Below are 139666 nucleotides of genomic sequence, written 5' to 3' on the forward strand. Positions count from 1 at the left end.
ATCTAAAAAACATGGTACTCATTTTGTTCAGAGCACAGCTTTTTGTCTAATTGTGAAAGCCAGCTGCAACTGCCCCATTGACCTCTCCAAGCAATTCAAAGATTTCAGCAGCTTGCTTACATTAAGCTTTTATGAAACGATTTCTCTGTCTTCTTTTTCTCATGTAATCAGCAAAGAATTGTCTTGTTTTCCCTGAGTATTAGGTAGAAACTTTCTTGCAGTTTAATCACTCAAAATACAGGCAAGTATAAAGGAAATCAAGCAAAATTGGCAACTGATAATTGATATGTACAGCCACTATTATATATAGAAGTCAACAATGCCATGTAATCATATTGGAGGAGCATTATGTTGGCATGGTCCAGTAGAACTAAGTCCTCTGGTGGGCTGTACATAGAGAACCATCACTGGATGCTTATTGCCATTTTCATCAATTAGTGATTTTGTCCATGTCTTCGTTGAACTAGTGCAACTTTTACTTTTTGCACGTAATATTTCGATTATCTGCCTAAGTGTTGAATGTAATAAATCAGCTTAGCATCTTCTTGTCCATTGAAATTCTCTAGATAGGAGAGCTGAAGAAACTGGTTGAAGAGGGTAAAATAAAGTATATAGGTCTGTCTGAGGCCTCAGCTTCAACAATTCGAAGGGCACATGCTGTTCATCCAATAACAGCTGTACAGTTGGAGTGGTCATTGTGGACCAGAGATGTCGAGGAAGAGATTATTCCCACTTGCAGGTAGTGCATTTATTCTGCTGAATTTTCTACATGGTCTAGAAGAAATATGAAGTTCTCAATTCAGTTTTTGGTATAATCTTTCAGAGAGCTTGGCATAGGGATTGTTGCATACAGTCCACTTGGACGAGGTTTCTTCTCATCAGGTCCAAAGCTGAGCGAGAATTTGGCTGAAGGTGACTTCCGAAAGGTTTGTGCATATCCAAAACGATGGAGTTTTTGAGTATAGATTGTTTATAGTTCGAATAAGTTTCTCACTCATCTATTTTTACCACATTCAGTGGCAATCTTGCTTGATATCCCTACTCTTGTTTATCTGTTATATGTTGCTGCACTTTTTGATGTCCAATAATTTGATTAAGGCTAGTAATATGATCAAATTTAATCAAATTTCTATTAAGCATAGTAATTCAACGGGCTTTTTTTTTGTCTCTCGAACAAGTCTTGAAGTCTTTAGTTGATTCAATGAATGCAGATTTTGGTGTCCTCTGTATTTAGTTCAAATTAAAAGATATAGCACTAGCTTTGTCAAATTTTAGATCTTATATTAATTGAAGGTTGTTATTGCCTGCTGGAAATTTATATAGTGGACAACAATCACAAGCAATGGATAGTATCGAATTTTAAAGTGCAAAGATGTCAAAACAGGAAAAAACTATGTCGCTTTTTAAGTGAACGTTTCTTTACAGTTTTGAGGGGAAATGGACCTTAGACTTCAACTTCATCATTTAGTCTCAGGCACAGAACTTATGTTGTCCTGTGAAACTATGATTTTTCCTTTACCATCAATCCTAAAACTGAGGTTCATTGGTCAGAAGTATACTTCATAGTAGTACCTCCTCCATCGTTCATGGTAGTACCTCCATCGTTCAAACAAACAAAAATTAGTTGATTTGTATTTCAAGTTTCCTCTCTGATGGGAAATGTGTCTCAGAACTTAACTCCAACAGTTGATGTTTCCTACTTGGAGTGTTCAGTCCACCTTGATGCATTGTTCTTTCCCCTGAACTTGCGCCCTTCAAACAGTATTTCTGATCATCTTGAAGTAATTAGTACTGTCTGTTCATTGCTCCCTCCCGATTTCTTGCATTATAGTTTCCCCTTTAATGGGAAATGTATCTCAGGATCTACCTTCTACAATTGATGTTTCTTAGAGTACTCAGTCCACCTTACTGGATTGTTCCTTCCCATGAACTTTGTACACCTCAAATAATACTATCGATCATCTTGAAGTTATTCATATTGTCTTCATTTGTAGACGACACATGCTTCACTCCCTTTTGCATTTCTGGCGTTACAGTTGCTTAAATTTTGAAATTCATACAATGCAGCATATGCCAAGGTTTCAAGCAGAGAATTTGGAGCACAACAAGTACTTGTATGAGCGGGCCAATGCCATTGCTTCAAGGAAGGGTTGTACTCCATCACAGCTAGCATTGGCCTGGGTCCATCACCAAGGCAATGATGTTTGTCCCATACCTGGCACTACCAAGATTGAGAACCTCAATCAGAATATAGGAGCTTTGTCTGTAAAACTGTCGGCAGAAGATATGGCGGAACTTGAATCTATTGCTTCTGCAGGAGTCAAGGGTGATAGGTATGGGCCTGGCATTAGTACTTGGCAAACTTCTGAAACTCCACCTTTGTCAACCTGGAAGAGGACATGAAGACATAGCTTTGTTGTGGCAATAATTCCTTCTAGCTATGTGCCTGATGGTGGATTTCACTATATTAAGAGTTGAGTGATATGTATTTGTTCCAATAAATTTCATCATACTATTGTCTCTAGAGTTAAGGCAAGTAAAGTTATAAGAAGAATGCTTCAGAGAGGTTGTAATGAATGAAGATATGGTCATGTAAAAAAAGCAGAACATAATTTTCCTTGCAATTGAATGCGTTAAGGGTCTGTTTGATTGGAAGTAAAATATTTTCTTTAGGAAAATATTTTCCGTGGAAGTAATTTTCCATGAAAATCATTTCCCTTTCATCATTTTCAGGTGTTTGGTTAGTTTATTGAAAATATTTTCTTACTTCATTTTTCTGGTGTTTGTTTAACTTTTGAAATATTTTTATTTTTATCTCTATCTTTACTTTCTACACATTATAACTACATATTTCTTCCCATGCAAAATAAGAAAATTTATCACATTGTTTAACTTTAAAAAATCTTGAAGAAATATATTTATGAATAAAAAATATCTCCTTAAGCAATAAACAAATTGCTGGTCATTTAGTGTCAAATATCAATCACATGCAATGCTTATTGTGACATATATCTTGCACTTTCACTGCTGAAAGTTTCTCTAGAAAAGAATGTCCCTATTATACATAATTAATTACTAGCATAGGAAGAGCAGGATGAGGTTTTTTTTTTATTTTGAATATACTAGGGGGAGGGTTGGTTTGGGTTGGGTGGTACAGGGGAGGGAGTGTAAGGAAGAGGTCTTGGGTTCGAGTCCTTCTGTTTACACTAAAAAAAAAAAGAACATACTACAAGATGTTTTCAGTAAGTTTGGAACATACTACAGGCGGGATGCATGCATTTCGGAAAACAACTTCAATAAGTTTGGAAGGGAAGTTGTTTTCCATAAGATGAGTGAAAATATTTTCAGTAACTTTTGTGCAACCAAACACGGGAAATTAGGAAAATATTTTCCTGGAAAACATTTTCACCCGAAACAAACGGACCCTAAATGTTATCTATTATACTTCTGAATGTCACTAGTAATAATTCACGTGATTTGCACGCAATTGTAACATCTTGAAATGTGTTATTCTGTAGGTACTAAAAGTTTTTTATGAAATTTTGATCATCAACATCATAATATAGTATTTATATGTTATTTTTTTTTAGCTTGTTACTTTTAAAAATTTTGTTAAATGAAAAGAGACAGAAAACATTCTAATGTAGTTTTAATGCCCCTTAGGATTCAATTTGGAATCATGGTGCAAACACTTTTTGTTTTTTAGCTTGAACTCTAACATATCAAATATTGATAATATCATGTTTTATCAAAATGATTGTATATTCATGATTCTATTGCAAATTATGAGTTATATTCTTATGAGATGAAATGATGTTATGGACAAGTTACATGATTTACCAAGTTTCTCTGTGAATATGTTCATATTATGTTATATGTTTTATGCCACTCAATTTTCAATGACATATGTATATGTATTTATGAAGCAATGTCAATATTTTCAAACTGAGATATCCATGCAATTTTGTGTGATCAAGTATATAACTACATGAACCTGCAGGGGAGGTGTGCTGCTTTTTTGACGGAGTGGGTATCCGGGTCAATCCTTACGGGGCCCCGACTAATCCCACTCCGGCCCGGAGAGGAGGCCCCACTCCACTCGAGCACGGTGACAAGGGGGCTCGAACCCTGGTTGCCCAAGAAGGTCTGCCATACCCTAAAGAGGGGGAGCAGACCATCCGAGCTGACCCTTGGGGGCGGAGGTGTGCTGCTTACTCAGCATACATTGCTCGCTCCATGTGTCCTTCAAGAAAGGAAAATATTACAGTATTTTTTTTTAACAAAATTATCTCAAATAATCTACAATGTAAACACGCTAATGGTTTCACAGATACAACGCATGACGTTACAGACCCGGCCTATGGTGGACTTTGGATCTATGGTTTCCGGATTTGAGGCGTGGCAGGATTTGCCCATATGCTTATAGATCTAAAAGATTAGCTCAATCACTATACATGCAAATGGGCCTGCATTAATGGTCAACCCAATTCCAACTCAATACATAAAATGTCCATTTAGAGCTCAAATGCACAAATTTTTGTTTTCCTTTCAGGTAACAAATATACAATTCTATATAATTGTCAACTGAATTTGATACAAACTTACCGTTTAATCATTAATGTATATGCCAACGGAATCTACAAGCCTACAATTTAAAATTAGTGTACCTCAAAATCACAGCTAGCGAATGTCACATCGATATCGTTGAAAACAATTACGGTGGAAAAATCGCCCTTCTCGAGGAATTTGATAATAATTATTGTACTTCTTTCGCCCCAATTTGATAAATTTGATTTTTTTTTTCACTCAGTTTAAAAAAATTAATTAATCTTATTGAAAGAGTAAATCTAACTTAATATGTTTCTAAAATATCTTTACATTAAATGGAGCATGACTAATTAGTTTTTTTTTTTTAATCGGTTTGACAGACCAATATGAGAGTTTTTCAATTTGAGGAACCAATAAAATTGTTAAAAAACTTGTAACAACAAGCTTGATAAAAAACTTGCTTACCAAACAAGGCCTAAGATTGTTTGCTACTTAGGAGAACCGCATCGAAATTTCCGAGTTGCTTAGTAGAAGTTTTTTTTTTTCCTTAACAATGAATTTTGACATATTTAATCATGGCCATTAATTAATCCTCCCCTAATGCCACCAGAGCAGCTGGCCATACTTCATCCATAAAAAGCCATATTCCTAAAGCACCATTCACTTGCTAAAACAGTCAACTCTTCTCCGTTCTACTGTTTAAACTTCCACTGTGTCTGTGTCTTTTGTCTGAAAATGGCAGCGGCGGCAGCAGCAGCAGCAGCAGAAGTGAAGGTGCCAAGAATCAAGCTGGGCTCACAAGGTTGTGAAGTTTCAGCTCAAGGGCTGGGCTGCATGGGCATGTCAGCCTTCTACGGCCCGCCCAAGCCCGAGCCCGACATGATCAAGCTCATCCACCATGCTGTAAGCAGAGGTATCACCCATCTGGACACCTCCGATGTCTATGGACCTCACACTAACGAAATACTCATTGGTAAGGTACCATATTTGCCTTTTTAAATTACTCTTGCTTGAGAGAAGTAGATTTGTGATTTTCTATTTAAGGTAAATCACACTTAAGCCCATGAATATATATGCTTCTCTCACTTAGCCCCCTCAAGTTTATTTGTATGTCTTTGATAATTAATGGCATGAAAGTGTGGTTTTAGGCTTTGAAGGAAGGAATGAGAGCGAAAGTGGAGCTAGCAACGAAATTTGCAGTCTCCTACGAGGATGGAAAGTTTGACATATGCGGTGATCCAGCCTATGTGAGAGCTGCGTGTGAAGCCAGCTTGAAGCGGCTTGATGTGGACTGCATTGATCTCTATTATCAACATCGCATCGATACACGCGTGCCCATTGAAGTCACGGTTTGCTCCATTTTGACAATTTGATGTTCTTTGACAACTTTGACAAAGTACACATCCAACTGAAATCAGCACATATATTGATAATAGAGAAAGTTCATTTTGATGTTCTTAACAATTTCTTCACCATTATGGACTACTGTACATACTAATCTTCATTTCAGTAAAGCTGATTTAGCACCAGGCATCTCAAAAAGTAAAAAGAACCAACATATTTGTCTTGTATATGTGCACAGGTATTTTAGCTTGCCAGCCCTGTTGAGGGAGGTACAGGTGGATATGATGCTATACATTGTACATATTTCCTTTAGAACTAGAAGACCTGTGCACTCCTTTCATTTCAGTTGAGTAGTATTATTTAGAAACAGTCAACAATGTCATTATTGATGCTACACAAGCATTGTGTTTGCATGGTCCAATAGAGCCAAGTCAACCAGTGTTAATAACAATATCATCTTGAGAAGTACTATTGGCTGCGTATTGCACTATTACCAAGTGGTGATTTCAGTTGGATGTATACTTTGTCAAAGTTGTTCGCTGCACTGACTTAGTGTTACTTTTACTTCAATTTATGCATGAATAATTTCAATTGTCTGCCTTAGTATGGAAAAAGATAAACCAGCATAGCATTTTCTTGTTTGTTGTATTCTCAATTTTGCCCAGGTAGGAGAACTCAAAAAACTGGTTGAAGAGGGTAAAATAAAGTACATAGGTCTATCCGAGGCCTCTGCTTCAACAATTAGAAGAGCACATGCTGTTCATCCAATAACAGCTATACAGTTGGAGTGGTCATTGTGGACCAGAGATGTCGAGGAAGAGATCATTCCCACTTGCAGGTAGTGCATTTATTCTGCTTCATTTTCTACACGGTCTGGAAGAAATATGAAGTTCTAAGTTCATTTTGGTGTAACCTTTTAGAGAGCTTGGCAAAGGGATTGTTGCATACAGTCCACTTGGACAAGGATTCTTCTCTTCAGGTCCAAAGCTGATCGAGAATTTGACCGAAGGTGACTTCCGAAAGGTTTGTGCATATCCAAAGAGAATAGTAGTTTTTGGTGTAGTATGTGTACAATTGGTAGATACGAGTTTCTTAGTCATCAACTTTTTCCACATTGAGTTGCAGTCTTGATCAATATCCCTATTCTTTTCTATCTGTTACATGTTGCTGCACTTTTTGATACCCAAGCCTGAGCTTTTTCTAAAATGATCAAATTTAATGAATTTTTATTCAACTGCGACGCAACAAGGTTTTCTATCTGACAAGTCTTGTAGTCTTGGATTCCAATAAATGCAATTTTGGGTATTGGTATAAACTGAACCATTTGTACATACAGGATAGGAATTGTGTGCTTTTTATATAGTTAGAATTAAAAAAAAGATGGCTCAAGCATTGTCGAACTTTTAGATATTTTCTTAAAAGAAAGTTTTCCTTGCATGCTGGAAAATTATAAAAGGACAGAGCAATGGGTAGTGTTCTATTTTGCCGTGCGAGAACGTCCTGGACATGAAAACAGGAAGAAACTATGGCACCTTTAAGGAAAAGTTTATTTACAATATTGAGGGAAAATGGACCTTAGGTTTCAAGCTCATTGTTTGGTCCCGAGCACAAACTTCTAAGTCGTCCTATCAAGCTGTTGTTTTTCCTTTTTGGTTAATCCTTTAACCTAGCTTCATTAGGCATTAGTTTACTTCCTAGTAGTAGTGCCACCTCCATGGTTCAAAATATAGTTGATTTCTAGATTGACCTTCGTCTTTGATGGGAATTGCATGTCAGAATCTACCTTCTACAATTGATGTTTCCCACCTGGAGTACTCTGTCCACCTTACTGCATTGTTCATTCCTCTGCACTTGTACACTTCAAACAATATTTCCAATTATTCTGATATAATTTTAAGGATTAATCTTTGCTATACTAACAGTGTATGCACCGTTAGCATTGGATGAACAACAACCATGCAAAATTTAAAATTGAAATTTAACTTTAGCATATATGTCATGAATTCAACGGTGATAGTGCATACACTATTAGTGTATATAAAATTTACTCTAATTTTAATTGTCTGTGTGGGCTTTGACCCCTCCAGATTCTGGCTTTACAGTTGCTTAACATTGAAATTCACACAATGCAGTATTTGCCAAGGTTTCAAGCAGAGAATTTGGAGCACAACAAGAAGTTGTATGAGCGGGTCAATGCCATTGCTTCAAGGAAGGGTTGTACTCCATCACAGCTAGCATTGGCCTGGGTCCATCACCAAGGAAACGATGTTTGCCCCATACCCGGGACTACCAAGATTCAGAACCTCAATCAGAATATAGGAGCTTTATCCGTAAAACTGTCCGCAGAGGATAAGGCGGAACTCGAATCTATTGCTTCGGCTGGAGTCAAGGGTGAGAGATGCGGGCCTGAAATTAGCACTTGGCAAAATTCTGAAACTCCACCTTTGTCAACCTGGAAGTGCACATGAAGATGTAACCATATTATGGTAAAAATAATTCCTTTCAGCTATCTGCCTGATGGTGGATTTTGCTGTGTTGAGGGTTAAGTTGCATTTATTCCAACAGCCTGCAATCTTCGTCGTACTATTTTCTTGACTGTTGAGGTTGTAATGAAAAAAGATTTGTATCATATAAGATGACTGCTTGGTCTTTTACGTAGAAGAAAAGGCAAAACACAAATTTTCCATGTAGTTGAATCCATTTTTTTGAGCAACTTTTAACTTCCTATTGATCAAGCATGAAAGAGTATAGTATCTCACAAAACTAAATTAAAAAAAGTCATCAGCTAAACCATATCCATCAGCTAAAACAACTATGTGGCAGCCAAAGTTCCATAGCTAGCTCCCAATTATCGTCTTTGGACAGTGGAACTTTACTCCAACCTGCTACTACATCTCAGTCAGCAGAGAGAGTTGAATGCACAATAGCTACAGTAGTCATAGGGGTTTGACAAAATGAAGCTTGGTTCCTAGCGCTTCATAGGTGATAAATTGCAGCACTAAAATCCAGCCTCTTCACCTGATCACAGAATGAATTAGTTGGCCAATGAGTGCAGATCCAATCGAGTTCACTATGCCATTGTAGCATCCCTCTTGATGTCAAACATAGCCTCTGTACTTTTTGCCACACTGCTTTGGACACTGAGCATTCAAAAAACATATGTTCGATGGTTTCAGTATCACCTCTACATAATTCACAAAGATCAGATTCAATCTTAACACCTTATGCTTTTAACCTGTCTTTAGTAGACAGACTTCGTCTACGGAGCAACCAAACAATAAACGAAAACCGTGGCACTGTCCCTTTTCCCCCCAAACAATCTGGACACTCTGAACACCTTCACAGCAGATTTTACTGAAAATTTTGGATAAATTACACTTTACCCCTCTGTAATTTTGTATTTTTCTACACAACCCCCCTATAGTTTCAAAAGCTATACATAATCCCCTCATGATTTGGATTAAAGTGTCAAAGTAGCGAAAATAATCATTCGTAACGGAGTGACCTAAAATGTCCAAAATACCTTTATGCAAAGTTGAAAATTATTTATTAACCAAGGGGGGTTATGTGTACATTTTGAAAATCATAAGGGGATTATATGGTAAAACATTAAACTATAACAGGGTTATATGCTAAAACATAAATCATACGGAGTTAATGTGTCATGTATTTATAAGAGTAAATTCAACATTTTTTAAAGATTATGTTATGAATGATCATTTCCGTCACTTTGACACTTTAATTCAAACCGTGAGAGAGTTATGTATAGCTTTTGAAACCATAGGGAGAGTTATGTAAAAAAATACTAAACCCCAGAAGGGTAAAGTGTAATTTGCCCGAAAATTTTCTAGTAGCATTTCCAGTCCAATATGCCTCATCTTTACACTGGACTTGAAGCCATAAGTGCAGGCATTGTATCTCTTAATCTCGACTTCTTTTGTCAGCCTCCTACCCTAAGGCCATTCCCAACAATCCCCTTATATGCATTGTGCTACAAAGTCAGTTTTGATAAGGCCAAAATTGTGTAAGAGATTTATGTTACACGGTGCTCTCCTGCAGTTTGGTGCTTTACCATATAATTTCTATCCGCTATGAACTATGTACTAAGCTGATTCTATGATTCCTCATTTGGACTCTATAAAACAGGCCAATAGCCTCTAAGAGTTGGTAAAAGGTCTTCAACAGATGAAGTTGAGTAGCTAAAAAATTTCTAGTAATTGCATGCCCAAGCTAATTAATACTTCAATCTGCATCTCCACGATAATAACAAGTCACCACTCCTCAATTATTTCGATTTTTTTCTTCAGCACTTGTAAAAAGATTAAAAGAAAATGATAGCGAGATATATAGTTGAATTAATAATTGGTATAACTAATTATATCAGAAAAAAATATGTTTTTGCGAAGCATCATAAATGGCTGGTGCGTATCCGATATGAATTCAAGTAAAATATATTTTTGGATCCTGGTTGAGTTGGGTGTACTTCAGTGCTACATCGCACGTGTGGATGCATCCACAGGCTGATATGGAAAATATTCGTGTTCTCTAAAAGTCAATGCTGCTTATATACAATATCCTGGACAAATTTCTTCAGAATATGGGAAATTTGTGAAGGTGACAGGATTAGGTGCCTAATTAATAAAGAGGGCATGATTTTAAATTGTTTATTATAAAGGGCTTTTTCACTGCTTTTGGCACGCAAAAAAGAAACTGAGATTAAAAAAAAAATCAATTCAAGAATACTACTAGTAATCAAGAAAACTATTAGTACTAATCAAGAGTACAACTGATAATTATTTCAATTCTAAATCCGTAAGGAGAGTTGGAGGTGTCGATCACAACCCAATTATATTGACCCGCCCAAACCCGTCAACTAATAAACCACCCAAACCTGTCCATTAAATTTTAAATGGGTCTAAATGAATACCGAATTATATCCATTTAATTGCTGGATAGTGGGTTGACTCGACTCACCCATTTATACCCATTCAGAAATAATTATACATTTAAATTCAATTTTTAGTAAGTGTTAAGGAGATAAATTTGAAATTCCTACCAATCTAATAACAATAAAATACCATTATTTAATGTTAAATAACATGTGAAAAAATTTTAAAAAAATAAGTAAAATTTCAAATGAGTCATAAATGAGTAATTGAACTTAGCCAACTCATTTATTTAAATAGATATAATGGGTTGATCCAATTATGACCCGCCCAAATCACCCATTTTGACACCTTTAAGGAGAGTATCCGCCACGGAGTAATATATTCTTTGCAACGCTAGCTTCAACAATCTATCTAAACCCTTGGCTTTTAGAAAATTGCTTAAGATATTCGGAATAGAATTATACAATACTCTATATACACACACACACTTTCGGTTAACATGTTAGGTTGGAATAAACTTGTGTAAATACTTGAAGCCTGAAAATTAAGTTATCAAGTAATCTTGTTCGAGTAAAGCTTGATTTCTTTTGACCTCAAAAGGATGGATAACTGCCACGCCAAAGATATTGCAAATCATTCCACCTTAGATAGTGATCGTTTAAAAGAGCTCAAGGCTTTTGATGATGGCAAAGCTGGGGTGAAAGGCCTTGTTGATGCAGGGATTACTAATCTTCCCAGAATCTTCATTCGGCCTCCTGAAGAGCTCATCGAGGAGAAGAATATTGGCCATCTCCAGGTACAAGTTCCAGTCATAGATCTCAGTGGCATACAAGGTGGAGATAAAAGCAATAGTGTAATTGATGAAATAAGACAAGTGAAGAGGTGATTTTTGGTGGGTAGTTGAACCGACCAGAATCAGGCTCCTCTGAGATGAAGTGAGGTGTATCCTCGTGTCCGAAGTGAATGGCGGGGCTTCTCCCCTGGGATCACTCCGACGATCAAGTTAGTACGAGAACGAGAGAAAAGCAGTAGTATTGTCAAATGAACAGTATGCTTACTTGTTGGGAGTGTGTGGGGTATTTATAGAGTGGGAGTGGAGGTCAGGACGGAGGGTTCATGCTGGTGGGACCCATGTCCTGACATTACGGCTCTGTTCCCTGCCAGGAGGCCTGACTCTGACACTGTAGCCGCCTGGGCTGGATGACGGGGGTCCTGCGCAGTAGTCATTAAGATCACCCAGTGCTTTTCAGATAAAGCACTGGTCCTGGGTGTTGTCAGGGGTGTTGACATCATCAGCGTCTAGTCGAGGTGGTAGCCAGGGGTGCAGAGGTCATCCAAGTAGGAGACCATGGACCGAGCCGGGCTTAGGGTCCGGATCAGGGAATGGATGTATTCGTGTAGGAGACGAAACGAGGTCACCTCGGCCACAAGGTACTGCCGAGGTGAGCACCCTCAATAAGCCCCCCAAGCCTCGGAAGCTACGGGCTGTGGAGGTGCCAAGGCTTCGTGGTGCCGAGGTCGTTCAGGATAGGGGTCTTGAAACTGCTCAGGAAGATGCGGGGACGAGACACGTGGGCGAGTCAGTTGACAGGACGTGGTCACTGGTAACCGTCGCGTCGTGAAGTAGTGGGAAGTTTCGTGCAGAGGGTGTCAGTCAAAAGGACGGGGCATTAATGAGGAGAGAGGGAGGCACGGCGTTTTGAATTCGAACGTGGCCGTCTTTTCGCATTCTTGCCGCCTCTTCGGATTCCCCCCGACTCCCTATAAATAGGGGGTCCTTTTCACCGCATGGCCCATCACTTTCTTTCTCAGCCTCAGACTTGTAAAATTCTTGAGCGTTGCCGAGGTCAGTCCTGCCAGCCGAGATATCAACCGAAGTCATCCACTTCGTCAGATTCCGTAGTCAACAGTAAGTATCTTTCTTTTCATCTCATCATTCACTCATGGCCAAAACGGCTAAAACCCACAAGGAAACTGTGAAACCGAGCTACCAGGCCGAGGAGGTGCCAGACACTTCGGAAGAGGCGACTTCATCCAACTCCACGGGGTCGGCACCTACCGATGTGGGGGGATCGGCCGAGGAAGAAGTGGCTGGGACAGCATCGGGGTCAGAGTCATCAGAGACGAGCGAGGGCGGTTCCGATGTCGAATACGACACCGACCTCGGAACTGCAATACCCCACGACGAGGGGGTGCTGGAGCCCGTTGCTCCAAGAAATGCTGCCAACCTGGATTTCGGCAAGATGCCGCAGTTTAGGAGCCGCATGGGAAGAGACAGGGCCAGGAAGGTGATAAGGAAGTATCCCTTCAGGCCGGGGTATCTCATCACATCGCCCGGGCCGAACGATTCGGCCGAGAAACCCCCCATGGGCTCTGTGGCAATCTACCTTCAGCAGTTGGAAGCCGGGCTGAGGATGCCGACGTCAAGGTTCTTCCGGGACGTGCTCCGTCACTTCGGCATAAGAATCACCCAACTCGTCCCAAACGCGGTCCGCATTCTCGTCGGTTTCGAGATGCTGTGCCGACATCAAGAAGTGACCCCGACCGTGGATCTCTTCCGCCGATGTTACACCTTCAAGGCACATGGGACAGATAAGGGATGGTTCTATGTCTGCAACCGGAACAAAACCATCCCGAAGCTAGTCATCGGCGCCCCCTCTTCAATAAAGAATTGGAAGCGTGACTTCATATTCGTCTCGGCCGTGGACTTCCCACTGGGTTTTTGGTGGAGGCCCATCAAATCGAAGGCCGACCCTTCCGCGGGGGATCATGAGAAGGAGTCCTTCCAGAAATTGATGGGGTCCGGACTTCGGATCTTCAGCTGGGACCACCCCGAGGCCGTGCTGGTCGATGGGGGAATTAGCCGAGCTTTGATCCCTCCTGACAGGACTCCCTTCACTTCCACTAAACTTAAGATACCTTGTAATTTTCTTTCATAGCTTTGCTTTCACTTCGGCTAAGGCATATGATAATATTTGTTTCTTGTGCAGTGACTAAACTGTCCGACATTATCACATCGAGCTCGGCCGAGGTGGCCAAGAGGTCGAAGAGAAAGAACTCGGGGGAGACTTCGGCGCCTCCGCCCAAAAAGAAGTCCCAAGGGCAGTCTTCCAAGACCTAGGTAGAGAAGATCACCCCAACCACGGCAGCCCAGAGCAGCTCGGCTGCTGCGGCCACAGGGTCCACCTCTTCGGTGCCAGAAGGGGTGCCATTAGTGGTGACCACGGCACGTCCACCTCCACATGGCCGAGGCAAACAGTTGAAGTCTCCGGTCAACGCGGTGACGGCGTCCTCACTATGGAACCGTTACCAAAGCCCCCCGGTGTTTTCTGGGAAAGATAAATCTCACCCCGGCGAGCATTGGTGTCCGGACTGGTCGCTCAAGGTCAACGACCGATGCAGCCAGCCTCAGGTTGCACAAGACCTGGTGATGCAGTCCACCTTGCCGAGAGACTTGGAGTTCACAAGGAAGCTGACTCCGGCCGAGATGCTCCAAAGCGTCATGGTGACCACGGCCTCCAACACAGCCTTTGTGGCCGAGATGGCACATCGGTACTGTGAGTTGCTTGAGGAGCAGGACACCGGCAAACTGCAAGATCAGATTGCCAAGCTGAAGAAAAAGCAGGTAGTGCTTGAGTCCGAGAAGTCCGAGCTTCAGAGACGGCTTCAAGAGGCCGAGGCTAAAGGGGAGGAGGCCGAGGCCACTACCAATAGTCTGAGGTCAGCTCTGGAGGAAGAGCAGAAGAGGTCAGAGGAGGTGAAGAAATCCCACGAACAGGCCCTCGAGAGCGCGAGGACCTCGGCTGTTGAGGATTTCCGGAGGTCCGAGACCTTCCTTGGGGATCTCGGCCAACTGACGAGGCCGAACTTCATGCTTGGCTTCACATCGGCTATTGATGAGGCCGCGGCTCACCTCTCCTCCGAAGCCTTGCAGTCTTTGAAGAATAGTGCCAATTATAACGAAGACTCCAAGGAACTGTGCGATCGGATGGCCGATGGCATTCAGGCTGGAAGAAACTTGGCCGAGATCCAGGACGAGTTCAACAAGTGGCTGTCCGAGCTCGACGAAGTGTTCGAGGAGGAAGGAGGAGAGGACACTGGGGGTGACGTCGGCGAGGAAGCTGCCGAAGAGCAAGGAGGATATGGAGAAGATACTCACCCCGGCGGGGGAGAAGCCGCGGAGGCAACTGGCCAAGGGGGAGCCGAAGTGGAGGCCTAGATCATAGGGATCTAAATGTAAAAACCGAGGTGGGAGATGCTTAGCAGTACTCCTGACCTCGGTCCTTTTCTTCTTTTTGTAATGCCTCTTCTTTGTTAAATGAAATATTTTCTTCTCAGTTCGGCTCTTTTAATTTCATGCTTGCTTCGTCCCCTGTTTGTCCCCCTTATTTTTTAATAACAGATGTGTGGTACAATCATATTGAAAAATAACAAAGCAGCTGAAGTGATAACTTAGTAAAATTCTCAAGCATAATACAGCCTGAGATTCTCGGCGTGCCAAGTCCTCGGCACTAGAGAGCCATCTCGGTAGCTCAATTTGCAATACCCACTTAGAATAGACGCCACAACTCGGTAAGGGCCTTCCCATTTCGGGCCCAATTTCCCTTGCGGTTCAGCTCGACTGACCGAGTTTTTTCTAAGCACCAAGTCTCCTGGCAGGAATCGCCGATGCTTGACGCGGGCATTGTAGTAGTGCGCCAGGGTGTTCTTGTAGGACGCTATCCGAGCTGAGGCGAGGTCTCTTTTCTCGTCGATGAGGTCGAGATCTAACTGCCTCTCTTCTCTGTTCATCTCGGCTACATAGGCTGTTAGCCGAGGACTGGGTGTGAGGAGCTCAGCAGGGATGACAGCCTCGGCTCCATAGGTCAAGGAGAAGGGGGTCTCTTGCGTGGATGACCTCGGCGTGGTCCGATATGACCACAGAACATTGGGGAGTTCCTCCACCCAAGATGATCCAACTCGGTGTAGTCGGGTCTTGAGGCCATGCAAGAGAGTTCGGTTGAAATTTTCTGCCTGACCATTGGCCTGAGGGTGGCCTACTGATGTGAAATGTTGTTTGATGCCGAGGTTCTGGCACCAAGCCTTAAATGGATTCTCGGCAAACTGCCTTCTATTGTCCGAGATAATGATCTGAGGTATGCCGAAGCGGTAGATAATGCATTTCCAAAAGAATTTTTGAACGGCAAGCTCTGAGATGGTCCGCAGAGGCTCGGCCTGACCCACTTAGTGAAGTAGTCCACAACGGTCACCAGAAAGGTATAGCCCCGACCGCTTTAGGGAAAGGACCGATGATGTCTGTCCCCCATTGCTCAAACGGCCAGGGTGAGGTGATTGGAACCATGAAGTTCGAGGGTTGGTGAAGCTCAGGGGCGTGGACTTGGCAGGATGGGCAGCTGAGAACAAAATTTTGAGCATCTTGTCGAACGGAAGGCCAGAAGTACCCAAGAAGTAAGGTCTTCCTGGCTAACATCCTATGGCCGATATGAGCCCCACATAGGCTTTCGTGTATCTCATGCAGGACCTGGCGTCCTGCCTCGGGTGTAACGCACCTCAGCCAGGGGCCAAGGTATGAGCGTTTATACAGTTCTCCATCGCGGAGCGCGTACCGAGCAGATTTGCGTTGTATCTTTCTCGCCTCGGCTCGGTCCTCGGGGAGGACTCCCTGCCCTAAGAAAAGGATGAGTGGGCTCATCCATGTTTCTCCCATGTTCGCAGGGCAGGCCACCTCTTCCATGTATCCCGGCTCGTTCAACACTTTCACTAAAACAGTCTTGTTGAGGTCAGAAAATGAGGTGGAAGCCAGCCGGGACAAGGCGTCGGCTCGCCTATTCTGGGAGCGGGGGATTCTTTGGATCTCGAAAGACTCGAAGTACACGATGAGTTGGTGGACTTTGGCTAGATACCGTTGCATGGTTTCATCCTTGGCCTCATACTCACCAAGGACTTGGCATACTACGAGTTGGGAGTCGCTGCGGACGTGGATCCGCTGTGCACCGAGCCTGCGGGCTAGCTGGAGTCCCGCGATCAAGGCCTCATATTCGGCTTCATTGTTGGTGGCCGGGAAGTCAAAGCGGAGGGCGTATGTGTACACTTCTCCCTGGGGGCCCTCTAGGAGCAGTCCTGCTCCACTTCCATCCCCATTAGAGGATCCGTCCACATACAACATCCACAGGTGTGGGGTGGACACTTCGGCTATGGCGGAAATGGAGTCTCGACCTTCCGTGAAGGTGAGCTCGGCCAAGAAGTCGGCCAAGGCTTGAGCTTTTATGGCGGTGCGCGGCTCATACGACAGGTCGTACTCTCCCAACTCAACGGCCCACTTGGTGAGGCGCCCGGAGGCCTCGGGCTGCACCAGTATCTGTCGGAGAGGCTGGTCGGTCCTGACGGAGATGGGATGAGCTAAGAAATAGGGTTTCAGCCGCCGGGCGGCGTGGACTAGTCCTAGCACAAGTTTCTCCACTTGAGTGTATCGAGTCTCCGGCCCACGGAGAGCTCGGCTGACATAGTAGACTGGCACTTGAGTGCCCTCATCCCGGATGAGTACAGCGCTGACAGCCTCGTCCGCTGCGGAGAGGTAGAGGTACAGCTTCTCCTCGGGCCGAGGTGAAGCGAGGGTGGGTAGGTGGTGCAGGTACTGCTTCAGCTTGTCGAAGGCAGCCTGGCACTCCTCAGTCCAGGCAAATTGATCGGCCTTCTTAAACACCTTGAAAAAGGGCAAAGCTTTTTCTACGGACTGGGATAGGAAGCGGTTCAGTGCAGCCAGGCGTCCGTTCAGTCGCTGGACTTCTCGGGGGTTCCGAGGTGGGGACATGTCCTGGATGGCCTTGACTTTGTCGGGGTTAGCTTCGATTCCCCGGTGGGAAACCAAATACCCCAAGAATTTTCCTGAGGTGACACCAAAGACGCACTTCTTGGGATTTAACTTCATCCTCGAGTCCCGCAGAACGCTGAAGACCTCCCTTACATCTGATAAGAAGGCCGAAGTGGTTAAGCTTTTGACGAGAATGTCGTCCACATAGGCCTCCACATTTCGGCCGATCTGATCCTTGAAGAGGCGGTTAATCAACCTTTGATAGGTCGCCCCGGCGTTCTTTAACCCGAACGGCATGGTAGTATAGCAGTAGACACCTTGGTCGGTGTAGAACGCGGTCTTCTCTTGGTCCTCCTCACTCATTCCTATTTGATGGTAGCCTTTGAAGGCATCTAGGAAGCAGAGGATCTCATGCCCCATTGCCGAGTCGACGAGGGCGTCTATTCTCGGCAGAGGATAACAATCTTTGGGGCAGGCCTTGTTAAGGTCGGTGAAATCGACGCACATCCTCCATCCACCGGTATCTTTTTTGACCATAACAGGGTTGGACAGCCAAGTGGGGTACTGGACCTCATGGATCATCTTGGCAGGCAAGAACTTGTCCACCTCGTCAGATACGGCCTTGCTGCGTTCGGGGCCGAAGTGCCTACGCTTCTGTTTCACAGGACGGGCTTGTGGGTTAACGTTGAGATGGTGAATCATGAGTTCAGATGGCACCCCGACTACTTCATCAGCGGACCACGCGAAGATGTCTCGGTGGTCCTTTATTAAGTGAATCATCTCTTCCTTCAAAGACGAAGGGAGTCCGGCTCCCACTTGGACCACTTGGTCAGGTCTCATCTCATCCAAGACCACCTGCTCCACCTCATCTCCGGGTTCCAGCCTGCCGGGCTTTCTCGCCTTCTGAGGATCGATGCAGTCTATGGAGAGGACGGCTGGCCTCTTCTCTTCGGCCTTCGACGCAGTCCGGGGAGTGACTGCGGCTTGGATGGTGGCGAGGTAGCATTCGCGGGCCGTACTCACGTCGCTGCTCACCTCGGCCACCCCCGCTGGTGTCGGGAATTTGAAACTCAGGTGATAGGTAGAGTACACAGCCCTCAAGGCATTGAGCGTGGGTCGACCTATCAACATATTGTAGGGAGAATCTACCTTGACCACCGCGAAGTTGACGGGTATAGTCCGGCAGCGAGGATGACGCCCGATGGTCACCATCAGGGACACCATACCCTCGGGGTGGACCACGTGTCCCTCGAATCCCACGAGGGGAGTTCTGACAGGAGTGAGCTGTTCCCGAGTCAGTTTCAAACTTTCGAAAATTCGATAGTACAAGACGTCTACCGAGCTTCCTGGGTCAACATAGACCTTTTTGACTATGTAGTTGTTGGTGAGGACCTCGATCACGAGAGCTTCGTGTTTGCTGGAGGCGGCGGGGACCGGGTCAGTGGGACCATAGGTGATGACTTCGGACAGCCGAGAGCTCGGCTCGGCCACCTCCATCCCGGCCTGGCGGTAGATCCGCTTCCGGGAGTTCTGGCTGTCTCCTCCCGTTGGTCCTCCCGCGATCGTGTTTATCACCCCGGCGATGTTGCGGCCGTAGCCCGGTGATCCGTCGCGTGGAGGCTGCTTGTCCTCCTTTCGATCCTCGGGACCCCGGCAATGCATGTTCGTATCCCGCCTGTCATCTCGGCGGGGGCCCCGGTTCTCCCGGTGGGAGACGTTTCGGTTGAAGCCTCCATCCTTGCGGACGAATTGCTTCAGGTATCCTTGCCGGATCAAATTCTCGATCTCTCGCTTCAGATCATTGCAGTCTTCAGTCTCGTGCCCAACATCCCGGTGGTAGGCACAATAGAGGTTCGAGTTCCTCTTATCTCTCCTCCCTGGAATTTCAGAGGGGTTTCAGCCGAGGTGATTCTGCCTCATCACAGCCAGGACATGGGTCCGGCTGGAATTGAGAGGTGTCAGCTTGGCGTCCGAGGTGGACGACCTGCCTTTCACAATCCGGTCGAATACACTTCGGCGGTCTCGAAACTGAGTCGACGAGCCACTGGGGCCTTGTTCGACTCGGCCGGCGTCTTTTTTCCTCCGGGAATCTTGCCCGGTACGAGCGGCTTGAGCCTCTCGCTTCATACGGTTTAGATCTTCACTTCAGATTCCCTGATCTACTCGATCCCAGAGTTCCCGAAGTGTGCGGGGATAATCCCGGTGTATCTCAGTATTGAAGATTCCCGCGATCAGCCCATTGGTGAAGGCAGCTATGGTTACCTGCTCATGCTGATCAGGTATCTGCACGTTCTCCTCATCGAACCTCTGCTCGTAGGAGCGCAGTGACTTGCCGGGGGCTTGCTGCAGGTTCAAGAGGTAGGCTGAAGTCTTCGTAATCGGACGAGATGATACAAAGCGGTGAATGAACCGATCTATCAACTCATCCAGTGAGGAAATGCTCCTCGGTTCTAAACCCTAGAACCACTTTCGGGCCGTGCCCTGTAGGAAAATAGGGAAAGCTCGGCAAATTACCGCGTCGGGGACGCAATAGAGCCGAAAAGCGGAGAGGAAGGCGCGGAGGTGATCATTGGGGTCACCTCGGCCATCGTAGGAACGCAGGGCGGGAAGTTTAAAGTTTGGGGGGACCATCTCCCCATTGATGTCATCCGTGAAGGGCGGTGCCCTCAGATACTCGGCTGCTAAGCCTCCGGGACGCCGAGGTGGGTCCTCAGCTCGTTTTCCCAGAAGGCCCCGGGAAAACGCCCGGAAAATGGAAGCGATTTTAGATGTCGCCTTGGCAGAGGCGCGTCTGGAAGTGCTCCGAGAGAGGTGCCCCTCATCGGAGTCTTCGCCGGAAGGCACTTCAGGGGATTCGTCGGTCTCCTCTTGGAGGATTCAGCTTTTTCCTTCCCCTGCCTCTTGAAGTACCTCCCCAGTTCTTCGAAGATGTTCGGATTATCAGCCACGAATTCGGCCATCTTGGCGATGGCGTCTTCGTTGTTGGGCTGGGTCCTTGGGGACCCTTGTTCTTCAGAAATACGATCTTGCTGGGCTCCTGATGTTTGCCCAGCCCCGGTCGAGGGGACTCTTCCACTTCTGGAGCGCGTGGATCTCATTTTAGCAGTAATCTCGTTCCCACAGACGGCGCCAATTGAAGAGGTGATTTTTGGTGGGTAGTTGAACCGACCAGAATCAGGCTCCTCTGAGATGAAGTGAGGTGTATCCTCGTGTCCGAAGTGAATGGCGGGGCTTCTCCCCTGGGATCACTCCGACGATCAAGTTAGTACGAGAACGAGAGAAAAGCAGTAGTATTGTCAAATGAACAGTATGCTTACTTGTTGGGAGTGTGTGGGGTATTTATAGAGTGGGAGTGGAGGTCAGGACGGAGGGTTCATGCTGGTGGGACCCATGTCCTGACATTACGGCTCTGTTCCCTGCCAGGAGGCCTGACTCTGACACTGTAGTCGCCTGGGCTGGATGACGGGGGTCCTGCGCAGTAGTCATTAAGATCACCCAGTGCTTTTCAGATAAAGCACTGGTCCTGGGTGTTGTCAGGGGTGTTGACATCATCAGCGTCTAGCCGAGGTGGTAGCCAGGGGTGCAGAGGTCATCCAAGTAGGAGACCATGGACCGAGCCGGGCTCAGGGTCCGGATCGGGGAATGGCTGTGTTCGTGTAGGAGACGAAACGAGGTCACCTCGGCCACAAGGTACTGCCGAGGTGAGCACCCTCAACAAGCATCAGAGGAATGGGGATTTTTCCAAGTAATCAATCATGGGATTCCACAAAGCCTGTTGGATGAAATGATTGATGGAACGCACAAGTTTCACGAGCAAGATGCTGAGGTGAAGAAGCAATACTATTCTCGTGATCTGTTGAGAATGGTGAGATATTTTAGCAATGGGGATCTGTTTGAATCAAGCACTGCTAATTGGAATGACTGTTTGGCGATCAAATTGACGGCTTCTAACCAAGTTGAAGCTGATGAATTGCCTGAAGTGTGCAGGTAACTTTTGTCATTAAAATCCTAATTTGTCTAGGAATTCCAAGACTTTGACTTTCATTTTCAAGGAAATTATCCTCTTGCTATGTAGTATTTTATTCTTGCATTCGACCCTTATAAAAATTCTCATTGGTACTCATAAACCACATGGCAGAAGTCCAGTAATTGATTACGCAAGTCATGTAAACAAGCTGGGAGAAACTCTATTTGAGTTACTATCAGAAGCTCTTGGCTTGGAACTGGACAATCTAAATGCTTTGGGGTGTGCAGAATCGTGCTATTTTCTATTGCACTACTACCCACCATGTCCAGAGCCAGACAAAACTCAGGGAGTTAAAAGGCACACAGATTTTTCTTTCCTTACCATTCTTCTACAAGACCAAATTGGTGGCCTCCAAGTCTTGTATGACAACCAGTGGGCAGATGTGCCGCTCATCCCAGGAAGTTTGACAGTTAATATTGGAGATCTTCTTCAGGTTTGTGTTGATAGAGATTTGAGATAACTTACTTATCAATTTTCCCGCTACCCCTCATGGCAGGGAGTTGATCTTCCTGTTCCGTATGGTCACTAATGTTGTAATATGCAAATTTTGGTCAGATTATCTCGAATGACAGGTTTAAGAGTGCAGAGCACAGGGTGCTTGCAAACCGTATCGGACCAAGAGTTTCAGTGCCGTGCTTTTTCGGTGGTGTTTCCACACCTGCAAGGAAGTATGGTCCACTCAAAGAATTGATATCAGAAGAAAGTCCTGCGCTCTACAAAGAATTTACAGTTCCGGAATATGCCCAAAACTTCTTCTCCATGCCATATGATGGGTCACATCGAGACATTTGGAAGATCTGATCAAAACTCATTATTAGTCCACATGAACCATGTTGGAACTTGGAACATGTGTGCTGTTGTTCTGATTTTTACTCCTCCAGTAACAATTGTTTTTCAAGATAGCAGCAGTTTTCTCTTGCATGTATGTGAATCAGATGTTGGATTTCGTGAATGAGAATAGTAATTTTCCATTAACTGCTTACCAAAACAAAATTCCATCAACCAGCATAGTCTTAGCACAGAATCGTAACAAGAACGTATGAGTCATGACATTAGCGACACATTCTCGGTCAAAACAATGAATATATATACTAACGAAACCATACATAACTGGCAGAAAGATGGCCTGAAGAATAACACTTTGGTGGAGCCAGAAAACTCGATCTCGAGTTTTCTCAAAATTGAAAAAGGAGAAGTCCTTTAGCAAGTGTTTAATTGAAACCAACTGCAAGTGAAATTTTGCTGGCGCACAGCATCAAAAATGGAGGAACACTATTATAGACGGGGATTATACCAAGTTGAGATACCGCCACAGTGTAGAAACAGTAACAACCTACTCAACAATCTCAGCACATATCGGAAGAATTTATTATTTATGAAATGAAGAATTTAGAATGTGTTGACAATGTTCATGATCAAGATTTCCATTGGTTAAACTTATATAAAATCCCTCGAAGAGAACCAGATGGATCTCCTGGTACAATGCACTAGTTCGTGTCTAAGTTTATTAGCCTTGACTCACAGAACAAAAATTAGTGGTTGGCAAAATAAATCAATTAGTTAACTAATAAGTACTTTGCAGATGCATTTTCTTTTTCAAGTTCTGGTACTTAATTAGAAGACATTTCTTTAATACGTTTTTTTAGCCTTGAGATGTACTTTCTACATGAGTGGGACTTTTCACTGCCTTTATTTGCAAAAGAATCCTGAATGAAAGAAACAACAACCATATATAAAAATTTTTATGAATTTATGAACTGCTTGCATTAATTAATTTCTGTTTGTTGTCGTGCATTGGCAAGTAGTTAATCATGTCGTAAGCTGCTTCCTCAATTGGCCACTACAAAATAGACCAATAGGCTCTGCTAGGGTGGTCACGGTTCAAGTTTGAACCAGAGTTGGATCGGAACTAGTCTAGCGATGTGTTGAATTGAAATTAAAATTGAATTTTGATTTCCGGAACCATAACCATAACTATGACTAAAAGTTCGGGTTATGGTACACCAAAATTTTGAACTAGAATTGGAACTGACGGTTTAAAACCCGTTCAAACCGTCTAAAAAATATATTTACTATCTAAACCTATTTAACTAGTTTAATGTCAAAAGTTTAATTCTAACCCAACAATCCATTATCCTATTCTATTAGTAAATCTATACCCCATGACTAATCTAAATCCAAGATCAATCTAAATTAATTAACAATGAGATTTTTTTTTAATAAAATTTGCATCATTTTTTCTTTTTCCTTACACATGATAATACAATAAAACATTCATTGTCATATTTTCTTAGAATCAATGTTATAACAAGTGTTTAAACATAACTAAAAGAATTGAAACCGTAACCGGAATAAAATCAAAATTGTAATTGTAATCGGAGATTCAAAAATCATAACTTTAACCGTCCCTATAAAGGCTGGTTCGGGCTCCATCTTTTAAAAGAGTCAAAACCAACCATTTTTAAAGTGGAACTGGTGGTTGTGGAACTATGGCCATGTCTATGGTTAGCTTGTAAGAGAGTTGGAAAAAGTCAATCGAAGAAGATTTCCAATTAACTTGTAAGAGAGTTGGGGAAAAGTCAACTGAAGAAGATTTCTAATTATTGTATGGCAGGAATAACATATTGTTAGGGAGAAACACTATGTTGATTCAAAAGGTTAAACTATTAGGTTTCGATCAGGGTCTCGAGCCTTTATATATTAAGAGTCCTTTCTCCATTTTTTGGACCAATATGAGACACAATTTCTTACTTATGAACCTTAACAATCTTCCCCTTCACATTGAGCTTAAGTTTACAAGTATTTCTTCAAATCTATTTTAATACTCGATATAAGCCCATCTTAACATCCAAAACCATTTCTTCCGCCAATTATGGGCCATTTTTTCTTCAACATTCAAATTAGATTTCAGACTCCTGCCAACCCTTGACTTTTTAGTCTAATACCAACTGAACCCCTTGCCAACATTTGGCACACTTGGTCCAATAGCAACCAAACTCCTTGACACTTCAATCCATTACTAAGAAGAGAATTTCATCAGCCCAACTCCAAGAAGAGTCTACTTGTTAATGAATAGCCTTAATCTCATAACCATAAGCTCTAATATCTGATACCACTTGTTAGAGAAATACTCGAAAGAGTTCATCAAAGAACTCAATATGTGAGTTAGAAACCAAACATTGACCCAAAAACTTATTCTGTTATATTTTGAACTCTTATTTACATATTAACTGCTCTTTCTCTATCTCTCGAACTAATACGGGACACAATTTCCTACTCATAGACCCTAACATATAACAGATCAAGATGTATCTCCACGACAGTAACTAGGTAACTAATGCTGAATTATTTATCTTATTTTTCTTCATAAACAATAAGTTATATCTTTTACTTGAATGCCTATCAATTTAAGCTAATTTTTCTTCGGAAATGTTTATCTAACCATTTAAGCGATATCTTTTACTTGAATGCCTACCAATTTTAATATTTTATTTCAAGAATAAACTCTTATTCAGAGTAAAACTCTTTAAGGAAAACAATGTTTGGATAGAAGATTATTTGGATTAAATTATTTAGAATAACAATGTAACACTTTTCGTATTGTAATGTATTTAGAATAATAGTGTAGCGCTTTTTTTTTTTGCAAATCATGCTAACAAAAGGACCCACAATATTAAAAGCCAATTATTGTACTAAAATAAACAAGAATGGACAAAGATCTTATGGAAACACTTCTAGAAATTAAATTAATCCTTTCTCTCCATAATCATACTTCTAAAATTTTAAAAAAAACAAACACAAATACAAAATGAAACTATAGCAAAGATATTTTGTCGAAGTTAAAAGTAGCTTACCCAAACGCATCACAAAACAGCATATCCTTTAATTAGGCTATGGAAAATTTGGGAACACGGCAGGGTCAAATGTTTAATAAATAAACAAGACATGATGTCAATTTACTTAAGGGGCATCTTTACTGCGTTTTTTACACAAAAGGATAAAAGCATTCGGTACTAATAGATACGATCTTTTTCTACCATTCAAAAATACTAAGAATAGTCGAGTGTTGGAAAAATAAACCAAATACAAAAGTTTCTATTTAATTGCTTCTTAATTTTATGGGAGGCAAGTTTTAGTAGTTTCTATATTTAGGAATTGGTATTTTATTTGACAATTTCTTGTGTTAGCTATTTCTTGTTCATCAAGTTTGGTAGGTTACTAGTAGGATATGTATGTATTACTTAGAGTATTTTGTTAACTGAGTCTTTTTTTGGGTGTTTATTGTGTTGAGACTTTCTTCCTCATTTGAAATCAATATTATTGCGAGTTAATTCTTCTCTTCTCTCCCACCACATGTTTGCAATGATTTTTATTCCTTAAATTCTATAATCCTGCATTAGTGTTTTTAGTACTCATAAAATTGGAGTTTCACAATTGATGTCAAGAGGCAGACAATGAGATTAGTTTTCGGGTTATCCGCAATCAGAGTTACAACACAAGATTTGTTGAAGAAATCAATTACTATGTAATAGCCCAAGTCCCTTGAATTGAGGCTTTTGAGGAAGATAGTTGATAGTTGAAAGCTAGATAAATTTTGGAGGTTTAGTGTGCAAATGGGAATGATGTTGATTTGAATTGGGCAGCAAAGGGAGTCAAATAATATAGCTCATGTTTTGCACATTATGCTAAAACTGGTACTTGTGTTGATTCTCCTTGGAATGCACCACGTAATTTTGTCAAACAAATCGTACTGGATGATTTCTAATAATTATGTAACAAAATTGCCTTTTTCTATCAAAACAAAAAGGAATGGTAAGATTGAAACCCATTCCTAGGTCTCATACCTCTTTGCAAAACAGTTCCTCAGCGTATCATCTGACAGTGCTCTCATGCCTCTTTGCAAAACAGTTCAGGGATCCCAGTGTTAAAATTATTTTCTAATATGAGTGACCATGATTAATTATATCTTTGTCAGTTAAATAAAAACTTGTAAAACCCAATATGTGATTCATTCAGCTAGGGCTTAGGTCTCTCTCTCCTTTCTAATTTTCTCTTCTTTCTCTAACTGGCTCCAATTTCTTTTTACTATTCAAATTTACAGTCTCCATGGCTTCTTCGTAGGACTATAACTTTTATCTCTTTTCTCCGGTTTGCAATCTCCATGGCTCCATAGAAACCAAAGGCGATTCTCAATCTCCTTTTTCTTTCTTGCGGTTGTTAATTTTATATTTCTTGTGTGCTAATTAATTTTCTGGGATTATTCTTTTTCTTGTTTTTCACGGCTGAGGTTAACGTTTTTCTATCAACTCTGCGATATTGCTCTTTTTTTTTTTCCATTTCAAACACTGACCTTTTATTTTATGTTTCTTATACCGCGACATCATTTTCTACTTACATCATTGATTGGAAGCAATTCCCGCATAAAAAATGTTAAAAAGCAAGATGGCCGGCCGCCGGCCCAATCAATCTATCAATCTATTTGTCTATTTATCTATCCGTCATCATCAACATCATCATACCATGAGTTTTGGTGTCTTTGACCATTAGTAATTTTCTGTCTCGATTTTTCTTTTTCTATTTATGCATTTATTGATTTAATAATTGAAGCTTCATATTGTGCCCTTATAAATTCATGATCATTAGAGTTCATTATACCACGTCATATTAATTTAGAAGAAAATAACGGTTAATGAGAAGATAAAAAGTTAATTGATGATTGAGTTGAATATATTGGGTCATAATGATTGAGAAAAATAATCTCCTCAAAGTTAAGTAAGCAACGATGATTAAGTTTTAAGGTATCATATGACTTCCAATTGATTCCACTGGGAGCCGGAAGAATGGCCATAAATGAGCATCTAAGAAAATCTTTTGCTTAAATTTGAGTGGGATATTGTTTCCACCGGTCCATTGGTCTAGCAAAACAGTCCAATGAAATGAGAAAATGAAATAATCCAAGAACAGTGAAAGCCCATTCCTTCTACATGAATCAAAGGCTTCAGTGTTCCCTGTGATCTCTTAAATATTGACTTCATTCCATTAGACTCAATCAAAAATATATTTGGATATCCATTTTTTTTGCACTTGAAGTATCCCGTCCCTCAAGAGCACCCAGGCGTTAAGAGAGGTTCGAACCCTGGACCTTGGGACCTGAATAGCTACCCCAAGACCAGGTGATCTAACCCCGAGGGGCATATAATTGGAGATCCATAGTGGTTGCAAATGTATGCCAATCCACTAGTTGTTTATTCGCAAAAATCGTCTGACTTGTTTATTCCATAGCTATGTACTAATTCAATGCCATTAACACCTTGATTGCTGCACATAGAGAGATTAGGAGTATAGATGGGCACCCTCCATGTTTGATCCATATTTAGACTTGTAAATCCTTCTTTCTTCTTTCTTGACATCATTAATTGTTTGGCCAAATTTCAAGTGGTTGAATCTTTGTGGCATGTCCAAATACAAGTTTAAAGTGAAAAATACGATACGACACAAATTTAAGGATGTAAAAGTCGAATTGGTTCCAAGAAACACGAAACAAAACCAAGAACATAAAGACATAGGAACATGTAAAACCTTAATGAAGTCCAAATTAAGTCCATCTACTTAGCTAGATAGATAGACCAATGGCAGATTCACATACATGGATATAAGTTACCAAAGAAAGGAGAAAAGTGACCAGTACTTACAATGACTGTTTGACCAATTTCTTAGGTTTTTTGTCACCTTTTTATAGTGTTCTATGCTTATTCATGGAAAACTATTATTCTCATTGAAGATATACAACATCCAGTTCACATATTTGAAACAGAGGAAACTGCTGCTGCTATCTTGAAAAACGTTTGTAAAAGTTACAAGAGGAAACTAAAATCACCAATGACATCATATATACTTAGTGTAACGTAGTCCATGTAAATAAATGTAAATTAGAACTGCTAATTATCAACTGACTTGAATAAGAAGCTTTTGATATACTATAATATCAAGAGCTAAGAAGCAGTTGATCGATACAAGTCAACGTTACTATAATATCTCACGATTCTAACGACAAGGTGCCCGAACAGTCATTAAGAAAGCTGTTCGGAGCAGTTTTATGCATAATGCACAAGATGTAACTTTGTATGCACACGGTGTAACTCACTTTCAACAACGTATAATTATAAAAGAAATTTTTGTGGATCCCATATGTAAAAACGACGTACAAGATGAAATCTAAACCTTACATTTTTTTTTGTGCCAAATCTTGGCCATGAATCTCGTCCCACGATTCTCGTCCAATCACGAGAACAATATTTGATGCTTAAGCTGAGCATCATGCTCATGGAACTTGCGGGTTCCTTCTATCATTCCATCCAAAACACTTCGAGGAATTCCATGATTAAGTACATGGAAAAATCCCCATTCCTCCGATGCTCGCCTTGTTTCATCATCTATGCTTTTTCTTTTATCTTCAGTTTTTATTTCACTGAGATCTATGACTGGAAGTTGTACATGGAGATGGCCAATGTTTATCCCCATAACGAGCTGATCCTCAGGTGGGAGAATGAAGATTTTGGGAACACTAGCAATACCTCCATCAACAAGACCTTTCACACCGGATTTTGTATCATCAAAAGCCTTCAGTTCTTTCAAACAATCACCATCTACAGCCAATTGATGGTTATCCATATCTTTTACAGGTCTAAATCAAGCTTAACTTATACAACGACATTTGAAGCCTCAACTGTAGGCTTCAGTCATTTATACAAGCATTTGGCTTAGTATTTTGTCATCCTAGCATTCTTGTATTCACTGTCAACAGAATCTACAAGTTTTAACTCAGACTCTAAATGAGATATGCCTAACAAATACGTGGACCCAAATGACAATTTGTCATGGGTTTAAAGAGAAACAAAACAATATGTAAGACAAGTTGTGACACCAGCAACCATATTGCCATAAATGGAATTGTTTTTTGTATGGAATCAGTGGTGAAAACAAAAGTTGTTCATTTGTCATTTGTCAAAGAAAAATTATGTCAACCCACCATGCATGGTGAAAGACTTAAAGCTAGCGTGTGAGCTGATGTCAAAAGTGAAGAGGAAGTTTTTTAAATCTTTAGATAATTGCACATGATTTTTGATGTAATCCTGTTTTTCCTTCTCTCTTTTTCTATAATCACAAGGACCTCTTACCAAACAAAAAGTTCGTTGGATTTACTCGCATAATTGATCAACCTTGTTGCTTCATGCCTTTTATATTTAGACGCCATTTTCTGTTTATGTCAATGATGGGGAAAAATGCCCACCTAAAAAATTAAAACATAATAAAGCAGCCGAAAGGCTCAGCCAAATGTTTTGTGAGGAGTATAAACAGAGAGGATATGTGCTTGGATTTTTTATACATGCCTTCCATTTTACCTAAAAATAAAGAGGGTAAACTGTAGAATATTCAATCAAATGCCAGTTCCAAGAATTCTAGCCAGGGAATCTACATTGACCATCTTCTCTATAGTGCCTAATCATTACTATATAAAAAGTACCATGAGTCTACTTTGGAGTGCTAGTGTAAGCAGCATTTTGATCTTAGTTTCTGTTATTCCAATTATGCCCTTTTAAATTTGTTATTAAGGCTTCATTTAATCTTAATTGTGGATTAAAGTTTAATTATTGCATCCAAGGCAAGACAAAGAGTCACAAGTGACTAGAACTTCTGTTATTTCAATTATGCCATTTTAAATTTGTTGCTAAGGCTTCATATAATCTTAATTATGGGTTAAAGTTTAATTATTATGCCCAAGGTAAGACAAAGGGTTACAAGTGACTAGAACTCCAAAACTAAAAATATCATATTTAATAGAGAAGATGCCATCCATTGCATATTCTCGGGACATGAAACCACTGCCCAAAAAATTCTCCAAAAAAGTACCATGAGTCTACTTTGGAGTGCGAGTGTAAGCAGTATTTTGATCTTAGTTTCTATTATTCCAATTATGCCCTTTTAAATTTGCTATTAAGGCTTCATTTAATCTTAGTTGTGGATTAAAGTTTAATTATTGCACCCAAGGTAAGACAAAGGGTCACAAGTGACTAGAACTTATGTTATTTCAATTATGCCCTTTTAAATTTGTTGTTAAGGCTTCATATAATCTTAATTATGGGTTAAAGTTTAATTATTGTGCCCAAGGTAAGAAAAAGGGTCACAAGTGACTAGAACTCCAAAACTAAAAACGTCATATTTAATAGAGAAAATGTCATCCATTGCATATTCTCGGGACATGAAACCACTGCCAAAAAAAAAAAGCATCCAGGATATAGTTGTAAGTGACAGTGTATAAAAAGTACCACGAGTCTACTTTGGAGTGTGAGTGTAAGCAGTATTTTGATATTAATTTCCGTTATTCCAATTATGCCCTTTTAAATTTGTTGTTAAGGCTTCATTTAATCTTAATTGTGGGTTAAAGTTTAATTATTGTACCCAGGTAAGGGTCACAAGTGACTAGAAATTTTGTTATTCCAATTATGCCTTTTTAAATTTGTTGTTAAGGTTTCATATAATCTTAATTGTGGGTTAAAGTTTAATTATTACACCCAAGGTAAGACAAAGGGTCACAAGTGACTAGAACGCCAAAACTAAAAATATCATATTTAATACTGAAAATGTCATCCATTGCATATTCTCGGGACATGAAACCACTTTCCACAAAAAAAATAGCATCCAGGATATAGATGTAAGTGATAGTGCATTAATAGCAACCCTTAAAACAAGAAAAACCGAAAAAAAAGGGGAAAACGATTCATAAAATGACATAAAATGAATAGCAAATGAACCAAGAAGATAAGAATAACATTCCAATAAAATTAACCATTGGAAAAGATTTTTTTTATTTTGATTCTTTCAATAAGTCGCGCATTATTTCCAGGGAGATGCACTTGCAAATTGATGACGGCTGGGGATATCTCATTAAGATTGAATTCAAAAATTCTCTAGATAGCTTCCTGAGCTGAAACCTATCTTGCATCTTTAAAGAGTTGAATTTCATCTAACATAGTCTCACCATCAGGGTGTGCTATGTACTACTCCTGACCTAATGCGGGTTGCACCTTTTCAGTTTTCAAAATTATGGCTTGCAATCATGCAACCCCTACAATCATTATAAAAATTAAAAACTGAACAGTCAGGTTACAGAAAATCTAAAACTGAAATAATGCTATGAATCATTAACATCAACTGAAATACCACTACGAATCATTTACACCAATCATTAATAGCTAAAAAACAAAAACTGAAAACCCCTACCAAAACTTAAATACAATCTTAAAATCATATGAAGCTAAACAACGAATTAATCACAGAAACTGAAAAAATTAATTCATATAACATAGAAAACAACATTACATTTATATAAATATCGCATCTTTTCTAAGTTCTACACCCAATTTCCAACACCCTTAGACACAAAAAAAAAGAGAAAAGAAACAGAAGAAGAGCAAAAGAAGTATTATAGGTATGTGCAATACACATACCTTTCTCAAACTTGGTGAAACCTCTTTACATTCCCTTCAATACAACCATGCAATACAAATTCATCGATCAACACACACAAATAGAATAGTTTGATTTTGCCAAAAAAAAATATAGAGAGAGAGAGTTGGGCAGGAGAGGGAGGAGGTGGAAAGGAAAGCAGAAATTGTCTGGTTTTACATGTAGATGTTAGGAAAACATTGCCACATCTGCGATCTGCTATCCTTGTTTTCTTTCCTTTTTTATTACCATTAATTTACTTTCTCAAATACCCTTTTACGTATTATATTTATACTTAAAACCCTTACTATACTTGTATTTTCACATTTCATTTTACTAATCTACCAGTTTCGAGTTTTTTTCGCTCATATTTTTAGGTATCATGGCAATACAAGAGAACCGTTTCATTGGTTCACTGAAGCCAAACGAAAAGATTTGGACAATTCGAGTTTTACTATTATGAAAATTTAATATCGAGCATTATGTTGAAAAACAGAAATCTGGAACTTTGCAGAAATTGATTTTTGTTGATGATGAGGTGAGAAGATATATATATTTTTATGTTCATCTCTTAATTTATATTTATATTTTGTAATTTATTCCCATTTCCAGGACCAAGTTACTATTATTTCTTTTTTTGCTTTTGTATTAGGTTTTTTCAAATTTTAAAATTAACTGATTGGCTAGAAAATGATTTTTTAAAAAAGTGAACATGTCAAGCTTACTCCTAATTTTTTTAAAAAAAATTACAAAAAAACTCTAATATTCTGTCTATTTACTATGGTGACCAATAATCAAATCACCACTATATTTATTCCTTTTTCTGCTTCTTCTTCAACTTTGCAAAATTTAATTTTGGTCCATGATGAAGTGAGAAAATATATACTTTCATGTTCATCTATTAATTTTTATTTATATTTTGCAATTTATTACCATTTCTTATTTACATTTTAATAAATTTACAGGGAACAAAAATTCAAGCTATCATGTTTGATGAAATCATCACAAGATTTCGAAATAATTTTCAATACAATAAGTTGTACTTACTTTCAAATGGAAGTGTGAATAAAACAAACACTTCGTATGCAAATGTCAACAATGAGATTGAATTGGTCCTACGAAATTACACTCACATCAAAGAAGACCATTCTCATGTACCAACAAGGAACATTATCTATGCACCTATCGAGTTTGAAGAGGCAAAAAAACCAGACTTTATCAACAAACGAATAGGTAACATTTTCTTCCAAAATCAATCAAATTTCTTGTGCAAAACTTCTAACAATTTTCTACACTGTTAGGCTGAATTGTTGTACTTATTTACATTCAAAATAAACTTATTTTCTACAGATGTCATTGGAGTGAGTTGTTACAAATGTGGCTCAAATATTGGTACTTCCAAAAAGACAAGGTAGATACACTCAAAAGAGAGAAATCACCATAATAAACAAAAAGTAAGATTACTTTTTAGCTTGCTTTCTTACTATATAAATGTTTGAAGCTCCAAGTATGAAAAAAAACATACATCTAGCATCACTTTTTCCTTTATATGTAGAGTGTTCATAATTGAGCCACCTAATACTTTTCCTATTTCACAAGTTAGCAATCATTACTTTATGCCTAACATTTTTATATTAAAATATAAAAATTATCCTGACACTATAGGTTTGCCACTATGAAAATCATCTTATAGGGAGATATGGTAATTAATGAAGGTCAATTTCTGCAACAAGTTGCATCTCAAAAACCAGCAATTGCAGCAATACAAATCCAAATGTCTGAATACCAAGGTAAAAATATCAATAGTAAAAATAAAATAATATTATAATTACAACTTGACATTTTAAAATATTCTAGGAGAGTTTCAACTGTCAACAACATTCATGTCAACTCTAAAAGTCAATCCAAATTGCAAAGAAGTTTTGAAACTTCAAAAGTGGTATGAATACAAATTTTTTTAGACTTTTTTTTATACAAATTGAATGCCTTGAATTACAATACTGAAAATTGATATAGGATTACTACAAAGAAAAGTGAAAATATTGAAGCCGCAACCTTGAAGAACAAGATGGACTTGGCCGAGCATATTCAACTCAAAAATATTATTCATCAACAACATTCATTGAAAGAGGTAAATTTATCGTCTCATAAATCTTCAATTTAGAAAATTCCTTGAAAAAAAAAGCCAAACATCATAAAAACAATAACAAATAAATGCTTTTTGCAGCATGCTTTCTACACTTCCAACGCAATTGTTAATAATATAGAGAACAAAGTCGAACTATACTATAATGCTTGTAAAGGATGTAGCACCAAAATTATCAACTTCGAAGAAGATGCAGAATGCCCCAAATGCAATCATCCAACAAAAGATTTTACATCAAGGTAAGTCACTCAATTAAATACGTGACATGAAAGCTAGACTTTAAAAAGGCAAACTTGAAAAGCACAGTTAACAACTTAATATCATTTCCAAAATAGGTACAATATAAGGATGGAAGTCGTCGATGGACAAGATGTAACAACAATAATATTATTTGAGGACTTGGCAAGTAATTTTATTGGATGCCCAATACAAGAATACATAGATAGCACTACATCTTTCAAGGTAAGTTCCTAAAAATTATTAAAATAATAAACACATCAACTCTTATTAGTTAAGCATTCAATTTAAACCTATCTGATTTACAAATACTGAAAACCCAACAGGACAAGGAGAAATCAAAGTTGTATAAGAAAATGATTGCCGCAAAGCATAAGGAGTTCAAATTCCTCATCAAGCTTAATAAGATCGGGCACTCCTCTCATGGACATCTATCAATGGTGGCAATAGCATTCGAGCAACTACCAAATACACCAAACAAGAAAATGCCACTCCATCTATTACATCTAAACAACATGCTCGGCAAAGCATAATAAAAGACAAAAATTCAAAGGTGATTAAAATTGACGATGATGTTCCACTACAGTCCTTCAAAACCAAAAAAAGGGGAGCAAGAAGTAATGCATCCAAGCTCAAAACTCAATTGAAAAAGGAGATAAAAGTCGAGAAAGATTAAAACACTAATGATTACTATTTCACGTTTAATATCTTCTCTTTTTCTTCATCTTACATTCAATAAGATTACTTTGAATTGCTTACTTTACAAAATTTTGTAACATGCAATTCCCACCTTTGCTTCTATTCCCAACTCTACATTACAAAGGTAAACTCATTATAAAAACAAAACAAAATGATATAACTACATATCATCCAACCACGTTCAATGCACGTACGGTATCCCTAGTATTCTAAAAATCAAGCTTACTTGCCAAATTCTAAGATTGCCTAATTAATGAGATTCAGAAGATTTTCATTGTAATCAGATTCAGATTGAAAAAGACCTTTTTCAGGATCTTCAACTAGTTCTGAAACCAAACTACTGTAAAATAAGCGCTGAATTTTCAGCTAGCACCACATAAATTTTTTCTTCTTTCCTCACAACTCACAAGGATAACAAAAGCACTCATCGCGGTCATTTTTCCCCTGTGAGAATAAGAGGATCTCTGTGACAATCATGCTTAATCTTATCAGACAATAATGCACATTTTAAGTCAAGCACAAGATTTCACATCTCCTGAGGAATGTGTTACCATTTCATATTCGTCATTAGCTAAAGGACTTCCTTCACAAGCTATCCGACAAAAGGAGATACAAGATTTGAAGAAGTTACTGAGACATGCCAATTTTAGTTAAGGGTAACAGTTCGTGTTTAGGATTCAGGTACATCTTTTCCTTCTGCTTTTCTCTTCCTCAATCTGCATAGGTTTGCCTTACTCCAAAGAGACACAATGTTACCATTGTCAATTGGACATCAAAAACATCACAACCTTGATTTTAGAACAATAAGAAGAAATATACACTGAAAGAAACATCTTTCTTGAACTTATACTGAAGTCAGCTACACATTATTGTCAGACGTGTAATACAGGACTATCTTAGATTACTACATCAGATAAAATTACCTCATCTGGGATATTGACTGCTCTGGCCATTGAGCTCGCGATTGTTTCCAATAAAAGTTTCATCCCTCCTTAATTATTTCTTAAGTACTTATAGTTTGGCCTCTTCCTCATGTCGTTCTTCTTGTTCTCGTTTCCCAGAAAAAACGTGCAATTCTAGCATGATCTTCAACTTACTGAATATAGCAAAAGTTCCAAGGAAATGCAATAACTCAAGACAATTGAATCATTTACCGGGTCAAAAGCATTAGTAATTCGATTCTGTTCTCCTAAAGATTGATTTTACTATATTTAGTATCTCATCTGAGAGAGCTATACTCGATGAATAATCTCTTTTTAGGCCCTATTAGTTGTAAATTTATGTCAATTGACTAGTCGTTTATTCAAACAAATCTGTTATAACAGATGCAGCGGAAACAGAAGAACAAACAAGAACAGACAAGAACAACTTGGGGGAAATCAGATTTTATTAGGGTTGTAATCAGAATAGTTTACAGACTAAAAATAATGTGTATATATATACAACCAAACGGACTGGACCCAGAAATAGGCCCCCGTACAGCTCAGCGGGGGTTGAAGATCTAATTCAAGGCATCTCAACAATCTCCACCTTGACTTGAATCTTCCCCGAAAGAATGTAACAGATGCACTAATGAAGTGCCAGAAGTACTCAGAGAATTATCTCTAAGTACCATCAGAATGCCCATAAGGGCCATCAGAAACTTAGGACATTTAGCAAATCCAAACAATGTTTGAACTTGCTATGAGGAATCGGTTTGGTGAACATATCAGCAGGATTGTCAGCAGTGCCAATTTTCTTCACCTTGATCCTTGTCTCAGATCTCAAGAAGTGATATCGGACATCAATGTGTTTAGTCCTCTCATGATGAACTTGATCCTTGGCTAGACATATTGCACTGAGACTATCACAGTATATATTAGCCTGATCCTGATGTAGGCCAAGATCTCCAACTAGCCCCTTTAACCAAATTCCCTCCTTAGCAGCCTCCGTCAATGCCATATACTCTGCCTCAGTAGTGGACAGAGTCACTGTAGGTTGTAGAGTTGCTTTCCAACTAACTACAGAATGCCCAAGAGTAAAAACATAACCAGTCATTGACCTCCTACTATCAACATCTCCAGCATAATCAGAATCTGAATAGCTTGTAACCAAACACTCTATATCACCTCCATAGATGAGACCAACATCAGATGTACCCCTCAAGTACCGAAAAATTCGCTTCACGGCCAGCCAGTGCTCCTTCCCAGGATTAGCCATAAATCTGCTAACAACACTGACTGCATGTGCCAGATCAGGTCTAGTGCAGACCATGGCATACATCAAACTACCCACTGCACTAGAATAGGGAACCTTAGCCATATACTCTATCTCGGCTTCTGACTGTGGTGCGAGTGTAACTGATAGTTGAGCATTCGCTGCACTAGGAGTATTCAAGGGCTTTGCTGTAGACATGCCAAATCTGGATAGTACCTTCTCAATATAGCTCTTCTGTGATAAGAAAAGCTTCTTCTGACTTCTATCCCTGAAAATCTCCATTCCCAAAATTTTCTGTGCTGCACCCAAGTCTTTCATCTCAAACTCTGCACTGAGAAGACTTTTCAACTTCTGTATATCAGCTTTGTTCCTCGCAGCTATGAGCATATCATCTACATACAGAATCAAATAGATCATCGAACCATCTTCAAGTTTGTTGTGATATACACAACAATCATACTGACTTCTGTTGTAGCCTAACTCAATCATGTAGCCATCAAATCTTTTGTACCACTGCCTTGGGGACTGCTTTAATCCATACAAGGATTTCTTCAACTTGCATACATAGTCTTCTTTTCCCGGAACATGGAATCCATCTGGCTGAGTCATATAAATCTCTTCATCTAACTCTCCATGTAAGAAAGCTGTCTTCACGTCTAGTTGCTCAAGTTTTAAGTCCTGATGTGCAACCATTGCTAGAAGCACCTTGATAGAAGTGTGTCTGACCACTGGTGAGAAAATCTCATTGTAGTCTACTCCTTCTCTTTGAGTGAACCCTCTTGCCACAACACGTGCTTTATACTTGATGCCCTCAGCTGGAGAAATTCCTTCCTTCCTTTTAAAGACCCATTTGCAAGTCACAACCTTTCTCTCTGCTGGCCGTTTGACCAATTCCCAAGTGCCGTTCTTATGTAACAACTCCATTTCATCACCCATTGCAGCAAGCCATTGAGCTGACTCACTGCCTGAAATGGCTTCTCTATAGGTAGAGGGCTCAGGAGAATCCACCTCCTCAGCAACCTGAAATGCATAACACACAAAATCCCGATACCTGCTGGGAGCTTGTACTCCCACTCTCCTCGCACGATCATAAGCAATACCGTGCTGCTGAGTTTCTGACGCAGTATGGGATATAGGTGCCAACCTTTCTGCTGATGTAGGTTCTGGAGACTCTACTTCTGCAGGAGGTTCAGTTTCAAAGGATAGCTGTTGATGATCATCAAATTGATGTTGTGATTCAAAACCATTTTGAATGATTTCTAGCTCCACCTGTTTATCAACACCTGCACTTTCTTCAACAATAGTCTTCACAAGGGGGTTAAGTATAGAGTTTTCATCAAAAATTACACTTCTGCTAAGTATAACTTTCTTTTCTGAGGGTGACCAGATTCTATACCCTTTAACCCCGTCTCCATATCCCAGAAACACTCCCTTTTTAGCCCTTGGTTCTAGTTTGCCCTCACTGACATGATAATACGCAGTACAACCAAAAGCCTTCAAATTTGAGTAAGAAGGAGACATACCAGACCACACTTCATAAGGTATCTTGCAGTCTATACCTGTATGAGGTGCACGATTGATCAAGAAATAGGCTGTGCTCACTGCTTCTGCCCAGAACCTCCTTGGCAACCCAGCATTGAAGAGCATACACCGTGCTCTCTCTAGAAGTGTCTGATTCATGCGTTCTGCTACACCATTTTGTTGTGGTGTGTGTCGAACTGTGTGATGCCGAGCAATTCCTTCATCTTTGCAGAACTCATCGAACTCCTTTGAACAGAATTCCAGACCATTATCAGTTCGCAGCCTTTTGATCTTCTTTCCAGTTTGATTCTCCACTAAGGCCTTCCACTGCTTGAAATTCTTGAAAACTTCACCTTTTTCCTTCATAACGATTACCCAAGTCATCCTTGAATAATCATCAATCATGGATAGAAAATACCGACAGCCTCCCAAAGACTCAACTCGTGAAGGACCCCAACAGTCAGAATGGATGTAATCAAGTGTGCCTTTTGTCCTGGGAATTGCCTTCCCAAACTTTCTGCGATGTAGTTTACCGAAAGTACAATGTTCACAGAATCCAAGATCAGTGACCTTGTGGCCTTCTAGAAGATCACGTTTAGACAGAATCTGCATCCCCTTTTCGCTCATATGACCAAGCCTAATATGCCACAGCTTGGTCATATCAGACCTGCGATCTTCAGAAGATGCAACAGCAGCAGCGGCAGAACCTGTTAGCGTAGAACCCTGTAAGATGTACAGGGTGCCATGCTTAATTCCTTTGAGGACCACTAATGAACCTTTACTGATGCACAACTCTCCACTTCCTTCGCTGAACCTGAAACCCTTACTGTCAAGAGTACTAAGTGATATCAGATTCTTCGTCATTTTGGGGACGTGCCTGACTTCGTTCAGTGTGGCAATTTTCCCAGCATGTGTCCTGATCTTAATGGAACCAATCCCAACAGCCTTGCAGACAGCGCTATTAGCCATCACGACATTTCCGCCATCTATCTGCTCATATGTTGTAAACCATTCCCTGTTTGGACATATGTGATAGGACGCCCCAGAATCAAGAACCCACACATCAGAGTGATGTGTTGGTTCGTTTGCAATTAGGGCCAAGTCTTCTTCTGAATTTTCTGCTTCCTTTTCGGCAACTGAAGCTGAAGCGTGTTGTTTTTCCTGCTGCTTCTTCTTCTTAGGACAATCAGATTTCCAATGACCCTTTTCCTTGCAGTAGTTACAGACATCATCCGGCTTGGGACCTTTAGAAAACTGCTTCTTGTTTCCGGACTTTTTTTTTCCCAATTTTCCTTTACCACTGCTGACAACTAGCCCAGCAGCCTGATTATCTGTAACATTACCAGCCGCCTTATGGCGCAACTCTCTACTATGCAGTGCTGATCTTACTTCTTCTAAAGTCACTGTATCTTTACCGCCAATAAAAGACTGAACAAAATTCTCATACGATAACGGTAGAGACACTAACAGAATCAACGCGGCATCCTCATCCTCGATTTTAACATCAATATTACGCAACTCAAGAAGAATTGTATTTAATTGATCTAAATGTTCTCGAAGAGGAGTACCTTCCTGCATACGCAGACCGAACATACGTTGCTTTAGGAGCAACTTGTTGGTTAAAGACTTCGTCATATAGAGACTTTCAAGTTTAACCCACAAACCCGCAGCAGTTTCTTCACCGGCGACCTCAGTGATGACATCATCTGCCAGGCATAGCATGATTGTCGAGTGAGCCTTTTCCTCCAGACTCATCGACTCTTCATCAACGGAATCCGATTTCTTCTTCGTCAGCGGACTCCACAGACCCTGTTGCTTTAACAGAGCCCGCATCTTGATCTGCCATAAACTGAAACTATTTCTCCCGGTGAACTTGTCGATCTTGATGTTCAAAGCAGACATGTTGTTGCGTGAACCGAGCCCTAGGACAAACCTAGAGCTCTGATACCAGTTTGTTATAACAGATGCAGCGGAAACAGAAGAACAAACAAGAACAGACAAGAACAACTTGGGGGAAATCAGATTTTATTAGGGTTATAATCAGAATAGTTTACAGACTAAAAATAATGTGTATATATATACAACCAAACGGACTGGACCCAGAAATAGGCCCAAAACAAGACCCGAAATAAAATCAAGGCATCTCAACAAAATCCTCTAAGCTGTTTATGTCATAGCTATGTAGTAAATCAGACCAGATAATCATCTCTACTCCAGTATTTCATTGCCACTGAAATCTTAACTCTCTCTTTTTTCATAGTTCTATTGTAATGCTTAAGCCATCAAACTAATAAAGGGGAATATATAGTGTCTTTCTTATTTTTAGTTTTCATGTTTTCTACTTTTTTATCTGCTAGAAGTTGTTGTTTGTTGGTTCTTTTTGTTGTATCAGTAACTATTTGTAGATTCCTTTGCAGGTGTTGGTGGAAGGAACTCTGACAAGTACCTAATCAAGTAATCATATGCAGAAAAGACACAAACACAAATTGCCTCCTGGTGCATTTCACTTCCATGAAAAATTGACAGCAAAATTTCGTTGCAGTACACTCTTTTGATAAAGTGCCTCATGTTTTCTGAACGTTAAAATGCCTCGTATGGTCTGCTTCTTACCTGGTTCTTTAGATGCTGTATTCTGGGACTTGAGTAGAGCTATTACTACAACACCCAAGCATATTTCCCACTAGCACGGTACAGCTACAGGTGTATTTCTGGCACTTTCCGAACTCAATAAAATCATAGTTTGAGCACCAAATATATTGTTTTTGACCTTATGATTGTTGAGGCGAAAGGACTTTACCACTCAAAATGATTGCAGCATTAACTAATTGGCCAAAGTTCAATATGTTTGAACCATGTCCAAATTATGAATTTTAAGTGCAAGTGGATATGACATAAACTTTAAGGATGCGAAGTGGAATGATTCCTGACAAACATGAATCAAACAAAACCAAGAAGAACATGTAAAAAACTTAATAAACTCCCAACAACTAATCTACGATGTTTATTAGGCCGATCGCAGATTCACAAGCACCACCTACTTCAAAACAAAGGTACAGAAGTTTTTACTCGAAAAGCTAGCAATCACATGACCAAAAGCATTAGTTTATTGATACAAAACATTCCCAAACAAGGCTTCTCTACCCAGGCTACGATCTCTAACTCCAGTTTCCCTGCGGGAAAATGGTCCATTGTGCATATATCAGCCCCAGCTTCCAGAAATGAACATTAAGCACCAAATGATTAGCACCATCTGCAGACTAAATGACTTGATTCGAGTCCTCAGAAGCCATCCAATCAAACACAAGAAGCCTTATGCTAGTAATGGGAATTAAACACCTAAAGCACTAGAAAAAGCAGTAATACTAGCTCTAATTCCATTACCATCCAGCTCCCAATTTCCAAACCGCAAAACAGAAAAATGATTGTCAAGATCTTGTTGAGTATCATGCTGTGGTTTTTATAGTAGACAGACTCAAGATGTATATTAGTGCTAAGGGCACATGAAATTGGTAATGGTGATATTCAGGGACACTAGCACAGCTCTACCATAGAGGAACCGAGTACATGATTGAAATTTGTTCAGGTCCCATAAGCAACCCAAGTTAAAAAGGTTGCGTTTCTTTCTTCTTTATTCTGAAAAGAATGAAGAGCAAGGACACTGAAATTTAAGGGATTAGAACACTAGACCTGAATACACTGTATAACTAGCAGTAAATCTCCCTAGGCAGTGAAAGAATATACAGGAACACATATACTCACTTGACTCCTGATCTATAGTTTACAAATATATTGACATTTGGCTTCAATCATGAACAAACATTTCAGATCATTAGGACTGAAAGCTGATACAATTGAATAAGAAAGGAAAGAAATCAGCACTTACAAGTAACACAATAATCGATAATATTCAATTCTTCTTACAGTTCTTGGCTTAGGCAATTTCAACTCCGTCATGGTCATTAAGCAACACTAAGCTTTCAGCATAAACATCCACTTCCAAGAGAGCTTTCACATTAGCAATACGAGGATATGTGCATGACTTGCGCTTTGGATAGTAAAGCACTAAGCCATCTCCAAATTGAAACAATATCTCACCGTCCTTAAGTAGAAAAACTGGCTTCTGGAACATTTGAAAGCTAGAGTAAGGATAATTAATCATCAGAACCACTTTAGTCCAAGACTCTTTCACACCATACTCCTGCATAATCCAAAGATCCACATGGCCATTTTGATGATAATAAAATACTGCAAGGCATCCTCCTAACACTTCCAAATTCCAACCAACATGATGCTCTCCATATTTTGGCTGTTCCACCTCTCCATGCATCCCATCCGTCAAATCAAGAGTAACAATTTTCCCCCCTGTACTACCTACACTCCAATGGAGCTTTCCACTCACAAAATAAACCCCTTGATTAATCAACACACCCTTAAATTCATCAATTCTTCCCCAAGAGTTCATGTTTTGGCTATACACATCCACCCATGTCTGATTACTTCCCAAAATTCTATATACTTTGTAATCATCATTAGACTCATCATATCCAAAACCGTATAACATAGCAGCAGCAGTCCCTGATTTAGGACTGAAGCCAGGTAATTTCTTGGATTTCCTAATAGATGGATTCCACAGAAAAATGTCTCCAAATACATAAACACAAAGCAGTCCATTGCAGGAACCAAGTAAAAATACTTTGTGGTCGTAACCATCATCAAAATCTGCCATAACTATTTCACGGTTAAAATCATGGTTATTTCCCAGGGAATTAACAAGAAAGTCATCATCCATGATGGTTACATGAGTGGCAGGTGCATCATCATCATGCTGATATATTGCAGCATGGAGAGGACACAGCTTCAAGTTAAACTTAAGCCTGTCATTTGACACTTTTCGAAAGTATGAAAAATGAGCCTATGGTGAGTATAATCATGGTTCTTTGAACATTTTGTCCGATGGGTTTTGATCAATGATGGGCTTGAGATTAAAGAATTCCAAGATTTTGAAACACACCTGAATCTCAGCAGGGGTTTGACTGGAAGCCTTGACAGGATTTCAATAATCAGTTCTTCAGGGATGTTTGGGATTTCCACTGCTGGGTCTGAAACAGAAGAAGAAGATGGACAATCCATTTGGGGGGTGCAATTTTTTCTCTTGTGTGGCTGATGATAATCAGTTTCTGCATCTGGTTGGGCTTCCATATTCTGTTACTTTTGAAGCTTGATGTCTTGGAGAAAGAGATATTACAACTTTATGCTAGTATTGAACTTTGGAATTCTGGGCCAGATCTTGACAAACTTATCATCTTGTTCTCATTGACGATAGACTTCAAAAAGTTTCAAACAACATAAGCAATTCAACTAGGTTTGACTGTGATTTCTGCAATATTTGTTTAGTTTTAATCATCACTAACTGTCATTTGGACACCGTCCAAATAGATTGTTGGTTTGGTTTAGATACAGATAGCATCAAAGGTATGCCAGAATATTCCTTTATAGTTGTTTGAATTAGCACTAAATGATAGTCATATTTAACATATTCATTCCTTTAACATATTGAATATTCCTTTAACTTATCGTCATATTTAACATATTCATTCCTGAATTAGCACTAAATGATACTGTCCTTCACAACTCCTCCATCAATAAAAAAGTTTATGTATCGAGAGGTAATAAATGCTACTTAATTGCACAAATCAACACATGATGTTTGAGAAAATCATATTTAACATATTCATTCCTGAATTAGCACTGAATGATACTGTCCTTCACAATTCCTCCATCAATAAAAAGATTTATGTATTGCAAGGTAATAAAAGCCACTTAATTTCACAAATCAATAGCTGATCTAAATATGACCATCAAACCAGTAAATTTGACAACATCTTAGGCACATAAAAAGAAGTCATAGAATTTTGTAACTTGTCAGGATCCTTGTTAATCATCACAACTTTGATTCTTCTCAATATAGCAGACTGATAAAACTTGATGAAGATTTTGACAGATCTGATATGACTAATGCAAGAATCAGGGGGAACTGCAAAGCCTCGAACATGGTACAATTGTGCTACCTGGTCTTTATATCTGAGGAACTAAACAAATCGGCAGTCCTCCAAACTCTGACAATCTCAAGGTCTCAACTTGTCCTATTCAAAAGACATAGCTCGTATCAATTTCATTCTACATCAGTTTACCATTTTCAAAACCAAAAACTTGTGCCAATTGTTACATGGCAAACATCATGCAGAATCAAGTAAAGCGACAAAGATCTCCATTGTGCAGGCAGAAAGATAAAATATTGCTCATTGATCTAATACCAGACATGAAGAAGCATCTAAAATTACTACTGAGATAACTTGGTAAGAGATAAAAAGAACTGGTAAACATTGTAATGGAGAACTGATTTATGGTAAACAACATCCAACTTGAAGGGACAACTGGAAACTAAACCAATTTTCTTGACCTGATATCAAGTGTATGTAAGAATTTGCAAGGACAGCTTTTTCCATCAATCTATTCTGCTAGGCAGACAAGTGAACTCACCTGCAGAACGGATTTTATTTCTTAAAGAATTACAGGAATTTGACAACAATTATATAGAAAATGAGGATAAGAAAATCTCCAGCATAAGTCCTCTGGCTTGCTGCAGACGCTTGGAAGAGAGGAAAACAAAAAATTCTTAGGAGAAGAAAGACTAAAGGCACATGCAATTTTTCTTTTTCACTTCTGTCTAATAGTTGATTTCACTCCAAATTATATCACTATGTAACCTCTTTGAAGATTTTCCAGTATCAGCATATGCTTTTTTGCATAGCTCAATGGAAAAATTTTGTATCAGTATGGTGTTTCAGTTGACCTAAACTTTAGCATGAAAAACTGAATGGACTACTTAGCCAATAGAAACTCCCCTTCAGCAGTAAAAGTTCAATTTATACTACCAATATGTTCCATTTGGTCTTTATAAATCAACCAATAACTTAGAACCGTTAAGAATGAAGAGTCAATGTACTTAAGCAGAGAGGCGGAAAATCACCTCTTACAAGTTATGTAGCAGAAAATAACAAGACCGGTAGGAGATTCATGACTTACAAGTTAATAGTGATGCTGCAGAATATGAAATTGAGCTCTCTTACATTTCATGCCCTGGACCTTTCTACTCTATCAGGATTAGGAAAAACCAAGCTTTCAATAGAGTTTTCACTTGCAAAATACTATCCAAGTTTTGTAATCTGAATATTTATGACTGAGTTATGTTTTGGATTGTAAAATGCCAATCCTGTGCCATTCCCATAGAGACACAACATTTCACCATCATTCAATACGAACATTGGTATGCCCAAAGTATAGTTAGGGTCATCCATTTTAGGAACTGAAGCCACTTTAGTCCAAGAATCTTTGTAATCGTCATTGGACTCGTCGTACCAAAACCCATGAAGTGAATCCCAGTTTTCTTTGGAATTAGGATTGAAACTTGGCAACGTTCTTGATTTTCTTAAGGATGGGTTCCGCAAAAAAGTTCCTCCATGTGCATTTACACAAACCAAACCATTACAAGAACCAACAATGTCAACATTCTAGGATTAGGTTCCACAAAGAAATCTTTATTGCGTCCGAAGGAATTATCCATGTCCGTTGCTTCAGTCATTTGTGCATGTAATGCATGGTGCAGTAAAACCTGCTTGAACCTAAAGTAACCCTTGGACAGGGACGAGTCCATGGTACGAAAAGTGAGTCTATGATGAGTGTGCTCGTCATTGTTGGAAGATTTTGCCAGATAGGTATTAATGAAATCCCGGCTATAAATTAAAGAAAGCCAAGATTTTGAAATGCACTTGAATCTCAACAGAGATTTGATTGGAAGACATTAGAGTATTTCAATAATGAATTCATTAGGAATATCTGGGATTTCAGCTGCTGATTCTGAACTAGTAAAAGAAGAGGGTAATGGTATCTGGTGAATGATTTTCTTGCTATTCAGATGCTGATGAGGGTTTTTTTCTGATTGATTCATCATCATCAGTCCGTAGTCCTTGAGGGTTTGATGGCATGCAGAAAGAATTGAAAGGTGAGTAAACGACTCCTTCAGGGGTAACCCAATACTATAGCAACTATCCAACTCTTTTTTAGGGGTTTACTGCAACTGATTAAAGTATTCAAAGAAACAAGTTTTGCACCTTTATAGTGACCTCCTCCTTTTTTCACCTGTGAAGTTACACTTCGGTTGTTCTTCTCACTTTTGATCTTTTTTTTTTTTTGGGTGGTTAGTTGTATGAACTTGAATTTTTTGGTGGTTGAAATTTAACGCGCCGCTAAAAGAAATAGAATTTAAGACCATAAAAGACAATTGTGTTTAAAACAGGGCATTTCATTTTTATTCTTGCCTATTTTTCTTTCCTCAATGTGATGACTAAGAAAGGAGTACAGATTTGTAAACGATAAAAGTGCACGTTGTGAGTGAGGGCTATCATATCAAGGTAACCTTCTGCAAATTTGTAGTTCCAAAAGATCCTTCTACACCTGCTTGATTTTATGTTGTTCCATGTTCCCCCAATTAATTACGAATCTTAATTCTGTGAAAAATGAAACAGAAGCCTTCACCTTTCGCAAGCATTTCTCAAAAGAGAAAAATGCAATTTTGGTATTCAAATTTTGACAGATGAACAGTTTTAATCCCCAAAGTTTGGATGAAAACAAATTTGGTATCTAAACTTTCAACTTTAGGGCACATTTAGTACTCTTGACGATTTTTTCTCAAATTGCTACTTGAAAAAGTCATGTGATAGTCACATGTCCAGTAATTATTAATAAAAAATTGCCAAAAAATGTAAATATCATTTTGATAATTTATTAGTTCTTAAACTTAATACTTAGTGTCAGAAAGATATTTTACTTGATAAAATTATTAGTCCTTAAACTTAATACTTAATATCAAAAGGATATTTTGTGTGACACTTAGTGCCAAAAGAATATTTTACATTTTTTTATACTATAGTTGCCTGACATATGACTATCACGTAATTTTTTTCAGTAGTAATTTGAGAAATATCCTGCAAGGATACTAAATGTGCTCAATAATTGAAAAATCGGGTACTATATTTGTTTTTGTCCAAAATTTGAGGATTAAAACCGCTCATGTGTCAAAGTTTAAGTACTAAAATTGCATTTTTCTCTTTCTCAAAAAGTAAAATTGAAAAAAACAGGTATGAATGATGAGACACAACTATAAGAGGGATCACCTACTTCTGGCAAACGAATGTGACACCTTAGTGCCTGGATTGAAAACCTCGAGCAATATACTTTTTCCAAAAAAAAAAAATGAAGGCAATCGAGTTTTGATTACTTGTTATGTTCTTATGAAGTAGTTAATCATGTCTAACAATAAAATCTGAGTTTTCATTTCTACAATAGGATTGATAAAGAGAAGGCCAATCTTCTAATCTAAGTCCTCATAAAAGTCTAAAAACAGTAGAATTTTTCTTTTACTTTTGAGAAGTTTGGGAGTTGAGGGTGCTCACCTCGGCAGTACCTTGTTGCCGAGGTGACCTCGTTTCGTCTCCTACACGAACACAGTCATCCCCCGATCCGGACCCTGAGCTCGGCTCGGTCCATGGTCTCCTACTTGGATGACCTCTGCACCCCTGGCTACCACCTCGGCTGGACGCTGATGATGTCAACACCCCTGACAACACCCAGGACCAGTACTTTATCTGAAAAGCACTGGGTGATCTTAATGACTACTGCGCAGGACCCCCGTCATCCAGCCCAGGCGGCTACAGTGTCAGAGTCAGGCCTCCTGGCAGGGAACAGAGCCGTAATGTCAGGACATGGGTCCCACCAGCATGAACCCTCCGTCCTGACCTCCACTCCCACTCTATAAATACCCCACACACTCCCAACAAGTAAGCATACTGTTCATTTGACAATACTACTGCTTTTCTCTCGTTCTCATACTAACTTGATCGTCGGAGTGATCCCAGGGGTGAAGCCCCGCCATTCACTTCGGACACGAGGATACACCTCACTTCATCTCAGAGGAGCCTGATTCTGGTCGGTTCAACTACCCACCAAAAATCACCTCTTCAATTGGCGCCGTCTGTGGGAACGAGATTACTGCTAAAATGAGATCCACGCGCTCCAGAAATGGAAGAGTCACCTCAACCGGGGCTGGGCAAACATCAGGAGCCCAGCAAGACCGTATTTCTGAAGAACAAGGGTCCCCAAAGACCCAGCCCAACAACGAAGACGCCATCGCCAAGATGGCCGAATTCGTGGCTGATAACCCAAACATCTTCGAAGAACTGGGGAGGTACTTCAAGAGGCAGGGGAAGGAAAAAGCTGAATCCTCCAAGAGGAGACCGACGAAGTCCCCTGAAGTGCCTTCCGGCGAAGACTCCGATGAGGGGCACCTCTCTCGGAGCACTTCCAGACGCGCCCCTTCTAAGGCGACGTCTAAGATCGCTTCCATTTCCCGGGCGTTTTCCCGGGGCCTCCTGGGAAAACGAGCTGAGGACCCACCTCGGCGTCCCGGAGGCTTAGCAGCCGAATATCTGAGGGCACCGCCCTTCACGGATGACATCAATGGGGAGATGGTCCCCCCAAACTTTAAACTTCCCGCCCTGCGTTCCTACGATGGCCGAGGTGACCCCGAGGATCACCTCCGCGCCTTCCTCTCCGCTTTTCGGCTCTATTGCGTCCCCGACGCAGTAATTTGCCGAGCTTTCCCCATCTTCCTGCAGGGCACGGCCCGAAAGTGGTTCTGGGGTTTAGAACCGAGGAGCATTTCCTCACTGGATGAGTTGATAGATCGGTTCATTCACCGCTTTGTATCGTCTCGCCCAATTACGAAGACTTCAGCCTACCTCTTGAACCTGCAGCAAGCCCCCGGCGAGTCACTGCGCTCCTACGTGCAGAGGTTCAATGAGGAGAACGTGCAGATACCTGATCAGCATGAGCAGGTAACCATAGCTGCCTTCACCAATGGGCTGATCGCAGGAATCATCAATACTGAGATACACCGGGATTACCCCCGCACACTTCGGGAACTCTGGGATCGAGTAGATCAGGGAATCCGAAATGAAGATCTAAATCGCATGAAGCGAGAGGCTCAAGCCGCTCGTACCGGGCAAGATTCCCGGAGGAAAAAAGACGCCGGCCGAGTCGAACAAGGCCCCAGTGGCTCGTCGACTCAGTTCCGAGACCGCCGAAGTGTCTTCGACCGGATCGTAAAAGGAAGGTCGTCCACCTCGGACGCCGAGCTGACATCTCTCAATTCCAGCCGGACCCATGTCCTGGTTGTGATGAGGCAAAATCACCTCGGCCGAAACCCTCCTGAAATTCCAGGGAGGAGAGATAAGAGGAACTCGAACCTGTATTGTGCATACCACCGGGATGTTGGGCACGAGACTGAAGACTGTAATGATCTGAAGCGAGAGATCGAGAATTTGATCCGGCAAGGATACCTGAAGCAATTCGTCCGCAAGGATGGGGGTTTCAACCGAAGCGTCTCCCACCGGAAGAACCGGGGCCCCCGCCGAGAGGACAGGCGGGACACGAACATGCATTGTCGAGGTCCCGAGGATCGTAGGGAGGACAAGCAGCCTCCACGCGACGGATCACCGGGCTACGGCCCCAACATCGCCGGGGTGATCAACACGATCGCGGGAGGACCAACGGGAGGAGACAGCCAGAACTCCCGAAAGCGGACCTACCGCCAGGCCGGGATGGAGGTGGCCGAGCCGAGCTCTCGGTTGTCCGAGGTCATCACCTATGGTCCCACTGACCCCGTCCCCGCCGCTTCCAGCAACCACGAAGCGCTCGTGATCGAGGTCCTCACCAACAACTACATAGTCAAAAAGGTCTATGTTGACCCCGGAAGCTCGGTAGACGTCTTGTACTACCGAACCTTCGAGAGTTTGAAACTGACCAGGGAGCAGCTCACTCCGGTCAGGACTCCCCTCGTTGGATTCGGGGGACACGTGGTCCACCCCGAGGGTATGGTGTCCCTGATGGTGACCATCGGGCGTCATCCCCGCTGCCGAACTGTGCCTGTCAGCTTTGCAGTGGTCAAAGTAGACTCTCCGTACAACATGCTAATAGGCCGGCCCACGCTCAACGCCTTGAGAGCTGTATATTCCACCTACCACCTGAGCTTTAAATTCCCAACACCTGAGGGGGTGGCCGAGGTGAGCAGCGACGTGGGCACCGCCCGGGAATACTACCTCGCCACCATTCAAGCAGCAGTCACACCCCGGCCCTCTTCGAGGTCAGAAGAAAAGAGGCCAGCGGTCCTCTCCATAGACTGCATCGACCCTCAGAAGGCAGGAGAGGCCAACAGGGTTGAGCCCGGGGATGAGGTGGAACAAGTGGTCTTAGATGAAGCGAAACCTGACCAAGTGGTCCAAGTAGGGGCCGGACTCCCCTCACCCCTGAAAGAAGAAATGGTCTCCCTGATCAAGGACCACCGAGACGTCTTCGCGTGGTCCGCAGATGAAGTGCTCGGAGTGCCACCCGAGCTCATGATTCATCAACTCAACATTAACCCACAGGCCCGACCTGTGCGACAGAAACGAAGGCACTTCGGCCCCGAACGTAGCAAGGCCATATCGGATGAGGTCGACAAGCTCTTGCCCGCCAAGATGATCCATGAGGTCCAGTACCCCACCTGGCTCTCCAACCCTGTCATGGTCAAAAAGGATGCCGGTGGATGGAGGATGTGTGTCGATTTCACCGACCTTAACAAGACATGCCCCAAAGATTGCTACCCTCTACCGAGGATCGACGCCCTCGTCGACTCGGCAATGGGACATGAGATCCTCTGCTTCCTAGATGCCTTCAAAGGCTATCACCAAATAGGAATGAGTGAGGAAGACCAAGAAAAAACGGCATTTTACACCGACCAAGGTGTCTACTGCTATACCACCATGCCATTCGGGTTAAAAAACGCCGGGGCGACCTATCAAAGGCTGATCAACCGCCTTTTCAAAAATCAGATCGGCCGAAATGTGGAGGCCTACGTGGACGATATCCTCGTCAAAAGCTTAACCACTTCGGCCTTCTTATCAGATGTCAAGGAGGTCTTCGGCGTTCTGCGGGACTCAAGGATGAAGTTAAATCCCAAGAAGTGTGTCTTTGGTGTCACCTCAGGAAAATTTTGGGGGTATCTGGTTTCCCACCGGGGAATCGAAACTAACCCCGACAAAGTCAAGGCCATCCAGGACATGTCCCCACCTCGGAACCTCCGAGAAGTCCAGAGGCTGAATGGACGTCTGGCTGCACTGAACCGCTTCCTATCCCAGTCCGCAGAAAAAGCTTTGCCCTTTTTCAAGGTGCTTAAGAAGGCCGATCAGTTCGCCTGGACTGAGGAGTGTCAGGCTGCTTTCGACAAGCTGAAGCAGTACCTGCACCGCCTACCCACCCTCGCTTCATCTCGGCCCGAGAAGAAGCTGTACCTCTACCTCTCCGCAGCGGACGAGGCTGTCAGCGCTGTGCTCATCCGGGATGAGGGCACTCAAGTGCCAGTCTACTATGTCAGCCGAGCTCTCCGTGGGCCGGAGACTCGATACACCCAAGTGAAAAAACTTGTGCTAGGACTAGTCCACGCCGCCCGACGGCTGAAACCCTATTTCTTAGCTCATCCCATCTCTGTCAGGACCGACCAACCACTCCGACAGATACTGGTGCGGCCCGAGGCCTCCGGGCGCCTCACTAAGTGGGCCGTTGAGTTGGGGGAATACGACATGTCGTATGAGCCGCGCACCGCCATAAAGGCTCAAGCCTTAGCCGACTTCTTGGCCGAGCTCACCTTCACGGAAGGTCGGGAGTCCACCTCCGCCCTAGCCGAAGCGTCCACCCCACACCTGTGGATGTTGTATGTGGACGGGTCCTCTAATGGGGATGGGAGTGGAGCAGGACTGCTCCTGGAGGGCCCCCAGGGAGAAGTGTGCTCGTACGCCCTCCGCTTTGACTTCCCGGCCACCAACAATGAGGCCGAGTATGAGGCCTTGATCGCGGGGCTCCAACTAGCCCGCAGGCTTGGTGCACAGCGGAACCACGTCCGCAGCGACTCCCAACTCGTAGTCTGCCAAGTCCTTGGTGAGTATGAGGCCAAGGACGAAACCATGCAACGGTATCTATCCAAAGTCCACCAACTCATCGCGTACTTCGAGTCTTTCGAGATCCAAAGAATCCCCCGCTCCCAGAATAGGCGGGCTGACGCCTTATCCCGGCTGGCTTCCACCTCATTCTCTGATCTCAACAAGACCGTCTTAGTGGAAGTGCTGAGCGAGCGGGGATACATGGAAGAGGTGGCCTGCCCCGTGCACTCGGAAGATACTTGGATGAACCCGTTCATCCTTTTCTTAAGGCAGGGGATCCTCCCCGAGGACCGAGCCGAGGCACGGAAATTACAACGCAAATCTGCTCGGTACGCGCTCCGCGATGGAGAGCTATATAAACGCTCATATCTTGGTCCATGGCTGAGATGCATTACACCCGAGGCGGGACGCCAAGTCCTCCACGAGATACACGAAGGCCTATGTGGAGCTCACGTCGGCCACAGGATGTTAGCCAGGAAGACCTTACTTCTTGGATATTTCTGGCCTTCCCTTCGACAAGATGCCCAAAATCTTGTTCTCAGCTGCCCATCCTGCCAAGTCCACGCTCCTGAGCTTCACCAACCCTCGAATTTCATGGTTCCAATCACCTCACCCTGACCGTTTGAGCAATGGGGGACAGATATCATAGGTCATTTCCCTAAAGCGGTCGGGGGCTATACCTTCCTGGTAACGCTGTGGATTATTTCACTAAGTGGGTTGAAGCCGAGCCTCTACGGACCATCAAAGGGCTGGCCATTCAAAAATTCTTTTGGAAATGTATTATCTGCCGCTTCGGCATACCCCAAATCATCATTTCGGACAATGGAAGGCAGTTTGCCGAGAACCCATTTAAGGCTTGGTGCCAGAACTTCGGCATCAAACAACATTTTACATCGGTAGGCCACCCTCAGGCCAATGGTCAGGCGGAAAATTTCAACCGAACTCTCTTGCATGGCCTCAAGACCCGACTACACCGAGCTGGATCGTCTTGGGTGGAGGAACTCCCCAGTGTTCTGTGGTCATATCGGACAACGCCGAGGTCCTCCACGCAAGAGACCCCCTTCTCCTTGACCTACGGAGCTGAGGCTGTCATCCCTGCTGAGATCCTTATACCCAGTCCTCGGCTGACAGCCCATGTAGTCGAGGTGAACGAAGAAGAGAGACAGTTGGATCTCGACCTCGTTGACGAGAAAAGGGACATTGCCTCAGCTCGGATTGCTTCCTACAAGAACACCCTGGCCCACTACTACAATGCCCGCGTCAAGCATCGGCGATTCCTGCCAGGAGACTTGGTGCTTAGAAAAAACTCGGTCAGCCGAGCTGAACCGCAAGGGAAATTGAGCCCGAAATGGGAAGGCCCTTACCGAGTTGTGGAATCTAGTCTAAGTGGGTATTGCAAATTGAGCTACCGAGATGGCTCTCTAGTGCCGAGGACTTGGCACGCCGAGAACCTCAGGCCGTATTATGCTTGAAAATTTTACTAAGTTATCACTTCAGCTGCTTTGTTATTTTTCAATATGATTGTGCCACACATTTGTTATTCAAAAATAAGGGGGACAAAATAGGGGACGAAGCAAGAAATCAAAGGAGCCGAAGTGAGAAGAAATAAATCTTTCATTCAAATAAGAAAAGACATTACAAGAAGAAGTACAAAAAACCGAGGTCAGGAGTAATGCTAGTCACCTCCCACCTCGGATTTACAAATAAAGCCCTATGAGCTAAGACTCCGTCTCGGTTCCCCCTTGGCCAGTTGCCTCCCCGGCTTCTTCCCCGTCGGGGTGAGCCCCTTCTCCTTCTCCTTCTTGCTCTTCGGCACCCTCCTCGCCGACGTCGCCCCCAACTTCTTCTCCTCCTTCCTCCTCAAAGACCTCGTCGAGCTCAGCTAGCCATTTGTTGAACTCATCTTGGACTTCGGCCAAGTTCCTTCCGGCTTGAATGCCCTCGGCCATCCGATCACACAGCTCCTTGGAATCCTCGTTATAGTTGGCGCTGTTCCTCAAGGACTCCAAAGCCTCAGAGGGTATATGAGTCGCGGCATCATCAATAGCCGACGTGAAGCCTAGCATGAAGGTCGGCCTCGTCAGCTGGCCGAGATCCCCGATGAAGGTCTCGGACCTCCGGAAATCCTCTACAGCCAAGGTCCTCGCGCTCTCGAGAGCCTGCTCATGGGTCTTGTTCGCCTCCTCCGACCTTTTCTGCTCCTCTCTAGAGCCGAACTCAGGCTATTGATAGTGGCATCGGCCTCCTCCTCCTTAGTCTCGGCCTCTTGAAGCCGTCTCTGAAGCTCGGACTTCTCGGACTCAGACACTACCTGCTTTTTCTTCAGCTTGGCAATCTGATCTTGCAGTTTGCCGGTGTCTTGCTCCTCAAGCAACTCACAGTACCGGTGTGCCATCTCGGCCACAAAGGCTGTGTTAGAGGCCGTGGTCACCATGACGCTTTAGAGCATCTCGGCCGGAGTCAGCTTCCTGGTGAAATCCAAGTCTCTCGGCAAGGTGGACTGCATCACCAGGTCTTGTGCAACCCGATGGTGGCTGCATCGGTCGTTGACCTTGAGCGACCAATCCGGACACCAATGCTCGCCGGGGTGAGATTTCTCTTTCCCAGAAAACACCGGGGGGCTTTGGTAACGGTTCCATAGTGAGGACGCCGTCACCGCGTTGACCGGAGACTTCAACTGTTTGCCTCGGCCATGTAGAGGTGGACGTGCCGTGGTCACCCATATTGGCACCCCTTCTGGCACCGAAGAGGCGGACCCTGTGGCCGCAGCAGCCGAGCTGCTCTTGGCTGCCGTGGTGGGAGTGCCCTTCTCCGCCGAAGTCTTGGAAGACTGCCCTTGCGACTTCTTTTTTGGCGGAGGTGCCGATGTCTCATCCGAGCTCTTCCTCTTCGATCTCTTGGCCACCTCGGCTCCCGTGGTGATGATGTCGGATAATTTGGTCACTGCACAAGAAACAGACATTATCATTTGCTATAGCCGAGGTAAAAGAAAAGGCCATGAAAGAAAAATTACAGGGTTTCTTAAGTTTAATGGAAAAGAAAGGAGTCTTGTTGGGAGGCAGTAAAGCTCGGCTAATTCCCCCATCGACCAGCACGGCCTCGGGGTGGTCCCAGCTAAAGATCCGAAGTCCGGACCCCAGCAATTTCTGGAGGGACTCCTCTTCGAGATCCCCCGAGGAGGCGTCGGCCTTCGATTTGATGGGCCTCCACCAAAAACCCCGTGGGAAGTCCACGGCCGAGACGAAGATGAAGTCACGCTTCCAATTTTTTATTGAACTGGGGGCGCCGACGACTAACTTCGGGATGGTTTTGTTCCGGTTGCAGACATAGAACCATCCCTTATCTGTCCCATGTGCCTTGAAGGTGTAACATCGGCGGAAGAGATCCACGGTCGGGGTCACCTCTTGATGTCGGCACAGCATCTCGAAACCTACGAGAATGCGGACCGCGTTTGGGACGAGCTGAGTAATCCTCATGCCGAAGTGGCGAAGTGTCCCTGAAGAACCTCGACGTCGGCATCCTCAGCCCGGCTTCCAGCTGCTGGATGTAGACTGCCACAGTCCCCATGGGGGGCTTCTCGGCTGAGTCATCTGGTCCGGGCGAGGTGATGATGTACCCCAGCCTGAAAGGGTATTTTCTTATCACCTTCTGAGCCCTGTCTTCCCCCACTCGACTTCTGAACTTCGGCATCTTGCCGAAGTCAATATTGGCCGCGTTTTTCGGAGCTACTGGCTCCAGTACTCCCTCATCATGGGGTATCTGAGCTCCGAGCTCGTTATTGAAGACAACCTCGGAACCCGCTTCACTCATCTCGGATGACTCTGACACCGAGGCTGCCTAGACGATCTCCACCTCGGCTGAACCCTCCGCAGCATCGGACGTCGATCCCCCAGAGCTGGACGAAGCCGTTTCCTCCGAAGTGTCCGGCACCTCCTCGGCCTGGTAGCTCGGTTTCACAGTTTTCTTGTGGATTTTAGCCATTTTGGCCATGAGTGAATGATGAGATGAAGAGAAAGATACTTACTGTTGACTACGGAGTCTGACGAAGTGGATGACTTCGGTTGATATCTCGGCTGGCAGGACTGACCTCGGCGACGCTCAAGATTTTTACAAGTCTGAGATTGAAAAAGAAAGTGATGGGCCATATGGTGAAAAGGACCCCCTATTTATAGGGAGTCGGGGGGAATCCGAAGAGGCGGCAAGAATGCGAAAAGGCAACCACGTTCGAATTCAAAAGGACGTGCCCCTCTCTCTCCTCATTAATGACTCGTCCTTTCAACTGACACTCCCTCTGCACGAAACATCCCACTACTTCACGACGCGACGGTTACCAGTGACCACGTCCTGTCAACTGACTCGCCCACGTGTCCCGTCCCCTCATCTTCCGGAGCAGTTTCGGGACCCCGACTCTTCATGACTTCGGCACAAGGAAGCCTCGGTACCTCCCTAGCCCGGAGCTCCATAGGCTTGGGGGGCTTATTGAGGGTGCTCACCTTGGCAGTACCTTGTTGCCGAGGTGACCTCGTTTCGTCTCCTACACGAACACAGTCATCCCCCGATCCGGACCCTGAGCTCGGCTCGGTCCATGGTCTCCTACTTGGATGACCTCTGCACCCCTGGCTACCACCTCGGCTGGACGCTGATGATGTCAACACCCCTGACAACACCCAGAACCAGTGCTTTATCTGAAAAGCACTGGGTGATCTTAATGACTACTGCGCAGGACCCCCGTCATCCAGCCCAGGCGACTACAGTGTCAGAGTCAGGCCTCCTGGCAGGGAACAGAGCCGTAATGTCAGGACATGGGTCCCACCAGCATGAACCCTCCGTCCTGACCTCCACTCCCACTCTATAAATACCCCACACACTCCCAACAAGTAAGCATACTGTTCATTTGACAATACTACTGCTTTTCCCTCGTTCTCATACTAACTTGATCGTCGGAGTGATCCCAGGGGAGAAGCCCCGCCATTCACTTCGGACACGAGGATACATCTCATTCATCTCAGAGGAGCCTGATTCTGGTCGGTTCAACTACCCACCAAAAATCACCTCTTCAGGAGTCAATAATTAAATGATGAGAGCAAATAGAATAAAACCAAGAATATTAGATGCAACAGAGTAGAAACTACAGAGTTCAAATATTACAGGCTGTGTCAATTCCATATAGGCCATGATGTTACTTTCTTTTTTTTCAAAAATAAAAGGTACATAAACTTCTACTCAAAAAGACAGTGCCTGCATAATTGGAGGCTATATTCCATTCAGATTAATAAAGCCAAGGAAGGCTGCTCTTACTACCTATAATCTCCCATTCCTATTTCTCCTGGGAACATGCACTACTCTGGATGCACCAGCACATTTCCTCTATAGTCCTGCTTCCAAACGACAATAAGGAAACAAGAAGATTGTCAGGCTTGTGTTGATCATCACTGGCTTGAGCTTTATAGCACACACATTAAACACCTGGTGAGGCTTGCGATACACATGGGAAGAATAATCAAAAAACACAGGTGCAGCAGCAAATCTATCTTCATAATTCATAATACAAGCATACTTCCCCATCCTCCGACACTTGATGAATCAACGAACTTGATATGGAAGCAACGATTAGAGTGGTCTCCCAACTTTAATGTTATCATTAATTTAAACTTATTCTAGTAAAGGGATAGCTCACATGACTTCCATTGATAGGTTGCAATTTTATTATTTATTTTATTGTTAATTTCCCCTATTACCTGACTCGATGTGAATTAAATGCTGGATTCTACTCACTTTCCGTAATTTGCACTTATTTCAGGGAGTAGATAAAAAATATCACAAACACTGCTATTTTGACAATCATCGGGTAAGGAATAAAATAGAAGGCTTGCGAGGGTATTTTTTGGAAGAAGGGACACAAGCCCTCTTTGGTCATTTTGGTCGAAGTGCTCTTTTCCCTGGAGCCGCCACAAGGAGCACTACGATATAGAGAAGAATTGCGCAGAAGGAAAAGGAAGGCTTTTTTCCAGCTCGGGATCATACCTTTTTCCCTTGTAGACTTCGGATGAAGCAGCTGGCTTTATTCTTAGTTTTCGTCTTTAGCTTGACAGAAAGGCTTGACTTTTTCCTTGGACTTACTCTTAGCTTTGGAAACTCACGGATGTCAGGAGAAAGCATTTGTTAGCTTTGAGCTTTGACTTTTCTTTCTTTATTTTTGAATCCTGCGCATGGCAGGAGCAATGGAGAATTGCTTTCTTTGACTTTTCCTTCTAGTTTCCTTTGAGTGGCCCTGCGCTACAGATGCTAGAAACAATTAAGAAATTCAATTGTTACCTGTGACTTCCATTTGCTCTCTACTTGTTCGACGAATTGCGGGTTCCTGAAATGCAGACTAAGGCCGTGACTTTTGCTGAAATTTCCCGTGGGTTTAGTTCATCAAATATGAACTAATTTCCTCGTTCTAGTCAAGAAACGAGGGATGCTTTGGGTTACCTAAAAATTATGAGATCGATTTAATTTAATATTTTCCTTTTATTTATTGGTATTCGCATATTCCTTGATTGCTATGCTTATGGCTATTCAATTAATTGATTGTCTTGGATCCGGATAATTAATTGATCTGGTAACCTATTGTCAATTAGGACATTAAATCCGTAATTGTTTAATTGTCCTGAAATAGTGACAACTGGCACGATTAGCTTCGTGTCAGGAGGATACGCGGGCTAATCTGAAATAACCCTGGTAGTGTGTTATTTGGTTAGAATAGAGCTCCTCTAATACGTAAGGCAATTGGGGAATTGAATTCTACGGGCGTACCTAGGATTATTTTTCAATTAGAGCAGTGATTAACGGACGTACCTTGATCACCGACACAGTACGGAGGGGTTAACTGTCATCGCTTGTTTGGCAGTTATAACCTATTTATCAGTAAATAATTGGAATTACCTTTGCATCAATGATCAATTAGGTGAACCATTGCTGAAGTTATTTCTTGGCCAGATTTTTTAATTAATATTACCTCGATTTTAATGAATTGCCATTTGACTTTTTAGTTGCCTACTTTATTTTATTTTTAATTGTTTCCTTGTTTTAATTGATTTAGGCCTTGAATTATTGTTGCTCTGAGTCCAGTGAATTGTGGTTTAATCTCTAGTTCGTTATTCATTTTCATTTTCTTATTTAAATTATCTAATTGTTGTCGCTCCTATAAAACCACCCCCCGTGTTACTTTGAATTTCTTAAGAAGTGAATATACCCAATCCCTGAGGATACGACCCTGCTCACCACTATTTACAGAAATTACTTTTAGTTTGAGCAAGTTTTTATTATTGCACAGGCTGACAACCTGTCATCCATTCTACATCACTTTCTATTTTTGAAACTTTATGTTTATGCCAATATCATGCAGAATCAGATATAAGACCAAATGTCTCCATTAAGTCTGAAAATGATCACCAAAACAAAAACCGCTCGTCTAAAATCGCCCATGAAGTATCTTCTTAAGTTTTCTGTGATAATAGCAGAATTTAAAAGTAAAATTGTTACAAATTGACTCCTAGGAAAAGCTCTCCTGATGACAAACTCTTCCACAATTATACTATAGATGAGCTAGATACTACATACAGGGCACGAGGGCATCAAAGTAGTGTCTTTTCATAGATTAATGTCCTTTTCTGACAACTCATTAAACAGGAGTGGAGAAATTATATAGGAAACCTAAAGGATGCCTTGTGGATCACATCCACTGTCTGTGGCCTATAGAAAAATAGGAGCTGCAACGAATGATCAGGATCATAAGATTTCAATCTCTAGGTTGATTAATCTACCAACATGAAGCAACAACTAGAGTTTGATTAGTCAAAGAGTCTATCTAGAAATGCAGAGAAGAAGCACCAAGAACTGAACCTATGGCCTTGATGTGAACACTTATGAAGAGGGGAAAGAAATTCTTAGGAGGACAGAGTCAGCACAAAATGATTTATTTCTCATTCTCAGCATTTCTATAGTTTATTCAAAATTCTATAGTTAAGTCATCTGCCCTAAGTGCTTTGACATTTCAGGACAATCCAATCTGAAAAATGAGGAGTATAATTGCATTTATCAAGTATGACCAACACAAAGATCAAAGTGACCAAAAAACCCATGTTTTCTAATTTTCCTATATCTACAATTATGTTTGACAAAATCATATTTCAAATATCATTCCTGAATTAGCACTAAATGACTATGTCCTCTGCAACTCCTCCACCAATATAACACTTTCATATTGAGAAGCGACAAAAGCTAATAGCTTTCACTTATTAATGAAGCTAATCTAAACATGACCATCTAACAAGTACAATTCGATTAACAATTTGTCATATAAAACAAGTCCTAGAATTTCGTTATTTATAAGAAGCTATGAGACATCACTCATATGGAAATTACATGAGACACTCTTTAAAAGTCCAATGCAATGCATTTTCATATGTAATGCAGAATCTTTAAGGACATCACATTGTTTTCTTTTGTTTTATTCAAGAAAAGAGGGAGATGAGTACTTTCAAAACAATGCAAGTTGGAGTCACAGAACACCTACAAAATGCTTCAAAAAAAAATTTTTGTGCCCGACTCTTTGGTTAACAGTGCTTATGGATATCGTTCCTAGATTGCTATTGAATCCGCCACTTATTTTGACAAGTAAAACAAGTCATGAAAAATCCAAATTTGTATCGGCTGATTAACAAGAGATACTCATGTTTAAGTTCTGTTGTTTTGCTCAACAACAAAGTTTCTTCAACTTCAGTCTAAATGATCTAAACCAAAAGATGAACTGAAAAACCAAACTTTCTCAATTTGAATCAATTTTTTTATATGCACTAATTATGAATACTTACCAATTTATTTTCCTTCAATGCAGAAAATTAGGAAATTAAGCCTGTACCGCATCATGTTCAGACAACATGCGGTAACCAGATACATGTTAAGCACCACCAATATTACATCCACAAAAAATTTCCATAAAAAGAAAAAAAAACTCATTGATGGTTAGACTAGCCATATCAGGTCTAACAAGGGCCAGAAGTTAAAACAGTTGCATTGTCTCTCATTTAGTTTCAAAAAAGAATTGCAGAGCAAGGCATAATACAAAGTTTTTAAACTGCAGAGTTGAATACACTGTATCTCTTGTAATTTCCTTCTCAGTATTTAAAATTTGATTTGAAACTTAGACTGACTTAACACCAGGTAAATATGTTACAAGTATCTTCAGAATTGGTCTTCATTCATGAACAAATAGCATAGACCATTAGGAAGGAATATTATCTAACCGAAGAACAAAAGGTCAATCAACACTTACAAGTAATGCAGCAGACTAAGACATCCAGCTCTTCTATCAATTCACAGTCTGCGCCTTTCTCCTCCATCATGGTCATCAAGCAAAACTAAGCTTTCAACATACATGTTCACTCCGACAAGAACTTCCAGTTTAGTAATATGAGGATGCATCAATGAATTACTTTTTGGATTGTAAAGCATCAAACCTGGCAGGTTTGATAAGTAGTAAAACAGAATTTCACCATCGTTTGATTGGAACACTGGTTTGCAGCTACACAAATAGCCAGGATCACTAAAATTAGAAATCAAAACCACTTTAGTCCAAGATTCCTTGACACCATAATCCTTCAAAATCCAAACTTCCACACGACTACTTCGATAATAACGGACAATGGAAAGGCATCCACCTAATACTTCTAGAGTCCAATCAAAAGTTCCCTCCCCGTATTTTGGCTGTTCAACCTCTCCATATGTCTCATTCGCCAAATCAAGACTAAGTATTTTCCCCCATCGACCAAATCTAGGAGATGTGCTCCAATGAAGCTTCCCATTCACCAAACAGAACCCATGATAGAAAATATCACTATTAAAATCCTCAATCCTTCTCCAAACATCGGCATTGCGACTATACACATCTAAACCATGGTTCGAAGTCTTGGCCGAGACCGAGACGACTCGGCAGAGTCGTCACCGTCTCGACCCCTACCGATACGATACCGTGACGAAACGATACCGAAATACTTGACTCGCCGAGAAATCGGCCGAGTCGTCACCGCGACGGATTGACTCGGCCGAGTCACTCCGAGTTATCCCGAATCAGGACGAGAAATCAGTCGAGTCACACCGTGACGGATTGACTTGGCCTTTTCTTTTGCTATTTTTTAATTATTTTTATTTAGCATACTTTTTTATATTATTAACAATTTTTAGAATATTAAATATTTTAAAATTTGCGTTTCACCGAGACCGCGACCGATATGCCGAGACCGATGTGAAACTTTCCGGGCCGCGACCACGACCGCGACCGTGACTTTGAACCATGATCTAAACACGTCTGCCCAATGAGACCCCTAGCACCATCTTCATCAGTTAGTATGCCAAATACTTTGTAATCATCATCGTACTCATCATACCCAAACACATAAAAATAACCATCATCATCATCATCTGGTTTAGGACCAAAATCGGGTAATTTCTTGAATTTTCTAATGGATGGGTTCCACAAAAGAACATCTCCAGATACAGTCACACAAATCAACCCATTAGAAGAACCAACAATTTGCACATCATGGAAATTATCCGTCCTAAAATCAGTCTCGACACGCTCTACATCTCCACCACGGCCCAGAGAATCAGACAGGTTAGTCGCCTCTACAATGGGTGCATTACACAAGACAGGTGAAAGATCACAGTTCTTGAGGTTGAACCTAACGAAATCCTCTGCCAACTCCTCTCTAGTACGTAAAAGGAGCCTATGTTGATCATAGTCACTCTTGTTAACAGATTTTAACAAGTGGGTCCTGATGAACAGTGGACTAGAGATAAAGGAAAGCCAACACTTTGACACGCACTTGAACCTCAATATTGACTTGACTGGAAGCCATGTGAGGATCTCAATGATGACTTCATCAGGAAAAATGGCTGAGATTTGTTGAGCTGCTGGTTCTGAGGTAGAAGATGAAGAGGGTTTCTCCATAGTCTGCAGATTGGACTGAATGAACTATGTGAAATGAACGGCAAAAGTGAAAAGCGTGAATTCTTGGGTTTTTATGGTTGTGGAAGAATTACCTCAAGTCCTGGCCAATAAGATGCTGAAACGTGAAGATTTTTCTCCTCCTATTACCCACTGGGTAATGTCCCGCATTGTCCAACCTCTTGAATCTGGTGCAAGAACATCTGACAACAATGTTAACGTGTCCACAATTCTTGGAGGACAACAACTTTTGTGACTTGGATTTGGTAATCGGAAAAATGGTCATTTTCGTCCCTAAACCTTTTTCTAGAGTCGATTTAGTCCCTAACTTTTATTTTTGGCCAATTTAATACATAAACTTAATTTTCGAATCCAATTAAGAACTTATGTAGCGAGCCACCACCTAAAAGCAATTTATCTCCTAATTTAACATTAAACAAAGGCATTTTTGAAACTTCAGGTATGAAGCGTAATCAAACTGAGTAAATTAAAAAAATGGGATAATTTCAAAAACCTCTCCTGAGGTTTCTGACAGTCTCACTCTCCTCTCTTATGGTTTCAAAAATATCACAAACCTCCCCTGAGATTTAGGATTTTATAACAAAATTAGTCTATGATGTCAAAAGTGAACATAAAAAAGTGTTTTCAGGAAAGAGAGGGAATTTTTTTTCCAGAAATGCCCCTGATTAGTGAAATAATGAAAACTAATAAAAATAAAAAATAAATTAGAAAAAAGGGATAATTTCAGATACAATATGTTATTCATCAATAATATTATATCAAAAACTTTTACTAGATGGTTATTTGTTTCAATTGCATATTAAATCAACCATTAGTGCTTATGAGAGTGCATTAAATATTTAATAGAGAGGTAGTTTATTTCAATAAGTAGCATGTATATAAATACTTAGTGAATGTACAATCTGGTTGAAATAATGTACACCGTGTTATCGACCAAGTACGATGCATAGAAATTGTTGAACATGCAGTTATTTGTTTACATACATATTGCAATTAGTCATCGCAGTAATATGCATAGTGCAATGGTATGTATACATTTGGAATGGTTATTGGTGCTTTAACCCACTTGTGCATCTCCTTACAAGCTACAATGGGTATGTAATTTTATCTATATGACTAATATTAATTTGCCTATAAACACCTTACACGGGGTGATCTAAAAGATACAATCAGTTTACAAATATATACATTATGTTAAATGTTAGTTACTTGACTGTGTATATCTATAAAAGGTAGTGTAATGGTACGCATAAATTTGGAATTGTTAGGTGTTAAAAAAAATGTACATCATGTTAGGTATTAGTTATTTGACTATGTATACATGTAAAAGGGAGATTAGATATAGCGTAAAAAAAAGTAATTACGTGAGTTGGAATGTATTTGTCCTGATAATCACGAAATATTAGCTGACTTGTGAGGGTATTTAAGTCTTTTTGGCCAAGATGATGTAAGAAATGGGACCTAAATTTTGACAGAGGAGGTTTGTGATATTTTTGAAACCACAAGGGAGGAGAGTGAGACTGTCAGAAACTTCAGGGGAGGTATATGAAATTATCCTTAAAAAAATTATTAGTATTTGGGGTATTTTTAAATTTAAAACTTTTTGAAGGGATTTTTAATATTTTTAATTAACTTCTTAATTCTTCCTCTGCCTCCTTCCTCCTTCCCGCCACCGCCACCGCCACCGCCTCCCCTTCCTTCCTTTCCTTTCTTGTCGACTAATTTTCTCAGCCACCCCTCTTTCCCGTTAACCCTCCAAAGATGTGATGTCTAAGGAGATCAAGTACTTTCATCTAACATCAAATGGATGCACAGTTCAAGAGAGCAGCGATCACCCTGCATAGTAGTTAGTGTTGGGCCCAACCTGACCTCTTGACTGGAAGCTGCTGCTGCTTTTGTTAGCTGCCTTTCCCAGCCGATTGGCCTGTGGTTGTGGGGTTATTCCTTCTTAGTCTTTCATTGCTTGCATGCTACAGAGGCTTCAGCAGAAGCAAGACAAGAAGAAGGTGCCGAATCACAATTTTTCGAATGCCGAATCAAGACAAGAATGTGCCGAAGCCGAAGCAAGACAAGTCTTTCCGTATCAAGTCTTTCCGAATGCCGAATGCCGAAGCAAGACAAGAACAGCGCTGGCTGCTCTTGATGGGTTTGTTCAAAAATGTATTGGGAGTGAGATTCTCCAAGGTTTTGTGGTTGATGGGCTTGTTCAAAAATGTACTGGGAGTGAGACTCTCCAAGGTTTTGGGATTGATGGGTTCATTCAAAACCGTAATGGGCGTCTGAATCTGGGGTGGTTTTGAAATGGTTTGCAATTGAACATGGGATCTGTAGTGGTAGAAATTTATGGACCTCAAACGTGGGAGAACAGAAGGTGATCTAGCAAGCTTGGGTTGTTGAGGATGAAGATCATTTTGGGAGTTTTGCTGGTGCTGATGGTTGTGGTGCAGTTTCTGGCTAGCTAAAGTCGAAGTAATTGCAATGATACCGATCATGAGATTGAGGAGAACAAAGAGAACAGCAGGAGTAAACCAACTGTTCATGGATGCCCAGATCGAAGGTATACTGATTGACACAGATTCCTCAAACATCGTGCAACTTTTGTTCTTCAGAAATGGAGGGCTGGAATATTGGAGAACCCACTCGCTTGCATTTACAGATTTCCTCTTGTACTTTCTCAATTACAATAATGTAAACTCAAAGGTGGATGAAAAGAGGAGGAAGAGGAGGTGGGTGGCTGGTGACGGAGGTTGACAATGAAGAGGAGATAATTTAAAGTTTCCAAAAATGCCCTTGTTTAATATTAAATTAGGAGATAAATTGCTTTTAGGTGGTGGCGCCGTCACAGAATTCCTTAATTGGATTCGAAAATTAAGTTTATGTATTAAATTGGCCAGAAATAAAAGTTAGGGACTAAATCGACTCTAGAAAAAAGTTTAGAGACGAAACTGGCCATTTTCCCTTTGGTAATTTATCACAGTTCACAGACAATTCATTCTATGGTAGGCATGCTTTGACGGTGCCCAACGTAGGAGCACAATGTGAGCGAGACACGTGTTAAGAACATTAATTGTGCTCACATGCGGGAGAATAGTGGTAGTGGAGAGAGAAACGGTCTGGACCAAAGCAAAAAAAAAAATTTAAAAATGAAAGTCGTGTGAAGATTTTAATGGGACAAATACGAGGAAATCTATTATACTAGTAATTTACTAGGATATGTTATTATTTGGAATAATTACTGAACCACTTTTTGTGATGTGAGATAAAAAAGTGATTGGAAATATAAAAAAGTGGTTAGAAAATGTGTTTATGATGAAAGTAAAATATAATTTGAGATAATTTCACTATCCAACTTGAATTATTTTACTATCAATAAGCTTATCAATAAACCAACTTATCAATAAGCTTTTTTCTAAGTAAAATTTACTATATTTACTACTTTTAACGTTTCCCTTAGTTGCAAATGACAAATAGCATATATATACTTTAATGTGTGTTGTTTCTCAAGGATTTTGAATTATTTTTATTTTTAAATTAATTTCAATTAATGTCATCTAATGATTATAGTTTGTTTAATTTACATGTTAAATCCCTATATTTTAGGTGGGAAATTTTTTTTCTTAAAATACCTTATCAAAAAAGCTATCTTTATTTTAACATTTCTTTTAGGTAGAAAAGGCTTAGTTTAATCAACTTATCAATAATTCTTTCCAACTTAGTTTAATGTTTTCCTTAGATCAAATGACAAATAGCATGAATTGTCATTTGTAAAATTTTTTGTATATAAGATTTTATAAATTTAAACAAATGGTTTGACAAGCTGATAAACATCAATGCATGACTATCGTAAAAATGCAAAATAACAAATTTTTTCCTTCAATTCTGTTATACAAATAGAGAATTTTACTTATTGTCTTATCTTTATATATATATATATATATATATGTATGTATTAGAGGGAGGGTTTTTTATTAGAAACCTTCACACATCTCCAAAATCCGAATCCCTTTTCCTAGAATTTTACATTTATTTTAATTCACACATATTGGCTCCACAATTTGGTACAATCAAACCATTTCAAATTCTTTTGTTTGTTACCGGTACGCAAACTAACTTCCCACTATTTCCAAATCCTCCCTATGTTTAGTTGACCTTTACTCACAGTTTCAAATTTATGCAAGACTTATCTAAATCATATCTACAAAATTTCAGATTGATAACATAAAATTTAATTACAATTCCCACGATTCTGTAATAACAAACTATTACGTTTGTTGGAAAAAATATAATAACAAACTAATAACACAAATCATTTATAATTTTAGTGTAGACCCCTTTAAAGAGCTCCCAACTTCCCATCATTTTTTCTTATATTTTGATTTATTTTTAATTAGATAAATAACTTTCAATCTTTGAATTATATACTTACCATGTATGCAATTATGAGTTAGTTACATTTTCAAAATATTAACAACATCCAAAATACTAGCACAATTTGAAATTACATACTTATCATGTAGGCATATATGAATGAGTAACATTTCCAAAAATATTAACAAAACTTAACATACTAACACAATACCACACTTAGAAATGATTATTGTTAATAAAGAAATAATATTTGAAATCCTTCAAATCAGTATCAACAAAATGAAAACAATTTATCAAATATAACAAATAAAACTTACTATCAAATTCAGAAAAGAACTAACATTTACTCCAGTCATTCTTTTAGGTAATTCCAACATAAATATGTATTATTACTTTTAGTAATTCTAACTTAAATATGTAACTGTTGTTTAAACATTAAAATAGAATGCCCAATTTATGAACTTACAGTAATATTTATATTGTCTAAAGTTAAAAAATCAATAGTCATTTAAAATTTTGTATAGACCATATAAGTTGTCTTTCCAAATTATAAAGAATTCTACAAAAATTCACAAAAATTTCGATTCTCAAAGAATTCTAGCACATTAATTATTCCCGAAACCAATTCGTCTCTACGCTTAATTCATGCGTGTGGCTTCCAATGTTCATTTCCCTCACAAGTCCACTGCATTAATCATCAGTATACATGTCCATCTCTGAGGACGTTCCTACGGTAAGCACAGATCCACTTCATTAATCCTGGTTTAAGGATGGAAGAATAACTTTGGAGTGGTTAAATGAACTGTCAATGGTCACCACCAAGATTTTAAGTCCTGGTCGTGGGTAAGAGATCAATAATTCAAATATTGCCTCTCATCGGTCACTATTTGTGACATGTTATTTTTAATAGTTTCCTTCGATGATGTTTCTTATCGATTAGGTTTCCTTTCCTTTTAAAATCGGATAGAGTATATTATGGAAATATTATCGTTGCGGCAAGAAAAAAAAAGAATGAACTGTCAAGATTAGTGACACTGTCAGGAGAGATGATTAGCATCTGATGGACGAATCTCTATTGGTTTCTTTGCTCTAGGTTAAAAGATGTATTAGAAGATTAAAAGTTTTTTTGCTTAGAAGAGGAAACTGGAGAGGAATTCAGCAACAGGGGCCAATATTGGGTTTAAAAGGAAAGAGGCTAACAGGCCAAGAGTTCACAGGAGGCCTTAGTTGGTTAAATTTGGACTTAAAGTTTTTCTTCCAGGAAATAACACACAAGTCTTAGCCAACGCAAGTTAGGTCAATTAATAAGGGCCAATTATTTCTTCACAAAAGTCACTGTTCAAATTTGGCTACTGTCATTGTTTGTGGCTTGTCACTGTCAAATTTGGCTACCATTATTTTCTTGCCTCTCACCAGCCACTGTTTGTGGCTTGTCATTTTCAGTGGTTCCCTTCAATAGTGTTCGAATCGCATTACCGATGTGAGAATTGTGTTGATAGATGATCCATAAAATTCCCGGTAAACTACTATATTAAGTCTCGAAGGCATGTCTAGTCTAGGAGCAAGTAAAAGTACATGTTAATTCGAAAACTCGTCATATCTAATCTTGTCCAATTCGAAAAATAGGGTACCCAATTTATATTAATTGATCGGATTAAAAGAGAGTCGGATACTCATTTATATGTAGGCCATCCAAAAAATAGAGTATCCAATCTGCATTAATTGACCGAATCAAAAGAGAGTCGGATACCCATTTACTTGTGAGTGGGTTAGAATCATAAGATTGAGTACCGGCAGGTACCCGCCCAGATCCGTTCCATATATATATATTATTAATTTATTTTTATATACATATTACAAAATAATATTTTTAGTTCTAACTAAGTAATTTCATTGAACAAATTATACTACAAGTATGAGAGACTATAGTCTATAGTTTGTTTACAAGATTTATTTATAGAAATAACGATCTTATGTCTTTTAGGAAAGATTTTAATTGATATGGAAAATATATATATTTTTAAAAAGGTGCTACCTATTTTAAATGTCATTGATTTTGAAATCTTTTAATTTTTTTCCCTTTTCCTTGTATTCTTTTTCATGTTTGTTTCTTGGCATGAGACTTTTTTTTTGGAGAAAAAATCTTTATTAAATTTTAGATAAATATGTAAAATATAAAATTAAATCAATATAAATCGTTTTTAAAAAAGATAAATAATGAGTAGGTCCTATTGACCCGACCTTTTTTCAGTAGGTATCCGATAATCGGGTATCATCTGATATGCAGGACGGATAAAGATAAAAAAATGATTGACTCGCAAGATGTAAGTTAGGTCAGTCAAATAGTGTATTTGATGGGGTATGTGACCCATGCCAACCCCTATCCTCGTCTATAATGGTGACCAAAGTTAAGGACCTCTGTAAATGATAGTTCTGAGTCTTGGAAGTATGTTCTGGTCAATGGTGGTCACCAATGTCAAGCCTAGAGGTGGCAAAATGGGTGATTTGGGCGGGTTTGGATTGGGTAAAATGGGTAATGGATATAAGTGAGTCAACCCATTTATATCCATTTAATTAGATGGGTATAAATGGGTAAGTCAAAAAATGAGTTGGGTAACTCAATTATCCATTTATAATCCATTTATTCTAATTTTTTACAAACTCATATAAATTCATTTTGCAAACTAAATTATCAATTTATACCATTTTACACCCATCATTAATTTTAAATATTTACTTATTATGCCAAATAAGTTTAATTATCAATTTTTTTTTCATCCGCGTGCTATGTCGCAAAATTACATATTATTTAATAATTGAACAATGAGAATCTAAAAATTTGGACTAAATAATATGAAAGTTAACATAAAAATTTAATCCAAAACTTTGAACCCCTAGTATTTTTTCGTGTGTAAATTTAAAATTTCATTTTGAAAAGGTAAGAAAGGAGACTAAAATTTGTCATAAATTAGTGATGCTAAAAAATGATCAAATTAATAAATTACGAGGAAATAAAGCGATAAGACAAAATCAACAAATAAATATAATAAATAAAACAAAATTAGTTAACATAAAAAATAGTTAAAAATCCTGATAAGGATTAGCAATCACTTCATTTAGCATACAAACAAAGATAAATTTTCAATAAAAAGAAATAACTGATAGAACAGTGAAAGGTTACATGGCCAAAACTTTTTGCCAACCTTCACTACCAGAATAAACAATAGCTACTTGAATTCCCACAACTAGCTACTCTATCAAGATACTTAACAAGCACAAGCTTCGTACAACTGCATAGCATAGCATAAAACTCCTCCAGCTCATTGTTGGAATCCGCCAACATGAAGGTTAGTAAGTTTACCAACTAAAGGTGCAAAGTCAATACTCAGTCTTTCTCTATCTTCTTCATCTTCAGAAGCTGAAATCAAAAGTAAAGTTCAATAAGTGACTAAAAAAGTAAAATACAAGATCATGTGCACAAAAAGGTTAAGTATAACATACCTGTTACTCCATATAACCAGTCCCTAGTACATAACAAGACCTCCACATTTTCTGGTAGGAGCGAAGTACGAAATTTACCCACAATTCTACCACCAATACTGAAAGCTGATTCCGAGGCCACTGTAGTGATAGGAATACTTAAAATATCCCGTGCCATCAAAGAAAGAATAGGGTACCGATTTTTGTTTTCTTTCCAAAAATTAAGAACATCCAATTCTTGAGTTGAAAGGAGTCGAGTATCATCCAAATAAGAGTCTACTTGTGACTTATTCCTCTTGTTTGCATGTTGTTGACTCTCAAATTCAGCAAAATCATCATTGTCATTGCCCAAATCACCACCAGAGCAGCCTGCTATTGATCCATCTAGCAAATCACCATCAAAAGTATTCTCATACTCCTCGAATAGTAAATAAAATTTATCCCGAACTTCCTTAGCACGTTCTTCATAATCAAAAGCATACACCACATAATCCATTTTGAAGCGCGGATCCAAAATGATAGCAAAACTCAAAACCAAGCTATAACATTCCCAGTACTTCTCAAATTTCAGTTTCATTTTCTTGGCCATTTCACTCACTTCAATGTCTAAATTATTGACCTCTTCCGTGATAACTTTTTGAATTTTCCAGACACCATGAAAATACAAATTTGCAGTTGGATAGTTAGTCCCCGAAAAAAGGGTGGTCAGGTCATAAAAAGGCCTTAGTAGTGTTGTAAATTTCTGCACCCTAAGCCATTCTTCTTCAGTTGGGTAAAATCTGCTGAAGCTGCGATCAACCACGTGCAACTGATGAAAGGCAAGCTTATATTCAAGTGCACTATCCAGCATCACAAATGTAGAGTTCCATCTGGTTGGGACATCTTGATGCACCCTCTTATTGCATGGCAAAGAAACTTGAACAATACACTCTGCAAATTTCAACTTTCTTGATTCACTAGCTCTGATATATTTCACATAGTCTCGGATCTTTGAGACTGGTTTGGAAATAACTTTGACACCATCTTGGACAATCAAATTTAGCACATGTGCACTGCATCTTACATGAAAAAATTCACCCTCACAAAATAGTGTATTTCTTAGCCTCAAATGCTGCTTCAACAGATTCACCATACCATCATATAAGACTCTCAGCCTTACATATAACTTGTCCTGCCCTGCCCTCTCAGACTTAATTGTGCTGACTGCACTTGCCAGTTTCAATGACTTGATAGCCAAGCCCAAGTTTCAACAATCTTGTCCTCGTCATTGCAGATTTTGTAGCCTTCAAGAAATTGTTACCAGTAGTGCTGAACAAATTTGTTACGAATAGACTAAAAAGAAATTACTAGGCACTGGAAGTTTTTCAAATTTGCAATTACTGGGAACAATAATAACAAACAGCTTCACAGATTGCAAGGAGACGAATGCAAACAAGTAAAACTTTCCCAGTAGAGTTGTCATAGAACCAGCAAAATTAAGATCCCATTCAAATACTACTACAGCCAATAAGTATGCATCCCACCACAAATTTAAGCAGGAAAGCCTTACCTGTAGACTCCACAATGCTACAGATACCACCAACTGCATCCGGGGTGCAGGATCTGCAGCATATGCTCTGTCTCTCTCCTCCCATGTCCAAATACTATGCCAACAATTCCATCCAAACAAAATTGAAGATTGATTCTAATTTTCTTGTATCTCAAGCTCCCAAAGCTTTTCAACTTTTCTCACAATATTTAGATTCCTGTGAACATTAAGCAAAGAAATGCAATGGTATCAAATGAAGGGAAAAAAACTAGAGCTAAAAAATATAAGTGGCGTTTCCAGGATCTAATGGCATTAGAAAAGTTATCCATCAATCAGCTCAGGAATCGGACATGGAAAGGGCAAAAACCTTCTATTAAGCAGAGACGGGGAGAAAGGAGAGGGTAATCAAACACTGGAGGAAGAGGGGGGGGAAGCAGTGGGCTTGCTGGTGGGGAGGAGAAGAAGATTGACGGTGAAAACTGAAAATACAAAGAAGTTTGGGAATGTAAGTTAAATGGGTTAATTGGGTTTGATGGTTACCCAATTAAATGGGTATAATTGGGTAACCTATTTATACCCATATATAAAAATTTAATGTACCCATATTCAGTTATTAATGGGCGGGTATGGGTAAAATTAATTAAATGATTTTATTTGACACCTCTAGTCAAGCCCACCTAGAGTGTGGGTTTCTAGGTTTTTTTTTTTTTTTTTTAACCCTAGTTGTATGTGAACATCATCTTAGGCCCAAAGTTGGGCTTAACTGATGGGTAAGAAAGGCGTCAAGTGTCAATAACTATCAATGGTAATTTTGGTCTACATCGATACAACATTTTAAATTAGACACGACTACAGATTCAAAATCGTGCAGTTTCAATTTAAAAATCGATGGCTCCAATTTTTTTTTTTTTAAAAGTAGAGCCTTGTTATAGGGACGATTACAATTACAGTTCTTGAACCTCCGGTTTCAGTCTCAATTCTATTTCGGTTACGATTTCGATTTCTTCTGATTACGGTTCCAATTCTTTTAGTTTTGCTTAAACCCTTGTTATTATAAAATTAATTCTTAGAAAATATGACAATGAATGTTAAAAGAAAAAATTCTATTGTATTATCATGTGCAAGCAAAAAGAGAAAATGATACAATGATACAAATTTTATGGAAAAAATCTCATTATTGATTAGATTAGATTGATTTTGGATTTAAATTAGTTATGAGATATTGACTTACTAATAAAATAGGACAACAAGTTGCTGGATTAGAATTGGAGTTGCTAGTATTAGATACTAACTATTAATATTAAACTCTAAATCGGCCAAATAGATTTAAGTAGTAAATATTTTTTTAGGTTGTTTGAGCGGGTTATAAATCGCCGATTCCTGTTCCAATTCAAGATTTTGGTAAACCTAAACCTAAATCTTTAGTCACGGTTATGATTCCGACTCCGATTTCCAAAATCTTATTCCAATTCCGATTCAAGCAATTGCTGGGCTAGTTTCAGTCCGATTCCGGTTCAAACATGAACAAATTAGCCTTTTCTTAAAATATTGGCCATTGCATATTAAATATTAGAATCCGTTCTATGTTTGTTATGGATTTTGTTTTTGCCATTACAGTGTGTTAATAATTATGTAAAAGGTTTCCAAAAAATAAAAAAGAAAACCAACTAAATGATCACCCCTTTTTTCTGAGGTGGAAAAGAAACTTTTTTATTTTGTTTTGTGGGTATAGACGGGACCGTTCCCTATTCAATATTTTATAACACAAATACCTTCATCAAGAAATCTCAGAAAAGAAAAAAAAAGGCTGTAAAAAGTAATAAATTCTTTTGGTTCTCCAATAATCCCAATATTTCGAATTATTTATGAAAATAATGCATTTGCCTTTCTTTTTGGCATAAAATTAATAACTATTAACATCTTTCCCCAAAAAAACAAAATGTTAGTAAACTATACTCTTCTTGAAAATGAGAATATGAAGTTCTAAACTGTTTTCATGCCTCTTCTAGTTGTATTAACTCTCTCAAGGACTTTCTTGATTGCTATGTCAAATGCATCTTCAGAAGTATTCAATCCAGAACTTGGATCCACATATATGACCTTGGGGATCAGTTTTATTACCTCCTCCTGCATCTTTACAACTTCTTGTTCTGATTTTTTTCGCAATACCTTTTCTATGCTTGTCTTGCCATCTCTGATATCACTCTCTGGAATGAAGACCGAATAATCTGAGTGATTCTTCGGCAAATATGATACATATTGGCCATATGCACCTCCCGGATTGAAGAAAACAGGAATGCAGCCTCCTAAGATTGAGTCAAAAGTTGATCGTCTAGTGTACGAATCCCCCGTAGGCTGCAAGCAGAATCTGGAGTTCAGGAATATTTCCATCACACGACCTGGATCATAGCAGTCATTCGAACTGATATTGCAATTCAACAACTTGCATTTCTCTCTCGAATCCAAGCATTGCTCGATAATCCTACCCCGAATTGAACCTTGCGTATTAGGGCGTGGTGCACCAACAAAAGAATAAAGGTACGGCCTTTTCTGCTGCTTGATCTTCTTCTGCCATGCTTCTACCTCTTCTTGACTGGTTGGATGGAAATAAGTAGGATATGGAATTGCAATGTCAGTAGGGCTCCAGGGAATTGATTCAATTGTCAGGACAGTCATATTTTTTACTTCAGACAATAGCATTAGATTATTACCCCAATCTGAACTCTTGTTTGTTTCTCTCCTGAAATCCCAAATTATCCTTCCTGCAACAAAAAAATGGTCTTTTCCCGACATGGTTTTCCATTCAGGTTGCTTATTGATCCAGTCAGCAAAATCAACACCAGCTGCATCTCTCGAGGATATGTTACTTTCCCAAAGATACCGACTAACATCATGACCTGCATAGAATGGCACATAAATTGCAGATGCCAACGATGATTCATTGGTTAAGCATTGGTATTTCTTCATTCTGTTGTGAAAAATGACCTCCAGCGAGAACTGATCTGTTGCATACCAACTACGTTCTTGCAGGATGTCCCTGGAATTCGTGGCCGGAGGACCGAAACCACCATTCATCACACACTTGCACATATCAAACCACTTAATCAGGGAGGAATTGCAGTTCTTGATTATGTCAACATTGAATCTACTAGGAAGATCATGGATATAAATATATCGACCTGAGCACGAATCGAGTACACCATCTTTCTTACCATCAGGTAGATTTTCCTTGGTTTTTCTGATGGGAAATAAACTCTTAGTTGGAAGGGAAAAAGTGGATTTTCCAGAGATGGGAAACGAAGTGGAACTCATTGTCAGTTCAATCAAGGATGAATAATGGCCTGAAAGCATTAAAATACAAAACACTAACCAAGTCATGAAAACATACAATAATTCTTTGTTTCTGGACTTGCCACCAACTGTTGATTTCCCCATAGTTTTTTTCAGGCAGGGTGTCATGCACACTTCTTTTGCCTCAGAGCCTCTTGAACTTCTGACCAATGTCAAGAATTCATGCAATAACAAGTTCGATTCCTCAATATATTCAAATTATGACTTTCTGAAGTTAAATTTTGCAGTATTTGTGATGGAGATTATCTCTTCTTTTCAAGGATCCTTTTTGCTTATTCCTTGTTGAAAAAGTTACATTATGCGTTGAAATTTGGAAAGTTACCACAATTCTATTAGCTAAATAGCCTCTCCAATTGACTTTCCTTTTGGAAGGTAATTTCCTGCTATTGTTCCCTTCGTCCACAAAGTAGGAAAATATTCTGGCTCTTAGCTAACAGCTACAAAGTTTTCTATATAGAAAAGTGTAGAATCAAGAAAGCAAATATTTTGGTTCGATGCCCTTCAAGTATTTCTTTTTCTTTTGCATTTTTTGGTTTCCAATTTCTTGCTTCACTAATGTAAAGGACATCTATTTATTGCATAGGATTCAAATCTTTAGCAAGGAGAACTTTTGCAATTGGTTGTTAGTTATACTACTACTACGTGTTAAATAAATAAATAAGGTTTCATTATTCTGCTATCCCAAAAAGAAAAAAAAAAAAAGAAAAAGTTTCAAGCCAAGAATCCTTTTTTTTTTATGTAAAATTGTTTCAAACTGTCCAAATAGCACATAATTATTCGGCTAATCATGTTGTGCAGTTCAAAATTTTTTTTAAAGTTTAAAATTGAGTTACTTGTTGCTTTGACCTACAACACAGAAGGGAAAGAACAGAAGATGCACTCGCATAATTGAAAAAATAATAAATATTTAACAATTAGCATGCAACACTCAACATAATACGAGTAAGAGTTTGCCTAACGAGGTGTACATTAAGATAAGTTTCAAATATTAATTTTATGAAAATGCGTTTAAATATAACAGAGAACAAAAACGGTAAGTAAGTGCACTCGCATAATAATTTTGGTATAATACATTCATATTAGGCACAAAAAAATCTAATAAGTATTAAGTAACTAAAATTAATAAGTAAATTTGTGAATGGTTACACTGACAATAAAATTGGACATTAAGTATTTTCCAAATATGTCAAATCCAGTTCATATAAGCACACATAGAATAATATCATGCATTTTTTTTGGAAAATTCACAAGATATAAGGGCGTTTAGGATTGCGGTAGTTTATTGAAAAATACTTTCCCAATAGAGATTTTAATAAAAGTACTTATCAATCGTTTAAAAACTTTTAAATATATTGTTTGAAAATATAATTCAATAAATATACTTATTGTATTGGATAATGTGTAATTTTAAAAATTTTAAAATTGTTTATCTCTTTATTTGTTCATAATATAGAATAAGATGATTAAATTTGATATTTTATTTTTTAAATCACAAAAACTACTCTAAAAGCACCAAATTTGAACTTTTACTAAAAGTGCTTTTAACACCAAAATCTCTACTCCTAATTTTATGAAACGCTATTCACCAAACACTTTAAAAGTACTTTTAATACCTAAAAGTAATTTTTTTTTTTTTATCAAAAGCAGGAACAATTGGAGTGACAGTTACAAATCTGTGCATAAAAGAAATCACTTACCTCTTTAACGTTTGGTGTCACTATCAATTTCCCCCTTAACGTTACCTTTTAGTCACTTTACCCCCAAGACTAACGGTCAAACTTAACGGAGTTTGTTAATTAAAATGAAAAGACATGTTTAGCACTTATAATTACTATCACTTTACCCCCATAAACTATAGTCTCACTATCAATTTACCCCATAGAGTTTTTTTTAAAACAATTTATCCCGCCATTAAACTAACTTAACAAGTTAAAAAATATTAGAAGAAAATACCATCCTCTTTGTATAATAAAACAATAAAAAATTTAGAGTGACTCTTCTCCTTTTAGTATTAAGACAAAAAGTCAAAGTATTAATCTCTTTTTTATTGGCAATGTTATTAATATTGAAAAAAATATAAAGAAGGGGACGGAGAGGAGGAGGGAGAGATAGAGAGAGAGAGCGCTCAATTATTTTTTCAAAAAAAATACAAATAAGAAAGAATTAAATATTTTTATTATTTTAAAATTATTTTATTTTTTGTATTTACCACCCAATTCCAATTTTAAAATAACACACTAATGTTAGACTCTCTTTATTTTCTTTCTTTGTAAAATCTAATTTTCTATCTCCTTCTTTTCTATCTCTTTTTCTTTTTCTAGTTTTAATAAGTGTGTAAGAAGAAATTTGAGAAAACCCTTTTATTTTTATATTTTTTGATCTCTTAAAATGAAAATGAAAGGAAGAATAACCATTTCAACTTTTTCATTTTAAATTATATATAAAAATAGGTAAATACATTTAAAAAAATTTTACCATACTGGTTAGATTAATAATGAGGTAAAATATATAGAAAATAATGTTAGGGATTAAAGTGATTGTATTACTATAATTTAAAAGGATAAAGTGATAATAACAATATAGTAATACTATAGAATAAAATGGTACTTTTGTACAAAATTTTTTAATATTTTAAATTAAATTATTTATGGAATGAAATGACTAAAAAATAATAATATTAAGGAGTAAACTGATAATAGTAATATAGTTCAAAAGATAAAGTGATAATAAGCTCGTAAAGAAATTTTTCTTTACCAAATTTCATACTTCTACTACGTATAATATCCACAAATGAAGGGTCCTCCTCCAGCCCCCCTTAAGTAAACATACAATCAATCAAAAGCTTCCAACAACTTCCATCAACTCCACGCATTTGATCACGTTCGTCTGTCACTCTCTCGCAGTCACAGGTCTCGAGACTCTCAACTCTTCCAAGTTCCAAGAACTTCCATCCAACTCCAATAATCATTCACATTATTGATTACCACCCCACATCCCTCATGGGTATTTGTACTGTACTTCCACCTTTTCTCACTTCATCACTCAAAGAATAATACTACTACTCAAAAGTACTAATATCCCCATAAAAAAAAGTCGAGAATCTTGATCAGGAGCTTTTCTGATACTCTATTATCTCAAAAGGGTCGTTGATTTTACCGCTGAATAAACTGTGTTTGTAGTGATTGTGGAGTTTGGAATGGATTCTATGCGTGTTTTGCACTGCAATTCTGTTCCTTTTTCATCTTGTTCTGGTTCAAATAGGAGAAGGCAATTCAAATTTGCTCAACAGCAGAGGAAGCTGGAGGGGCCGAAAAGCTTGCAGCTTTTGAAGTTCTTGAAGCCATCTTTGTTGATTTCAGGGGTCGATAGGAACTTCGGTTTCCCCATGGATAAAAGGTCGTCTAGAATTCTATCTGGGGTCTCTTCAGTTGAAACGAGCAGGTGATTTTGTACAGAAGTTTTTTTGTTTTGATTAATTTTGTTAATGTGTTTATGTATATTATTTTTCCTACTGGGTGCTTGGTACTTCTAAGCATTAGGCATTTCCCTTTTTTTTGGGTAGAAATGAAGTGTTTATATCAGTTAAATTTCTGAATCAGAATCTTGCAAGTATAGCTGAATCCTTTTTCTTTTTGAGCTTTAGTAGGTAATGAATTTGAAGGATCAAAAAGGGTGGCAGCATTGTTATGAAATTGGTAAAAAAAAATTAATTCTTTTAATTGCTTTACCTTTTATTTTCTCTGAGATTTATTGGGATTTTGCACTGATTCTGTGGCTGCAAGAGGCAATTATATTGGCATTACATGTGTAATGGTATGTACTGCACTGGCTAGCCTTTTGAGTCCACAAAAATATTTATGAACGTGTCTTTATCTATGTTAATAACGAATTGAGTATCGTAAGGATGGTTGCCAATTAAATATTTTGATTACTGATATATCATAGAGGTGCCCGGGGAAAATGTGCAAAGCAACAAAGAAGCACTTGTTAAATATTTAGAACTGATTTTACAGGAAAGAAGAGAAGAAACAGAAGAAGACAAAGCAATCTAGGCAAGGCCAAGAAAAAGTGCTGATGAAAGTTTTGCTTAATCACCAAGTTGAATTTGGGGAGCACATTGCACTTTTAGGGTCAGCAAAAGAACTAGGTTCATGGAAGAAAGAATTAATGATGGATTGGACAGAAGATGGATGGGTTTGTGAATTGGAATTAAAAGGGGGTGAGCCTGTTGAGTGCAAATTTGTAATTGTGAGGAAGGACAAGAGTCGTGCCTGGGAGAGTGGGGATAATCGGGTATTAATGCTACCAGAAGGAGGAAGTTTCAAAACGGTTTTTCATTGGGACAGGACAGGTGAAGCTGTGGAATTTCTGCCATTGGACTTGGAAAAGGAGGAGGAGGAGGGAGGTGTTGGTGCAACTGGTAATGGTTCTGCAGTTGCTGATGATGTGGCTGACACAGAGATTGTGGCAAGTCCTCTCGTTGAACAATGGCAAGGGAAGGTTGTATCTTTTGTACGTTCAAAGGAGCAGCTCAACATTGAGAAGGAGCGGAAGTGGGATATATCTGGTCTTGAAGGAATTGCCCTAAAGTTGGTAGAAGGTGACAAGAATTCAAGGAACTGGTGGAGGAAGGTGAGACACTGGCAAATTGCCCTTTCCTGATAATATAACATTAATCTCTTTGCATATGTACATCCGTATATCGGCCTAATTCTAGTGCCTCTAGTTAGTGTGTTCCATGTTATCCCTGCTTTTTTCATCTTGCTTTGAGTCTTGAGCTGGAAAAAGTTGATAAGTATCACTTTATCTATATTCTGAAAAGTTTCCGCAAGAGATGTTCTTTTCACATCTACTAGTGATAAGAAGGTAATTAGAGTATAATGCCAAATACACTGTAAATAGAATCGGAAAATAGGCAATCAACTACTCAGACCAACTTTGTGAGATGTAAAGACTTCTCTGACGCAACTTTGGGTAATCAATAAACATTGCACCTTTAGTTTTATCTAAAAAAGACAATATGGAGAGAAAATGTAATTTAGTCAATTTAAATTCTTGTAATTCCATTTTTATGCATCAAAAGACAAGAAATTATTTAAATTGAGGTTAAACTTGAAAAGGCAACTAAAAGTAAGTACGTTTCTAAGATGTCAGTAGTATCAAGAGCTTACTCGGGAGAAACAGCTAGTGAGAGTTTGTATTTAGTGCATTTTTTGTCTTTTTCTTTTTTGTTCCTTGGTTGTGAGAATTATTGAATGAAGAAGTGTACGACTATAGCGACACTACACATTGAAGAACATATTTTCATCAAAATATAATAACATTTGATCAAAGGAAAAGGTAAATAGCACGTTTTTATATCCAAGACACCTTAGATTGGAATCTTGCTAATTGAGGGCATTTGTTTTCAGTTGAAGTTTCTCCCTCTTGTATTATCTTCCTGCGTTCTCCTTCTTTTATTTGCATAAAAAGCTTTTTTGGGTCTGACACTGTTATTTGTGTTTCTTTACTTGCTATAGCTTGAAGTCGTCCGTGAAATTGTGGTTGGAAATATTGAGAGTGGGCATCGCTTGGAGGCTCTTGCATATTCAGCTATCTATTTGAAGGTGTTTTGATGTTTTATTGAGCAGTAGTTTCTTAGTCCAGTTGAATTTGTTTGTTGCTCGCTAATCTCACTATATGTATTCAGTGGATAAACACGGGGCAAATTCCTTGCTTTGAAGATGGGGGTCATCATCGGCCTAATAGGCATGCTGAGATTTCCAGGCTTATATTTCGTGAACTAGAGAGGATTTCCTATGGGAAAGACACTTCTCCTCAGGTAGTTATAAACATTTCAGTGTATATCCTCCCAGATTTATGATGTTCATTTTTTGTCTAGCATAAGAGTACTTTTAATTGGGAACTAATATAGGATGATTAAACTCGCATTTAAAGCTCACTACTTTCTTATTCCTCTTGCTAAAGTGCTCAATAGTTTTGTAACTTTTGGTGAATCCTTAGTATTCTCTTGTGGTTCTTATGTTATAGACCAGAGTAATTTGACACTTTATGCAAATCCTCATTTAATTTTTCTTTTTGTTACTCCCTATAAAATTCCTGCAGTATATCTATTTTACTGTTTGATTGCATTTTGCTTTTTTGCAACTTCCATTATACTTGATTACTATCTCTTGTACAATGTCTATAATCATGGGCAATATGTCAAGGAAGCAAGTTAAATGCTGCAGTTTGTGAGAGACACTTAGACATCATTTTCCAACTCTGACTTTAGAGTAACTTTCAATTGCTTCCTTTTGTGTTGCATATCAAACTACAAAACCTCTCGATGTTAATATCTCTTAACAGTTGTAAAAAGTTTGATGTTATCGGAAGTTCTCTTACTAGGACAATGGTGATGCAAAGCAACTGCAGTTAGTAGTAACAGCCAAATGTTAAGAAACTGACTTTTCTATCGACGTCCTTAATCTGAGCAGAATTTGAATTGTCAAATGGGAAAGGTCAGAAACAAGGGTTCTGGAACTGTTGTCGTTAGGGTAAACCTCACTGTTGGGAATCACAGTTAATCCTTATGATGTATAGTAAAGCTGTAAGAAATTGCTACTGCACCTGTATACTTATCCTTCCAACAGGAATACAGGCCAAAATTAGTTTTATTGTTGAGAAAGTTTCTATAATATTTCAAAAATAGAGCATGGGAATCTTATGCATGTTTGCTTTTTGGATCAAGGTGCTTGGTTAGTATTACATCTAAGATGAGGTTTCCATTTACTCTATATCATTCTAATGAGGATATTAGGTCGAATGATCAATGCCATGAGTATCTTCTAAAAAATTGTTGAATATTGAATTCAAATTCATATTTGGGCTTAGATTGAACTTGTTTTCTTGGAAATTTTTTAATTACTCAGAAGATGTTAATTTCTGGACATTGTTTCTGGAGTCTTGCTTGTATTTGTAATTGAATTGATGCTGCTGATTTAATCCTGTAACACGGGTAGCAAGTACTGAAAGGAAAAACTTAAGCTAACTTCGTTGAGAATAACTTCTATGTTTATCCCCTTTTTCCTTCTATGTCAGTGAGTAGATGATATCTCTTCCTCTTGATTTGTCTTCTGTTCAGGTTTTGCATACTTGAGATTTTTTTTCTTTTTTTCTTGTGATACTATTTTCCAAGTGGCATCTCATGCAGGAAATTCTTGTCATCCGCAAGATTCATGCATGTTTACCCTCTTTCAAGGCAGAATTCACCACATCTGTTCCTCTAACACGAATTAGGGATATTGCACATCGGAATGATATCCCTCATGAGCTCAAGGTATAGCTGAACTCTTCTGCTGTACTTTTCTAGTGCTTTTATTCTTTCCAATATTGGATTATTTTTTGATTCTCTGACTGCAATACAGCAAGAAATCAAGCATACAATACAAAACAAACTTCATCGAAATGCTGGTCCTGAAGATCTGGTTGCCACAGAAGTGATGCTTGAGAAAGTTACGAAGAACCCTGGGGAGTACAATGAAGCATTTGTCGAACAATTTAAGATCTTCCATCGTGAGCTCAAAGATTTCTTTAATGCTGGAAGGTCTGGTATATGCCACAAATTACACAGGACCATCTTCTAGCATAATATGTTCTGCTTTGACGATGTTTAGCTATATCTTGTCTTGTCTCTTTCATCTTTTCCAAAATATAGATTAGATTATGAACTGCAGTAATAATCCTTTGCCTATATGAGTAAGACACCTCTATCCCAAAGACACTGTCACCTTTGCTTTTGCACAAAGTTTAAGTAAACTTTTTGGATGTGGAAAGATAATGTGATTGGAATGCCTCAATGGGCAAGTGTTATGGAGTGCATGTTATATTCAGTATCCAAAATTGTGCATCAAGTCTTTCATACTAATAAGTGTTCTTTGCCTTTCTAAATTTCTATGTAGCCAAGCCTTAAGTTGTGGTTTCAAGTAAATCCAAGCCTGACCATTAGATTTGGTACCCAATACTGTGCACAAACTGATGAACCCTTTCTCTTTTAAACTTTGATCTATATCATGGAAACTTCTTGTGGTTGTGGTTCTTGAGTATAGCTCAACCTGACCATCAACCTTGGTGTATATTACTTTTGTTTGAAGGAGTGCAACTAATTGAAATTTTTTTCTTTATGCTGTAGACATTGATCAAATCCATTGAGAATTAGTATATGAGAATGCAAATAGCAAATGAAACAGAAAATGATATGAAAAAGCAATTGCTAAGGAAAAGTGTGAGAGCGGAAAAAGGAAGGTTTTAATGCTACTGTGGCAGCCACTGCACAACCGAATGATTTGCTTTCAATTCATTCTTGATTTACTGAAGGAAAAACCATCTCATTTCTTTTCGTTTTGTGAGAAAGGGGGTTTGGGAAAGTTTGTGGAGAAGCCTTCCTGTTTACATCACAATATTTCTACAGCCTGTTGTATTTGGTCTTTTAGGAGTTGGTTTTATGCTCTGCTGAAAAAAAACTTTGTTAAAGTGAAATAATCTTGGTTTACAAAAACAGATTTAGTTGAAGCTTCCTGTATTTAATGTTTTGAAATTATTTTAAGAGGGCGCTTGTTTTTATCAGCTTCCTTTATTGTAATTCAAGCTGAAGTTTAAAGTGTGCTTGTAATGTTCCAGTCTCGAAGAACAGCTGGATGCTATCAAGGAATCACTGGATGAAAAAGGTTTATCAACTCTGTCAAACTTTATTGAATCAAAGAAGGTACTTCTTTTTATACTTCATAAGCATTTACATATTACATTTATGAATTTTTCTGGTAGGATTTGACAACTATTTAGACTCTGTACATGAATGTTGCATGATGAAAACCAATCATTGACTATTAGCAATAAGTCTTATTAATGCATGAATTTTCTAGGTTCCCAGCTTTTTCTTTAGGAATTCACCTGAGGTTAGACATGATAGACATTTATAGTGTGAAAGGAAAAGTACTGGTTGAAGTTGGAGCATGAGAGGAGTGTGTTTATAGTGTGCTTATTGTAAACGAGTTATTATATCCTGTTTTATCTGTGTTTTTCTTGGTATCGATGTGTAGATGGCAAAGAGAGAGTTCAACACCCTACTAATCCAGTAATTCTTTTTAGCTGGTCCGATGTAGTCAGAAGTCGTTTCATGAATTAGAACTGGTTTATAACCTATTGAGGATAGGAAACTGATTAAGTGCAAAATCATAACCTCGAAAAAATGGGTTTTTTTTTTTGCTGACATGCAACTCTCCTTAAGATACCGATTTCATCTTTGTTGCTTAAGAAGTAGGAAGACTATTTATTAGAAGAGAAAGAAAAAATAAAATTACCAGTGTTTCTGGAATGTGTGAACGTATGTAATCCATAATGTCTGTTGCTTCAACTATATACTCAGTTTATGGCAATTGAAGAGTTTATGAGTCTTGACTTTTGAGAAGTTCAGTGCTTTGTGAAATGTCCTTCCTTTGAAAGGCATTAAGAACAGAATATGAAGATGTTAGGAATTGCGGTTTGGAATTATGACTTAATTATTGAGGAAGAGCACCTGTCCAACATATGATTGGAGTAAAACGTTTGCATTTATTTCTTTGCTTCTAGGGCTTGGATAATTTAAATGAAACAAGTAATGTTTCAGACAATGATGTGGTGGGACTGTTGGTCCAAACAATTCATTCTCTAAACAGCATTCGTGAAGTGATAGTAAAGGGTCTTAAAAGTGGTCTTCGAAATGATGCTCCTGATGCTGCAATAGCAATGCGCCAAAAGGTAAGATTACTTCGCATTTTTGTTTCTTCTTAGTCACTAGGAAAAATTTAACAGAAATTGATCCTCTAAACTCCACAATTGATCTTGTTTTGTTAGTGGCGTCTTTCTGAAATCGGGCTTGAAGACTATGCTTTTGTTCTTTTAAGCAGGTGAACCTACTTTTCTTGCGTATTCTAGACTATCTATTCCTCTGCTAAAACTATGGTAATAAATTTGATATTCTTATAATATTTTCCACAATGCAATACTGGGGACATTTGCTGCTAATAAATTTGAAAGACAAGGCTAAGTTGATTGTTTGTACTTACTTGTTTTCCTCCTAATCTGATAAGAAAAAGTGCCTTTGGAATTCATCTTTTTAGGAGCTGAAGTTCTGGGTTGGTTTCTGAAAATCATGTTCTTGCTTCTAGTGGTTGGTTTATGATTTTATTGAAATTCTTAGATATTGAGTATTTTGTCAAACCAAATTGTACGTTGCATTTCTTACATTCATTTGAGGCCTTTGCCTTTTGAGACTCTGTACGACTGTCTTGTGAGAAGATGCAGAGATATAGCTATCCATTACAAATTTTTTTATTTTATTAGGGACTTCTACCTGTCATGTACATTTACCTATACTGTTGGCTGATTGTGTTTGGGTCTTCGATTTATCCACTGAGGTGCATCCCTTTCTCTTTCCCATTTCAATTTTCTGTCCCAAGATTTCCACAATAAGCCATATAATCGCAATTTCAGTTTCTTGTTCCTTTGGGGTAATGCATGGAATCCTACTTGTTGCTTTTACGAGGTATTCATAGTAGAAAGTGCAGTATTTCCCACGTGACATCCTCATACTGCATGATAATCAGATTAAAAGATAAGTAAAATCTGGAAGATTATCAAATTAATTGGTGTAGCCTGTTTTCATTGGATAAAGGAAAGAAGTGTAAATTGACTGGTGATATTGGATTACATCTAAAGCAAAAGGTCCTTGTCTAAAAGTTTATGGCTATATATAACTCTTTCTCCACACAATGAAGTGGAAAGGAGACATCACATTGCCTGCTCTAGATGAACATGTGCTAACTGCAGTTGTACAAATAATTGCGAGCAAAATATAATATTTAGAATTATGGTTGATGCAATAAACACAGTTATAAAGTGCTATAAATTTTGCACAAGAACTTTTGTAAACTGTCTTTTGTTTCTTCACCATGTAAGGGAGGTGTACCAACACCAATTCTAAAGAAGGAAAACTCAGTTTTCTGTAATATTCTTCATCTCATCCTTCCGAGGATTGTTTGTTGGATTGTCCCTATGCTTGTATCATTGCGTTCACACTGGCTATAATGTCATTTGACAGTCATTTAAATTTGTTTGGTGCACCATTCATTTTCAAAAATCCTTCTTCAAATTGTTGTCATGGTGATACGTTTGAATTCATTTTTGCTTGTGCATTTGAACCTTTTATTTTGAAAATTGATGATTGGAATCGATGGAAGGAAAACACTCATAATAAGCAGTGCAAACCTTGAGAAAATTCTGATTTTAAGCTCTTATTTGGTATTAGTGTCTGGCATGCTGTATAATTGATGATTAAAAATCAGCCAAGAGGCAAAGCTTGTTGAATTCTTGGAACACACCAAAGCAAAGGACAAAGTTCTCAATAGCATCTACTCTATGTAAACCGAAAACAGACTCTTGTCCGATTTCTATTTCTTTTCACCTTGATAGTTTGATCAAAACTTGTGGTTAAACTTTCAATTGGCGATAATGGGCAATGATTCTAATGATTGGTTTTCAGTCATCTTACGAAATTTTGAAAATGTTTGACTTTCATTGGAAACTTTTTGGTTCACAAACTACCATTGAGGTAGTCACTCTGTGAATATGAAAATTTTGTGCTTTTCGAGTTAAGTAGACAACTAATTTAAGCTTGCCAAATGTCCTGTTTTAAATCCTGCAACTGCAGTGGATTCTCCATCTGTTGAAAGATAAATGTTTAGTGGATATGGTTTGTAGGTATCTCAATGCACTTGAAAACTTGGGAGGAGCTCATCAACTTTCAAGGAACGTGGACTCTAACAATATCAGCTCTTGGAATGATCCACTTACAGTGCTATCTGTTGGTATCCATCAGCTGGGTCTTTCTGGTTGGAAGCCAGATGAATGTAGAGCAATTGGAAATGAACTCATGGCATGGAAAGCAAGAGGCCTTCCAGAAAGAGAAGGTACTTATTTCCATTAGGTTATTATTCTTTTGTACTTTTAAGTCCCTTGCTAAGAAACTTATGCTTATCTAATAAAGGTGGTGAAAATGGTAAGACTATTTGGGCATTGAGGCTTAAGGCAACTATTGATAGATGCAGAAGATTGGCTGATGAATATTCTGAGGCTGTCCTTCAGATATTTCCTCAGAAAGTCCAGGTAAAACTTAAATGGTGGTCTGCTGAAAATTCTGCACATTCTGATTTATTCTTCATATCCACTTGTTTCAGATAGTGCAAATAGTGTTGGTAGGATTTTAATCATGGTTTAATATATATATCTCTGGTTTATAAGCTCTGTCCTGTTGTTCTAAATAAAAATTCTTGCCATGTTTTGGATGAGCTATGAGAACTTCATATGTGATGCAAGGGTTTAAATACTGGAATTTCTTGGTAGAGATATGGTTTTCCATTACTGTAAGAGTGTGGTGTAATTAGACTAATCTCTTAGACATAAAAAAAAAAGAGATTAATCTTTTAGGACTTTATTAAGTTCATGTCCTTGCAGATACTTGGAAAAGCATTGGGGATCCCTGAAAACAGCGTTAGAACGTACACAGAAGCTGAGATTCGTGCAGGGTATAATTGTGTTTGCTCTCCAATTGACCTTTGAATCATACTCTCATGCATGTTTCTTTGAATATATCTTGATCATTGTAATCAAACTTTTCCATCTAACATGTAAGTGTAAAATGTCATTTGCAGTGTAATTTTTCAGGTTTCAAAACTTTGTACTCTTCTTTCAAAAGCTGTTAGAAGCACTCTTGGTTCAGAGGGTTGGGATGTGGTTGTTCCTGGAGATGCCTCTGGTGTGCTGGTGCAGGTAGTTTAATTTATGCTGTTTAGATACTTCTGTTAGATACCATATTATTGGAGACCTAGGGAAGTTTGGAGAGGATTTGATATGACATGGTGCCAAGGTCAGAGCAAAATACATGTTAGATGTCATTGGACTCCTGTTTAGAAGCACTGATGCCTGTTCTTTGTGGCAATTTTACGACTTTAGTACATATTTGAACAGCTCAACGCAACAGGGTACTTCAGCTTTCTCAGATTATGAAATTATACTGTCTACGTTCTTTTAGATAAAAGGCAGTTGGCTGAGGATGAAATCTGTCAATTCATCTAGATAGTTTCTATAGATAAAGGACCTATGGCATTGTGCTTCAGAATATATCTAGACGACTCCTACTGCTTCCTAAGCTGATCAAGCCAAAAGTTTTCTTCAGATGTTCTCTACATTTGATTTTAGATATTAAGTTGTTTCCATTGGCACCTCTGAAAAATTTTCAGATAAGCTTTTACTTTTCTGAAATGTTTAATGGATGCCTTTCATTTAAAAGTTTTAGCAACTTCTCTAAGGTGGGGAAAGAAGAATCTTTTAAGAACTAGAGCAAATATCTAAACCTTTTTGTAATTATGGTGAATGACATTTTCCTGTCCAAAAGTTGACTTATGCAGAATTACATGTGCATATGGATGCAAAAAACTTAAATTAGTGCATAAGTGCATTTATGTTTGTTTTCATTCCTATCACTAAAAAATTGATTGCTTTGCACAATAATGGAGTTTCTAATTGTTGGTTAATATGGTTGGAAAAGTGTTAATGTCTGATGTGGCTTTCATCATTCTTAAATAATAATATTGAGAAACTATGCCCTTAAACATATATTTTCGTAGTTAAAACTGTTGAACATATCTTGATGTTTACTTGACATGGGAACATGTGTACGTATCCTTTTCAAGTATGTTTTCAGGTTGTCACAAACCTGCTATGCTCAGCATGATCAAAATTGTAAGATAGTCGCATGATTGTGCAAACTTATGGTGAGGGAACCCTAAATTATTAAAATAAAATATTTTGATCATATTTATTTACTGTGCAACGGATGCAAGCTGCGAGACTTGACAATCTTTGAGTTATCTGGATCCTATTTATGGTAAAGCAATACAATTGCTTTGAACAGTATCAGGGTAAAACACACTGCTCTTTCTACTGATGCAAGCCCTTCCATTACATGCTCGTTTTCTGCAGATCAGAGACTTGGTGTTTTTGTGACAGCTTAATTTAAGAATCATTAGAAAATGTTCCAAGGAACACAAATAGATCACAATCGATGTCAATTTAGTTATCATTGTTTGATTCCTCTCGTAAATCTGTTATGATGTGTTGCGTACATGCTGCTATTGATTGTTATCTCACCCATACTTGCATTAGGCAGAACCACCTGGTGTACTTACACTTTGGGTTCCTTGTTACAACAAAGCTACGTGAAACAGGAATTAAGTAGGTCTTACATTTCCATTGTGAGGCTCATTCAGGAACCTGTTTGATCCCCAAAGACTGCTGATTATGCATACTTGTATGATAACATAAAAAAGTAATTGCGCACACTAACATGCATTTGCATATACATGTACCAGTAATTGCAATATAGACATGGTGCTCTTTCCTAGTGGAGCTAAGATTAGGGAAATATTGTCTTGGTAACTGGTGAACTTGATATGACTCTCAGCTTCTATGCTTTGTGCACTATGCTCCTGGAACTGCATTGGAGAATGGAATCATTTTGTCTAATGAATGCTTCACCAAAGAAAGTCAATGCGTGATATGCATATGAACAAGACAAAATGGAGTTTCTTGTGTTTGTGCTGCTTTTGATGAGTAAAATATGTTTATTCTGACTAGTTTTATATTAGGTGGACAACATTGTCCCTGGGACACTGCCCTCATCAGTAGAAGGGCCTGTTATTCTTGTGGTTAACAGGGCTGATGGAGATGAAGAGGTTGGACAGTTCTTATATCACAATTGTTTACTCAAGTACTTATTGTTGCATCATCAATATAGATCAACTTATCCTCTGAATTATTCAACACGAAACATAAGTTTTGCATCATCTGACAGGTGACAGCTACTGGGAGTAACATAGCTGGGATTGTACTTTTGCAAGAGTTGCCTCATTTATCTCATCTAGGTGTAAGGGCCCGGCAAGTAAGTCTAAGATTCTCCCCTTTTCCTGTCTAGTTCATTCTTTGAGGTGAAATCTCATTTTAATTGCCTAGTGGATTACTTAATGAAAATGCAGGAGAAGGTTGTATTTGTGACGTGCGATGATGATGATAAAGTTACTGATATAAAAGATATGAATGGAAAATATGTCAGGTTAGCTTTAACTTTGTAGTCTCATCACACACAATTTGACTGTATTCATATGTTTTTTTTTTGGCTTATAACATTATCTATCATGCGCATCATTTTGAAATGCATTCTTTTCTTGTCACTGTTTCCTAAGATTTACTTTTTAATCTTCTTATAGGCTGGAGGCATCATCAGAGGGTGTCAAATTGTCTCCATCATCCAAGCAAAAAACTGGTGAATCTCCTGCTAAATCTTCTCCTCCTTTTTCATCCACTGTTGGAAGCACCTCAAACAGTGATTCTTCACAGATGAACATGGAGTCCAGCAAGGTAAAAAAGTTTTCTCCACTAATTTACCATCTGCTATGCCCATGTATTATCTTATAGCTATCAATTTTCTACTAGTATTAAAAGGTGGTGGTCCTTTTAGGTGCTAGCAAGTGGTGGCATTCTGCTACTGTCTGATGCAGATTTACAAAATTCTGGTGCAAAAGCTGCAACCTGTTCTCATCTAGCTTCCTTGTCAGCAGCTTCTGAGAAAGGTAGCAGTTGTTTTTCACAAAAATTTATGATGTTATTCTTCAGATTTAGTATGGTTTAGTTCAAAACTTTGTATCAATACCATTGGCTGCACCTCATGACTTGGGTTGTGTCCTTAGCCCCTTCTTTCTTTTCATATTCATTCTTCCACCCAGCCTTCTTGTCTTTTACTTCAGTGGCCTTCTTTTACTTGTCGTCTAATCTTCCTCCTCTTCTAAATTTTCCCTTTTTTTGAAGCTTTGAGGATCACTTTAACGGAGACTAACTTCAGTAGTCACCAAAAGTTTATTATGGATAGACCAAATTCTCAAGGATAACATGCTCGTGCCAACTTCCATGACAAAAACTTCTATCTTGTGCTCATTATTTAAATTTACAATAGTTCCATGAAAAGGAAAATTAGTTAAAATTAGCACACTGTGCATTAGTTGAGATGGTATAATGAAACAAACTAGATCAGGTTCTCCTTGGTGCCATCTTCAGATTAAAGCAGAGACTTCAGAGATTTGAGATTTGAGGTTTGAGGAAATGTTAGCATGGAGGAGTATGTTTGCAGTCCCTGCACTCCATTTATATTCTCACGGAAAGGATGTAACCTTGCTATAAGTGGATGTCTTAGAAGGTTACTTTCCAGCTTTGCCCCTTTTAAAAAATCGAAGTACCTTATTTGCTGTACGCACAAGAGGACAAGCTGAGCTGTTCCATAGGAGGGGACAATGTTGGTGATTTTGACTAGCTTCCTAAAACTTTGTGTCATTGATGTGGATGACAAAAATAATGGAACATAGACAAGGAAATCACACACTAACAAATGAAAGAACGTTAAACACATGGTGTAGCATGATTTTGTCAGATGGATAAATTGCAGTAGAAAAGGTTAGCTAAAATTGGAATTACAGACTTTAATCAAAAGAAAACTGTTTGAGCTGGTCTGGGTCCTTTGGTGGCTAGCAATTGTTAAAGGAGTGAGAACTGATGATGTCATACCACCAATACTGGGGCAAATCTGATAATAGTTAGAGCAAGATCCATGGCAACCATTCAAAGAACTAAGGAAAGAGATTGTGGTTTGACAATTGGGCAGCCTTAAGTCAAGAGAACAACCGAAAAATTAGTGATTTGCCAGTTCCTACTAGCTTAAAGAGGTAAAAAAAAGTAAAAATTCCATTCTATCTTGTTACTCATGTATTCTGTTGAATGCTAGAGGTCAAAACATGTAGGTGCCAATATACAGGATGGTATGCATGTGATATGAAGACCTCAAGGTTCTTTCCTCAAGTATATTGTTTAGTGAAGTTTATTCAAATTGGAACCCCTTATTCCCAAAAAGATGGTAGATATGCTGTGGCTGAGTTGCATTTGACATTGAGTTCTCATGCCAGCATATTGTGGGAAGTTGCATGGTGGTACTTTAGGTTTTCATCTTGAATTCTTATGCTTATATTAGGTGACATTGATGTTTGAATAACATCTCTGAAAATGACTCGGTCATCAGCAGTTTCATAGTGTATCATACTTGAAATACGACGTATGACTGAACTTATGGTTAAAACTAAGTATTACATACAACATAAGTTTGTTTCTTTTGTTGCTTTAAAGAGACTCCAACAAAAGGCATGATATGCTTCAAAATAGTAGTTTTGAAAGCTGGTTTCAAGGGAATTTTATTTTGCTAATATTCTTGCTGGCAACTCATTTAATGACAGTATACAGTGACCAAGGGGTATCAGCTGCATTTAAAGTTCCTGCTGGAGCAGTTATTCCTTTTGGTTCAATGGAGCTGGCATTAGAACAAAGCAAATCAACTGAAACTTTCAGGTCTCTCTTGGATCAGATAGAAACTGCTGAAATTCATGGTGAACTCGACAAACTCTGCAATGAACTACAAGAGCTGATTGCATCCCAGCAGCTCCCGAAAGGCATAGTGGAAAGCTTAGGAAAAGTATTTTCAGCCAATGCACGATTATATGTGCGCTCCAGTGCCAATGTTGAGGACTTGGCTGGAATGTCTGCTGCTGGACTTTATGAGTCAATTCCAAATGTCGGTCTTTCAAATCCACTCATTTTTGGACGTGCCATTAGCCATGTTTGGGCCTCATTATACACCCGTAGAGCAGTTTTGAGCCGTAAAGCTGCTGGTGTGCCTCAGAAGCAAGCAGCGATGGCTGTATTGGTGCAAGAAATGCTTTCACCAGTCTTGTCATTTGTGCTCCACACGCTGAACCCTACAGATCTTGATCGTAATTCTGTTGCAGCTGAGATTGCTCCTGGGCTTGGGGAAACTCTAGCATCTGGTACACGAGGCACTCCATGGCGTTTGTCTTCTGGGAAATTTGATGCCCTAGTATGCACATTAGCATTTGCTAACTTTAGTGAGGAATTGGTGGTTCGTGGTGCTGGGCCAGCTGATGGAGAAGTTTTCCATTTAACTGTAGATTACAGCCAAAAACCACTGACAGTTGATGCAGTTTTTAGGCAACAGCTTGGTCAGCAGCTTGGAGCTGTTGGGTATTTCCTGGAGCGCAAATTTGGTTGCCCCCAGGATGTTGAAGGATGTTTACTGGGAACGGACATATACATTGTGCAGACACGTCCTCAGCCCCAGTAAAAGCTAAACCTGTTACTTCCTGAGGGCTGTTGGAAATGAGTTGAGTCATAACCAAGTTATTACTCATGAGCTGGAGAGCCATTAACCCTCAGGTCTTTCCCAAGAGTTCAGTTGTCATAAAGCTCCTCAGGACATGGAAGTTTTTGGGAGAAAGGAACCATGAAAATGCTTCACACAGATTGGAGCTGTTATATACTGATTCTTGCAGAGGTGCAAAGCCTGTTAAAATGGTCATTCATCCTGAATAACGAAGCTAATGGCCAGATCCCTTCTCCATAGTGCTAGAGATTACCATTCTAAAAATTTCCCTTCCCCTGCCCAGGGGAGAACCAAAATATATATATATATATATATATATATATTGTAGCCATCCAGAATAATGGGGGAAGCTTTTGTCTTCCCTTCTAAGACGTACTTAGTTTCTCAAATGCTGTGCAATGTCTTTGTCCATGAGCAGTTGTCAGTAGTGACAGCAGAGAATCAAGCAGTGTGGCTAGATTGCCTTTCACCTTTTACTGTCTGTTTATCCTAATAATATGTTCAATGGCTGCGTGTACGTGCATGGTTCCTCAAGCATTCTTCGTTTCTTGAAAGCAGAGGGTAGAGCTTTTGAAAAGCATCCAAGAAACCAGATACTACTGACTGAGAAACCAGATATTCTGGTCTCCATACATTGTAATGGCCAACCAATGCCTTGTAAACCACCCCTAATAGAATTTCGAACTTTTTAATCATTCTCCAAACTTAGTCAGAGCTGTGGAATATTTAGAGGACATAACTGTTGGAAGCCAATGTTTAGTCCCATGTTTTCACGGATTTTTCTTACAAATATTTGCTACACCACAAATGATGAGATCAATTAGAAGACTATAGAGAAGAGGTATGCATAAATATAGACCAAATATATCAAAAAATAACAGATAATTTGCTTATACTGTCTTGCTATGGAATCCATATATATGTTTATTCAAGGGGGAAAAAAACTCGAGAACTAGATGCACCAAGTGAGATTCCTTTTTCACATATACTTGAGCAGACTCCCTCTTTTAAGTCTTATGCCCATCAAAACCCTACGACTCCTTTTTTGCTTAGCCTCCCATTTAAATCAAGAAATGTATGGAGTACAATCTTCCCAATTTAGCATATTCCGTGTAGCAACCGTACGAGGAGGAAAATAATACCACATAACCACCACATTTTTCCAAATACAAGAACCTTTATATATCATTCTCTTTTCCCCTTATTATACCAGCTTCCTACTCCTCCGCCTAACCCCTCTCTCCTCTTCTTTCTTCTCCTTGATGCCCTTTGTCTCCCTTGTTTCTTGCCAATTTTGCGAGCCAAAATTTGTGATCGTTAAATAACAAGAATGTCTGCCTCTGTTGAAACGCTTTCTCCATCCAAGCACAGCGCTAGAGTTAGTCCTTTCAATGAGAATGATGACCAAAGCAGGATGAAGAAGGGCATAAAAAATGAGCAGATCAAGCAAGAAGAAGCAGAGGAGAATGGAAGCAAAAGTGACGTTGATATTGATGAGCGAGAGAATGATGATCTTTCATTAAAATGTAATAAAGCATTACAAGTTTCTTCCTCGATGCCGCTAGAGAAGGACAAGGTTTAACTCATTCAACTCTTCATCCTAAATCTCTCCCTCTATTGTTCTCCAAATTCTTTGGTTGTTTTGATTATTTGACGTAAGAAAATTTTTCTGATTGCTTCAAATGAATCTTCTGTTATTGAAGAATAATGGGAGACATCTGCAGTCGTGGAAAGAACATCATCTTGCACAGATAAACATTCGTGGAGGTATTTCATCCACATATTTTCATCCTTACAATATTTACTCATGTATTATCAGGATTCATTCTGCAATCTCAATAACATCCGGATTCCTTTTACCATAAGCAATTACATTGGTGGCAATCTTGCAACCTGAGGAAAATCTCAAAGTCTACAGTTACAGTGCACCTATGTGTATCTTGAAAGTTTGGTTAAACAACTAATATGATGGGCTCAATTTACTGTGTTAATTGCAACGTATAGTGTAAAGTTTAATAATCATAGCAATCATGTATTTTTTTTTTCATCTAGTCATTTACTTGAGTTTTAAGGAAGCATTGATGCTATATTGAGGTTACTTTTACGTGCATAAACTACAATTGTTGAGAAACTTATCACCTCCAGTTTCAACCAGATACAACAGTAAGTCGAGTTCCAGAGGTGGAAATAAAAAGCATTTCGATCATGTGCCGGGGCCGGCCAGAAATTGTCTTGTCAGAGCCATTTGCTTCAAGTCCTAAGGCCTTGCTCTTCATCCTAAAAGAAGGAAGCCGATACCGCCTCAGATTCAACTTCATTGTTTCTAACAAGATTGTTACTGGCCTTAGATATGTAAATACTCTATGGAAAGCCGGAATGAGAGGTATAACAAATCTTCATCCTAAGAGGATTGATTAAAATTCCTCAAAGTGTTCATAATGTTATTGTGCTAATCAGTCTACAAATACTTCTTCTTGCAGTTGACAAGTCTGAAGTTTGTTTAGGATCATTCAGCCCAAAAGAAGAGCCTTATTCCTATGAATTAGAAGAAGATACAGCACCTTCCGGTATCTTTGTAAGGGGCTTGTATTGTGCAAGAACCAAGGTAATTCAATTTATGTATGGACTCAGAAACCTTTAATGAGACCCGGGAGAATTACATGCAAGCATGCTCTAGATTATTTTCTTATATAACTGGGATGCGAAATTCGAACACTGTACATTTATTGTTCATGTCAACATCCTCTTCGGTCTAAGGGTGTGTTTGATAAAATTGAAGTCTGAAATCTGAAATTTGAATCCATTAAATTATTGAATTGTTAAGTATTAAATCTAATACATTTGAGTGCATATTACATTCAATGATAAGTGAATAAGTTATCACTTAATTTTCGGAGCAAGTTTTGCCTAGAAAATTCAGTACCTATTAATTAATTCAGATATTCAATTTTGGTTATCTAACGGTCTGAATATGTTAAAGTCTGAATTTATTAAGTTTAAGTGCTGAATTGTCTTATCAAACAGGACCTAAATGAGATGGCAGTTGTTTCAGGCATTTATTGTTCATGTCAATATCCTTTCCGGTCTAAATGAGGTGCCTCTTGTTTCAGGTTATTGATGATCATCAGAATTGCTATTTGGATATCAAATACTACTTCGAAATTCAGAAGACTTGGCCCTCAGATTCTTGAGGTTATCTGCTCTTGCACGTATGATGTGCTTCATGGTAAAGAACAAAATCAACCCCAGATGATTAGTTGACTTGCACGAGGCCTGTTTCTTCCAATTTTGGAAGATACCATTGTCCTCTACGAGAATGGTCAATAAAGATGCAATCCACATTCTGAATGAAGGATGAAGGACCATCAAGCTCTGGCTAACATGTAATAAAATTCATGACATGATATTGCTTTTCATTAGCAAGATAATCCAATTTTAGTAGAATACTACCATAAGATCCCGAGATCAATAGTTTTTTCCCTCCTGCAGAATCATTCTGCCATGTATATAATTTACCCTTCTTCAACTCAATCGCAAGGAAATGCTACACTGGAGAGATTTTTTGTTTTTATTTTCGTTAATAAAAGACCATTAATCTTGGAGAAAGAAAACAGGAGAATGTGATAAGCAGGGAACAATCTGTCCTACAACCAGAATCAAAGTTTATTTGGATACTGATCACCTGCAGAAAGATCAATTGCTTCTGTCTATGATCACTATAGCTAATCAAGCGGCAAGCTTCCACTGGATCTAAACTGCTTTATGCTGAAACTGGCATGACCAAACTGAGAGGACTAAGACATGACTTGATGGATCTCTGTTTGCAGTGTTCCTGTCACACAGAGACACCGAACCCAGGATCCATCAGCCGGATTCATTAGAACATATTCCTTTCCTGTGAAACTTTACTCCCAAGCGTCACAAAGGCAAGGTATCTTGACAGTAACTTACAAAAGGTGACTAAAAACTCAAACATTACATTACAGTTCTGGTCCACAGCAATAAGAACGTTAATATCAAGATCTTAAATAAAATAATGAGCAACTCTTGCACCAAATACTTCAAAACTAAGATGTTCTTGGAATTTAGTACACCTTTAGCTCCAAGCTATCCGAAATCTGGTCTCGCCCTTCAGGTCTAATAACTCCAGCCCTCCCCTTCTTTGAAACAAAAGAGCTTATACTTGAATATGCAAGAAAAATATGAATATCGTCGGTTGGGCAACACGCACTCAATAAGTAGCATTTTTGTCCATTATCGGTTCATGCAAATGACACATGCATGTGTAGCAATTTTGGAAACTTTATAAACTCGCATGTAATTCCTGCAGATCATGAGAGAGAAGACTATTTACCGCTCATAATTAAGCACAAAATAGTAGATATTAGTCACTTTTCTTCGTAAAGAATAGAGAACATGGATGCTACAGGATGATCAAGTAAACCGACTCAGAAATTGTTTTTTTTTTAAGAGGTTGTACAGATTACAATACTTGAAGATAGAAATTGTCACGGTGAAAGCATAAGAAGTACCATGTACTATCACTCGGTCATTTCACATCCCTGACTATGGAAACTAGCTCAATGACAGGGTAAATCTTAGAATAAGACAGCGAGGAATAAAAGAACAGAGCCCACCAATGACTAAGATTTGTGAGTCTGAACTAGCTGTCCTTTGGAGCAGCCATCAACTGAAGCCTTTCCTCTGGCTCGTGATTTGCCCTAGACGACCTCTCCTCCCTTAGCAGAGACTGTAAGTCACTACCATTTGCCAAACTGTTGAATTCAACTGCTTTGGAAGGCAAAGTGGGGTAACGACGTTGGCAGAATGTCATCAATCTTTTAATAGACTGCAAATACTTGCGTGTTGTTTCATCATTCATGATATGGGCCACACTATTGGTATAAATTTTCTCACGAGCTGAACGTTCATGAATACCAACCATAGTAACACCAATAGGCCAGGGTGCATTACCAATGGCCAATTTAATGTAGTGATCCATTGCAGCTAGATAGTCTCGCATCATGCAACAGTCAACAACCAGCATCAATGCTTGTTTTATATCATCAGGAAGAACCTATATCCATAAATGTTTGATGATCACAATATAGTAAAAGTGCAGTCATCAAGGAATATTGAAAGAACATAGAACATTTTTAGCTAATTTTCACCCGATGGATTGGAAATTTCCAGTAACAATTACTCCATATACAGACTGCAATGCCATCCCTCTGGATAGAGGGATTACATACACATTAGTAAGGCTAGCATTTATCAAATAAAATCATAAACAATATACATGGTCATGCCAAACTAAATTTTAAAATACTAATACAGGGACGTGCTGTATACTTTCTGTTTCACCAACCTTATCCCCTTCCCCACCAGCCAAAACAAGAACAGTCATGCAAGAATTTCTGAGAAAGAAATAAGGACAAAACAAGAATTTAATGCATGAAAACAGCAGCCCAGAAAGGCAAACGGCTAGAATGGGAAACTAAAAAGGCAGAGGCTCTGAAGAGATTGATCTAGCACTATAACATTCAATATGTTCAAAAGTGCAGCTGGCCTATTGCACCCACACTGAGTTTCTCTGCTTTTAAGAAAACCTGTTGATCATTCTCAACTGAGTCCTGTTAATCAAAATTTGACATGTTAATTACTAGTCACAACATAAGTGATAACAGACCTTTGTCTTTTACAGACAATGGCAGATATATTGTTTTTCTACATCATTTACTCTTACAATGGATTTGAATTTTCAGTCAGTATGGTAAGCACTAGAGGCAGGTAAGTGACTAATCGAATCAAGCCCATGAAGTAAACAATCATCAGCAACTAATAACTACTAAGCACGTTCTAAGACATCTTTGTCAAGATGGTTGGAAAAGCTTGCCATCAAAGAACTAGTTAGTTTATTATGCATCTTAAGTTATCCATCATATAAAACACAAAGACAACCAAAAGAAATCTCCACAGAATAACAAAACATATCAGCCTCTCTTGGCTCCATACAAGAGTGCTCAAGGCAGTTGTCTCTTAATGTAAGCCGACTGGGGTTTGTTAATATTAAAGAGTGTATCCTTCCAATGGTTTAATCAAGCAAACAATAGAAGACGAAAAGGCACAAAACGTAGGTTCCAAACATAACAACACCTGCAAAGCTTCAACTACAAAATACACAATATAATTACTCCAATGAACAAATTGAACAAATATTGACAGTGTAAAGGAAGAAAAGCATCAAACTCACCTTTTTTCTGCAAAACTTGAACAACGGATTCAAGTACCTAGCACACTGCTTAAAAGTAGCAACCATTGACTTGCCCTTGGCCGTCCTCTTCTCTGCCTCGCCCATCTCATCAAGCTCCTGGTTCCATTCATTCAGCAACTTCTTGAAAAACACCAAAATCTTATCCTCCTCGCACAATTCCTCAAAATTTGTCTTCATTCTCTTCAAATCCTTGTCATGATCTGCACCAGAGGACGCCTCATCCCCACTCAAATCGTCATCTCCTCCTCCCCCTTCCTTGTCCTCATTCGCATCCTGAGTCGCCTTCCTCTTCCTATCACTCAGAATTCCATTCCTCTGCCGCTTCTTCAACTCGACAATATCACGCAAGAAGTCATTTGTCTGCCCATCCGTCATATCAGTATCATCAACTTCAAATAATCCTGCTTTCAGCACAAATCTTAACCGATCAAGCCGCGCCTCATCATCCTCACCAAAGAGAGTCACGGGTTGCTTGAGAAAACGAAGGCGGCGGATAACCTCTTGCCTCGGGAGATTGAGCTCGTCTATTTTTTGCTCGTCAGTTAAGGCTTTAGAGGATTCAGGGATCTCGGATTTTGTGTCACGGTTTGAGGATGAGCTGTTGGATTTGGAGCCCTCATTTTGCTCCTTCTGCTGCTTCTGACGGAGGGCTTTAGCTTCTGCTTCGCGCTTCTCTTCCTCTCGGAGTTTCTGCAGCCGTTTTTGTTCTATTTCTGATCTCTTAAAGAACTTTTTCCCGCCTGTTTCTTCAGCTAAACTCTGGCGCTTTTTCAGTAACTCCTGCTTCAGTATGTCCATTAATTACCCCCCAAACCAAATGCTTTTAGGCTGCTTTTGATATCATGAAAATGGCATTGAATTAGAACACAATACCCAACCAAAATTTTTTATTTCCTTCTGTTATTGACAACACAAATATAGATAAAAAAAACATTCTTGGTAACAAATATGGAATTGAATCTATAAACCCATTAGCAGTCTCTCCATTGATGAAAAAGGTATCCATAAACAGTTTAGTTCACAAGTATCAAAGTGACAATCATGGTTCAAAAGAGCGGCCGAGTCGGCCGAGTCAACCCGTATCGACTCATGAACGGAGGCTTACACCATGATTTTAAGAGGCTTTTAGGGTATAAAATTTTTAAAAATACTCCATAATTAAAAAAATAAAAACTTACCCGTGTCCAATTGATGAGAAATTGTACAGGAAGACAGAAATAACAGATCAATCTTTAACCCAAAATTCTCTGTTTGGAGACTCTTTCACTAAACAGCAAGTGGGTGGCAGAGATTCAAGAGAAGGAGAAGGAAAAATAAAAGGGCGAGGCGAAGAAGACGAGGAGGCTTTCATATACTAATATTATATGCAGGCGTGGCGGTGAAATTTGGAGAGGAAAGGGAGGAAAGAAGAATGAAAGGCGGACTCGGGGAAGGAGATGGCTACGGAGGAAAAGAAGCAATCGCCCCTTTTATAGAAATATCACCTGGCGCCTTTAAACTTTGGAAAATCTCATTTGGCTCCTGGATATTTTTTTTTCTAACTTTTACAACCCACTTCAAAATATAATAGTGTTTTTTTTTTTGAAAAAAAAGAGAGAATATAATCTCATTGTAAATTTACCCTTTTCTTGTAGACTTTTAATTGTCACAGCACATTAATTTTATTTCTTAATTTTGATAAACTTGGTCGATGTGGTTCTTTAATTGAAATTAAAAAATTGATAATAGAGTTGAAAGAACTTTTAGTAGTTTTTATTTAATCAGTTTGGACAAGAAATATTAAGATATTTAAAATTCTAAATAAATTATAATAATCATAAAAATAACTTATTTTTTATAATAATAATAATAACTTTTGTACCAACTTGAGAACACCACAAACAAGTTTATATATACCTAATTTTTAGTATTTTTTTAGTGAAAATTATGAACAACAGATATTTCGCATGTTTATCAGAAAAATAATTTCTTCTCTAACAAAAAACATAAAAAATTTTTTAATCAGTTGATAATATTAGATTAGCACTTTGATTAGAAAAAACGACATAATAACTCAATAAAGAAGGAGAAAACCCCTTACTTGGAAATTGTCGTTGCATGATCAAATTTGGGGATTAGGGTTTACTTTATGATAATCGATGTACAATTTCCTTGTGAACCGAGTGACTTTCGAGGAACTGAGATCGGTCGCCAATAAATCGCCGATTTCAACAAGTGTGGCTAGGAATTCAATTTTGGCTTCGGATTCTCCTCTATTCTATTTCCTTTGGTAGATTCTTGTTGATGTGTCAGTTAAGTTGTGTCGTTTTGATAAATAGTGTATCAAGATGTTGTCGTTTTGGTTAGTAATTGTAAATACGCGTGACAGTCGAATGTGTTAGTTGGTTTGCCACGTCACATCGATAGTATTCTATCCATTTCTTGAATCCACGAAGAGTGTTTTCAAATTTATCACTTTCTCTTGGACATTTCAATCCATTTCTTGAAATAATTTGTGGACGTTATCGTATTTGAACTTCATTAAGTTTCTCTTTAAAAAATAGAGCGCATTTTAATTGCTATTTTCTGGAGTTTTGATTAAAAAAAGTATTATAGCAATTTAATGTATGTAAAAAAAAAAGTGTTTAGATCTAGAGATATCAAAATGGATAATTCGAACAAGTTTAGGCGAGTCATAATTGAACAATGAATATAATTAAATCAACTCATTTATGTCTATTTAAATAAATGAACATAAATAAGCCAAGTAACAAACCCTCCAACTTCTTTCTACTGCTCCTCTTTTTCAACTTCTCTCTACTGCTCCTTTTCTTTCCTGACGAATCTCCCTCCCATAGGTTATGTTTTTGTTATTTTCCTAATAAAATCTCTCCCAAATTTTCTTAATGAGAGATCTCTGTTTCTTTTAGGGTTTCTAGTGAAAATTTTTGTTCTCCTAGGAATTCTTAGTGAGATTTTATGCTATTTTCCCTTGTTTTGTTGTTTAAATTTGAATTTATTTCAAATTTGGTTGCCAGATATGAATTTATTTCAGATTTGGGTCACCATCGGCAGATCTCATTATCTTTATTGGAACTTATAACCATTGATTAGCAGATCTGATGATTGCAACATGCACAAAGTGAAGGAATAATGATTTATTCAACAAGAAAATGATTTTAAATTGATGATACTTTTTAGATCTGTTTTTAATTTTTCAAGTCTTTTTATCTACTATTAGAGCAACTATGTATGTCAATCGTGTTGGATGATTTCTAGTCGTTAATGAAATATGTTTTGTTATCAAAGAATAAACATATAAATGAACACAAATGGATACTCATTTATGCTCATTTAATAGATAGATATGAGTATACTCAATTATCCATTTATAAATCACTTAGAATTCTAGTTATTTTTTTTATTTCTTCGAATGTTGTTTTACAAGAAATAATATTTAATTGTTACTAGATTGATAAAAATTCAAATTTATTTACTTAACACTCACTAAAAATTGAATTTAAATGTATAATTATTTTTAAACAGGTATAAATGAACTAGTCGAATCAACCCACTACCCACCAATTAAATGTATTTAATTGAGTACCCATTTGAACCAATTAAAAATAAATGGACGGATTTAGATGAATTATTAGTGAGCGAATATGGGCAAATCAACATAATTAGATTGTGATTGACACCTTTAATTAGATCTAATCATGACTAGCAAAAGTGGCATCCAGCAGATCTAAATTATGGCTATCAAGTAAAGCAACATGTGTAACCAGAAATTAGCTTCCAACCTCAAGCTTCAAGCTCAAAGACTACAACAATTAACTGAAAGAAAACAATTCGATAACCATAATACAATAGACATTAAAGCACGAAACTATCAGCAGCTATGCTTAATCCGACTGCACAACACTCAAACCAAGACAATCTTATTAATAAACTCCATTTCATTTGTTAAGTAAACTTACAGCAATACCACGTAGATTAGGACTGTCAATGAGATCAAACTGACCCAAAGTCCACCCATTCAATCAGAAAAAAGTTCACTGAATCTAAGTTTTAATTGGGTCGGACAGAGCTTAAATCTAAATATTAAACTCAAACTAAATGTGAACCAAAATTGGACCATAGTAGATTCAAATTCAATTAAAGCTCGATCCATATATGAGTATAATTAAATATGTAATATATATAATTTCTATAATTTAAAATTATACATATTACAACATCAAATGCTAATAAAATGCTAATAATTTATATATAAATTTGTATTAATAATAATTATAAAATATAGATTATATATAATTATGTATTTAATTATAAGTTTGGGTCAAGCCTGATTTAAACTCAAATCTCATATAATAGAGTGAGATAAGCTTGAAACTTTGTAAAAATTCAAATAATTTGTGAGCCAAGTTTAGACTTGCTAAAACCCAACTCAAAAAATCCAATTGACACCATAGATACTTACATTCTACTAGTAGTCTTCTCCCTCAAAAGTTAGGAATTATTTACTATTGTTACTAATATCGGTAGACAAGTAGGGAGAAGACAACCCAGTGCTCAAGAGTATTCTACAATTAGACGGTAATCGAGTCGAGCTCAAATAGTATTATACTTGAACTCCATATCTAATAGTTTTATATTTGAGCTCAAACTTGTATACGTTTAACACTATTGGAGCTCTTGCTCGAGCTAGATCAAACATGGATATGAAAACTCGAGATCAACTTGCTTAACTTTGTGAAAGCTCAAACTCGATTCATTTGAGCTCATCATCCTACATGTTTTCAAAATGGGATAATTTGGTAGCCTACTCTGAGATTTATTCTAATATCACTTAACATTTTTGAAATTCTTAAAACCTCACTTACCTCTCTTATCAGCTTGACAATGTTAGATATCCCTATCAATGATCACAAATTGATGACATTACCTGTGCATCTTAATAATTATTTAACCAAAGATCCAAACTAAAAGCGAATTTTTAATCCAAAAAATATAAACAAAATTAACCAAATGGCCATCCAATATTAGTCCATATTTTTCTATACACAAGTGGTGGTAAGGCAGCAAAGGCAGTGTTTAATTCAAATTTAGTAACGTCAACCACTTCATAGGATTTTGGTACGTAACTTATGCCTAGAAAATTTTGCAAAACAGATTTGAGTAAGTCAAGCAATGTTTTTAGGAATTATGTATTAATACATGATGTAGTTCAAGTTGTATTTTAAATTAAAATTTTTTACATGCGATTTGCATGTAAAGCCTACTTATAGGAAAAAAATTTATAAATAGGCCAGCATTAAAAAGATTAATCAAAAAATGATCTCATGACCAAATATCAAAACATTACCTATGCAGTTTTTTTTTTTTCCCCTATGAAAAGAATATAGTCAATTGCTAGATATTTTCAGTTTTACATTTTCGTCTTATTTTAATTTTTATTGTTGATGTAAGTTTCATAAATAGGATAACATAAGGTTAATATTGGAAGAAAAGTTTCGTCTCTCTTGCTTTTCCCCAAAAGGGGCTAAAATTTACAAAAAAAAAATATGTCAATTTAAGGGAGAAGTGAGATTTTAAAAACTCTAAGGATGCTAAGTGATATTATGAGAAACCTCAAGGAAGGTTTTTGAAATTATCCCTATCAAAATTTTCAAATAGGTTTTCTTTAAAGTGGGCACCCGGTTTCCCTTTTTTTTGGCAAAGTAAACTTTTATTTATTTGTTTGTTTTTTCGTGAGAGTGTAAACAATATGGGGGTGAATAATAATTTTAGAGTTTTTGTAGAGGACTTTTGTTTTTTTTTTTTTAAAACAGCTCTCATCTTGTCTGTGTCAGGAGCCAGAGGCAAAAAGCCTTTGAAGTAGCCTGAATATTTCTCTGTTAGCCTTAGCAGTAAACTGTTGAATGCCTTCGTATTGTACCCATCAAGGCATTAACCGAAGAGTCAATGTCCATTTGTGCCAAAAATTAAATAAAGGGTCAGTGTTTATTGGACATTCATTAAAAGATATATTTTATGTATTAAATTTTTAAAAAATGTAAGACTAATTGAGAAAAATGTGTAAATATAAGGGAGATTAATAATTTTTTGTATGCTTGTATACACTAGTTCGGATGGAATTTAGGCGAGTTGCATGTTGATTAGAAAAACCCTTAAATAAATACACATTGAGTCAAGATTAAACGACTAAGAAAAAAAAGAAAAGAAAAAGAAAGGAGGGGCAAAGCACAATACTTGCGATCCTCGATGACATGTTTTCTATGTCAATTCAATGACACCTATAACATTGTATTAAGAATCCTGTTATCATTTACACTTTAATTTTTTAATAATTCAACTTGATTTAATTTAAAACAAATTTTCTCTGCCTCTAAAACTTTGAATCAAAATTAACTAATCGGTCTAATTCATATACCAATAGCTTTTGCGTGGCAGATTATTAAGCACAAAGCATTCACACTAAAGTGACTTCACGGTCGACAGCAGTCTATTTTTCTCTGGAAGTAGTGGGAATCAGGTGGCCTTTGTTCTACCTCAAAAACTTTAGTGTTTGCTAGCTAGTGAACTCTTTTCAACTGCCAATTTCCAACGTCCAACAATTTCTCACACACTCACACACATAACGCGCATTCACACACACAATGGCCGGCACAAGTTCTTCCGCATTTATCACGTCCAAGCTAGAATTTCCAGTTCCCTATTTTCACGGACTTACAAAGAGACTTCCACCTTTGACCCCTTTTAATAACAGAAGCCATGACTGCTTTTGCAATCATAATAAGTTCTTGATTTCTCCCATAACTTCAGAATTTAGAATTTCAAAATCTAGTGGGCTGGTTTTATGTTCACTTGTGGATGTGGACTCGTCAATAGATGACGCAGCTAAAGCGATTACTCCTCAAGTTGAAGTTAAGACCAGGTAACTTTTATATAATCTACAGATTCTGCTCTTCTACTTCTTGAGACTTAATTGTTTCTTATTAAAAGAAGCTTAAAATATTGTTGGATGTTCATATGATTTTTTTGGTACCTCTAAACATCTATCAGCTTTTGGCATGGTGAAGATTTTGCAATGTCCAGGGCTGGACTGCTGCTAGTTGTACCTTATCCAAGAGCACATTGGCTAGTTTCAATCTTTAATCATCTTGCAAAAATAGTGCAACAAATAATGGGATAAACGACATTGGCTATTGGATAAGGGTATTTGTGCTGCAGAAAAGTAAAAGGAATTTTAATTTGATGAGAAAGCAAAAAAGTTGAAGGTGATTGGCTGCTAGACTGTATGTGAAACATGACAGCTGATGCAACTTTAGGTAATGAAGTTATATAAAAATCTGCTGGTTGTGGTACATATTCTTGCCTTGCAATTAACTGTTTATAATAATTTTGCAAAACCAAATACTATGACCCATTCTATTTAGGAGAATAGACAAATTTTTAGGCAAAGCTGAGAATGAAGTAGAACATTCAGTTTAAGGCAAGGAATACTTGTTAAGTATGTTATTTGTGTTATTTTGAAAGCTATGACCTGTTATGTTAATTGGAGTAAATCTATCGTTTTGTGGATTCTGTTTGTTTGATACTTTTGCTCTTGCCTTGTAGTATATGGAACTGGAGAGGTTATTCTATTCGCTACCAATATGCTGGAAGCAGTGGACCGGCACTTGTTTTAGTTCATGGTTTTGGAGCAAACAGGTCTACATCGATCAAATTTTTGCTTCTCGTCAACTATTTGATATAGGTATTAACTGCAAAAACAGGTCTACATCGATCACATTTTTCCTTCCCATCAACTATTTGATATAGGTTTTAACTGCAAAACTGCATATCAACCAGGACAATTTCTGCATTTTCCCTGGGTTTGTTTATCGAAATTTATAGTATACTCTATTAACTCTTTAGAGGTTTTAGGATATAGGTCTCTTTTTGCCATTAACTTGAGGAAATCTTTAATCGATGCAAAGCTGCACCTATACATGAAGTTTAGAAAAGATATTGGAGTGATCCTGTGGTTCTTTTATTCACTTTTTGGTTTAAGGTGAGAAATCTGGGTAAATAACTTAAGGGGCAAAAAGAAAGGAACTTCTTGATTTTCAGCATAATGCAAGATATATTAATGGACCAAGTAATTGATTACCATGGGAATTTTGTCCAGAAACTGAAGTCTGAGTTTTAGCTAAGAGTAACTTGGATATACTGAACTGGCAGAATGGTTCTTCTAGATTTTCTTTTAGAAACTGTTATGGAAATTTTCAACATACTGTTTGGAGTTGAAAACCAGTGCACAAGGCTCCTATTGCTGGAGGGGGTGGAAAGGTCCAGGTGCATGCATATTTAGTCTTACAACCAAAGGGCTTTCTTTTTGTGTATTAGATCTTTGACCTTCTCAAGCACTTTTAAGAAGGCTAATGTGGTCGGCGTTTTAGAAGGGGCCAGTAAAATGTAAAAAACTTTGGAACAAAGTGCTTGTAATACCAGTAAAAAGTGCTTGTAACTACTAGGGGGCAATATATTCTCAAAGATCTACTATAGAATCAAAATGCTGTTACCAAGCAACCAGGAATAACAGAACATACCAGAAAATATAATAAGAGGAAAAGTGAAAACAGAAAAATCTTATGTTCATTTAAGATAAGTCACATCAAAATCTTTTACAAAATGCACCGATTTGAAAACTGCAGTCTTCTTCTCTAATGTACTGATGTCTCCTCCTTATCTCACCAATGAGATTACAAAAATTAAAATTTGTTCTCCGGTAAAAGCAATCTGGTACCGCCATCTTCATCAGGGAAATTTTTGTAAAACAGTCCATTTCATTGACCGTATAAAGAGAACTACAGCTCATTTTCTTCTACATGACACTTGTTATGTCTTATGGAGATAAAGTATCCAATGCCTTGTGGCTATTACTTTGCACCAGTAGAGATAATCTGTTCCTGTTGTCTTTAAGGTTTTTTAATAACACTTGCAGACAATTTGGAACAGCCTGAGTTTTAAGAATAAAATTGGGAACTAATTGCAGCTTAACTTTAAAGTTTAATCCACCTTCAATTCTTTCATTTTGTCTAAACTCTTTGTCGATCATTGAAAAATTACCACCTGATCTGGGTACTGTACCACCATTTTTCCTTAACAGTGACCATTGGAGGAAAAATTTGCCAGTTCTTGCACAGTCACACAGGGTATTTTCTGTTGATCTCATTGGTTATGGTTATTCAGACAAACCAAACCCATGTGAACTTCAGGAGCATAATTTTTATACATTCGAGACTTGGGGGAGCCAGCTAAATGACTTCTGTATTGATGTTGTCAAGGATGAAGCGTTCTTCATCTGCAATTCAATTGGAGGTGATACTTCAACAAGTTATTTTCTTTCAAAAGTTAATGCCTGCATGTTTTCATTGCTACAAAATGTGAATCCACTATCTATTACTGCAATACAGAGAAGCTGTAATATTCTGAAGATGTTCAGCTTTAGGCAGTGTGCTGTAACATCTTCATTGCTTTGTTCTTTAAGTGAACTCTATCTTTAGTACAGTAGTAGTTTCTAAAGCCAAATTGCATTTATAGTAGTGCAGAAAACATATGATTATCTAAATATAGCACCAATATTAATCTGTTGGTTGCCAGTAATTGTCAAATGTAAATTTTGAGAAGAGGCATTTTTAAACATATAAAGTTGTCAGCTCACTGACTTTTGAACTCCAATGTTTGAATCTTCTTCTTGTGCAATAGTAGTCATAGTAGTATATCTCACCTAGGAATTTGTAGTTATGATAAAATGGTTTGAAGTCTTTAAGCCCTGCAATGACCTATAAGGTATTGCAGGATATTTGATTTACACCCATGAAAAAATGAACTATTGAACGATATCATATTAAAGCTTTATTTTGTAAAGAAGGCTCTCTTACAGTGATATGGGTAGGAACTTCTCGGCCTAGTTCTTATACTTCCTTCTAAACAGATAGCAAAACAGTCTGAATGTTATAGCTGCTCAACTTCTTAAGTAGAAAGTGAGATGATGACATTTCTGTTCTTCTAATAGACAAGAAATTCTGGCATCTCTCCATAAAATTCATGCTGGGGTAGAGGGTCCAAGAATTAAAAGAACATATCTTAGGTGGTCATAATATGGTCTTAGACACGCAAACAATTTTGTTTGATAATATTATGGTTGAGTAATTCAACTTGTCTTATTCAAGAATGTTTAAACTGAAATTTCTGGCCATTGATGATCCTGCTCCTGTACTTTCGAGCAGAACTGATGTGCCTTTCTAAAATTAATGTTCCATTGTGGGGAGCCCTGGACTCTTTTAAGTCAGTTATGTTGAAAGTGATCTGATGCATTTATTGTGTAGGAGTTGTTGGACTTCAGGCTGCAGTTACTCAGCCACAACTCTGCAGAGGGATTGTTCTTTTAAACATATCACTCAGGATGCTTCACATAAAGAAGCAGCCTTGGTATGGAAAGCCTCTAATCAAGTCATTTCAGAATTTGCTGAGGTAACCTCTATGAACTTATCTTGTAAACTTTTCCTTTATCGGTTCTACATATTTATTTTGACATTTAACTATTACAATTGTTCATTCGTCATTTTCAGAAACACTGCTCTTGGAAAGTTCTTTTTCAAATCTGTTGCCACATCTGAGGCAGTGAAAAGTATACTTTGCCAGGTAAATAAGTTAAAGATGCATCCTGTTCATCATCATCTATTGGTCTATAGGAGCTGGAAGAAAAAGAAGAAAAATCTACACAAAGCAAAAAGCCCATTGAATGAAATTTATAATAGTTTTCATCTTTAGTTTATGAGAGTGGCTGATGTTTGCGGGAAACCTCATGGTAAATTCCAAGGGACCATTACAATATTGGATGAAATTATCCAAACTTTCTAGGATTAGATGTATTGGTTGAAATTGATTCTCTGTACTCTATAACCAAGAAAACCTGCAGGCTGTAGGTCCTCATTCCAGTTCTTATTGCAACTGTGAGTTTTAGAAATTTTATAATTATATGAGAGACAGAAGCCAATATTTTCAACATTGCTTGGCTTATTTGATGCTTAACACTACAGCAACTGGTTTAATGATTTTAGAACTTAATCAGTTGCTGATCTATGTAAGTAGAAATGAAAAAGTTCCATAAATCGCATCAAAATACTATTTTGACATATAATGTACATGGAATTCTTGGAATCTGGTTTTGCATGTCTGCTAATCCATGACTCATGCATATAAATATAATGTCAAACTGTTAATTTTAGTATTTGCAATGATGCAGTTATTAAACGTGTTGACAAAACTTGAGGAGGATATATTGTTAATGTTGGTTATCTTTGCACTTTGCATGGCTCGGAGGCATTAACAAATTAAGGTTTCAGATGGGTTGAAATATTATTTATTTGCATCTTCTTTTCCATTTGACTGAGATAGATCATTGGTTCAAGGAAAATTGCATAGGTCATTACATATCATATAGTCAGTGTACTTGGACAACTGTGTCCTTATTACTAATTCTGCATTTTATGAATTACGAGTTATGCTCTTTTTCTTTCTCCTTCTTGTATGAAGAGAAGTTCTCATGATGACATAAGGATCTCTCAATTCCACAAATTTGTTTGTTTGGTGTAGTTTTAATTTGTCTCACTTGTCATGACAAGTTGGAAAAGGATTTCTGATCTTTATGTGCTTCGAGCCATTGATTCTAATGGGAAGCCATGTTTTCATCTGTTCTATGTACTTTCACATGTCAGCCTGTCTCTGTAGTTAAAGAGAAAAAAGGCGACAAGGATCCCCAAAGTTATACTTTTTGTATTTAGATGAATGATTGGCAGTGAAATTCAAACTTTGACATCAAAACATAAAATGTTTGAAGTGTACTTTGAAAAGTGTAGGGATTCAAACCATTATTGAGGAAAGCTCTACAGAAATGGCTGCAGTTGTAAAATTTTCACCTTCTGAAAATTTCTTAGGGAATTAGCAGGTTCCTTCTAGTTGCTTCGAGTCATCAGTGTTTGAAGCTAAAGTTTCATGTTCTTTCAATTTTCAGCTGTATTTGATATATAAAGGGCTAATAACTTAATTCTAATACCTTACTATGGTTATGAGCTCATAAGAAATTATTTGACATGATTAAGTCAAGAATCACATCATCATACAGTGCAACTAATGTTCTTTGTATCAGTGTTATCATGATACATCACAGGTAACAGATGAATTAGTAGACATCATCCTTCGCCCAGGGCTTGAACCAGGTGCTGCTGATGTGTTTCTCGAGTTCATTTGTTATTCTGGAGGGCCACTTCCTGAGGAACTACTCCCCCAAGTGAAGGTAAAGACAATGAATTCTTTACCAATCAATTTTTGCTATTTGTTTGCTTCTGTTTACTGACATCCAATGCTCCGCACGGCTTCCTTATAGTGTCCTGTATTGGTAGCATGGGGTGACAAAGATCCATGGGAACCACTTGAGCTTGGACGAGCCTATGAAAAATTTGACTCTGTGGAAGATTTTGTTGTTCTGCCTGATGTTGGCCACTGTCCTCAAGATGAGGCTCCCCACCTTGTCAACCCCCTCATTGAGTCGTTTGTTGCTCGTCATTCAGTGCCTAAAGGTAACATTTCCCATGAGGCTTCCTGATGTGCTGCAAGGTCTATTCTCAAAACCCTGGTGCCACTAAAGGTTCTGCTGATGCTCCAAGCCATTTTCCATTCAATATATTATGCCATGAACATTCTTTGAATTATGATTCATGTGAGATTCTTTCAACAATTAGTGGTGAAATCTAGATATTTACTTGCAAACAAAAACCAAAAAATTCACCACCAGTCTGTTACAGATTAACAGTAGCTTAATGAAACTAAGCAAAACTTGTAAAAAACTTTTCCTTGATTACCATCAAAGATTGCATTGTAATTCATCTGAAACAAAAAGATTAGCTTTAAAGAGGAATTGACCAGAGGGAGATGTTTTGGTCCTGATGTTTCCAAAGTTTGTGATTTTAAGCAGATTTAAAACAATTATCAAAAATGGAACAATGACTAATAGTCAATGTCAAATTGCGATTAGTCAACAAGTTTGACTTTGCACTTTTGGTCTCTAATATTTTGATTTTGAATCATTATATTTTTTAACTTTTGAATAATGATATTAAGAGTTTTAGCATGAATTGAGATATAAATTAGAATGAAATAGTATTAAATGGGTAATAAGAACTCTAATTAAACATCTTTTTCTTCTTTTCTTTTATTTTTATTGCATTTATTTATGCTAATAATATATCATATGTGTCTTTCTTTTGCATAGTTAGTCTCATATTTAATATGGTATACATATGTTATTGTTTCTCATTATTAGTTAAAACACTTTATATTGGCACAACATGATCATAGCCTAAATATCATATCTTTGTAAGATGAGTTATAATTGGATATTAATATACCAATAATAAATAAAACATAGACTAGTACAAGAAAAGGGGAATTCTAGTTTTATAATCTAAATTTATTATAGTTACTACAAAAATTGTTGCACATCTTGTGTATGTAAGTTTCAAATTCTTGTAGTTAGCCATTGTATATGTAAAAACTAGTGAATGAAAGTATCAATTTGAAGTAATTTTAGGAATTCTTAAAAGAAAAACTATCTTTTACTTTTTGTTATCTTTCCTACCAATTGAAAATTAACGCTCCAATATCTGTGTGCCTTGATAATCATTTAATGGTACATATGATGTGTATGAAATGTCAACTTCATTTCAAATACAATTTATAACCTATTAAAATGCCAAAGAATGATCAACTTAATTTACAAAAAGTATATATATTCCTTATATTTTAAAGGGATATTAATTAAGTTTTTTAATTATCATTAATAATAAAAATAGTAAAAATCATTGTCAATTAATTATTTGAGACTAACTATGCAAAAGAAAAGAAACATATGATATATTATTAGCATAAATAAATGAAATAAAAATAAAAAGAGAAAAAGAAGTTTAATTATAATTATTACTATTCATTTAATACCATTTCATTCTAATTTACCTCTCAATTCACGCTAAAATCCTTAATATCACTATTTAAAAATTAGAAAAATATAATGATTCAAAATCAAAACACTGGAAACTAAAAATACAAAGCCAAAATTGTTGACTAACGGCAATTTGATGTTGGCTATTAGTCATTGTTCCATTTTTGTTAATTGTCCTAAATCTGCTTAAACTTTGGAGACTAGATTTATTTTGGCCAAAATATTGGGGACCAATCACAAACTTGGGGGACTAGTTTATTTTAATTGAAATATTGGGGACCAATTAAGCACACAGACCAAATATTAGCTATTCAAACTACAATTTCTCCCATTAACTCGATGAACAAGTTGCAAATACAGTCGCATCACACTCTCACCCAGAGGAATTTGGTCGGTTAAAACCAGTCTGTCAGTCCCTGGTCCTCAGGAACTGCTTCTTTACAAAGAAAAGTAGCGTGCTTTTCTCTTCTTCCCATTGTTCTTATAGACAAAAGTAGGATTCATCATGTAGAATACACAGATAAGCTAACAGCTCTACGACACAAGACAATAAGTCACCACCATCTCTTCAATATATATACACACGGAAGAACTAGGGTTCCTGAGAGAAGTCTAACAGCGCAAACTTTACATGCAAACCAATTTTACCACCTTCAGTCACCAGCTTAGCAGCTGTTACCAACCAATGCCCTGGAAAATCATAAGGGCCCCGTGCAACCTCCGACGTGTCTACAAATTTGAGCAACTTTGTAGAGCGGACGGGCACAGGAGGACCATCAGGATATACACCTGAGTTCAGAACAGCTGGAAGCTGTTTTGGTGCATCGTTCGCCGCCCGCTGTGTAAATGTAAAAGTCGTGCTCAGATTTGTGAGAAAATTCGACTTTCGAGAAGCTTCTGGTGCAACTGCCCACTCTGTCTTTCGGATAAAGCAGTTCGGTATGTGAGTGTAAAGCAAGCGAAGGTGAAGAACAGTTCTTGGCCAATTTCCTTTGCTGATAAGTTGTGCACCTGTTACTATAAAAACACCACTTGATTCTCCATTTATCCATCCTGGATCATGCTTTACAACAGAGGAGCACACATTTGAAAACCTCTTCCATCTGACTGGTTCTAAGAATTGCAGACTAGATTCATAGTCATCCGAACCTCGCCACTGACAAGGCTTGGTTATGCTAGCGTCAGCTGAAGCAGATGCCATAATGTTGGGGAGACTTGAAAGATGCTGCACATGTATTGCCAATCGGTTGCATTGTTTACCTTCTAGATAAAGCCGCAAGCCAATAACTGGTTTTTTACTGCTGGAAACCTGGAGATCCAAAGGAGCAAAACATCAGTGACTTCACTTTACGAAGTCCAAAGAGGTATGCTTAGCACAATAAGACGGCTAAATGTTGTATACATGTAATCAAAATAGCAAGACATAACTGATTCAAATGACAGCAAAGCTTCACTTAATTAGATAAATTCTGGTGACGTCCTTACATGTTCTTTGTGACCCACAAGAAAAGCTGGAAACTGGTAAGACCTGAGTTCTTGTTAAGAAAATGACAAATACTGTGCAGCTAACTGCAAATTCTTGAGACTATTTAGTTGTCTCTCTAAAGGTAAAATACTCCTCCAACCTCATTTATTCTAAATAAGGGTTTTAACAGTCTGCTAAACGTCACAGACAAAATATTATCTGGGCATTAAACTTTTAAACCGTGGACCAATAAATTCCTAGAGTTCACTTCTTCTTTGATCCCCATTGTCAAGCATGTATGTCCTCAAATTTCTCTGAAATGCAAACAATAATCAGATCAACAAACACTGCACCTCAAAATAAGCTAATAGCTAAGAAAAGCTTAAGCTAAACTTCTAGACATTAGCAGTGTAGCACCTCCGTTTGTGGGGAAAGTGTGAAGGCTTATAATCGATAAAGAACCTCACTCGTATAGGGCATGGGCATCACCTTTGCACTTTATCCATGATCATCAATATTTGTAACACTTTTCTACAACATAGAAGTGACCTAGTGATACTCATGCTTTAGTTGGTCATAAAGGCCTCCCTTCCAGTACTAATGTATACTGTGTCAGTAATCCAACAGGCAACATGAAATGAATGTTCAAACAAGTCCTTGGCCCATCACAGTAAAAAATCGACCAAACATATCAAACTTCAAACCACAAACTTGAAGTTCTGGACAGTAAAGAACCGCGAGCTACCAGAATTCAAACAAAAAAATTGACATAAACCTTCTTTATGAAGATAGCCTGTGTACTTTGTCCAAATTCAACATTATACAATCTGTATCTCCCTCAGGAGTAGGTTTGATGGCTTTTTAGTTATGAGTCTCAGGCCCTCTCATGCTAAGTAATCCAACCTCATGTTGACATCGACCCTGATTACAGAGTCTAGCACTTTAAGACCTGTAATGCTTTAACTGTGTATCTGCCATCTCTTCAAGTGACAATGATTTTATTCTCAATTTTTTTTTCATTTTCTTTTGGACCTAGAACAAAAGGGTTGCTGGGGTGTTTTGGATGTATAGCCAATCAAGAGAGTACTAGCAGGATCAGGGCCATAAGTAAAACTCTTATTAGTAAGTTTATAGTAATGTATTATTCCCCCACTCCCTAGAGATTTAAATATGTCAAAGACAACTTCTCCACTGACTCATCCTGAGATGGGTTGACAATCCATTTCTTCTACCAACTTCTTTTCTCCCATTGCAAGTATATTTAGTTTGATCATATCCTTCTAATTGACATGGGTTGCAATAGCACAGCGCAAAAAAAATCCAAAAATTAAACCCTAAATTGAGATTTAAATCATAAAAATCAGACGACTTCAATTTTAGTTAACAAGTACACCAGACAGAGACCTTTGGACATTAGATGATGGTTCTGACCTACTTGCCACGTTATGCACTAACAAGAAAACAAGTTCTTATACATCATTAGCTACTAGCTACTGAAAAAATCCTCTTGTAACATGAAATAAGATTCATTTTGCTCTTTCCTATTGTGGCTACTCTTAACTATGAGAGAGAGAGAGAGAGAGAGCTGGTACCTGACTGGAGCTAACATGAAGCTTCGGACCTAAGAAACTAAACTGCAATTTTGGGCAAGAAGCTTTTCGTATCTGATGTCTCAAAGGAAGCTCACAGTAAAGAGGTGACCACTGCCTGGGAACTTGAAATTCCAAGAAGTATTGTAGATCGTCCAAAGCAGGCTTGTCTGGAATGTGAAATTTCCAGTTTGAAACTTCAAGAAACAGTCAAATTTATCACCAAAAACCAAGAAGTAAATCAAACCACAGACACTTACATCGTAGATACAAATTTATCGCATGACTAAGATAGCCACTTCCTGGAATTCCAGTAAGTAAAGAAGTAATAGGCACAAGTTTGAAAAGTGTGGCCTCTGGGTTGATGGCCACCGTCTGAAGCCACTTGGAGTGGCTTTGGGCAAACACATCTCCTCCCCTTTTTGACCATATAAGTGTGAGCCCCTGTTCAACACTACTATGTGAAAATCAGAGTGACAGAAATGATTGAGAATTACATTTTCATGTAACTTACATCCTTGCTTGACGCTTCGGTAATGCTTGTAAATTGCATGGTATGTGACTGCAACATGCGGTTAAATACCTCAGGGATCTGCAAAACCAACAAGGTGGGTCAAATTGCAATGTTAACTCAATGTCAGAAGACAAATCAAGGGATGGATTTACAAACTTACCTTCTTTTTCCCATCCTTTGTCTTCCGCTCCTGTAGAGGATTCATTCCATCAGAAAACAGTATATCTCCGAGATCCTCCAAACACCCTTTAAGTTCAGAAGGAGGAATGGTTGAGGATGGTTTCTGCTTTACACAAATTACATCCTGGCCTCCAACAGCCATCCCTACCACTATATGCGTTCCATAAGTTTGAATGAACCTGCCTAAGGAAACATCATTAGAATCTCCAAGTAATATTAACATTACATCACAATGTAGAAACAAGTCCATATTTTGATATGAACAGCAAGAAGTATTCCATAAACAGAGAAGAAGTTAAAAAAAAAAAGGAGAGAGAGAGAGAGACAGGGAGAGACAGAAAAAACCAAAGCCCAAAAACAAACAAGAAAGGGAAGACTCCACATCTCACTAACAACCTAAATTTCCGCAAGCCAGCTGAACGAACACAGTTTCTATATATCAAAAAAGACATCAAACACTGAAGGAATAAATTTTACCCATCAAATAAAGCATCTGAAACCAACAAAACAATAGGATGACCAAAGCGCATAGCCTCTTTTGTCAACCTGCTTTAATCTTGCATTAATGAACATGTACAGAGACTTCCAGAGGAGAATGCGTAATATCATACTAGTTCATCGAACAAGATTTGGGATATGGGCTTTCTTGATTATATGCTTTTTAATCTTATAACACAGAAAGGCAACATAATGAGTTAAAAATATACCTAGAGAGTTTGGCAGGATCCCAATGAGATGGCACAGCTTTTTTTACTTTCTCCTGGAGCACCAATGGAGATGCTGTGAGGTGAAGATAGTACAATGAGATGAAATAACCATCAAAAGCAAGATGTTTAACATCTGCAGCATCATTCATCCATGCTCCACTTAAATCAAATAATGCATTCAAATATCCTGATGGAACTTTCCCCTGTACGGATGACTTCTGATTCAGCAACTCCGACATCTGCAACAATAATAGCAATTACACCATGCTAAGCTAGTGATTCCCAAACTCACATAATTTTTTAGGATTAATATTTCATCGGCATAATTTGTTAGGATTAATATTCTTATTCTGTCAGGAACATTGTCTTATACCAACAGGTCTAGTACACGCTACATATGCAAAAGAAAAAATAAAATAAAATAAAATTTGAATAGAGTTTATGTATCATTATTTTACACTCTAGAAAACATTAATCCGATCAATTAACACAAGTATTACAAAATTAACAACCGAATTTCATATTATACTGTCAATATAATTACAAAATTTCTTATATCATGAGTAACATTTTCTTATGGTTACTGAATTTGTAATTAATAACGGAATTACAAAATTTCTTGTAACGTCAGTGCCATTTTCTTTTACTAGCAGGTCTGAATACAAAAATTCTTATGTATCTTTAACTGAATTACAAAATTTCTTATATAGTTAGTAATATTTCCTTACATTAGTAGGTTTTGATACAGGTGAAAAATAAAATAAAACTTCAATACAGTTTCCGTATCATTAACTAAATTGCAAAATTACTTATACTGCCAGTAACATTTTCTTATATTAGCAGGTTTGGATGCACAAGAAAAAAAAATTAAAATTTGTTAATCCTATAGTTACAAAACTAATATCTGAATTTAATATTTCACCTGATTAAATTCGAGGACGTCGGACTTAAATCGAGTATGCTCTCCTTTATCACATCTTATACTCTCGGACACATTCGGAACCACCACGCCGGCGCCGTTACTTCCGCTGCCGCCGCCGCCACTGACCGGAATTACCATATCCCGTTTATTCTCCTCATCCAGAACAACCAATCTACTATCAGGACACCTTTTCACATACTTGAGTCTGGAATCACTGGCGAAATCGAACCCGCAACCTAAGGCTTCAATGGCTCTTATTTCAATAGGCTTCCACTCGTAGTCTCCGCTGACCTCGAACATTCTTGCTGAAGTTCCGGCAGGCACTACGACGCCGTTTTCAATGCCAAAACGACGTAGTTTTCCCGGGTATGAACTGACGGCTAAAGCCTGACAAGGTATGACCGAAATAGTGAAATGGGAAGGGAATCGAAAAGGAATTAGTACTAATAATGAAGGACGGTTGACTTTTGACCCGTACTGACTTGTCAATCAAACCACCCAGTTTGGTCAGATAGATCATAGGCGTGTATTTTTGGGATACGGGGCGGGAACGGTCATCAGATTGACCGTTCCCAAGCGGTCTCCTCACAAGCAGAAAGGAATGGCAAGAAATGAACCACGTCAGCAGCCTTTAGCAGACTTCCAAAACGACGTCGTTTCAATATAAATGAAGGGAAAAAAAATAGATGACGGTGTTGACCGTAACGGACCGTCAGCACCAATGGCAAGCAAAGTCCCGCCTAAAATGAAACGTTCCCCAAGAAGAGCCCCACTTACACTCCCTCCCAAATGAAGCGGTTGCTGAAATTAACAAATGTAAAAAAATAGGGCAAGATTGGAGTGGAGGAACTAAAAGAGGAAACTAGAAGACGGGCAACAAAGTGCGACATTGGCAAAAGTTGTGGAACAGCGGCATCGTTGAAGGAAAATAAGAGCAAAGAGAAGGAAGAAGTGGTGGCGGAAGTAAAAGTTTTTGGTGATTGGGGTTTAATAAAAGAAGAAGAAAGTTGAACCCAAGTTTGAAAGTGGAAGATCGTGGGATTCGAAAGTAGTGAACGACCACAAATCAGTCAGGTAAAACATGAGGAAGCCTAGAATGATATAGTAATGCATGTAATTTGACCAAAAAGTGGAAAAACCTTACTTTCTGGATGTTGTTGGTGTACACTATGATGATTGTACAGAGGGATGGCACACATGCAAAATTTTGTGTATAGTAATTGATAAGTGCAGCGTGATAGGAGCATTACGTGTTAGCCTTTGATCGTCGAAACAAGATAGTGGGAAAGGAGGGGAAAATGTTGCGGCACAACCGCTTGAGAAAATGTGTGCATGGATTTGGGAGGGAGTTCGTAGGTGTAAAAAATTGGTGTACGTTCAAATTACTATATGCTGAGTAGATGTACAATATGTTGAGTGTGTGATACACTGCGTTATCAAATAGTCACAAGATAATTCAGTGAAGGATGGATCATACAGCATGCTGGCTAAAAATAATGTTATGGTATGTGAGAAAAAAGTGACATGGAGAAACATTGATATGGTGTGTTAAGTGTAAAGTATTAACATAAGAAACGTTAGTTTGGGATGGGTATGTTGTATTTGATATTTCAGATCTGTATGTCTAGTGTAGCAGTTGGTGTGTATGAACACAATGTTGGCTAAGTCTTACTTTTTGCGGACTAACAGGCACAGAGAAGAAATAGAGCACAAATATTAGTGTAAAATTGGTATGTCGTATTTTGATCGTCATTACTGTATGTCTATTATATTAGTTCAAGTGCATGAATACAATGTTAGATAAGTCATACATGTTGTCCTTTAACTGTTACATGGTTTGGATTAACAGGTACAGGACAGAAAGAGAACATAAATGTTAGATTGAAAATGGAATATGGTATTTGGGACTGCATTGATGTATGTTTATTGTAATAGGTGTTGTGCATGAACAAAATGTTGGATAAGTGTTACATGGTGTGGATTAACAAGTACAGAGAAGAAACAGAGTAGAAATGTTAGTGTATAATTGGTATGTCATATTTGAGACTTCGTTGGTGTATGTTTATTGTATTCGTTGCTATGCATAAACACAATGTTAGATAACTGTTACATGTTGTGGATTAACAGGAATAGGACACAAATAGAATAGAATTGATCGTTTGAATTTTATATGTCATATTTGGGTCATCATTGGTATATGTTTATTGTATTAGTTTATGTGCATGAACACAGTGTTCCATAAGTGTTACTTGTTGTAGATTAATAGGCACAGAGAAGAAACAGAGTAGAAATTTTAGTGTCAAATTGGTATGTCTTTTCTGGATATTCATTAGTGTATGTCTATTCTATTAGTTCACGTGTATGAACACAATGTTGGATAAGTCTTACATGTTGTTGGATAACTGTTACATGGTGTGGATTAACAGGAATAGAACAGAAAGAAAAGAGAAAAGGTTAGATTGAAATTGGAATGTCGTATGTGGGACTACATTGATGTATGTTTATTATATTAGTTCTTGTGTATGAACAAAGTGTTGGAAAAGTGTTACATGGTGTTGGATAACTGTTACATGGTATGGATTAACAGGCACAGGCCAGAAAGAGGAGAAATGTTAGATTGAAATTGAAATTTGCTTCCATTTGAAACTGCATTGATCTATGTTAATTGTATTGGTTCTTTTGCATCAACAAAGTGTTGGAAAAGTGTTACATGGTGTGGATTAACAGGCACAGGCCAGAAAGTGAAGAGAAATGTTAGATTGAAATTCAAATTTGCTTCCATTTGAAACTGCATTAATGTATGTTAATTGTATTAGTTCTTGTGCATGTTCACGGTTGTGTTGGATAAGTGTTACATGGTGTGGATGAATAAGTACAGAGAAAAAATAGAGTAGAAAAGTTAGTGCGTAATTGGTATGTCGTATTTGAGACTTCGTTGGTGTATGTTTATTATATTCATTGCTATGTATAAACAGGATGGCACGGATAAGAAGCAAAAGACGGAACAAGAGTTTAGACGAAAATGAAGGAATAGAGGCAGCGGGGACAAGTGAAGTTAGACAACCAGTTCCACCGCTGAATCCGTGGATGAAGTTTAGGTAATGTTGGTGTTTATTAAAAATAATAAGAGTGAATTGCGCGAAATGTCACTAAACTATTTCAAAGTGCCGGTTCTGGTCACTAAACTTTTTTATTAGCGCGAAATGTCACTGAACTAGTAAATCTGTACCGTTTTGATCACTCTGTGTATTTATGCCGTCAGGAGAGACGGAAATCAACTTTTTGAGGGGCAAATTCGTTGATGAGTAGAATGCACAGTTAATTGGTTAATATTGAATGTGTGTAGGAAGGAGTATCAAAGCACCGTTCCAGCGAAAGGCATTAAGATAACAGAGGTACGCATAAGAACTAAATAAAACATTAATTTGGAAAGTTGGGGCGCGGTAAAAGTAATCAACACAATCAGAAAAGGGTTAATATCAGAAACCTCCCTCTTGGTTTCTTAGAATCGCACCTAGCACCCTCCATGTTATCAAAATCACACTTAACACCACTAGAATGACAACTTTGATGTCATTGTCAGCCCCTCTATTTGAAAATAGTAGTAAAAAATGAAGTATAGGAGAAAGACTCTATTTTTGTTCCTCTTTTATCCATAACCCAAAATGAGTATACTTCGTAGGAGCAAAACAGGTATAAATCTTGATTTTTAGTATACGTAAATGATCATATAATAAATAATAGGATAGCATCAGGGTTGTAATAGGATTTGTATGAAACTGTAACCGAATTTGTTATTTTGTAGACCATGGAGTACGACGATATGTATCGTTTGGAGAGATGCGAGGTAAATAAGGTTGTTAGATCAATCATCCTTGAATAGGGTAACACGTTTTGAAAATTTTGTAATTTTGTGTAACACATTAGTGTACATATGGGTACAATACGTAATAATCGTATCTCTTATAATAGGTTTTACGGATAGTTCAATTAGAGTTACAATTTGTAAAAAAATATAACATAATTCAGAATAGTTATCAAAAAATTCTTAAAAGAATTTTCTGATTTTTTTTATCTGTTTTGGTATACAGTTTTGTTCTTAGTTTTGTAGTGGAGTATTGGTCTCCGTATACTGCATAGATTATTTTTAAATTATGGGCATTCAACTTTAGTTGTGGTATAACATTATTTATCCAGATTTTTTTTTGCCTCTGAATGAGTTAAGGTTATTTGTGGCATGGGGTAGATGTTGGTGATTTTTGAATAATTTGTTATCTTTTGATTAGGATAATTTGTCACATCCCACTGCCAGGGGTGCTAGGTGTGATAATATTAATTTGAGAGGTGTCAGATGTGATTAGAACAAAAGTCAGGGGAGGAATTATACTATTAACCCATTAGAAAATGATGATGACATTAGGAATGATTAACGATTATATGCATCGAATGCAGTATAATAAAATGGTCAAAGCAGCATATGATAAATTAAGCGAGGAAGAAGTACAGAAGCGAAAAGAGAACTATTGGAAAGAAAAAGAGGAGTATAAGAGAGAAATGACGCGACTTGGAAAGACTATACCGCCAATAAAGCAGTATAAGGTAAGCACAAAGTATGGATGAAGTTTAGGTTTGTATGTAATAATCTGTGTATGACTAACTAAGTTTTTCGCTTGAATTTGATTATAGAATCCGAAGTACACCATTCGTTGTTCACCAAATCAGATGGTTTGGTTAGCATCGAACATTGATGAAACAAAAAAACAGCAAATCAGAGATATGGGGTTTGGAGGGCTGCTGGAAATACAGTGTCGCTCCATTCCGAACGGCATAGGAACCTGGCTGGTCGACAATTTTAATCCTACACTAAGCAGCTTTCAATTACATGGAGATGGTGTGCTACCCCTAACAGCAAAAGACATCGGTTTCATCCTTGGAATCCCAAATGATGGCCCCTTACCAGTTGAAGATGCTGATAGCAGTGAGGGTGGAGATTCTGGACCAAGTCGCCGAACATACAAATGGAAAGAGCTGCCGGAGGAGTTAGTATCCATGAGCAGTGGGGACGAGTTCAAGCGACTATTTGTTGCATTTGCTTGTGGATGTCTATTGGCTCCAACTACACGGGCTGAGCATAAAATCCGGCTATGGGGTTGCACGAAGGTGGTTACTGAGGTGGCCTCATTAAACTGGGCCCAGTACATTAGAAATGTACTATGCAATAGGATATTAGAAGTACAGAAGAAAAGCGGAAAGCAGCACCAATATGTTGGGGGCTGCATCTTTGTTCTACTGGTAAGTTTAATTACACGTTATTGAAAGTTAGTAAGTCATTTAACTAGTAGGGGATGCAACGATTTTGAAATTTTAATTAGGCACATGAAGGTTGTTTATGCAACGTACATATTATGATATGATAAGTGAGTATGAAGGACGGGAAAGAGGATTGTTGAACATTAGATATAAATAAAATTTTGAAATTCGTGATATATATATTGTTTGCAAATGATATAAATGATGAGTCAGTCGCCAATTGGCTTGCAGGTGCATTACCTCGATCGAGTGACAATACTAAAGCATAGAGTGGCTCGAGTTACACCAAGAGCAAAGGCATGGACAGATGCTTTAATTTCACAGCGGGATGCATTGGAGATCGATAATCTCGGAGGTTATGGAAAAGGAAAACTAGTAAGAGAGATAATTATTTTTTTGCTTGGATAAGGATTGTAACTTACTAGTTCATATGTATAAGACACACATACCATGTACTTATGAAATGATGGTTTGACTTTATTTTCGTAGATTGGGGCGCATGAAGAGGAAGAGGCTGAATCAGGTGCACAGATAAATGAACTACCCCCTGAGCTAGTTGGAATAATGATGGACAGCGGTCATCATGACATTGCTGTAAGCTGCCTAACTTTTCTTAGAAGAAAGTTCATTGTGTAATGTTGTTGCTTAAGAGCAAATGTTATGCATTTATACTGATGTTTTTGTAAGCAGCCAAATCTTCATAACTGGGGAAAGTTATCTTGTCCGATACAATCATGATAAATCTTCCATGACCGCATACAATCATTTTGCGTTTGCTATGCATAACATACAAAAATAGGAAAGTTTGTTGTAAGTGGAGTTTGGGACAAATAAGTACACCCAATCGTTTGTTAAGCTTTGTAAAAGGTGGCAACATTTTTCAAATACCGGTCACAAATAACACTATTGTTGTGATCTAAGCTAGGTACATTTCTTGCATAGAACAGATCGTGTCGTATTTTCCATATTCTATGACAGAAAAGAGCAGTGAAAAAAATTCTCGCATATTATTCATGCAAAATATAAAAGTAACTATCATAACCTCATTCGATTCGAGTGGCAAATACAGCTGAAGGCATTTTCACATATAACTGGATATTCATAACTTAGTCATGAAAAATATTTCACCAATTGAAAGTGAAAAGGCAGATTTAGTGAGATCCACAAGGAAGTAATACACATCAATGCATAATTTCCTATTCATCTGTTCTGGATTAAGTCGAAACGAGCTATTCATTATAGTTTGTTAATGTATAAGCAGGCTGAGCTTTCAGAAGTGTACAGTATGACAGTGAATTGTCAAAGAAGGATATTAAAGATTGCAGAAATATTGTGTTCTCATCCTAGGGCCAAAGCAGCAGCAACAGAGGTCGTTTCAAAGGAAAAGCAGAAACAGAGGCTGCCTGATTCAGAGCACATACATCTTGATATGGAAAGCGAAGATTATTCAGAATATCAATCGGCTGAGGATGGAAAGGACTCCAAAGATCTCGATGACGGTGATAGTGAAAAAGAACAAGATGCCGGTGGTACTGCCGATGACATTGTGACGTCAATCAGATCAATAGATGAGACTGAACCAACAAATCGGCAAGCAATAGGGCAGAAGACGGTTGAAAAAGAGCAAAGTGGGAGAACTAGTGATGGAAAGGAGGCAAAAAATGATGGCATCACAGGTGATGGAAAGGATATTTCATTCAGTGGAAACAAGGCAAATGATACCCCACCAATTGGCCAACCTGATTCGCGAGACGTTGAAGTACATACTGACCATATAACAAGCATTTCTGACCGCATTACGGATGAAGCCACACAACATATGCAGCATGATTGCTCAACAGGTCCCATACAAATTGAGCATCCTTTGGATGGGCCAAACACACCGAGAAGGTTGCGGTCTTATAGTCGCAAAAGGAAAGGTTAGTAAACTTGGTGGCTGTCAAGAATTTGATATACGAATTTCCATGAATTTATTGTATTATGTTCTGTCGACTGTAAACCCTGATACCGTTGAAGCTGAATTATTGCGTAATGCATTTTAGTTTTGCATATCAATTGATGAGTACTTGGCTGATCGGTTAATCGGTTAAACTTTACTGCCCTGCTGCTGACTTATTAATTTTTTGTATAACACGCATACCTAAGCATTATTCTGTCAGTGTGAACTAATTATTGAATTATGTTTTCTGATGTATTGATATCTTCAGCAGCTGTTGAAGATGAGAATGAGGGGAGACCAACTCGGGCAACGAAGAAAAGCAGCATGCTACGGTCAGCCGAGTACCTTCTGCCTTCACACGTAACAGTCAGCACGTACGATAAAAGGATCGCTGCATTCGCGTGGGAGGTAGATCAGAATCCCAAGTAAGGTTCCAATGTGTTTATAATACGATTATAAGGTTATGCTACAGCCACTTAAGAATTTATAGTTGCCACTATTTGTTAAGTGCATCTCTCCAGTCCATTCCTAATGAATTCATGCATGTTTTGAGGTTAACTCAATGTCCCTCTTCTTCGATTTAATTATTTGTTAGTCACCAAGTTAAGACTAGCAAAATGTACTTCCTGTTAGGTGTTAGTTACTTGATTATTTGTACATGTGGAATGGAGATTAGATATAGAATACTCAAATGTTACTTTTGAGAATGTTAGACGGATTCTTGAACCCATAATCACGAAAAAATAGCAAAGTCGTGAGTGGGTTTGAGTCGTTTTAGCCACGAGGATGTAAGAAATAGGACCTGAAGTTATGATAAGGAGGGTGTGTAAGACTTTTTCTGAAATTTTTTGAATTCGTAAAGGAGGAGAGTGAGACTGTCAAAAGCTGAATAGGGGTATCTGAAATTATCCCTTTTATAAATAGTCAGTCATTTCTTGCATGTTGCCTTTGAATTTTTATGCTCTCCCAGTTAGAATTAAAGTTGGTTTGCAGTGGCATCACTTCTTCTTAGAAGACGGTTGTAAAATTTCTCCCAAATTACGTATCTTTTACTACTTGATTATAATGAAGAAGTAGCAGAAGGTAGTAAAATTTCTCCATCCTAGGGGATGCATGGTTTATTAGTGCTACTATTTGTTGGCTGAAACTGAGTGTAACAACTTGATAAAGCATTTACATTTTTGTAACTCATGGTTGATAAGAACTGGCAAATTTAAATAGCGCCTCCTTTTGTCTCGCGTAATGGCAGGGAGACTCTCATTCAAATGTTTCAACTTTCTCTCACACGAGATGACCTCAGGACTCTTTGTGATGGCATGCATGTCTCGACTCGGGTTAGGCATATTTGACACATACGACAAATAATACATTGTGTTGGTTTGGTAAGGTAAAGTGATAGGTTTTTGAAATGGCAGTAACTAAATCAATTCTGTCACTGTGTTGTGAATAAACAGGTCATCGACATGTTTGCCCGGCATATCAACTGGGGCGGGGCGACTAGCACAACCAGTAGAGTCAAACGCTATATTGTCGAGCCTATAGCAGTTGTAAGCATTAAATTTGTTGTTGGCTAATGGCAAGTTATTCATTAAACTATTATGAAAATTTCGCACAAATGCATGTTATAATCTTATACTAATTCTGAAAATCACCGTTAACACTTATATTCCCTTGTACTGATTATTAACAGGATGGCATCCTGAATCTTCGAAAATTCGATGCACAGTCGGATGACATCCTAACTGCTAAGCTTATAAAGTTGTTCAAGATCCGCGGCCCGGATAATTCGGCTAATCCTTCCAAGTGTCAGTTGGTATGGACAATTATGTCTTATCGTAACTATTGCTGAATTTGTATTTATTGGCAAATTATTAGTAAACATGAAAATTATGGTAGTTTACCATTGAAATGGTTTTTGCTCTGCATCAGATTCTTGTCCCTGTCTGCGTAGATAGTTACTGGTTCGTGTACTCCTTCCATGTCACGCATCACGTAGTCCATCTGCTAGACCCTGACCCACAACAAGCAAAAAGCAAAGATATTACAGTTCTAAAGCGCTTGGTATGATTGTTTATGGGAATTGTTCATTGATTTTTATCATATGTTGAGTTACTTGACCGTGTTTCGTGCAGCAACGTGGCCTCGGACTGATAATGGCAGCTAAATTTGGGATGAAAATAGACTTTGCAAGTTTCAAACTCGAAGTTGCTGATGTCCCTCATCAGTCACCCGATAGCTGGTATAATATCGGATCTTCCATGTCCTTTTTCCCGATAGCTTATCACTGCAATGGTGTACTACCATCACTTTACTATATTATCCTTATTCCTGAGAAGATTCATGTTGATCTGACCAGGTTCGATAGTGGAGTTTTCACGATGACCTTTCTTGAACACTGGAGTGGAAGATTGGCTATGCGAATTACAAAGGTGTGGTCACATTTTGTAACTATCTTTGTACGTACTTGTGGCAATAAAATGGTTAATAAATTGGACTTAATCGTGGTGCTGATTATCAGAGGTGAAATTGTGGCAGGAAAATATTACGAAGTATCGAATGCTGTACACCGCGCGGCTTTGTAGTTCGGAGCATAATACAAAGTTTGTAGACACTATTTCCGCCATGCTTGGGAGTAAATAGTAAATGGTTGCAAGAGCATCTTCAACAGGGATGTAATTTGTTGTTTCTGCTATGCATAATAGCAAAGGATATTTTTTGAAACAGTTACTGATTTTGTTTTTCTGGACACATTAGCGCCAATATTTGCACCTACTTGTAATTTAAGTTAGGTTTTGAGTTGTCACTAGAATATTGTCAGTAATAACATTAGCCGAACATTAATTGTTTTAAATCTGTCTGTGACTTTTTGCTAACTACTTGTAATACCGGCACTACGAAGATTATGGACAATGAAGAGTAGTGGCAAAATTCATGACTTATTAGAAACACGTTATGACACTGATAGTGCCATTGCTCATTCTTATCGCCTTCACGCTTTGTACGCAAGGATTATTAATTGACATGGATTGGTATATATATGCTTTCGTAGTTGAAAGTGTGTTACATAGAGCACGTAAAAAGTTACACATACTGTTGTTGTATAAGACATCTTGAATCTTGCGCAAGTTTATAACTTTCACCTGATCGCACTTTATATTAGTCAGACTGGTAATAAATTGCATCAAATATTAGAGATACTAGTTTTGGCCATTTTCAACAGCGCGTAACTTTGGTTGCACACGGCGTAACTTTGTTTGCACCACGTGTAACTTTAGTACAAAATTTTGGTTCATACACTGACCAAGGCCATAGAGTGTTACACATCTGACTCTTGGCCAAGAACTTGTAATACCGACCACAGGCATTAAAGTTTGGAGGTTTTATTATCTGTATCCATTTATTGTCAGTAACTACCACACTTGCTCAAAAGGATGACTTCTTTGAACAAGGTGTAAAGCCACGTCAAGTACTTGTGCATCAAATATTAAATATGGGGTCAAGATGATAAAGTGTGTGATGAAATAATATACAGGTAAGGCATAAAGCATGAAAAAATTCTTGTTTTTAACAAATACTGCATGAAAAAACTTTATACACATATAAACGGTATACGGAAGGTCGGAACCCTCAACCAGCGCACATGACCTGCTGAGTTTTTGTTAAGTTCCTTTCATGATAAAAGCTGCAATTTTCTGTAACTGTTTAGTAACTCGCCGTAACACTCATCAAACGTCTCGATAATATCTCCTGTACGCCTTGTACTCAAAGTGGGTGTGAAATCAAATGAACATGATTCCCAAGAAAGGATGTTACTCTATAGATTTCAATCCCTACTTCCTGGCATGCCTATTTCATGGATTTAAGGGCCAAGATTTGCCCTCAAAATTTTGTGCGGCTGAGATTACACCATGTAACTCGATTTCCGCGCCAAGTGTGGGGCCCATCACTATCTGTTCGGAAAATACATCCTGTGAAAACAAAGTTACACGATGTACAAATAAAGTTACGCACAGTTGATAATGACCACAATTGCCAGGGACGGTTGCACCTGCACCTATTTCATAGGTGCAGTAATGCAAAATTTGCCTACATACACAGGAAAGGTTCCAAGTGCAATCGTTGCTGAAGGTGTGTGCATTTTGTATACTCCATAACTCTGTTTGCATATGGTGTAACTCCCGTTCGACAACGTGTAATAGTCTCGTACAAAATTAGAAGGGTTCCAGACATATTGTTAAAAAATGTGGTATAAGATGATATCTAAACTGGACTAATTTTGTTTGGCCGAATATTAACCATGAACAGCTCGCAAACGTGTCGTTTGATGTCTGAGATGTTTTTGTGTTAGATCCAAGTCAACATGTTACTTATTTCATACTTGCTAATTTCTGAGAAGCATCTTTGCTAGTTTATATCGTCGACAAAAATATATTTTTCACCCCTAATGTTTAAGGTGTTAATCAATTTCATCCCTAAAGTTTCATGCACAACACATTTTATCCTTGTAATTTTATAATTTTGATTAATTTCATCCTTCAAGTTCATAAAAACACATTCCATCCTCATAATGTCCTAAATTTGGCTTCATATGGACAATTGGTAGATTGTCAATCAATTTGAATGGGATAGCGTCACTTAATCACAACATGGCCATTAGGAAAAAAAATGGATTAACTAAAACCTCAAAAATCTTTTCTTTATTCACTTTCTCATTTTAGTACAAAAAAGACTAAGAAATTTTTAGCCACCATTACTTTCTTCTTAATCACAATGAGGTACACGAAAATGTGAGAAAAATATTAATACAAAAGAATGAATGGTTTAGATTGTCATTTATTTGCAAGATTTTGTTTTGTTGTATCATATACATGTTTTTCAATCATCTATTTATCTTTCAATCTATTTATTTAGTCTCAAATATATCATATCACCATTTAAAGGAAAAAAATAGATATAGTCTCGTATCAAAAAAACACTTGTTGTTATTTCTATAATTTAATCAATAATTGAATTAAGTATTAATAATACAATTATGAATGGGACATGTGATGATATTATGTCTAAAATGGTTAACAATCCTTTAATTGGTAGTAATTATAAAATTATGAAGATGAAATGTGTTATACATAAATTTTAGGGACAAAATTGTTCATAATTACAAAATTATGAGGATGAAATGTGTTTTGTGTGAAAATTTAGTGACGAAATTAGTGAACACCTTAAACGTTGGGGATGAAAAATGTATTTTTTCCTATATCGTCTCTTCCCACACACCTAAATCTGAAGCTTTGTGACTTATCCCGTTCAACACACATTACCTTTACATCATCCCTTATTACAAACATCAATTCCTAACATCTGCTCCAAGGGAGGTTTACATCTTTCTAATGTCTTCATCTAGCAATACTGGAGGCGGATCTACTGACCTAAGGTACCAATATCGCTACTGTAGTTGTGGAAGAAGGGCAGCCCTGAAGATCGTCGAGTCACAGAAACCAACGAAGGGGTTGCTGTACTTCGTGTGTGAAACAAAAGCATGTACTTTCTTTGCTTGGTGCCGTCCAATAGGGAGGGATGACGAACAAATTCAGACTAACTACTGTCCCACCTCACCTAATCGACAGGCTATAAGCAGAGAAAGCTCCTTCGACAGTCCCGGAAGAGTGTTCCATGATTCAACCTCGTTCTCGCACCATATGCACGGCATCGAACACGATATTCGACAAATGAAAACCTTCATGAGGATTTCGGTAGCGGTCGCCCTTCTGTTGCTACTAATAGCAATTTTTCGCTGACTCTGTGGTATAAGATTGGACCCGTATTCGCGAGCGGTTTGGCGGATAGTTTTACATTACCTGTATGGTATTAACGCAAAGTAGGTGCTTCTAACAACTGTTGGCTTCTCATTTTGTCAGTTGATGAGCAAGCTGTAGTAAACCATAGATGCCGTGTACTAATTCAATAATTTATCTTACATAACCTTGCAAGTTGTCGTGAAAAATAATGCAACTGTGTATGGACATAGTGAAATTTAACTTCAACGATGTGTAACCCTGTATCCACGTGACCCACGATGTAGGCGTACAGGTTATTTCACGATAAACGCTGTAAAATTTGTGTTATTGTCTGTAACTGATTACCCACGCGACGTAACACTTATCAACAGTGGCGGTACTACAAATTTCACGCTTTGTACCTAAATATTCTGAATTGGCATAGTTTAGGCGCAGCAGGTGTTGTAGCTGTGCAAGTGGTAACCAAACAAGGTTTTATACCTAAAAATAATATTATTGTTGATCTCGTCGAGTCACAGGGTCAATGTTGATAATGCACCACCCCTCTCAAAATGATAACACCGTAAAAGTCAATTTTTTTACTATATAACATAAAAAGAAATAATACACTATTATTCCGGTTGAGGAGGTACGAATCGCACACAGAGATAGTAAATTTAGGTCATAAACTTTGCAAGGCCATAGAGTGTTACACATCTGACTTGGGCCAAAAAAATGTTGTCGAAGATTTGTAACTGACCTGTAGACTGTAACTGTGTATGCACGTAGTGAAATGTAAGGTCACTGATATGTAACCCTGTATGCACGTGACCGTTAATGTTGGTGTACAGGTCATTCCATGATAAAAGCTGTCAAATTTATTTTATTGTCCAAAATGAATCATGACATAGTTCACCAGCTGCATGTGACTCTACAGTTAAATCTGTCGTGACGAAATTGTTGGTCTGAAATACGTTGGCCCTTGATGTTTTAGGACATTGTGAGGGTCATGCGGACTATTAAAGGGCGCGGTTGTAGTTTTATATCCCACAACAACAAAAGTTTGTTCATCCCCTTTCATTATCGTTTACACTTTCCATTGTAATCAACTTCACACAACCCATTTCATACTACTGAAGGGTGGCAATGAACCCGAATATAAAATTTATTATTAGTTGTCTTCCACCCCTCTCAAAGTTGGTGTACAGGACCAGAACAAGAAGACAGCTGCAAAATTTATTTTATTGTCTGAATTGATTTGAAATAGTTCACTAGCAGCATGTGACCCATCATGATGCTTCCATATTTGAGAGGGGTGGAAGTCCTGTAAACGATTAGAAACAGCACGTAACACGTATATTCACTGTCGGTACTACAAATCTGACGCTTTGTATGTAACGAAACTTATCTGATATGGTTCAAGCACTGCATGTGAGTGTACATTCTCTTCTCCCGTGATATACTAGTTGGCTTCATATGCAAAAATGTCGATCTCACTATTTTAATGAGTTTCATCGAGAAGGCCTCGCAAGTGCAATGTTTTGGGGTTCGAAACGATCATTGTAACTATTCTCAATAGACACTTAATAAAGTGTCTAAGAAATTTAATGTGTCAGTGGGAGGAATTATCGTTTATGTCAAGGGCAATAGCACAAACAAAAGAATATAAAAGTTTCATCGAATATTAACTAGTTGTATTATCACTAGTTGTAATATCAGGGAATATCTAGTTGGAATATTATTCAGTTTTAAATAGAGCAAACGAAAAGCTGCTGATTGCAAATTCATTAGTTATAATAAATTGTAACATACACCTAACTGGTTGTAACGCAATCCGTACATAGTGAAACGTACAGGTCACTGATGTGTAACTGTTTATCCACATGACCCTTAATATTGGTGTATAGGTCATTTCATGAGCCAGCTGTCCTATTAATTTGTTTTATTGTGTGAACAGATTTGACACAATTCAATTAATTGCATCGAACTCTACAGCTTCCACTGCCACGACAAAATTGTTTGGTCTGGAATGCGTTGTCCAGTGATATTTTACTACATTGTCAGGGTCCTGCGGACTATAAAAGGGCGCGGTGGCAGTTGTATATCCCTCAACAACAAACATTTTTTCGTCCACCTTTCATTACTACACAAACATTTTTCATTTTCAATAACTTCACACTTCCTATTTCATTCTACTGAAGGGTGGCAATGAACCCGTGCACGAAATTTATTATTAGTATTTTTCAACCCTCCTCTAACCTCAATTGCAGTGTCATCAATAGAGGGTTCACACAGAAATCAAGCTCTTGGGTGCCAAATAGCAGCCAGTAGGTTGCATGATGTTCGAGAAGATCTCGCTAATTTAATGAGATGTTCGAGAAGGCCTCGCTACATCAATTATTTTGGGGTTCGAATCGACCATCTCTATGTTCTCAATGGACACTTACTAAAGTGTCTAAGAAATTATATGTGTTAGAGGGCCGGACTTATTGTTTGTGCCAAGCGCAATTGCGCAAACGAGAGAAGAGGAAAAGTTCATCGGATATTAACTAGTTGTAGTATCACTAGCTGTAATATCAGTAGTTCTAACTAGATGCACAGAAAAACTGCCGTTTGCATATTCATTAGTTGTAATACCAATTGTAACATATACATAATTGGTTGTAACTCGACATGTACATGGAGTAATCAAAATTTGTTGCATTTTAAATAATAGTTACCCTACTTTCAAATTACTTGTCCCAACGAAGTATCATGTTCTTCTGCGAAACTGGTACTTATTATGTGGTCATGTGGAACCAAGCCAAGCCGCCAATTGTAAGTTCATTTCTGTACTGAAAGAGTAATACCTATTGAAGTGCCTGTAATACTATCTGTAATACTTATCGTTAATACAATTGTAAACAAATTGTCTAAATTTTAACATATAGGCAAATGACAAGGTGCCTGTACAAGAACATCAATAAGCGGTAACAGCTTATTAACGTCCTGTAATTTACGTAAATACTGGTGGTAACTTATTGTTACACTTGAAAAGTAAGGTGACTTCGAATAATTGGGTATTCACCTGACCCAAATTGTTGTTGGAGTACAGGTCATGATCGAATCAAATTAAACAATTATTTCATCCACACACTATACATTTGACTAAACGTTGAGTCTATCGTCTCGTTAATAGGTGGTTGCCATGCCTTCATCTACTCACCCATGAGTACTATCCCGTGGAGAACAACATGAAATGACATAGCAAGCAGTTGGTCGTGTTGTCAGAAGAAACCATTTACTATGCATGGTCTTAAATAGGTGCTCTGTTAAAATTTCTACCTCTTTTTTTCTCCCACCTAATTCTTTATCAGTAGATCCTTCCTTTCATCCAACCAAAAAGCAGTAGGTATTAGCGTAGTCATGCAATCCACAAACGAAGGGTCTCATACAAGCTCACCATCAAATGTTCGGCAAAAAAGACGGAAAGTATCATTGGATCCAACGAATGCCATAAGCAAGTATGAAACACCAGATGGGAGGATTTTATATGGTACCAAACGCGAGTTCAGGAACGCTCCACTTAACACCAACAATTCTCTGGGACTAGCTGGTCACATTTTTAAAAATACCGTCAGCGATCATCTACCGTCTGGCCATTTCGTTATTGACCATGAACCCATATGGGAGCCAGTTCGTGAGCGAAGAATGGAATTAGAGGTATTTTGTCGCTGGCATGGCATCCGAATCCCCAGAACAAGGTCAGCGGATCTTGTTATAGAACCACAAGCCAATGATGCAAGTGTATTACACAGACTACAGCGAGAAGTTATGCAGATGGAACGTAGGCTTCACAGGTTCCACGAGATCCAGGCCGTAAAAAGACATGGTATGGTTCAACACATTTTAGCAGATCCCATGCTTATATCGGACCCGGACCTATCTGACTTTACTGAATCAAGCGACGATGACTTTCAAAGGTACATACCCCACTGTTTAATGCATGACGGCGTTCCCAGGTGTTGTATGGGATATAACTGATAACAAGGGATGTAGTCCAATGTTCATCGGGGTAGCGATAAAACTATACTCATTATAATCTCTACTCAAACAAATTGCTTAACATATTTGGATATTAATCATGCCTGTTAAACAGTCGTAACTAGTTGTAACGTAACAGTAACATATCCCTTACTGGTTGTAACCCATTTTGTACTGTTCGTTCTTCCTTTTTGTGACATTGTAAACTTTCGTTTTAACGTTACAAATTAATTCTCCAAGGAATCATTTTCTTATGCGCACCTATTACCAACATGTGGTCGTGACCTGGTTTGACCATAATTCAATTAACCTAAAAACTTGTAATACCAATTGATGTGTCTGTGATACATCATGTCAATGGGGCGCTAAATTCGTCAATCGATACAAAACAAATGGCCTAAATGATAATGTTTTAATAAAAATAGCCCAATAATAATTCGAATTTAGCATCGTAACAAAATCAAGACAATTTATACTTTAGACTGTGTTATCTTATACATCGTACCTTTGCCGGTGCGATCTATGCCAATAATTATGGCCATTAAGGTATGCAATTGAATGTAGTAGAATGGTATACATATCACGCCAGCCATTCAACTGTTATGGTCGATTTAGTGAAAAATATCCGATCACAAAAAACACGTTCAATTCTATTGTAAAATTGTTACTTCAATTTTCTACCAACTTTATAATTTCCTAACAATTTTATATAACCCAATACAAACTATTGATGATTACTACCACTAGATGTGATTACAATTGTAATCCACTTGTCTAAATTTGAAAAGAGTGAAATATCAATGCTGCCTGTACAACCTCGTCAATAAGTTGTAACACCCTACTAACTGCTTGTAACACGTACATATGCAGTATTCCTAAGTTGGGATAACCACTCTAATGTCTCGTTCGCAAAATATAGTTACACATCATTCATCAATCTCATTCTCGGGGGCGGCGACGTCAGCGCGAAGTTGCAATCCCTGGGTGTTATTTCTTCCCTGAAATGCGTAACGATGGTAAATCAGCAATATTATTAATGAACCATACGATTAATGATATACGATATCCAAGTCTCCAATTAACAACAGTACACAAATATGTGCTGTAACGATAAAAGTTTATCACCTGGGGTGAAGGTGCAAATACATGATATGCATCAACATCACAGTGTGTTAAAAGTGCTGCACGCTCCTCCTACATTACATAGTATAAGTAATCGACTGTCAACAAATCATTACCAATCCCTATATTGCTCACTTAAAAAGTTAAATTGGACTAGACATTATAATAAAAATGATATATCAGACCATTAAGACATCTCTTACAGAGTTATACTTGGAAAAAATAGAAAATCTGGGATGCATCCATTCTGTAGGGACACTTCTAGGAGGCCCCTGATTAGCCAAACGGTGACCCTTCGAATAATAAAAAATAATATGTTATTAAAGCGAGCATACGTTAACTACATAATTTGCATGATTTGACAGCTTTCAGGTGCCCACCATTACAATACTATAAAAAAAGGGTTAATATCAGAAACCTCCCTTGAGATTTCTTCTAATCACACCTAGAATCCTTCATATTTTCGAAATCACATTTAGCACCCCTGGAATGACAACTTTGGTATCATTGTCCGCCGAGTCATTATTTTTGTTCCACTGTTACCCGCAATGGTGAACTCTATTTATGTAGACTTAATTTCGGAAACCTCCCTTGAGGTTTTCCCTAAATTATGTAAAATTATTATGTAATTATGTAATATTTTTTGTACAAAGTGTAATTCTAATTGAACTATGTGTAAAATTTATCAACACAAATACGATTATTACATATTGGACTCAT

General features: G+C 38.2%; 17 protein-coding genes across 23 annotated transcripts in view; 9 read left to right on the forward strand and 8 right to left on the reverse strand.

Moving 5' to 3' along the window:
* Positions 1-2624, forward strand: part of LOC113734665 (probable aldo-keto reductase 2) — a 5941-nt gene extending 3317 nt beyond the window's left edge. The window contains exons 3-5 of the mRNA XM_027261295.2: positions 567-739; positions 824-926; positions 2068-2624. Of these exons, the coding sequence (XP_027117096.2) occupies positions 567-739; positions 824-926; positions 2068-2403 (612 nt within the window). The 3' untranslated portion in view covers positions 2404-2624. The remainder of the gene's footprint in view (positions 1-566; positions 740-823; positions 927-2067) is intronic.
* A 2548-nt stretch (positions 2625-5172) lies between these two features.
* Positions 5173-8582, forward strand: LOC113734664 (auxin-induced protein PCNT115-like). Of its 2 annotated transcripts, none has more exons than XM_027261294.2 (5): positions 5173-5526; positions 5697-5897; positions 6558-6730; positions 6813-6915; positions 8025-8582. In XM_027261294.2, exons 1-5 carry the CDS (start codon positions 5284-5286, stop codon positions 8358-8360), a joined length of 1056 nt encoding a protein of 351 aa, XP_027117095.1. In that variant the 5' UTR covers positions 5173-5283; the 3' UTR covers positions 8361-8582. The 2 variants fall into 2 exon arrangements, with proteins under 2 accessions (XP_027117095.1, XP_071940839.1); XM_072084738.1 differs by having other exon boundaries at positions 5390-5521.
* Positions 8583-11382: 2800 nt separating this feature from the next.
* On the forward strand, positions 11383-22594 carry LOC113735613 (1-aminocyclopropane-1-carboxylate oxidase homolog 1-like). Its single transcript, XM_027262607.2, has 4 exons — positions 11383-11655; positions 21299-21579; positions 21731-22052; positions 22175-22594. Exons 1-4 carry the CDS (start codon positions 11383-11385, stop codon positions 22418-22420), a joined length of 1122 nt encoding a protein of 373 aa, XP_027118408.1. The 3' UTR covers positions 22421-22594.
* Positions 22595-28900: 6306 nt separating this feature from the next.
* LOC140038384 (1-aminocyclopropane-1-carboxylate oxidase homolog) lies at positions 28901-29290 on the reverse strand. Its single transcript, XM_072083721.1, has one exon. The coding sequence runs from the start codon at positions 29288-29290 to the stop codon at positions 28901-28903; it is 390 nt and encodes a 129-aa protein (XP_071939822.1).
* A 4534-nt stretch (positions 29291-33824) lies between these two features.
* Positions 33825-35041, forward strand: LOC113735614 (replication protein A 70 kDa DNA-binding subunit D-like). Its single transcript, XM_027262608.1, has 6 exons — positions 33825-33915; positions 33983-34064; positions 34142-34256; positions 34353-34510; positions 34607-34733; positions 34835-35041. Exons 1-6 carry the CDS (start codon positions 33825-33827, stop codon positions 35039-35041), a joined length of 780 nt encoding a protein of 259 aa, XP_027118409.1.
* A 7814-nt stretch (positions 35042-42855) lies between these two features.
* Positions 42856-44123, reverse strand: LOC113735615 (F-box/kelch-repeat protein At3g23880-like). The gene is made up of 2 exons (XM_027262610.2): positions 43936-44123; positions 42856-43798 (listed from the first exon to the last, which is right to left on the reverse strand). The coding sequence occupies exons 1-2, from the start codon at positions 44121-44123 to the stop codon at positions 42856-42858; spliced, it is 1131 nt and encodes a 376-aa protein (XP_027118411.2).
* Positions 44124-46801: 2678 nt separating this feature from the next.
* LOC140038385 (uncharacterized) lies at positions 46802-54486 on the forward strand. The gene is made up of 4 exons (XM_072083722.1): positions 46802-46868; positions 48667-48732; positions 48954-53611; positions 53728-54486. The coding sequence occupies exons 1-4, from the start codon at positions 46802-46804 to the stop codon at positions 54484-54486; spliced, it is 5550 nt and encodes a 1849-aa protein (XP_071939823.1).
* A 7861-nt stretch (positions 54487-62347) lies between these two features.
* On the reverse strand, positions 62348-64007 carry LOC113735617 (F-box/kelch-repeat protein At3g23880-like). Its single transcript, XM_072083723.1, has 2 exons — positions 63273-64007; positions 62348-62854 (listed from the first exon to the last, which is right to left on the reverse strand). The coding sequence occupies exons 1-2, from the start codon at positions 64005-64007 to the stop codon at positions 62375-62377; spliced, it is 1215 nt and encodes a 404-aa protein (XP_071939824.1). The 3' UTR covers positions 62348-62374.
* Positions 64008-71444: 7437 nt separating this feature from the next.
* On the reverse strand, positions 71445-73903 carry LOC113734742 (zinc finger BED domain-containing protein RICESLEEPER 2-like). 3 transcript variants are annotated; one of them, XR_011842505.1, is made up of 4 exons: positions 73769-73903; positions 72673-73618; positions 71895-71934; positions 71445-71811 (listed from the first exon to the last, which is right to left on the reverse strand). XR_011842505.1 is itself a non-coding variant. In XM_027261396.2 (4 exons), the coding sequence occupies exons 3-4, from the start codon at positions 73003-73005 to the stop codon at positions 71714-71716; spliced, it is 1209 nt and encodes a 402-aa protein (XP_027117197.2). In that variant the 5' UTR covers positions 73006-73156; positions 73423-73618; positions 73769-73903; the 3' UTR covers positions 71445-71713. The 3 variants fall into 3 exon arrangements, 2 of the variants coding, with proteins under 2 accessions (XP_027117197.2, XP_071940840.1); XM_027261396.2 differs by having other exon boundaries at positions 71895-73156; positions 73423-73618; XM_072084739.1 differs by having other exon boundaries at positions 71895-73618.
* A 1481-nt stretch (positions 73904-75384) lies between these two features.
* On the reverse strand, positions 75385-76836 carry LOC113735618 (probable xyloglucan galactosyltransferase GT12). Its single transcript, XM_027262613.1, has one exon. It carries the CDS (start codon positions 76834-76836, stop codon positions 75385-75387), a length of 1452 nt encoding a protein of 483 aa, XP_027118414.1.
* A 2740-nt stretch (positions 76837-79576) lies between these two features.
* LOC113734666 (phosphoglucan, water dikinase, chloroplastic-like) lies at positions 79577-95793 on the forward strand. 2 transcript variants are annotated; one of them, XM_072084740.1, is made up of 20 exons: positions 79594-79661; positions 80014-80193; positions 80766-81384; positions 82272-82358; positions 82442-82573; positions 83945-84070; positions 84159-84337; positions 85411-85495; positions 86359-86526; positions 86623-86675; positions 88528-88736; positions 88814-88932; positions 89281-89351; positions 89478-89595; positions 91473-91559; positions 91679-91765; positions 91860-91936; positions 92091-92241; positions 92342-92453; positions 94158-95793. In XM_072084740.1, exons 2-20 carry the CDS (start codon positions 80138-80140, stop codon positions 95057-95059), a joined length of 3438 nt encoding a protein of 1145 aa, XP_071940841.1. In that variant the 5' UTR covers positions 79594-79661; positions 80014-80137; the 3' UTR covers positions 95060-95793. The 2 variants fall into 2 exon arrangements, with proteins under 2 accessions (XP_027117097.2, XP_071940841.1); XM_027261296.2 differs by having other exon boundaries at positions 79577-80193.
* Positions 95794-96226: 433 nt separating this feature from the next.
* On the forward strand, positions 96227-98654 carry LOC113735279 (rho GDP-dissociation inhibitor 1). Its single transcript, XM_027262305.2, has 5 exons — positions 96227-96674; positions 96802-96865; positions 97254-97481; positions 97579-97703; positions 98209-98654. Exons 1-5 carry the CDS (start codon positions 96429-96431, stop codon positions 98287-98289), a joined length of 744 nt encoding a protein of 247 aa, XP_027118106.2. The 5' UTR covers positions 96227-96428; the 3' UTR covers positions 98290-98654.
* Positions 98655-99461: 807 nt separating this feature from the next.
* Positions 99462-102854, reverse strand: LOC113734667 (uncharacterized). Of its 2 annotated transcripts, none has more exons than XM_027261298.2 (3): positions 102551-102854; positions 101352-102203; positions 99462-100175 (listed from the first exon to the last, which is right to left on the reverse strand). In XM_027261298.2, exons 2-3 carry the CDS (start codon positions 102168-102170, stop codon positions 99762-99764), a joined length of 1233 nt encoding a protein of 410 aa, XP_027117099.2. In that variant the 5' UTR covers positions 102171-102203; positions 102551-102854; the 3' UTR covers positions 99462-99761. The 2 variants fall into 2 exon arrangements, with proteins under 2 accessions (XP_027117099.2, XP_027117098.2); XM_027261297.2 differs by having other exon boundaries at positions 101352-102200; positions 102551-102853.
* Positions 102855-107857: 5003 nt separating this feature from the next.
* LOC113734668 (uncharacterized) lies at positions 107858-116868 on the forward strand. Its single transcript, XM_027261299.2, has 7 exons — positions 107858-108291; positions 108975-109067; positions 110509-110720; positions 111731-111875; positions 111974-112046; positions 113554-113700; positions 113791-116868. The coding sequence occupies exons 1-7, from the start codon at positions 108014-108016 to the stop codon at positions 114007-114009; spliced, it is 1167 nt and encodes a 388-aa protein (XP_027117100.1). The 5' UTR covers positions 107858-108013; the 3' UTR covers positions 114010-116868.
* Positions 115705-121379, reverse strand: LOC113734669 (MACPF domain-containing protein At1g14780-like). The gene is made up of 7 exons (XM_027261300.2): positions 120779-121379; positions 119857-120095; positions 119130-119328; positions 118970-119047; positions 118716-118899; positions 118459-118625; positions 115705-116710 (listed from the first exon to the last, which is right to left on the reverse strand). Exons 1-7 carry the CDS (start codon positions 121076-121078, stop codon positions 115994-115996), a joined length of 1884 nt encoding a protein of 627 aa, XP_027117101.1. The 5' UTR covers positions 121079-121379; the 3' UTR covers positions 115705-115993.
* A 1781-nt stretch (positions 121380-123160) lies between these two features.
* LOC113734671 (uncharacterized) lies at positions 123161-130878 on the forward strand. 2 transcript variants are annotated; one of them, XM_072084743.1, is made up of 15 exons: positions 123161-123876; positions 124125-124173; positions 125231-125377; positions 125465-126070; positions 126320-126463; positions 126578-126682; positions 127350-128007; positions 128296-128452; positions 129277-129361; positions 129482-129574; positions 129718-129840; positions 129957-130088; positions 130160-130266; positions 130384-130456; positions 130563-130878. In XM_072084743.1, exons 1-15 carry the CDS (start codon positions 123755-123757, stop codon positions 130665-130667), a joined length of 2706 nt encoding a protein of 901 aa, XP_071940844.1. In that variant the 5' UTR covers positions 123161-123754; the 3' UTR covers positions 130668-130878. The 2 variants fall into 2 exon arrangements, with proteins under 2 accessions (XP_071940844.1, XP_071940845.1); XM_072084744.1 differs by having other exon boundaries at positions 128299-128452.
* Positions 130879-138750: 7872 nt separating this feature from the next.
* The window catches only part of LOC113729328 (protein FAR1-RELATED SEQUENCE 5-like), a 4374-nt gene continuing 3458 nt past the window's right edge, over positions 138751-139666 (reverse strand). Inside the window, exons 4-6 of the mRNA XM_072083724.1 lie at positions 139132-139239; positions 138950-139018; positions 138751-138822 (exon numbers count right to left, since the gene is read on the reverse strand). Coding sequence (XP_071939825.1) covers positions 138751-138822; positions 138950-139018; positions 139132-139239 — 249 coding nt within the window. The remainder of the gene's footprint in view (positions 138823-138949; positions 139019-139131; positions 139240-139666) is intronic.

The sequence above is a fragment of the Coffea arabica genome, chromosome 3e, assembly GCF_036785885.1.
Source record: "Coffea arabica cultivar ET-39 chromosome 3e, Coffea Arabica ET-39 HiFi, whole genome shotgun sequence".
NCBI classification, from domain to species: Eukaryota; Viridiplantae; Streptophyta; class Magnoliopsida; order Gentianales; family Rubiaceae; genus Coffea; species Coffea arabica.

What these genes read in the sequence shown, in the direction of transcription:
- LOC140038384 (XM_072083721.1), bottom strand. Translation starts at nt 29,290, where the DNA reads ATGGATAACCATCAATTGGCTGTAGATGGTGATTGTTTGAAAGAACTG.
- LOC140038385 (XM_072083722.1), top strand. Translation starts at nt 46,802, where the DNA reads ATGAATTCATTAGGAATATCTGGGATTTCAGCTGCTGATTCTGAACTA. An exon ending in AGTAAAAGAAGAGGGTAATG is followed by an intron (nt 46,869 to 48,666) that starts GTATCTGGTGAA and finishes ACTACTGCGCAG; the next exon opens with GACCCCCGTCATCCAGCCCA. An exon ending in TCCTGGCAGGGAACAGAGCC is followed by an intron (nt 48,733 to 48,953) that starts GTAATGTCAGGA and finishes ACTTCATCTCAG; the next exon opens with AGGAGCCTGATTCTGGTCGG.
- LOC113735617 (XM_072083723.1), bottom strand. Translation starts at nt 64,007, where the DNA reads ATGGAGAAACCCTCTTCATCTTCTACCTCAGAACCAGCAGCTCAACAA. An exon ending in GCATATCGGTCGCGGTCTCG is followed by an intron (nt 62,855 to 63,272) that starts GTGAAACGCAAA and finishes GTGAATGGGAAG; the next exon opens with CTTCATTGGAGCACATCTCC.
- LOC113734666 (XM_027261296.2), top strand. Translation starts at nt 79,949, where the DNA reads ATGGATTCTATGCGTGTTTTGCACTGCAATTCTGTTCCTTTTTCATCT. An exon ending in CAAGGAACTGGTGGAGGAAG is followed by an intron (nt 81,385 to 82,271) that starts GTGAGACACTGG and finishes TACTTGCTATAG; the next exon opens with CTTGAAGTCGTCCGTGAAAT. An exon ending in ATGAATGGAAAATATGTCAG is followed by an intron (nt 91,937 to 92,090) that starts GTTAGCTTTAAC and finishes ATCTTCTTATAG; the next exon opens with GCTGGAGGCATCATCAGAGG.
- LOC113735613 (XM_027262607.2), top strand. Translation starts at nt 11,383, where the DNA reads ATGGATAACTGCCACGCCAAAGATATTGCAAATCATTCCACCTTAGAT. An exon ending in TAATTGATGAAATAAGACAA is followed by an intron (nt 11,656 to 21,298) that starts GTGAAGAGGTGA and finishes TGCCGAGGTGAG; the next exon opens with CACCCTCAACAAGCATCAGA. An exon ending in GAATTGCCTGAAGTGTGCAG is followed by an intron (nt 21,580 to 21,730) that starts GTAACTTTTGTC and finishes ACCACATGGCAG; the next exon opens with AAGTCCAGTAATTGATTACG.
- LOC113735279 (XM_027262305.2), top strand. Translation starts at nt 96,429, where the DNA reads ATGTCTGCCTCTGTTGAAACGCTTTCTCCATCCAAGCACAGCGCTAGA. An exon ending in ATGGAAAGCCGGAATGAGAG is followed by an intron (nt 97,482 to 97,578) that starts GTATAACAAATC and finishes TTCTTCTTGCAG; the next exon opens with TTGACAAGTCTGAAGTTTGT. An exon ending in TGTATTGTGCAAGAACCAAG is followed by an intron (nt 97,704 to 98,208) that starts GTAATTCAATTT and finishes CTCTTGTTTCAG; the next exon opens with GTTATTGATGATCATCAGAA.
- LOC113734742 (XM_027261396.2), bottom strand. Translation starts at nt 73,005, where the DNA reads ATGGTGAATCTGTTGAAGCAGCATTTGAGGCTAAGAAATACACTATTT. An exon ending in CTGGTTATATGGAGTAACAG is followed by an intron (nt 71,812 to 71,894) that starts GTATGTTATACT and finishes TTTTGATTTCAG; the next exon opens with CTTCTGAAGATGAAGAAGAT.
- LOC113734669 (XM_027261300.2), bottom strand. Translation starts at nt 121,078, where the DNA reads ATGTTCGAGGTCAGCGGAGACTACGAGTGGAAGCCTATTGAAATAAGA. An exon ending in CCGAAGCGTCAAGCAAGGAT is followed by an intron (nt 118,900 to 118,969) that starts GTAAGTTACATG and finishes AGTGTTGAACAG; the next exon opens with GGGCTCACACTTATATGGTC. An exon ending in GATAAATTTGTATCTACGAT is followed by an intron (nt 118,626 to 118,715) that starts GTAAGTGTCTGT and finishes TTCACATTCCAG; the next exon opens with ACAAGCCTGCTTTGGACGAT.
- LOC113734668 (XM_027261299.2), top strand. Translation starts at nt 108,014, where the DNA reads ATGGCCGGCACAAGTTCTTCCGCATTTATCACGTCCAAGCTAGAATTT. An exon ending in CAAGTTGAAGTTAAGACCAG is followed by an intron (nt 108,292 to 108,974) that starts GTAACTTTTATA and finishes CTTGCCTTGTAG; the next exon opens with TATATGGAACTGGAGAGGTT. An exon ending in CATGGTTTTGGAGCAAACAG is followed by an intron (nt 109,068 to 110,508) that starts GTCTACATCGAT and finishes TTTCCTTAACAG; the next exon opens with TGACCATTGGAGGAAAAATT.
- LOC113735614 (XM_027262608.1), top strand. Translation starts at nt 33,825, where the DNA reads ATGGTAATTAATGAAGGTCAATTTCTGCAACAAGTTGCATCTCAAAAA. An exon ending in ACAAAAGATTTTACATCAAG is followed by an intron (nt 34,511 to 34,606) that starts GTAAGTCACTCA and finishes TTTCCAAAATAG; the next exon opens with GTACAATATAAGGATGGAAG. An exon ending in ATAGCACTACATCTTTCAAG is followed by an intron (nt 34,734 to 34,834) that starts GTAAGTTCCTAA and finishes AAAACCCAACAG; the next exon opens with GACAAGGAGAAATCAAAGTT.
- LOC113734667 (XM_027261298.2), bottom strand. Translation starts at nt 102,170, where the DNA reads ATGGACATACTGAAGCAGGAGTTACTGAAAAAGCGCCAGAGTTTAGCT. An exon ending in TCAAGTTTTGCAGAAAAAAG is followed by an intron (nt 100,176 to 101,351) that starts GTGAGTTTGATG and finishes TTATGGATATAG; the next exon opens with GTTCTTCCTGATGATATAAA.
- LOC113734664 (XM_027261294.2), top strand. Translation starts at nt 5,284, where the DNA reads ATGGCAGCGGCGGCAGCAGCAGCAGCAGCAGAAGTGAAGGTGCCAAGA. An exon ending in GAGATCATTCCCACTTGCAG is followed by an intron (nt 6,731 to 6,812) that starts GTAGTGCATTTA and finishes GTAACCTTTTAG; the next exon opens with AGAGCTTGGCAAAGGGATTG. An exon ending in CCGAAGGTGACTTCCGAAAG is followed by an intron (nt 6,916 to 8,024) that starts GTTTGTGCATAT and finishes CACACAATGCAG; the next exon opens with TATTTGCCAAGGTTTCAAGC.
- LOC113735615 (XM_027262610.2), bottom strand. Translation starts at nt 44,123, where the DNA reads ATGGAAGCCCAACCAGATGCAGAAACTGATTATCATCAGCCACACAAG. An exon ending in AAACCCCTGCTGAGATTCAG is followed by an intron (nt 43,799 to 43,935) that starts GTGTGTTTCAAA and finishes GTCAAATGACAG; the next exon opens with GCTTAAGTTTAACTTGAAGC.
- LOC113735618 (XM_027262613.1), bottom strand. Translation starts at nt 76,836, where the DNA reads ATGGGGAAATCAACAGTTGGTGGCAAGTCCAGAAACAAAGAATTATTG.
- LOC113734671 (XM_072084743.1), top strand. Translation starts at nt 123,755, where the DNA reads ATGGCACGGATAAGAAGCAAAAGACGGAACAAGAGTTTAGACGAAAAT. An exon ending in AAGGCATTAAGATAACAGAG is followed by an intron (nt 124,174 to 125,230) that starts GTACGCATAAGA and finishes CATCGAATGCAG; the next exon opens with TATAATAAAATGGTCAAAGC. An exon ending in GAGGTAGATCAGAATCCCAA is followed by an intron (nt 128,453 to 129,276) that starts GTAAGGTTCCAA and finishes GCGTAATGGCAG; the next exon opens with GGAGACTCTCATTCAAATGT.